The 144,179-nt window shown below is 42.2% G+C and overlaps 3 protein-coding genes, 1 long non-coding RNA gene and 1 pseudogene across 12 annotated transcripts; 3 read left to right on the forward strand and 2 right to left on the reverse strand.

The window, feature by feature from the left end:
* Nucleotides 1–6,536: 6,536 nt before the first annotated feature.
* PTDSS1 (phosphatidylserine synthase 1) lies at nt 6,537–55,562 on the reverse strand. 2 transcript variants are annotated; one of them, XM_007055989.4, is made up of 13 exons: nt 55,034–55,562; nt 49,539–49,630; nt 45,009–45,053; nt 37,550–37,674; nt 33,709–33,867; nt 29,592–29,743; nt 27,193–27,334; nt 25,030–25,142; nt 22,826–22,891; nt 9,839–9,938; nt 9,324–9,392; nt 8,691–8,760; nt 6,537–7,147 (listed from the first exon to the last, which is right to left on the reverse strand). In XM_007055989.4, exons 1-13 carry the CDS (start codon nt 55,210–55,212, stop codon nt 7,038–7,040), a joined length of 1,422 nt encoding a protein of 473 aa, XP_007056051.3. In that variant the 5' UTR covers nt 55,213–55,562; the 3' UTR covers nt 6,537–7,037. The 2 variants fall into 2 exon arrangements, with proteins under 2 accessions (XP_007056051.3, XP_037748168.1); XM_037892240.2 differs by having other exon boundaries at nt 55,129–55,417.
* Nucleotides 55,473–90,793, forward strand: MTERF3 (mitochondrial transcription termination factor 3). Of its 6 annotated transcripts, none has more exons than XM_037892241.1 (8): nt 55,473–55,607; nt 58,901–59,255; nt 62,140–62,292; nt 63,722–63,911; nt 72,993–73,140; nt 74,418–74,489; nt 82,470–82,631; nt 90,229–90,793. In XM_037892241.1, exons 2-8 carry the CDS (start codon nt 58,925–58,927, stop codon nt 90,421–90,423), a joined length of 1,251 nt encoding a protein of 416 aa, XP_037748169.1. In that variant the 5' UTR covers nt 55,473–55,607; nt 58,901–58,924; the 3' UTR covers nt 90,424–90,793. The 6 variants fall into 6 exon arrangements, with proteins under 6 accessions (XP_037748169.1, XP_037748170.1, XP_043395259.1 ...); XM_037892242.2 differs by having other exon boundaries at nt 55,513–55,607; nt 58,904–59,255; XM_043539324.1 differs by having other exon boundaries at nt 55,564–55,607; nt 58,561–59,255.
* LOC119565564 lies at nt 90,293–97,568 on the reverse strand. Its single transcript, XR_006288425.1, has 2 exons — nt 96,928–97,568; nt 90,293–91,192 (listed from the first exon to the last, which is right to left on the reverse strand). It is a non-coding gene; the product is annotated as an uncharacterized LOC119565564 (long non-coding RNA).
* Nucleotides 97,569–97,576: 8 nt separating this feature from the next.
* Nucleotides 97,577–109,949, forward strand: LOC102944499 (cytochrome b-c1 complex subunit 7). 3 transcript variants are annotated; one of them, XM_027818372.3, is made up of 5 exons: nt 97,709–97,729; nt 98,239–98,355; nt 103,876–103,947; nt 104,170–104,336; nt 109,716–109,949. In XM_027818372.3, the coding sequence occupies exons 4-5, from the start codon at nt 104,175–104,177 to the stop codon at nt 109,791–109,793; spliced, it is 240 nt and encodes a 79-aa protein (XP_027674173.1). In that variant the 5' UTR covers nt 97,709–97,729; nt 98,239–98,355; nt 103,876–103,947; nt 104,170–104,174; the 3' UTR covers nt 109,794–109,949. The 3 variants fall into 3 exon arrangements, with proteins under 3 accessions (XP_037748171.1, XP_007056049.1, XP_027674173.1); XM_037892243.2 differs by lacking the exons at nt 98,239–98,355; nt 109,716–109,949 and adding an exon at nt 104,827–105,433 and having other exon boundaries at nt 97,577–97,729; XM_007055987.4 differs by lacking the exon at nt 98,239–98,355 and having other exon boundaries at nt 97,587–97,729.
* A 138-nt stretch (nt 109,950–110,087) lies between these two features.
* LOC119565563 lies at nt 110,088–121,325 on the forward strand (annotated as a pseudogene).
* The last annotated feature ends 22,854 nt before the right edge of the window (nt 121,326–144,179 follow it).

The raw sequence follows: 144,179 nt of genomic DNA on the forward strand, positions 1-144,179 counted from the left end.
TTTTGGTTAACAAAAATATACCTTAGTTAGTTCATTCACTGTACTGTTTCTCCTCCATGCAGGAGAATCAGTGCTAAAAGTCAGGTTAAAACAAAAAAGCAACACTGTACATTACCCTCTGTGATGTAGCAATATAGAACAGAGTTAGGGACTATGAGGTTTTGCGTTTCCTTTTCTCAGAACCGTGGGCTGTTGATTCTTCAGGCAACTTATGAAGCACCTGACCATCTATCACTCAGAACTGAAATGGATTTTCTTAGCAGCAGCTAGAATCATTTAGACATTAATACGTGGACGTGCCTCAATACTAACTTCTACAAAGCGGCTGTCATTGATAATGACAACCCATGTTGAGGTCTCTATTATAAATAGCATTTTCAAAACCTTTTAACACTTCTTGGCTTTTACCAGAAAACATAAAAATTATTTAGCAGTGTGAGAAGATTTAAAATTTGCCACAATGTAGTGACTTCTCACCAACTCCAGAGCACATAATAGAGGAAGAAATAATATTTTGTATTTAGTTGTCTCAGGTTCCCCAACAAGACTAGAGATGTGAGAATAAGAGAGTGAGTTTCAAGCAAGCAAGCTTGCTGCCTCATTACCACAACCGGAGATGCTGGCTTCTGTGAAAGAGCACAAGGCATTGTGGGTCATGGTATGGCACACTACAGACAGCATGAGAGTTTTCCTCAGCAAAATTGAACAGCCTTTTCAAAGAGCAGTCATCCTCCTAGCTCCACATCCCACCCAATGAGTGTTGGTAATGGGAGGAAAGCCAGAGAGCCCTGCCCACAGATCCCCTCCCAAAGGACTGTTGGAGAGATCTGTACTCCCTTCCAACAGGAAAGCTATTTGGACAACAAACTGGTGGTTGTGGCTGTGTGCTGGAAACTCAGTAGAAATCTCTCTCCAAAGACTATTTTTAAGCTGTCAAGGTGAAAGCTACCATTTAATGTTTTAATTAAAATGCTTCCAAAACCTATTCGTGTGTGTGTGTGTTTTGCGTTGGTTATTTTTTTAGTAAGTATAACATTCTTTGATAACAGTAACAGTTTGTAGGTCTGTGTGGACAGTGTATGTAATTGAAGTCAATGGGAGCTGTAGATTCCTTTGAAACATCAGGCTGGGATGAATGAAGTTAGCCACCCAAAATTACAAAGCAACTTTTGAAAATTCAGGGCCTTATTTTGTATTTGTAAGAAGGCATCACCTAGAGGCCCCATCTAAGACTGGTTCCCGCTTGTGCCAGGCACCATACATACACACACAGAAGGGAGACCGTTCATGCCCTGATGAGACAACAATTCAAATTGATATCAAGCATTTTGGGGAAAATACACACTTGGGATATTTAGATGAAATTATGCAGATTTTATCAATGTGCATTTTCAAAGCAAGTCACCAAGCACTTAAAACTTCCCCCATCTGATGTAATATCTGTTTATCTAAAGCTCATTCTGTAAAGTCCATACAAGTACTGTGTGTTTAAAAAAACAAACAGAAAACCCACACAAAATAAGTCATCAGGACCTTTCATTTTTATCTGCAACCTTAAAAGTATGAAAAAATACTAAAATTAAATCCATATGGTACACTGCAGTATAGTCTGGGACTTGCATTATTGCTGATTATAGGAATTCAGTGTTTATAATTTGCATTCTTTCCCAGGCCTTTTTTTTTGGGGGGGAAGTGAAGAGCTGAGGTTTATGCTCTTGCCAGGTCATAAATCAGACTCTAGAACAGAGTGGGAGCTTTAAAGACCGCCCCGTTGGGTGAAGTGTCATGTTCCCAAGCTTGAGGAGACCAGGCCTGCATTTTGATAATGGAAACACTAGGATAAGATCTACAGTGGAGACACTCCGGGAGCCTATGACAAAGGGATCTTGAAACACTTTATAAGTCCATACCGCTAACTCGGAGTTCAACATGGAACCACATTGTACAATAAACCATACATTTTTTAAAGGATGAGGAAATTCAGGATTTATTACACAAATTCTACTGAGGATGAATCCCGTTGTCAGTAATGAACCAACATATGAAGAACAGTGAAAATACCAGTGCAACCATGTAAACAAAACAGAGCTGAGCTCACTACAGTTCACGGCTTTCAAGAAGGGAATGGAAGAATCATTCCTCTCCAGTTTCCAGTGAATGTGCCTGTAAAATATAGAATCAGTCTTCAGTACGAGCTGTGAAAGTGGAGAGGATAAGCCAAAACGTCCATTGTTCCAGAGATTATTCAATAAGGGCCAAATCCTCCTCCCACTGAAATCAATGGCATCCATTACCCATTTTGCTGTGAATTGCGAGGTTTTATGTTTTGAAATCTTTTGGGGGAGGTGCTCTGAGGCCTTCCTGGCCTGTGATTAACGTATCATAAAAGCATAAGAACATAAGAATGGTCCACCTAGCTCAGTATCCTGTCTTCCAATAGTCGCCTATGTCAGGTGCTTCAGAGGGAATGAACAGAACAGGTAATCATCGAGTGATCCATCCTGGCACCCATATCCAGCTTCTGGCAAACAGAGGCTAGGGACACTATCAATGCCCATCCTGGCTAACAGCCATTGATGGACCTATCCTTCGTAAATTTATCTAGTTCTTTTTGAACCCTGTTATAGTCTTGGCCTTCACAACATCCTCTGGCAAAGAGGATTATATATATATGACAATACAACTCTTTTTGCTTTTCTACTTTTCACATTTCCTTCTTTTTAGCATTGAAAACCTCTCCTGTTCCTGAGAAAAGATAGACACAGTTAAACAACAGAGCTGCACATATTGTTTGTATTCACTATCCAGACGCAGCAGTGCACATGGCTGGTTGTAAATTACAAGTCCTGTATCTCACATGTAAAACAGGCCATGGTTTGCAGACAGTGAGTATCAGCATTACGAGTACGTCTTTCAGAAAGCTTCTCATGATAGAACATAGGCCTCAATTTGTGCCTGCAGTGTCTAGACACTGTGCTGCCTGGTGCTTTTAGCATATTTCAATAGCAAATAGCTACCTTTAACACACAGTTTTTATACAGTATAAGAACAGTGCTGCTGCAGCAACTACATCAGCTGTGAAAACTAAGCCTAAGTATTCCTGTTATCCAAATGTTGCTATTGTACTTCACTGATGGAAACATGAGCAAAAGCCCACCTTCTAATAACCTGTGTCTTCCGGTTCCCCTATGAGAAACCTTTCTGTTCACCTTAGAAGGTCTGCAATCAAAGCCACTTTGTGACAACTCACTTCTTTCCATATCTTTGTGGTCTGCAATAATAAAGTAACATATCCAAAATGCAAAACGAATAGCCAGGTTTACTAGAACAGCGGTATTCTGCCTGCTAGAAACCTGAGCAGTAGCGTCAGAAACAAGAGAAAGCTCTCATATTACTGATGTATTTTAAAAGTCTGCTCTCCTCCCAAGTAGCAGATTGCAGTGAGACCTGACAGTGCTTTAGCCTCGGTTCTGTGATGGAAGTGGATGAATGTGTCAGCCTGCAACTAGACGTATAAAAAATAACAGCTTCCAACAAGTGATCACCTGCTGTGCCCTGTTGTATATAGATGACAAACACATAGTGGTGACATGAGTTGTTTTACTGAACTACTGCAAAATACGATGCTTCGCAATCAGTACAGAGCAATTCTACTGAAAACAATGTTAAATACATGGTAATTGGTATTGGCACATATTGTTTGTATTCACTATCCAGACACAGCATTTACTACATTATCACACTATCTTGTAATAATGTAGTAAATACCAAGGCTTTAATAGATGAAACAGCAAACTATTTTCTTCACAGCCGAGTAACAAAAGAACAACAGAAATCAAGCTCCTCCATGTATTTTATTAGAGACTGTGTTTGATTTACACAGCTCTCCATCCAGCTTTAATACTAGCAGCTGGTAGTGAGGTTCACTTTTGGTGGCTTCCGGTTCATTTTATACCCTCCCAGCATTCCCCATCCTGAAAACTGTCTACCGCTATTAAATCCACTCAGTGTTGTAAAGTGTTGCCACTATCCTCTGCTTAAGCCATGCTGGACTGAATTAGCCCCCCTTCAATGACTGACATTGAGTAACGTCTCTGGAGGGCAAATTCAGTCCTTTCAACGGCAGGGAATAGCTTGTTTTAAAACTGGAGGACAGAATAATAGGAGAGAGAAAAGAATAAAAGGAAGGCAAGATGAGAAAACATGGAAGGACAAAGAATGGGTAAAAAAGGGACAGTGCATTTGTAACAGTAACAATGACTATTCAAGCAGCAGAATTCTTGATACAAGGAAATTAGTTAATGTAACAGCTCAAGTTATTCATTCTCATTGGCCATTGCAGATGGACTGTATATGGAGTTCAGCGATAAGGGGGGAAATGATAATTACTTCAGATTTACAGCAGTGATCAAAAGCACCATCCTATTTGTGCCAATGCAAGGCCCATTGCCATGGAAAATGGAGTGGAAATAGCACTTGTCAGCCAGCAGATTAATTGTCAGAACACTTGTCAATCTCAGCCAGGATTGCTGGCGGAGTGCAGAAGGTGCCATTTTTCAAACTACGTAAAAGACTCTACTTAATTCCCCCCCTGCATCCCCAACTCTCCCTTTAATTTTCAAAAAAGTAAAAACAAAAAACACACTGGGGAAACGTGAAAGATGTTTTTTCTGCACATTCCTTTTCCATAGGCGTTATGAGTTGAAGGTCCTGACTTATGTTTTACTGGTCAGACCTGTGCTAGTGTAACAGAAGTCAGAACCTTCAACAGATGAACCTTCAACTTTCTTCATATTTCCTTTTTAAAATTTTTAGGGTCCAATTCACAAATGTGAGCACCAATTCTGCACTTGCAAAACATTCGCATATACTCACTGTGTGTGGGAAATGGATAACTGTACACATAAGCCCCAGTTTACACAAGCCACGGTGTGTTTTATATGTACAATGCGAGTATGCACATATTTTGCAAGTACAAAACAAGCTCTTACCTTTGAAAAACTGTGTCCTTTAAAATAAAAATTATACATCTGAAATACAAAATGTAAATATGATGTTAAACTTCAGCTTCCTGCTTTGGTACTGAATCAATAGGAAAAACAATTCACAATGCCATCCTCAGTCTTGCAGTGACTGAATTATAAACGAGTGAAATATAAAAGTAACAATTTCGAATAGCCAAAGAAACTTGCTAATACATTCAACAATAAGCAGCATGCTAAGAACAAATGGAGATGCCACAGACCACAGCTTTGGTAATATAAATGAAAAAAGAATTTTTGTAGAAAAATCCAAAGAAGTCTTCCAGGCCTTTTTTCCTATAAAATTCAACATAGTTGCAGAAAAATGACATAGCAGCCTTCAATACAATTTAGTTCTTAAGTTGTACATTTGTGTTGGACTGAAGAAAATTAAAAGGGCTTCCAATGAGTTAGGCAGCAGCATAAGTGTATTCAAAATGTTGATAATCTGTGGCACATAGGTCGTCATGGAATACACATAGGATGGTTTTCCTATTTACAGTATCATACACTTGTATGATAAAGTCTTTACAGCATTTTACTTTACTAGTACATAACGTGTGGCAAATCACAGTAACATTTCTCAGAAATTAAATCTTAGTTATTACAAGGACTAGTGACTCATGGATGTTATTTATTTGTCTTAACCTGTCTGCTTTGCTGAGCTCTCTAGGGTTATAGGCCCCACAACCCAGTTGGCACCAAAAAAAAAAAAAAAAAAAAAAAAAAAAAATCAAAAATCTGATAACTTAGTTCAGGAACTAACTGATTTCGCAGGTTTACTTAAAGAACAATCGTTATGCTAGCTGCAGTTTGAGGGCATCACCCACTTTGAGATCATAATTAGTATGGATGTTTCAAATATGTGGTTTATTTGCTGTTTGATAGCATGTTAGGAAATAGGAAAACACTGTATAAACACAAAAATATTGTGTGACCCCTTCTACTCTCAGCAACACAATGAGTCTTTACGAATGATTATAAACTTACAAAAAAGTGAGCTGCAGTACTTTGTGAAGAAGCTGCCCATCACCAGACTGGGCAGTACCAAAAGCCCTCAAGCTGCCTTTAACATGAATCTTATTTAAAACTTGAGGCAAAGCAAGGGGCAAGTATTTTACAAAGTATGACGCAACTGAAAGAGTAATGCCTACTAGTACCGTACACAACATTACGTGCAGCTAATGGCAGCAAATACATAGCGGTAAATGGGGGGGAGGTGTGTGTAAACTGAACACTACTACATCTGCCCCCGGGGTCAACAGGTACAGCCCTCACTACTGTGTAACAGGTTTCATATATGCACTGGTATTAGGCTTTAACAAACGGGATAGGGAACAGAATCAGAAACAAGGAAACATTTGAAATTAACTCTGCAATCTTTCTAAAGAAACCTGGACACATACCCCAGTTGGTAAAATCCTGCCACCGAGTGGAGATTTTTTAAATAAAAATGAGCAATTGGATAGAAATATGGAATTTTGTTTAAATACTTAAAATAAAAAGAACCATTAGTATGGAAAAGTTTAGTTGTCTGATTTTAATCAAAGATTGTGTATGTTTCAAAACAAAGGAACTAATCAAAACAAAGACACAAAAACAACCAATCAATCCCCTGGCGTTCCCCCTCCCAAACATCTGGTTATCATCCATTAGCCTTTGGGTTAACGTTCTCAACTAACAAAGATATTAAAAATGCAAATCGGGATACCTGAACATACACCTTTACATACCTGCCAAGAGCAAACTATTCTTCCTTTCAACATACTACTACTTGTTTCTGAATGCCAAGTGCTGAAGAAATTAGATTTAAGTCAGTGAATGGCACGTGGCAACAGGCAATGATCTGCAATACACTGATGGCTACATCTTAAAAGGTACTAGGACCCTTCGGTTGCTGCAAACATTTCCCCCCCATCTTGTTTTCTTATTAACCTTCTAATAGGGAATTCAGAACCAGGTCCAGTTTTCCTTCTCATGTCTAGGCACACTCTGGAACATCTTTAGAGACTGATCTTATTTCTTGCCAATTCCATTGGTTACTTTTGTTTTGGAATGACGATTCCTTCTTCTAGATGAATGGCTCTCGATGTTGCCTGAATGTTTTGGTGGACTATCTTCAGTACCTACAGAGAAATCAAAATTCATTTAAGATTTGGAGCTGACTGTTGAAAGCAATTCGTCACTGTTTTAGTTTTTAAGGTTTCCTAGATATGTAACGTTTAAACTAATTATTTCAGGCGGAAACTATTTGTTTGATACTAGCACTCCATCTAGTGGCCAAATTAAAACATTTATTCTGTCAGCATCTGCAAGGCAACTTCAAAAATTTAACAAATTAAAATGTGATGCAGAAGTGTCCCTCATTTACACTGATGTCACTCATTTTAATTTGCCATCTCCCTCATACTGTTGATAATTTTTTACATTAGAAATTAAGAACCATGAACCTGAGGTTGAAGAGAATTATGGAACGAATCCTCACATCACCAAGTTTCCTGCATGAATAATTGTTTAGTATCTCTCATTTTGGATCTTTGTCATACACATTGGGCCTGTGCAGGTGGAGAGGTCTGATGATGATTAATATACGCTGGCATTAACCTCATGCACACTTTAGCAGAAAATTTGCTATTGAGCAGATAACTCTGATGAAGTCAGGGGACACGGTCAAAGTTTTTAGACCAACAATTAGAGTTTTTTCTTTTTCTATGCTTGAAAAATCTATTTCAATGTATGTATTTTTTTAAAGAAATCAATACGCTTCTTTAAATAACAAACCAAAAAGAAATCAATACAGGCAACCTAGGAAATCTGTGTATGCAACTGAAGAAAAACACATTTAAGTGCTTCAAGTGTCAGGACTCCAGGAAGTTAAAATGAAAAGAAAATATTGTTTTAACGTTGTAAATACACCTGGAGTGTAACCTCTGAATGGTAGTTTCCAGATGCTAATTTTGTCCTTTTTCCACAGGAAGGTCCTCACTAAAGTGTAAGAAGGAGAAAACAGGCTGCCTATTTGACTTTCATTGCAATAAAAAGTGGCTGACTAACTGTCCGTGTGGACCCTGCTGAACTGCATTAAGTTCGTTAACTAACTAATATACTTTGATCTAGTTCTCTTTGAAACAAAACGCACATCAGTAGGGTCCACATAGACAGTTAGTCTGTGGCAGGCTAGTGCAGGGTAGACTGGCACCCCAACTTGCCATGAACTAAATGTTCATGTCATCAAGCCCTTAGTAAGTGTCAGTAGGAACATAAGCTCCTGGGCACATACCTGCCTGCTCACTAATAAGCAGGCATAAAAGCACATTTCACATTGTTCACTTGAAGCCATACAGGGGCTGTTCAGTGAGAAAACCTGCCCAACAAGGTTGTGAAATTCTCCAATCTCAAACATTCACTGTCAGGAAGGAATGGAACAGCAACAGGTGGAGGAGCCATTTGTTCCATTAAAAACTGAATCACATTCTAACGAAACGAAAGAAAATCAGTGGGGAAAAATAAAAGTGGCTTTTGCAGCTTATTTCTATATGCACTTGAATTGCGAGGGTCAGAAAGTAAATCAAATAACCTATACTGCAGGTTTCTCAAGCTACATTTATTAGGACTGAGCTGTATTCCCAGTGATACGACACTGAAAATGTGCATGCAAAGCAGCAGTACCTTTAGTGAATTTAGAATGAAGCCATGAGGCATCTGGGCTGTATGGACTGTCCTCGCTTTCCGACAAGGTCTGTAAAGACAAGGAGGACACACGTCATGGGGAGGCTGAGTCAATCTCTACTTCTCCTCTCCACTACATTTTCGGTTAGGACTTGTAGCATTAAAGCTGCAGCAAGAATTCTGACGAAAATGCTAATGGAATTAAAGGCCTTTCCCCATCTCGTTATCAAGCACAAATAGCTGATACAACAATGGGACCGTAAAATGGCAATAAAGCAACAGCTCCAAGGTGGTCTGTCCTTTAACAAAGCTTTTCTCAATATTTTTCATATTCTTCTGATCTTTTCACGTAGACAGTGGAGACATTAGTTATTTATTATTCCAGTCTTTGATAAAGTTCCAGCCCTATTTCATATAGCTAGGATTACAGTGCTCCTTGGAGACAACACCACACTTCGGGCTCACTCCAAAGCCAAATGACTTCAATGGAAGTGTTTCCAACTCACTTCAAAGGACTCTGGATCACACCCTTGATTCCTGTGTCAGAATTCTCTTTACAAGAACTTATAACAATATGGCTTTGCTGCAGTTTAATTTTGGCTTAAAATAAAAACTGAGTCCCCACCAAAGTACCTTTTCTCGGTGGCCATAGTACTCCGCATACCAAACCATTCCATATAAACACAGGAAAGTCGTAACAGCCTACAAGAGGGTGGAAAAAACAACATAAAAATGTTTATAGAATCATAGAATATCAGGGACCTCAGGAGGTCATCTAGTCCAACCCCCTGCTCAAAGCAGGACCAGAACTTTACAGAAGTTTGGGCCAAGATCTCTACTGGTTTAATTGCACTGAGTCAATGCAATTACTCCATTTGAGAGAGTTTGGCCCTTTGTTTCTGAGAATATTAGTAAATTCAATTTGTTTACTAAAGAAAGAGTATTTACAAATTCATAGTAGCATCAATAATTTTCAAAAGTATTAGGGCTCATATCTTCAACTCTTACTGGGTTAAGAAGTCCTTACTTACTGAATTCAGCAGGAGTTCTTGTATATGTACACACTACCCAGGTACATAAGGTTTGCAGGATCGAGGCCTCAAGGCATTGCTGGGCACAGTGTTTCATGAGCGAGAAGTCTCACTTACCACACAAAGAAGCCAAAACACAACATACAATATTTGTGTTTTGGAGAAGAGCTCTTGACCAAACTTTATGCACACAAAAGCTTCAAGGAAACCAATGACTCTGTGGGCAGAGAAAGAAAAAGGGTGAGGTTATAAACACTGATGAGGTAAAGAGTCTGGACTCTGTCCATGCTAAATAAGCAGTAGCTTTAGCCAGATTTCTGATGAGCATGCCATTCTTTTGCAGCAGCGTTAGTGTAGAGAACATGGAGAATGCTGGGCTGACAGCCCTCAGGCTGAAATTCTCTGCTTATCCATGGTATGGGCACAAATGATTCAATGACAATGAAAGCTTCCCCACACTCTCTGCTAATACGCCTCCATCTTTACCTGCAGGGATAAGATGATCATTCCATTTCTATGTCCACTCAACCCACAGGTTCTCTGTTGAGACAGTCAACTGTACTGTGGACACTTGTCTACTCCATGCTGGACTGACACTACCAACTCATTTCATGCAGGCCAAACAGCCATTAGATGGTAGATGGTAGCTACTTTACCATCCTAGAATCGTTTCAGCTGGGGAGCCAGAGGTGAAAAGCCATTCCCAATCCCCTGAGCCACCATTCACTCTGGGTGAGTCCCCAGGCTGCTGGCTCCAGTAGTTAGGTTTGATAGACATGTGAAAGTTCTCCCTCAAATTCTCCACCCAGCGGTAAGATGGGAAGAGTAGAAGGAGGGTAGCAAGAAGAAAGGGTAGACCTGCCTATTATGAGACAGCCAGTTCCCTCTCCTAGCTAATATGCATTGGGACATGAGTAGTGGCCACACAAAGCTGAGACTATGCCTTCCTGGCAGAAGGAGGGATTCCAGAATTTTGGCCGCAAGTACACACATGAAAGACATTAAAAATGAAGGTCCAGATCCTCAGTAAATCAGTGCAGTTCCACTGCCGTCAAGAGAACTGTACTCATTTACACCACATGATCTGGTCCTGTAAGTTAGAAAACACAGAGAAACAACCTTAATTTTATAAACTTGAAGAGATTAGCGCTTACATTTATGGTACAACTGACATATCTGACAACATCCCAGGAAACAAAGCTTCCACATTTGCTAAGTAGCAGGTGACACAATATCACTGACATACATGACTAATTCATGGATCAGGCCATAGGCAAGAGAAGATAGGGCAGCTCAGATAGCAGCAAGCAAAGTAAATTTGCAGACAGAAAACACAGCTTCCAAAAGGGTAGGTTTTTCTGGTTTGCTCTTTACAGGAAGATACCATGTATGTCAATATGAAAATTGTAGGACAACAATGCAACATTTAATTTTGCACCCTGGAATGCAATTATTCTTTCGATGACTCTTATAAAAATGTGCATATATAATTTGCAGCTGCTTACACATGTAGAATATTGTTTGATCCAAGTGATACTGAACATTGTACATTCATAAACACAAATCTAATTTAGGCATAGCAGTAAACCCAAATACTTTGCTATAAGACAAAGGGTCATATACTGACTGCATTAGTCATTATTAAACATCCTTTTAAAAGGCTGCAGAAAGAAGGGCTTTTTCAGATGCCATTCTTATACCAAAAAATATTCTTCACAAAGGCTGTCAATTTAAAATAGGTCACCAGTTATCAAAGACATCTATTTTAGTCAGTTTATAATTAAATCTTCAAAAGCTCATGGGAACTTGGTGAGAAACTACCATAAGGGGTATATACAATCTATAGCTCATGAGGCAGCTGGATAGGCAGTGGTACCTTAGAATTTCTTATTAACTTGTTGAAACTGAGGTTCTCTAAGAACAATAAAAATAAGTTTTCTCCTCAGAAGTGTGTCCAGAAAGAACTATGAAAAATTAAATGAGACTGATTGGCTTACAATAACAGTATGCTCACTAAGGACTGGAAAGACTACAAAGAGATGTTATCAGAATATCTGTGAGGGTGTTGGTGGGGGGTGAGGGGAGATTTTGTATGATGTCACAACAGTAAGAGTGTGTGCATGAGGGGAGGAGGGAGGGAGGACAGTTAACAGATGCCTAAGCAACTACTGGTTTACTGGTCTTCCTAAAGAAACTAACAGAGATGAGAAGGAGTCTAATGGAGTCTCAGGTTCTCATACAGTGGAGATTTCTAAAGCAGAGGATATGAAAAAAGAAGGACTTTTAGTTCTGGTCATCTACCTCAATCTCCATTTGTTGCAGCTGTTTGAGATGCTGTTTGCTCAGCAGAAAAAGCACATCTATCCCCTCCTCAAACCTCCTTGAAGAGGATATCAACCACCCTGCTTAATGCAAATCTTTCTGGAACCATGACCTTGAATCACCCTCAGTCATCTAAAACTGATGCTTTAGAAAAGAGGGTAGATGATGTTGAAAATTTCACAAGAGACTGGATGCAAGACCAGAGTGAAGTATGATGTCCATTAGTGGAGTCCTTATCAATTCATTGTTAAATAGAACTCTAAGAAGAATAATTGTGAGAACATCAGAGCTACCAGAAAAAGTTGAAGGACTTATAGATTCATAGATACTAAGGTCAGAAGGGACCATTATGATCATCTAGTCCAACCTCCTGCACAACGCAGGCCACAGAATTTCACCCACCCACTCCTGCGAAAAACCTCTCACCTATGTCTGAGCTACTGAAGTCCTCAAATCGTGGTTTAAAGACTTCAAGGAGCAGAGAATCCTCCAGCAAGTGACTCGTGCCCCATGCTACAGAGGAAGGCGAAAAACCTCCAGGGCCTCTTCCAATCTGCCCTGGAGGAAAATTCCTTCCCGACCCCAAATATGGCAATCAGCTAAACCCTGAGCATATGGGCAAGATTCACCAGCCACATACTACAGAAAATTCTTTCCTGGGTAACTCAGATCCTACCCCATCTAACATCCCATCACAGGCCATTAGGCCTATTTACCATGAATATTTAAAGATCAATTAATTACCAAAATCATGTTATCCCATCATACCATCTCCTCCATAAACTTATCGAGTTTAATCTTAAAGCCAGATAGATCTTTTGCTCCCACTGCTTCCCTTGGAAGGCTATTCTAAAACTTCACTCCTCTGATGGTTAGAAACCTTCCTCTAATTTCAAGTCTAAACTTCCTGGTGGCCAGTTTATATCCACTTGGTGCACATGCTCTTACATTCCATAGTGATAGGCATCTTCAGATACTTTTTAGCATTAGAAAGCATTGGGTCAGAAGTTTGAAATGCTATTCTGTGTTCTAAAGTTTTTCAGAATGCATTTTAAATGATGTCTGGGCCCCTCCATCTGACTCATCCCATCTTTCTAAAACCCGTATTAAGCACAAATTGGAAGGCAACAAATAAGAAAAGGAGCATGAAGGTAATCTGGAGTCATAAAGACACCTTAAAATTATGACAAAATATACAATATTTGTGATCTTGCAAAGTCTATTCAGATGCACAGAAGTAAATCTTTGACTTGTCAATCAGGATATTTTCTCTTCAGGCAGAAGGGCATAGTTCTTTTTCTTGTCAAAACTTTCTGTAGTTGATCAGGGAGAGAAACGCACATTTTTGATTTTTATGACAAACAGCCACTTTTAAGCAATTCAATTGAGAAAAATAATTTGACTGGGCTAAATAGGGTGATGAATGTGATAAAAAACTATAAAAAACAAAAACAGAACTTCTGAAGAAACCCTTTCAGATTCTGTTCTTCCTGAACTTCACTCAGGTTTTGTTTAAATATGTTATCTGCATTATCCCCCTTATTTTAGTGAAACTTCTATATTTTTTCAAATGATCATTTACATTTTTTTCCTATTTTAAGGATGATTTTTTTCTGACTGCTCAAGTTTTTTTTTTTTTTTAAATTTGTGATGAAGCTTTTTCAAGGAGAGATGAGGCTGTTAAATTCAGCTAGTGGTAAAGTTTCTGCTCCTCCTAATTCTGAATGTTCAGATTTATAAGCACAAAAGCACAAACTTAAGTCCCTTTTTGGCAATAATTTTTTTTAATGATTTGATATTATCTGACTACAGTCTAAACACTTCCATAGTAATCTATTTATTAGACAGCTCTCTTCTTACCAAGGAAACTTCTATTTAAATTTTCTTTAAAACACATTTTCTTACTGATTGTCAGTCACCCTATTATCTTTTTACAAATCAGATATCAATGACTGAGACTATTAAATCCCCTTCCATGCACAGAGCTTCTTTATACATTTTGATTTATAAAACACACCTAACCTGACGCTCCAGATGTACACACAATGCAGTCTTTAAAAACTCTATAAAAAACAAAAGTCAAGTTTAACCTAATCTGAATCTACTCATCCTTACTCAGCCCTGAAAAAAAACCTACAATAAAGAAACAGGGTTTGCAACATGCTGTGAAGGTCAAAACCTGTGTCAGACCAAAAGAGTCTGGGGAATTTCCACTGTGAACTTCATCTTCCCAGCCCCCAAAATAATTATTTCTAGAGCTTGTCATCTTGAGTGCGTCATCACAACCTCTGGGTTAAAAACTAAGAGGAGAGGATCTTTCTGAGATACACAGAATACAAACAGTAAAGAGAGTGTTATAGATCAATGCCAACACCCTGACTTGCATGAAACGGAAGCCAGTAGAGTCTCTGCAGTGCAGGTGTAATGTGCTTCCTGCGGGAAGTACTGGTAAGTAGGTGGGCAGCTGTATTCAATACCAGCTGATATTACCCAACTTGTCTTCATAATTCTGTCAAGGCAACATTACCCTCTTGTAATTTCATAATCTGCCCTAAAATGGTAACGAAAGAACTAGACTTTCCATGCTGAGCTAGATAACACAACTGTACAGAAGTATGTTAACACAGGTTTTGAGGCAATAATGAACAGTCTAGCAAACTATGAACTGTAGGGTGCGTTTTTGGATTCATGTACAAAGGTGCATGTTTCTAATCTATTATTGACATTAATGAGGGTTCCTGTGCTTAAATCTCCACAGATGGACATTAAAATACAGCCCTGACTGTGAATACGCTTGTTGAAGGACCCCAGACTGTAACAAGTTTCAGAGTAGCAGACGTGTTAGTCTGTATTCGCAAAAAGAAAAGGAGGACTTGTGGCACCTTAGAAACTAACAAATTTATTTGAGCATAAGCTTATGCTGTAGCTCACGAAAGCTTATGCTCAAATAAATTTGTTAGTCTCTAAGGTGCCACAAGTCCTCCTTTTCTTTTTGCGGACTGTAACAGACAGTGTGTCCACTCTTCTCCCAAGAAAGAGCAACGAAAGGAATCCACCAATACCACTTGTCAGTTGGTGAGAAGGGCCGCTATGGAGCATGTCTGGTTTTCTCCCTCTGACACGGGAATGTCTGCACTGATCCCATGAAGCTTCAAATCTCCAACAGTCCATGGAGATTGAGAGGTTTTACATCAACAATGTAAACAGACCTTTACTTAACTAAAACGATACAGTAAAATTACATAGAGAAAGGATAGCAAAAAGGATACTGTACTTCTTACATTTTTCATCTTTTGTCAGTAGTACATAAGAACACTAGACATTTTCCTATAAGAAGCATGCAGAAGCTGTTCTAGCAGTGGTTGAAAATAAATTTTAAAGGCAACTCCCCTTCAAAATAAATTTAAAGAAAAATCAAATGATCACAGAGAACAAAAAACAGACCCCCGTCTGCATCAGGTAAATCAATTTTGTGGACAAAAGAAACGATTAGACATTTAAGAAGGACCAGGCGTTAAATTGTGGCTCTCTTGAAGTCACTGGCAAACTCTCCTCCACTTCAGTGGGACCAGAATTTCACCCTGGTCTCTACTTAAAAGGAATTATTCAAGTCCTTACTGGTCCAAATACTTTGATTCTTTTAAAAAAATTTGCTCTAAGGGACTATATCCTGCTAAATTCTTCCACTTCTCTAAATGATATAGTGATGCCAAGCAAACTAGTGTTCACATTCAATCTCCAAGAGGCACAACATTACCAACATTACCATAACAGTAACGAGTTTCTTGGCACATTTCCCTTTGGTCTGAAATGTACAAGTATACTGATGATCCATTAGTGTGTGCACATTCATGCCACTTCTTGATCCATTCTTTAAGAAAAGAAACCTAATCCATTTTGTGAAAGATTAAACAGCTTTCTCTGCCCAGAATAAAGTCAGTCTATCTTAAAAGAATCAATGACATATAGCTAAAAGCTGCCTTTTATCTTCCTATATTGTTTGGCCACATTTGTTCACATATAGGATCCACTCAAGAAAAAAAAAAAACTGGAACTTGTACATTTAGCATCAAGAAGCTCTATCCCTCAAACCTGCAGCCAAAACCTCAGAACCTAAATTAAAGCCTGCACTACTCTTAAGCACCCTTAAGAGGATATATGAATATAATAAAAAGGTTCCTTCACTGAACACATAATAGCTCTTCAGTGAAGACTTTTGCTTAATGTTCTCACCAACTTTGTGTAGGTATTTCAGGTGCTAGAAATTCATTGCTTAAAAGCGATGTCCATTTGTTCAGATTCTTAACATTTTTATTTTACTAGTGCTTGTTATATAAAATATCCACATGCAGTTCAAAGTCTGAACCACCCCCTATGACCTTGCTATATTAGGATTTTATATAATTTACAGGATTGCCAACCACAAGCATACCAATTTTTATATATAAATGAGATTAAAAGAAACCAAACAGCTTTTAGGTTTTTTATTTACTTTCTTATGATTGAGCCTTTAGGGTTCACATTTTCCAGCTTTGTTCCACATTCGTGAGGGTTATAAACTTCCTTTTAAATGAAAACTAAGATTCTTACTTAGTCAGATGATTCTAGGAGCTGGGACTATCAGAGAAACACCAAATACCATATGACTTCTGATAAAATCACAAGAGTTGGCAGCAAAATTAAATGTATATATTGGTGGTACCTAAGCACTGTACAAAATTAAAGAACATAAAAGCCTAGAACAAAATGGTGTTTTAGTAAGCAAAAGTACCCAAGTTCAAAGGACTGACATGTGAGTGTGTGACTTATTCAGCTCTCTAGAACAATGGCTCTTGACCAGAGGTCTGGAGCCCCCCGGGGGGCCCATGAGACATTTCAGAGGGTCCACCAAAATAAACCAGAGAGGGGCCAGCATTAGACTTGCGGGGTGCCCAGGGCAGAAAGCAGAAGCCTGAGCCCCACCACCCTGGGCTGAAGCCGAAGCCTGACCAACTTAGCTTTCTGGGGCCCCGGGCAACTGCCCTAACACTGGTGGCGTTAATCTACTGGATATACAGAAAAACAGTTGTGGCACAGGTGGGCCGTGGATTTTTTATAGCATGTTAGGAAGGCCTCAGAAAGAAAAAGGTTGGGGACCTCTGCTCTAGAACATCTTAAATTGCAGTGTGAAATATGCCATATACTGTATTTTGATTTTCTTTTATCATCTCTTCCAATGTTTTGTACTGTGCTAAACAATACAGTGCTCAGTTAAATAGGAAGTTACACTCGTTTGGGGAATCTTCTGACGTTTCAGAGTTTAATTAACTGCAATTAAAAAAATTAATCACGATTAATCACACTGTTAAATAATAGAATACCAACTGAAATTTATTAAATATTTTTGGATGTTTTTCTACATTTTCAAATATATTGATTTCTATTACAACACAGAATACAAAGTGTAAAGTGCTCACTTTATATTATTATTTTTATTACAAATATTTGCACTGTAAAAATGATTAACGAAAGAAATAGTATTTTTCAATTCACCCCAAACAAGTACCATAGTGCAATCTTTTTATCATGAAAGTGTAACTTACAAATGTAGATTTTTTGATTTACATAACAGCACTCAAAAACAAAACAATGTAAAACTTTAGAGCCTACAAGTCCACTCAGTCCTACTTCTTGTTCAGCCAATTGCTAAGACAAACAAGTTTTTTTTACATTTATGGGAGATACTGCTGACTGCTTCCTATTTACATTGCCTGAAAGTGAGAACAGGCATTCGCACGGCACTTTTGTAGCCAGCATTGCAAGGTATTTATGTGCCAGATATGCTAAACATTCATATGCCCCTTCATGATTCCATCACCATTCCAGAGGACATGCTTCCATGCTGATGATGCTCATTAAAAAAATAATGCATTAATTAAATTTGTGACTGAGCTCCTTGGGGGAGAACTGTATGCCTCCTGTTCTGTTTTACCGGCATTCTGCCATATATTTCATGTTATAGCAGTCTTGGATGATGACCCAGCACAAGGTCATGTTAAGAACACTTTCACAGCAGATTTGACAAAACGCAAAGAAGGTACCAATGTGAGATTTCTAACGACATATACAGCACTCGACCTAAGGTTTAAGAATCTGAAGTGCCTTCCAAAATCTGAGAGGGACGAGGTGTGGAGAATGCTTTCAGATGTCTTAAAAGAGCAACATTCCAATGTGGAAACTACAGAACCTGAGCCACCAAAAAAGAAAATCAACCTTCTGCTGGTGGCATCTGACTCAGATGATGAAATGAACATGCGTTGGTCTGCTCTGCTTTGGATCGTTATCGAGCAGAACCTGTCATCAGCATGGACGCATGTATTCTGGAATGGTGGTTGAAGCATGAAGGGACGTATGAATCTTTAGCGCATCTGGCACGTAAATATCTTGCGATGCCGGCTACAACAGTGCCATGCGAACGCCTGTTCTCACTTTCAGGTGACATTGTAAACAAGATGTGGGCAGCATTATCTCCTGCAAATTGTAACCAAACTTGTTTGTCTGAGCGATTGGCTGAAGTAGGACTAAGTGGATTTCATGGACTTCTAGGTTCTAAAGTTTTACACTGTTTTATTTTTGAATGAATTTTTTCTTTACATAATTCTAGATTTGTAAGTTCAACTTTCATTATAAAGTACTTGTATTAGGTGAATTGAAATATACGATTTCTTTTGTTTTTTACAGTGTAAATATTTGTAATAAAAATAAATATAAGGTGAGCACTGTATTCTGTGTTGTAATTGAAATCAATATATTTAAAAATGTAGAAAACATCCAAAAATATTTAAATAAATGATATTCTATTATTGTTTAACAGTGTGATTAATCGCAATTAGTTTTTTTAATCGCTTGACAGCCCTAAAAAATATCATTAATCTTGCCAGCTCCATAAATGACTTGGCTATACAGCACATCAGTCCGTATGCCATTCCAAAAGCAGAATCTGAATGTTCACTGGTTGTTATAATAGAATCTCTTGAGATTCAGCAAATGGGCGCGAAATGGACGTCCCTTAAAACTTCTGTGCTAACTCATTCACCTAGGTTGGTTGTATTTGCCAAAAGCAAGAAGCAGGAGTAAAAGCATACCTCAGCATGGATCAGCCCTGATGGGACAATATCTACATGAGCAAGCCTTACTGACATAAACAGCACTGATGTCTGTAACTTCAAGAGGACAGAATGTTCCTTTCAAAAAAAGCACAGCTGTTTTAAGACAGATTTGTTCCCGTCACCTTTTATAATGTTTCTGTGAGAAAACAGCAAGTCCTTAAAGGCTTTCTGCAGACTGTAATCCTCTCCTAGCTTTAGAGGACAGGTTTCCATGATTTTTGCCAGCTGTGCTGCTACATTGTCAGGGGCCAGACTCCTGCAATATGGATCTTACCCAGGCAGTTACAGACATTTTGCTTTCCAGAACTGTCCATTTTAAAATGATCCTTTCCATATCTCAAAAAGAAAAAAAGAAAGGAAAGGAAAAAAAAAAGAAAGAAAAAAAAAAGCAGGATAAGACTCTAAAGAGAGATGACTTTTTAAAAATGTTTTTTCTGCTTAACGTCTTTCATTGCCATCACTTGCATTACTTTTAACATGTTAAATTTCACTATTGTAGAAAAGAACATTTGGGATAACCGCATTGTTTAAAAGAACCTTTGTATACAAGTGAGGGAACAGTAAATCAAAAAATAAGGAAATTTTAGTACTAAAAGTGTTGCCCTACACTACTCCAAGATTGATGGGAATCAAACAGTTACCTACCTGAATAGTAACTGTTGTTCTGCAAAACATGGGTGCAGACATATATTTCACTTGGTGTGCATGTGCCCACTGCACTGAAATGGAAGAATTTTGCTTTACATTGCCCGTTGGGGTGATGCTTGTGCCCTCTGGCCCCATAGCCCCTCCCATAGCTATTTAAAGGCAGTGCTGCCTCGAACCCTCTCTGTCGTACTGAATGTCAATAGTTGAGACTTCAGTGCAGAAGGGACAGAAGTTGGGTTGTGGAATACACATCTGCACCCACATCTGGAAGAACAACAACTGCAGTACAGGTAGGTGACTTTTTTTCTCTTCAACTGGTTGAAAAGGTGTATTCTACTCAGATGACTCTTAAGCAGTAAACGATGGAGGTGGGGCTCGGAATCTACTTAAATAATGACAGCAGAAATGCTCTTCCAAAGTTTGGTTCTGATCTAGATGCCCCACTTAAGACAAGAACTTAGGGTGTGGCCTCATGGACACCTTGTTTTTGAAGAACTGAGTATAGGGAGAGTCCACCATTAAGGCCTACAAGCTCACTAAATCTCACAGAAGATATGACGATAAAAAAAAAAGCTGTTTTTTGGCAAAGAAGAGACAGAGAGCAAGTGGCTAGGAGCTCAAATAGAGGACCCTAATGGCAGTGTGTTGAGATCGCACCAGGTGGACCCTCAGTGAGCTGACTGGATACAATTAACTTAGGCTTGAATAGAGACTGGGAATGGATGTGTCATCACACAAAGTAAAACTATTTCCCCATGTTTATTCCCCCCCCCCCGCCCCACTGCTCCTCTGACGTTCCTGTTAACTGCTGGAAATGGCCCACCTTGATTATCACTACAAAAGGTTTCCCCGCTCTCCTGCTGGTAATAGCTCATCTTAAGTGATCACTCTCCTTACAGTGTGTATGACAACACCCATTTTTTCATGTTGTGTGTGTATATAAATCTCCTCACTGTATTTTCCACTGAATGCATCCGATGAAGTGAGCGGCAGCTCACGAAAGCTTATGCTCAAATAAATTGGTTAGTCTCTAAGGTGCCACTAGTACTCCTTTTCTTTTTGCGAATACAGACTAACATGGCTGCTACTCTGAAACCAGTCATTGTGATTCCAGCCACAGGAAGGAGGAACAGATAGAATTTGGATGGTATAACCCAATTGCACAGTGCTTAGGACCCACTTGTCTGAGGTTATTGAATCCCAAGCCCTATGGAAGTGGGACAGCATGTCCCCAAATGGAGGGGAAATAGCCTTGACTGGTGACTAGTTTGTTGCCCTTGAAGGGAGGGTCAAATTGGCTGCTTGCCATTAGTTGATGGACTATGGGCTGGCCGACTGAAGATGGAAAAAAGAGGGCCTTCTCCTGTGCAACTTGTGTCTCCTCTTGGAGAAGTCCTGTTGTGTTGCAGAATAAGCAGTCTGCCTGAAATACTGCTGGGAGTATCATTGGAATTGTTGTTGTTGTTGCTGATCCCCATAATGATGTCTTAACTGTTGAGGTATAAACCCCAAAGGATCATAATGTGGCCCTGGAGTCCTTAAAAGAATGTAATGTCTCATCAGTCTTTTCAGAAAACAAAGACATAGCCAAGTCTGTAGCCAAGAAGCTCTCCTCATTGTTACAGTTGAAGCTATAATCCTAGATGAGGTGTCCGCCATACCGAATGCTGATTGCAGTGATGTCTTAGACACTAGTGGGCTCTCTGCCAGAAAAGCCTTAAACTCTTCCACAGCATCCTCAGGCAACTCATCTATAAATCTGGACATTCTGTCCCAATTCACAAAGTCGTATTTAGATAAAAGCACCTGCTGATTAGCAATGTGCACATGTAAGGAAGACATAGAATAAATTTCTCCCCCATTTAATCCAATCTTTTGGCCTCTTTTAGACATTCACTTACATCTGCCCTGTCACATTCTCTCATTAGTGGCAGTCACTGTAAGCGAATTAGGAAGTGGATGCAAGTAGAAACACTCAAATCCTTGCACAGGGCCTGCACTAATGTGACCCTTGGTGTTGAAAACAGGATCAGTTCTGTTCTGTTTAAGCATCTGTTGAAGCACTTTACTAGAGAGTTCCCTTGTGATCCAAAAGAAGGCTTCCTGCAGTGTCAAAGAACCTTTTTACTGGATAGTGCTATAATCTGGTGGGGGGAGCCCACTAGCTCAGATTGGAAGTTCTGGTTAGCAAAAAGGTCTGTTCCATCTCTAATTTCTATGATATGAAGAGGATTTTGTCATTTAACATTTTATTAAGCCACCGTTCCAGAAGCCAAGTAACTAATAAATGAAGACTAATACAAATTAGCTTGATTGGATTTTTATATTGATCTAAAAATAAAATCTGATAAATGCCATCTATCTGCGGACAATGGTGAAATAATTTACAAAGTGCGCTTAATAAAAATTTGTATAGTGCCCAGCACTATGAGATCCTGATCCATGACCTGGGCTCCTAGGTGCTACTACAATGAAAAGTTATTATTTATTAAGAGCCTAAAATTCAGCTCTCATAAAGCCAATAATCACTGAAAACAGAAGGAGTTGTGCCCTCATATCTGAAGGCAGAATTTAGCCCTACTTAATTATGCTTCACAATATCCCTGCTAGGCAGGCACTCTGCACAGTTAAAATGGATGCATCAGAGGTTAAGCTATTTGCTAAAGCCACCAAATGCACCACCAACTAAGTGGGGAACAGAATGCAGATGCCCTGACTAACATTTCTTTCTTTAACCAGCAGCACCTATAAACTCTCCCTTCCCTTCTCCATCCTTTCCACCCCACAAATCTAAGATATTCTTCCCCCGTAGGCTTTTTCCCAGGAACCTTTTCTGTGCCCGTCTTTTAGATTGAAAGCAATTTGGGGCAAGGACTGGCTTCACAGCATACCTGGCACCGCACTGAGCACACTGCCAACACTTAAAACAACAAGAACAGAACACAGCCTCACGTTTGTAAAATTTCCAACAGTCGAGAACACTTACCCAAACACCCAGCACTGAGTTCCTACCCTTTTGCACTGTGTGTCTGTGAGGTAGGCGTAATATTGCCTGGAAACAGAAACAACAAATGAAAATTCTTTAACAAAGCACAAAGCTTCTGAAATACATTTACACTTTTAAAAAAAATGATGAACATTAAAATTCCCTGTATCAAAAGTGGAGCACTTAGGGCTTGTATCATGCGTTACACTAAAACATGATGAAAGCCTACGGGATAGCTTCAGTTTTAGTAGGACTAATCATCAGATGGGGAAAAAACTCAGCCAGAGGCGAACAAGTCTTGGAAGAGCAAATTTGATTTAAAAAATGATCTATGCTCTAAACTTGGAAGTTATTTTTCATTTTAAGTTATTCTAGTTCCTGAGTGCGCATGTACGTCTTGGGAGGTACGGTGTGTCAGTAGAGGGTTAGTCTTGGGGAAAAACATAGTCTAAGGAAACCAAGGATCTGTTTAAAAATTAGATTCATCATTTTAAAATACGCCTCTTTCCGGTTTTGACATTATTCTGAAAGGCTCCCATTCTGACACTGCGTCTCCATGGGAATGGAACACAGTTTACAGGACTATCCTGACAGCCCTGGTGACTGTTATCCTCCATTCACAGAACACACACAGCACAGGGAGCAGCACAATGCAAGGTTTTTCATAATCTGCCAACCTGTATCAGCACTGACCTGGAGAGATCACTGCTAGGGATGAGGGATAATTCAGTTTCAAGCCAGGCAGTTCATTGTTTTTCTACAGAGACTGCCAATAAAGGATATCACTTGTGACAGTGATTGTATTTTGAGGGTAGCAGATTAACAGCTAATTAATGTGAATGGAAGGTAGAGCAATATTTGTGATATGATTATTAGGAAAAATGCCATTTGCCAGCACAGTGGGACACACGATATCAGCACTGTCTTCTTTTTATCCTTTCACAAATACAGAGGAAATTAAATTCAAAAGTCTTATGTTGTTGTAACATCAGGGTTAAGAATTTAAACAGAGGAAGTATAATGGGGAAGAATGGTCCAGTGGTTCGGGGTGTTAAGCTGCGACTCTGGAGACCTAGATTCAATTCCCTGCTTTGCCATAGACTTCCTGTGTAACTTTGGGCAAGTCACTTATAGTATGCTCCAGCCCGAGCAGGAACGTCTACACTGCTATTTTTAACCCACTAGCATGAGCCCTGCAAGACCAAGTCAGTTGACCCGGGCTCTGAGACTCGCTGCCATGGGCTTTTTTTTTTTTTTTTTTTGGGCAGTGTAGACATACCCTTTGTTTCTCTGTGCTTCTGTTCCCCATCAGTAAAAGGAGGATAATAGCACTTCCCTACTCACAAGAGTGTTATGAGGATAAATACACTAAAGACCGTTAGGCGCTCAGATACTATGGTAATGGGGTCCATATAAGTACCTAAGAAAGACAGAACACACAATATTGAAAAGTTACGGTTCCTACACAAATAATTTGCACATACATATTAAAATATATATTCACCAGAACCCCACCCAAAAACAACCTCAAATACAATATATGCTTCAATAGCTGTAATCTTCACTTTTCAATTTGGATGTAAACAGAAGCTGGTACAAGACATTTTGGTTGCTACACAAAATTACTTCATGAAATAATTTTGTAAGGTGACTATGGATTGATTAGTTCTCAAGTCCCAGTCATGGTTCATATTTTGTAGCTTCACTAATTATTCAAAACAAGGAACTACCACCTTTCCTTATAAACACATTGTGGTATATTCCATACTCAAGCACAAATAGGTAGCTAGAGACAGGGATCATGGAAAGATGCACAGGTGTAAATTCCCTAACGTGCATGCTATAATGATCATATGGCTCTTGTCAACAAAAGAACCTAATATGAAATTATGGATGGCTGCATATGGAGTTAATCCACCCAACACAGGCAACTGCTGCGCAATCAGAAGAGAGAATGATGGATTCTTATCAGATGCAGATTTTCACACAAGTCTCACCATTAGTAGCATACACCCAGACTGCTGAATTTTATCCTTAGTCTTATACCTAGTACGGCAAAAATAAGGATAATTTTGCCCTTTTTGGAGACTTAAATGCATTATTTCTTTTCACATACTGTACTTATTTATAAAGCCTGCACACCTTTTCTTGTGTTCCTAAGGGTCACAACTACTGTACAATTAGAAAAAAATAAAATAAGTTACCTTACAGTGGGTGCTGTGATAATTCCAATGAAGAGAATTCTACCCCAGCTTAAAGGGTGACTTGCTTGGAACACAAAGATATGTTTCAAAAAGAATGTGTTCAACTCAGTCAGCTGGAAATAAAAAAGTCAGTTAATAAGGTTCTGTTTTACAGGACAGACCCATGCACATGTAACCCCTTCTCAGAGACTGATACATAAAATGTTAGAATTAATACAATAATTAAAATACACAAGAGGCAATGATTTATGGTTTATTGCAGCTCAGTAACTAGCTCTGCTGGTTGGATTAAGAATTAAAAGCTCTTAAAATATCATCTTCAGAACAGGCAAAGTTGTATACCAAGTCAACAAAACAAAAAAAATAAAATTAAAAAAACCCACCACCACAAAAAAGAAAAAGCCCAGTGCTGAACTACTTCGTATACTTCAGATAACCCATCAAGGTTTCAGTTAATAGTTTATAGAGTTCCATTTTGGAATAACAGCATAATTCTTGAAGCAGGGCTAGGATGCAAATTTAGAAAGAAGAGAAAGTGTTCAAGTCTGTAAAATTCAGAGCTCACTGGACTCTTCACAAACCAAATCCAGCTTTTTTCTTTCTAAAAGAGATGCCCATTTATACCTGTTTAGTTTAAAAAGTTGTTTTTTTAAATTAAATCCCTTAAAAAGATCTAAAGTTAGTATAAATTATGGGCAGGTGGCTGAAATATGCACAAACATGTTCATAATTTAGTACCAGCATATTTATGCTCTCACCCCAACAAAACCAGAAATTATCAAACTAGTCCATCACTTTTAAAAAAAAAATAGCTAAAATGGAATATGAAAATGTGGAATTGGAGGTGGTAACTCCAAACAGCTGTAATAAACTACCTGCTCCCTTGAAACAGGTACTCCTGTTTAATTTTATTGAAGTTTTTAACCCCTTAAGAATTCTCACAGTAGAAAATGAAGTGAGGATGTGACTACTCAATATGATCATTTGTTATTTTAGATAGCGTGTCCTACACTGTATTGTACTGAAGTATTTTTGGAGTAAGAATTGTAGGAATGGCGCCCCAGTGGGCCTCATCTCAAAACAAGATACATCTCTCACAAAGGAAGTCTGTTCCAATCAGCAAAATTGTAAGTAAGTAAATTGCATGCTATCTTGGGGGGAATTTTCTAAGATGCTAGAATGATTATATTCAAACATCTCTGTGGACATTGCAGAAATTATTCTTTCCCCATTAAAATTAGGCTCTCTTCTACTCCCTCCACCCTTTACATTCAATGCATTAGTTCCTTTCTCTTTTTGCATTAAAGTAAAAGCCTTTGGTGGCAGCAATATAACTGGGGCCAGACACCAATGACTGTAAAGGGTTTGCAGTCCCTCGGTAATGCAGTGCTCTCTTGCTGTATCTCCTTCTGATCAAGAATGGTTTACATTAAACCAGTGGCTCCTCAGCTTTTAGGGCAAACGGACCAGTTTAACAGAGTTGTATGAGGTAGTGCCTGCCGACTCAGACTGCACAACTGAATGAGAGGCAGGTAGCAGTAGCCCAGAAGTGCCCAGGAAACAGGGTCACCACTAAAGGCTATGTCATTAAGGGCTATCATGGGCTTCACGTAAGCAAAACTGCCACTTGTATTAAATGTTGTCTGACTGAACACAGATTAAGGGCAATGGGATTAAAGTCCTAAAAAAGAGAGCACATCCCTGGGTACCATCACAAATGCTGTAAGGTATTTCAGCAAGTGCCTAATTTTAAGCACATGAGTAATTCCATTAAAGTCATATGCACTTAAAGTTAGGCACATGTTGAAGAACCTGGGTGCACTGGTGACTGAATTCTGAATATCATACTGGTACATGCACCATCAGCTGGGAAAAACCTACCCATCTGTTTCTTCAGTTCTCATAACTATCCATTGCATACAGTAATCCCACAGCCAGTACATCAATCTGCAGCCATTTGTTTCTTCCACAGATATTGTAATTTCACTTGTAACTGTAGTCCAGATGCGTTGGATAGTGTCCAGAATAGTTTGTGGTATCAGTTCATTTAACTGTACATTTCAATGATGGACTAAGATAAGAATATAATATCTTCTAACCAAACTCAGCCAGTAAGTAAACTGAGCTGATACGAGTTTTGATTTCACAAAAGTTATTTCTTACCTGCCAGATGATCATGAAAAGGTATATTCCAGCCACTCTTTGAAATGAAGACTTGGGGTCAAACCAGCGAACATAGGTCCAGCTAGCTGGAGTGAACTGTAATACAGCTCTTTTGATTTTCCCTGTGGTGGTATGAATGTCCCTGAAAGAAAAGAATGGCTGCAGTAAAGACAAGGAAAAGATAAGGCGGGGGGGAGAGGGAAGGAGAAGACAAGTGATACTGCATTTTAGTATTTCTATTACAAATCATGATGCAGTGCTCTTTCCCATAAATCTATACTTAAGGGCAATGTGTTGTGTGTTACAGCAAAGGTTGCACTAAGAGGCAGAATTTATTGAGTGTTTCAGTGAAGAGGAAAACAGCTATTATGAGAAATAGCCTTCTTATAGCAGAGCTATATACAGACTTCAGTCAGTAGTAAAAAAGCAAAAACTAAAAAACATTGAAGTCAAACTCCCAGTACTATCTAAAGTACAGTTATTCAGTCTGGGTTTCAAAGCATTTTTTTCTTTCCCTGAAGGAAAAAGGACCAAGAAGAATGGTGTTCTGCAAATCTGCCACAGATTCCTGAAGAGAGGTTCCCTCATTATCTCCCTATTTTACAGCTTCACTGTCCTTACCAACGAGGTGTAGATGGTGATTCCCTTCTATAGATCATCAACACCACTCTTATTCCACAGGTCTGAGTGTGTTGCTATTGCAGGATTCCCAGCCCATGCTAAGCTTGGTATTGGACCCAACTTGGGTGTCCCACATGGCCACGTACCGCACTGGATGTAAGCCATAAGCTTACCCCTGCTTCATATATTTTTTCCCCCACGTCCCATCTTGGGAGGAAGGGGAGTCTCTGTCAGATGGGCTGCATTTTGTTTTTGTTAACATCTTTGTTACTTGAATGGTTAACAAAACAAATGAAAGGAAAGCTTTTGGTGAAACCTTCCAATTCTCCTCTCCTCCAGCTGAGGGTTGGGAAAGCGACAAATTAGATTTCAGCCTGTTGCATTGTCACTATCCCACTCCCTGTGCTCCTCCAGCGGAAACAGGGAAATAGAGACTGAAATTTCCGGTATTTGTTTTTTAAAGTGTAAGTTTGGTTTGTTTGTTTCTTTCTTTTAATCTTCCAAACCCACCTTTACATAACAGAAATTTAAAATACTAGAAATTCACATGAGCCTTTTAAAAGATAGTGACAACCACCACCACACCGCCATAAAATAAAAAGCTAGTGGTGAAGACGGTTCCCTCAATGGATATACTATTTGTCTTACTCTTAATCTGCACTGCACTCTCCCACAGACGTCGGACACCAACTCTATGATGCTCCCTGTGTCTCTGCTGGACTGAGAGGCAGGAAATCCTGAATTTAGACCAAAACCCAGGACTCCCTCATCTTAGCAAACAGCATGTCCAGTTAAGGAAGGTAGTGTTGTTTAGCGTATAGGATACAAGACTGGAAGGTAGGAGATCTGGACTCTCTTCCTAGCTCTGTCCCCAGCTTGTTGTGAGTGACCTTGGACAAGTCACTTATCCTCTTTCAGTTTTGCCATCTGTAAAAGATGGATAATACTGCTTGCCATCTCAGTTAAACTTTGGATGAAACTAAATCTTTGATTTAGGCCGGATTCTGCCACTCTTATTCACACTGCCTACTATCTTATACTGCAAGTGCTTCCACTGATATTAATAAAAAGAAAAGGAGTACTTGTGGCACCTTAGAGACTAACAAATTTATTTTAATATATAAATATATAATATATATATTAATGCTCAAATAAATTTGTTAGTTTCTAAGGTGCCACAAGTACTCCTTTTCTTTTTGCAAATACAGACTAACACGGCCGCTGCTCTGAAACACTGATATTAATGGAACCACCTGTGGAGTAAGGTACTACACAACATACGTTTATCATAATGTGATCTTATGTATGTTAGGTACTGATAGTATTATTGCTGGGTCACTACACTAGAGCATAACAGCCTGATCCCAAACCTACTATTAAAAGGACGAGTCAAACAGTTCAGATGTATGTGTGTATTTGGTTCCTTTTTCTTCAAACAATGCTTTGCTGCCATGAATTAAAAGATTAAAAATGCAAATATTTCCTTCTACCATTTTGTACTCTATTTGGCCTCAACTTTCACCTTTAAGACTAAGCAAAAAATTCTTAAAAATTCAATTATAATCAGGTACACAATTCATACAAAAGGATTGACACAAGATGGTGCCCCAACATTATTAATCTCATATATAGCACTGTAAATATACACTGATCATACTCCATTTCTATAGCACATGCATTTTACATACATAAAGACATTTAACTAGGAGCTAATAATTCAAAATTTTACACTGCAATATTTTAAACATGAAGCTTATTGGCTTTTACTTTAGACCTACTTGAAACTTGCCCAGTGATAGGTCCTCATCTCCAAGAAACGACAAACTATCATGCCCAACCAGATGCCACCCCCGTTACATAGCAGGATGTCCAAAATGACTTGATCCCACCAGCATTCAGCAAAATTAGGCAGAAGATGCATGAAGAACAGCTACAGAATACAGCAAAAAAATTCTGGATGAGGAACAACATAGAATTCTTACAAAGATTTTCAACTTTTTTTTTTTAAAGCAACTGTTGAACAAACAAAAAGTGTCATATTTTATGAGCCTGCTTAAAAGTCTATTGAAGTCAATGGGCATCTTTCCACTGATTCTAGTGGACTTTGGATCAGGGTCCTACGAAGGCTTCAGAGGTTTCCCTCCTCTCACCTTTTCCCTCTGGTGCTGTACTATCTATAGGAATCAAATGCAGAGTTTTGAGCCCCACAGACATAAAATGTTATAACACAGAACCCTTGCAGAACAACTGCATTTCTTTCAGAGAAAGGAAGGTGATTTTGTGCTTGTCTAAAATCAAAAGGCTACATTTTAAAGAGAATCTTCTTTGTTATTTAGTGTTAAACTGTCTGTTCTCATGAGCATCAATACTGAAGCATGTTGGAATGCAAGATTTTTAAGACTTCTAATTGAACACATTTCAGGAACTTAAGTCTTTTTTGTTAATGACGTTTTGGGGAATTTCCTGCTTGTAAGAGGTTATAGGGCTGGCAACCCGTATGATGCAGTTTTTCTGTTCATAGATAGATACAGCATAGACAGTGGCAGTGCAAGCTTTGCCATGCTGACCTACCAAACTGTCTCATTCTTGACCTGGAGGGACCTAGGAGCGAGAGGGTATTTCACACTCTGTGTGCTTTCAATCCCTTGCATTTCTGCTAACTACTGATCAAGATAGTGCTGTGATGGGGCTATTAAAAAAGAAGACCAAGGGTTGGTCTACTCTGCCGCTTAAGTTGATGTAACTTACCTCACTCAGGGGTGTGAAAACGACAACCCCCTGAGCGATGTAAGTTACACTGACTTAAGGCACTGTCCACATCATGCTATATTGGCGGGAGAGCAGCTCCTGCTGACATTACTTCTGCCTCTCGCGGAGGTAGAGTAATTATGCCGACGGGAGAGCGCTCTCCCGTCGGCATAGCGTGTCTTCACGAGACATGCTACAGCAGCGCAGCTGCATCAGTGCAGTTGTGCTGATGTGGCGCGGTAGTGTAGACATGTCCCTGGACCAACTACTCATTTCACATAGGGCAGAACAGACAGTAATGACTTTCAGTCCTCAATAGCTAGATTCAAACTAGCAATACAGGGGTAAAAGAGCTGATACAATCTCCCAATATTTCCAGTTTCCTACAAACTTCCTTTGGAGAGTGTAACAGCATTCATTTCTAAAGGTCACCGTCTTGCTCCTGTATGACTCAGGTTCGTATCATGAGCAGCGTATGGATTCAGTCCAGCAAGAATATATACCCTCTGCCCCTCAAGAAGAAGTAACTTTATAATCTTCATTCATAGAGTGAGTGAGGCAGAATGGTGGGACTGAGACATTTTAAGTAAAACAGAAACCTGATTCATTCAGGGCTAGAAACGGATTGCTCATCTTAAGTGAAAACAAGTTTTGATCTCTATTACAGATTATCTCCCCAAACCCCAAAGGCTTGAAATTGGATAACATTTAGCAATTCATCAGAAAAGGGGATACGTGCATGTTGAACAGTCCCTGTGGTACGTTCAAGGAGGTGCCAAGCAAAACAGATATTCCTCATGGTATTCTATATTTTCTTTCATTAAACGCCAACAAAAGTGAATGGAATTGGCTTGCGTAGACTCTTGTGTGCTACCAGAATTTCACATTAAAACATCTTTTCATTGCCAGAAGCATGCAGAAAAAATGTTATGTCAGATCTGTGAGGGAGGGGCAAGGAGTGCCTCATGCACAGAGCAAGAAAGGATGCTGGTCACTGTAAAACGAGATACAGTGATCTATCCTGACAGTGATACCTTTCCTCCAGGGTAACTGCAGAAACAGAACTGTTTAAACATCTTTATTTTCCCTGCACTAAAGGTGTGGGCCAGTTTTAACATGAAAAGGAAGAACTTTAAATTATTCTCCAGAATCAAAGATGTACATGACTTATACTCTCACAGTGGTTTCAAATCAATCATCTTACTTCGTAAAGTTTTTGGATAAATCTGGTGTGAAATGGGCATTATATCCATTTCTCATATTATGTTTTAACTCTCTTACAGTATTTAATGATCATATATACTGCACTATTTTTGCCCAAAGACACTACAGATTACAGCTGAGGAGGCTGAGTGTAAACAGAGTAACGCTATTTGTATAATACCAATTTGTTGTGTGGTGGTGCTGAGCACAGAGCATCAAAGGTATGTTTGAATTCCAACTTTAAGAAGATAGTATTCAGCATGTGTGAGTGTCCAGTGTCAGCATGGGGATTTAGCCAGCTGACAGCTAGCAATGTTAACAGGAGATGCACAACAACTAAATCCCTACGCAACTCCCCTGATAACGACTGTAGGTTTCTAATGACTCTTCTGAAATAGTTAAAGGACTAAAAATCCATTTGAGTGGCAGCATCCTATGTATATGGTAAACTTTCCCCTAAACATATTGTCTATTCCAATACTCTGTCCTTCACTAGCAGGGAATACCAATCGTATGGGGTCAAGTTGTGGGTGGTGGCTTTGTGATGATCCATAGGGGATGATAAGAGTCACTTTAATTTGTGAGCTGAGTCAGGATTTCAACCTGTTCTCCAAAGGTGATGGCTAGTGCATTAGCTCACTGTGCCACCTAGGGCCTTCATGAATTGGAATTCTCTTTTAATTTTAAACAATACTGTTGTAAGGGGGCCTGGAAGAGATAGAATCCATGAATACCTAAGAATAACAGTACACATTAGTAGGAGGAGATGTTAGGGACAATATTTTCAAACTGAGTGGGACTCATATTAGGTTCCTAAATCCGTATTTAGTTTCTAAAACATAAGTCAGTTGATTTTCAGAAGGCCCACGCACCATCAAACTCCAATGAAGTCAATGAGATCTGCTGCTTTAAAAATTAGGCCTACTAAGTTGGGTGCCCTAAAAATGGATTTAAGAACTTAAATTTAGACATCAAAGTCTCAAAATTTTGTCCGAAGTCTTTTTGGCTTGTAAGAACTGGTCTGAATTGCTTAATAACTGAAAGCAAGTTTCAGAGAGTCTCTCTCATTGCCAGTTCTAGAACATCAGCTTCCCCAAAACTGGCATCCTCCATACCCTGATCATTCAGGTGTTACAAAACAGAATTCAATTTTGCAGAAATGTGGCCTCAGAAGTTTAGGGAGGTAACATTCTACTGATTAAAATTATAGGTTAGATAAGATAAAAGTTAGATAAAATTAAGTTATTTAGGATAACGAGTATTCAACCTGATTATCACAATGCATCTAACAACAATAGGCTAGCGCACAGACTGCTGTCCCTATTGGCCAATTCAACACAGATGTCAGCAATTTTCAAGCACAAAGAGGGCTTGAGAATGAGAGACAGCTGCAGAAGTGAGCTAATGTGTGCATGCGCCCACATCTAGAGAGAACAGCTTTAACGTGATAGCACCGAAATCAGTCAGTAACCCTTGAAGTTATACGACAGTGTTTTAAGATAACAGTTCAAAACACTACTACTGTAGGCTGGGGTCACGTTATGTAGGATACTGTTACATATGGGGGAAAAGCAGGGCTGAGCACTGCAGGACTAGTCTAACCAAAGGCTTTGTCTACACTGGGGAATAGCTCCCACTTGGCAACGGGTGCCCAGCAATTCATGCTGATCCCTTAGCGTGGACAGGGGCAAGCTAGGGTTTGCACTGATTGAATTTGTCATAGTTTAGTACTAACTATTCTCACTTTCTAATTTTTTTTAGTGTAACCTATTTGGTCTTAACATTTCTTCCTGAAATGATTATAGCATATGCTTTTTACAATTTACTTTGTACATATACTGGTATTTAGCTAGTGCTGAAGTAAAATTGCCAGTCCTCTTTCCTGTATGCGATGAGTAATATATAGTACCATCAGCCTGCTCATGATTTAACATGTCAACCTACCTCAGTGAGCTCCCAGGTGATGCTAATAGTCCAACATAGCCCATAGCTGCGGATCAACAAGGCCTTCATTGCCCAGCCCCAGAAATGCCCAAAAGCAAATATGTCAAAATGGCTGAGGATTCTCTCCCAGGTGATTACATGGCAGTTCACAGCATATTCCTGTTAACAAAACAACAACAGATCCTCAGCTAGGATTTACATCTGGAAGCACCAGAACAGGAGGACATTTTTAACTCAGCGTAAACTGAAAGGCTGAAACTAAAGATATTCTGGATTTTGAAATCCATGTTACTATTCCCACCAACATTAGAAATGCCCTCTTCCGCCTCCTCCTAGCCCTGGCAATTAGGTTAGAAAAAGGGTCACTGGGAAACTGAATGGTAAATATTTGAAAACGGAAAGAATTTTTCTCCTTCTGCTGTCCATCTCTATCATTTTTGACTTGTTTAAGCAGGTGCTGATTGTTATCATTGCTGGTAATTATGGGGCCAATTCTGTCCTCAGTGCATAGCCTCAAGTACGTACACTGTAGGCTGGTTTCTGTACACGGTGTGGATTGGGGGCAGAATTTCCCGCTTGGGCCTCAGAGCTATACAGAATGGATTCTCTGTACTTTCCTCCCTGCCTGGATAGAACTGCACCAATACTGCTGTGATCAGGACCTCGGATGCCTGTCTCACATGGAGACAGGACTTAACACTATGTACAAGTTTATATTTTGCCACCTTCTTTTTAAAAAAAAATTAACCAAACAGCTGGAAGCAAAAATCATGCTGCACTCTTCTATGAGCCATAAATCTGAGATGAGGTAGAACAGGGACAGATAGAAGAAATCGAAAGAAATAGCTATGTGGAATAATGTTGCTCCCCATCCCTCAGTGCTCTTCCTCAATTTTTAGCCAATAAAGCTGCAGGAAACAAGAATAGGATAAGACTGATGTCATCATGGTACAAAATGAATCTGAAAGGGGTAGAGATAGTCTTTGCAGCCTTTGGGGTGAATGCTGCACGTGTGACTGAAGGATAGAAGCAAAAGTTAGGAGATAGAAATATGGAAAATACACATATAAAACCTCAGGCAAGCAGGTCATGGGAAAAAAAAAGTTATACACAAGTGATCACGGTTCTCTTGCTTTAACGCTGTCCTTGAAGGTCTGGTTTTCAAGAAACTCAACAGTGGTACATCCTCAGTACAATGCCTGAAGCAGTTCCACAGACAAGTTGCAGATCCAACTTCCACTGACTTCAATGGAGCCAGGATTTCACCCAAGCCCTCCCAGCACAGGGATTGTAAGCGCTGCTCACTGCAAGTGACCTCACATGGGCACCGGGTATAATAGGCTAGGGGAGGCTAATCCTCTGCCAACCCCGGCTGTTGCATGACCACACTCCGCCCCAATGCCCCACACTCACTCCCCCTCCTCTCTGAAGCTGGTGGGGGTTCAGCTCCAGCCAGCGGAGGGAGGGATCAGGCTGGGGCTCAGGATAGTTCAGTGGTTTGAGTATTGGCCTGCTGAACCCAGGGTTGTGAGTTCAATTCTTGAGGGGGCCATTTAGGGATCTGGGCCAAAAATTGGGGATTAGTCCTGCTTTGAGCAGCGGGTTAGACTAGATGACCTCCTGAGGTCCCTTCTAACCCTGATATTCTATAAACATGTTTCAGACTCTTCTGGCTGCAGGGGCAGGGCGGGGCGGGGGAGGTGCTCAGGGCTCCAGCAGGTGAGGTCTTATGTGTAGGGCCATACCAAATTCACAGTCCATTCTGGTCAATTTCACAGCCAGAGGATTTAAAAATTGGTCAATTTCAGGTGTTTACATCTGAAATTTAAGGGTGTTGTAAACATAGGGGTCCTGACCCAAAATGGGATCGGGGCAGGGGAGTGGGGGTGTGTGTTGCAAAGTTGTTGTAGGGGAGTCTGCAGACTGCCACCCTCACTTCTGTGCTCCCTTCAGAGCGGGGCTCCTAGCTGCTAGTCCACGCCAGATAAAGGCAGGGGCCCCCAGCCAATTTGGGGGCCCCAGCCCCAGAAGAAGCCCCAGGGCAGAAGACCCTATCGGGTCACCCTGAGCCCCTGCAAAAGCCGCAGGGGAAGAAGCCCTGAGCCCGGGCGCCCCAAGTCCTGCCTGTAGCCATGGGGCAGAAGCCCCGAGCCCAGGCCAGAGTGGATGTGGGGTGGAATGGGGCGGAAGCCCTGAGCCACAGTGGGTGGGAGTGGGGTGCGGGAGGCGTGGAAGCAGGGGAGATCAGATTTCACAGTCGGTGACATATTTTTCACAGCTACGAAACTGGTAAGGCCCTACTTATCTTGAAGGAAGGGGGCAAGCCTCCCCAAAAGGGGAGGTTCATGCGCCAACCATGCTTATAGGTAAGTGCCACCCTAACAGGGTGGCTGAAAGGGGGGTTATTGCCCTATCTCCTCCTCCCGCAGGCTAGCGGAGTTGATTGGGCACAGAGAGAAGTGAAAGCATCATCCACTGTAAGGGTGGCAAAGCTGCAGTTGCAGTCACGGGCCCAGGGAGATCCCTCCAGAGGAGTTAGGCTTCTTTCAAAGGCTCCTATTGCAATGCAGTCCCCTCTGCACCCTATCCAGTGCAGACTACGCTTTAAAAGCCACAATCTGGCCCTACACTTTAAAAACCATTACACCACGATTAAAAAAAATTCTGTTCCTAGCAAGTCTCCTAGCTGTAAGGTTTACATTTACTACTACTGGAGAAACCAGTGTAAAATACCAAAGAGAGGATAGCATGAGAAAGCTCAGGCCAAGAGGGTGCTTTTTGTGGGGTAGGGGGCAAAATGTAAAAGTCATCTTATTGACAGGCACAGCATTTTGAGCACCAGAAGGCTCTCATTTTGCCACCAATGCGTTCTTTAATTTTTGACCACAGATGGGCATACCTCCCACAGCATGCCCTAGACTCTTCCCAGTTCTGGCCAAGAAGACCTGCGCAGTATGAACTTTATGGGTTTTGGGGAGAAGGCCAAGGAGGGAGAATACAGTTGCTTTATGCTTTGTTACTTCTTTTCCTGCATACACATATGCAGAAAACAAGGTCCAAATTCAAGCCATAAAGCTATAAAGTTAAATTAAGTTCATCTCCCAATTTGTATAATAACCCACATGCATATGCAATTTTTTAACTATGTACTCTGTTTTATTTCTTGAACAAAAACATAAAGTGTATTTTTGTCTGAAGGAGATTGTAAGTTCCTAAATAGGGCAGGGTGCTACAAGTTGTATATCGTAGACACAATGATAATACTCAAATAAAAAGCGTAAGACTTGTAGCAAGATTCCCCAGAAAGAAGTCTAATTACACCTGGCGCTGCAACTACAGCTCTGACACCCTAGCAGTGGGGTGCCACTTTCACTTTCCTTTGTGTCAAAAGGAGACAGGGCCATAACTCTGGATTTAGTTTGTCCACAGATAAGTCATCTATTATAGCTATTTGTAAGTGATATGAGAGAAATTAAGTTTGTGCAAAAGCACAAAAGGAACAAAGTTCCATTGCTTAGTACTGTCAGGAAAAACCCCATGTTCCCCATTAAATTTGGTCTGATAGCAATTGTAGACCTCCTATTCTGACTTGACTCCAAGCTGCTCAGGTATGATCCAGATACTACAATGATGGATATCTTCAGATATCTAGCATCACTTCCATGATTAATATACCCCAATACCTCAACACAAATATTTCTAATATGCCCAGTAGATCAGTTTTTACTAACTTGAATCAGAAAGAATAAAAAAGACATTTTTATTGGTTAATTGAAATGTAGAGATCTGACAGTTAATATAAAATAGCTGTAACTTGCACAAGGATGCTAAGTATACATACCATGATGTCTGCTTCCCTGGTGGCATAACGAAGATTAGGATCTAGCCAATACATCACTGCTTTGACCTGCTCCAAGTTAAGGAAGAGCACAAACACCAGAAACAGGAAATAGAGAACGCTGAGACCTGTCGGAGGTAGAATCATATTAACATGGAATGTTTACTGAGGAAATTCCATGGGCCAAATAGTCAAAAGTTGGTTCCAAAGTGGTGCCCCAAAGCCTGCTTACAGTGATTAACTGCACACAGAAATGCCAATTTGTACAAATGCAGGTTTTGTTCAGACAATAGCTGCATACAAACATTTGCAAACACACACCACGTGGCAATCTTTGAAAAAAACCCAGCCTTTAATACCATTACCTATCGCATATTCGATTACATAGTCATGACTGAGCAAACAGAACCAAAACAAGTCACATCCAAAGAGCAATTTAAACACAGAATTTAAGCAGGAGCACAGGCGAAGCTGTTAAAAAAAAGAGACATTGGGATTCAGGGACTGGGCTTTTCCTGTCCTGCTTTCATGCTCTCCTGGCCTCACTAACATAGCTATCTAAACCAATACTTACATATTAAGGGACAGACACACCTGCTTTGAGCTGCTCTGGAAATGCAAATTTAGCTGCAATTCTAGCTTTCCTGGTTAATGCACTATAGCTGCTTTGATGTGCGGAGATTGTCATTAAAAGTTTAATTCTAAAAAAAGGCAAACTACGGAAATTCAAAAACTCAAAACTACATTAAGATGGAGTTAAGACTGAGCATACATATCAGTAATTTAAGGGTGTTAGGGTTACTTCCCCACTCTGAACTTTAGGGTACAGATGTGGGGACCCGCATGAAAGACCCCCTAAGCTTATTTTTACCAGCTTAGGTTAAAAACTTTTCCAAGGTACAAACTGTGCCTTGTCCTTGAACAATATGCTGCCACCATCAAGCGTTTTAAACAAAGAACAGGGAAAGAGACCACTTGGAGACATCTTCCCCCAAAATATTCCCCCAAGCCCTACACACCCTCTTTTCTGGGGAGGCTTGAGAAGAATATCCTAACCAATTTGTTACAAAATTATTAAAGACCCAAACCCCTGGATTTTGGAACAATGGAAAAATCAGTCAGGTTTTTAAAAGAAAGATTTTATTAAAAAAAAAAAAGAAAGGTAAAAATCATCTTTGTAAAATCAGGACGGAAAATACTTTACAGGGTATTTAGATTTAAAACACAGAGGATCCCCCTCTGGGCAAAACCTTAAAGTTACAGAAAACAGGAATAAACCTCCCTCTTAACTCAGGGAAAATTCACATAAAACAAAAGATAAACTAATCCGCCTTGCCTGGCTTACCTATACTGGTTGCAATATTGGAGACTTGGATTAGGATGGGTTGGAGAAGATGGATTTCTGTCTGGCCTCTCTCAGTCCCAAGAGAAATTAACCACATAAACAAAGAGCACAAACATAACCCTTCTCCCCCTCCACCAAGATTTGAAAGTATCTTGTGTCCTTTGGGTCAGGTGCCAGCCAGGTTAGCTGAGCTTCTTAACCCTTTACAGGTAAACAGGATGTTGCCTCTGGCCAGGAGGGATTTTATAGCACTGTATACAAAAGGTGGTTACCCTTTCCTTTATATTTATGACAAAGGGTAAAAAAAACATTATAGGGATGTTTTAATGCTTGATTTTGGGCATAATTACAATTCCAGGAAATTCAATTTACCGTATATACTTGTTCATAAGCCAAATATTTTTGGTAAAAAAGTGACACATCAAAGAGCGGGGGTTGGCTTATAAATGGGTCTACACCAAAATTTGATTATTTTAAACTGTATGGAATCACTGAATTGAATATCTAATACATTGTCGTTTTGTTTACCTGGCATGGAGCCCCCTAGCTCCCAGTGGCTATGGTTTGCTGTTCCCAAACAATGGGAGCTGCGGGAAGTAGCGCCACTGAGGGGCTCCGTGCCTGTGAACGCTCCAGGTAAACAAAACATCCAGGCCCGCTAGCAGCTTTCCCTAACGGGCGAGGAGCCAAAGTTTGCCAACCCCTGAAATATAAGGTCGGCTTATGAAAGGGTCATACAATTTTTGCTACTTTTACCTAACCATCCTGGGGGTTGGCTTATAAACGAAAGGGCTAATGAACGAGTATATATGGTAAGTTACACTTAAGAGAAATCTAAACGTGTCTACGCAAGAAATGCACAGTTTAGACACTCAAACAACCTTAGTTCTGTCCTCTAGCAATACCATGAGGGGGAAAATATGGGAAAAAAAACATATTTGTCTTTAAAATCAGTTTAATTAGGACAAACACTAATGAGTCTTAATAATAATGAGGTTATTGCATGATGTCACTATATATTAAGAGCCAAATCCTGTCCAGAGGTATGCAGACAGAATATGAGGACGAGAAGACTGTGCAGAGGGCTTCCCTCCCTCAGGGGATCTGTACAACATCAAGGCAGGATGGATACCTAGCTAGCTACTAGACAAGGTGTGACCTACTGATTAGGAGTTGTGGTGAAATATATGCTTCCCAACTGTGCGAGAGACTCTATTTTGGAGTTTTAGTTAGGTGCACCCCTCAGAGCCATCCTGCTCTGCATCTACTGAATAGCTGTGGCTGACTAGTCATGCCAAAGGAAGCAGAATCACACTAGAGCAGGATTTTGCCCTAATTACGCAGGCACACTCTCTCTCCAATAGTACAACAGAAGTTCTGGGCGTGTCAACCTTGAGAGCATCCTTTTAATTTACAATTATTGTAATCCAAGACTGTACAGCAGAAGCCAGGTTATTCAAGCGTCTCAAGCTGAATTCTCAAAGTTGTTACAGCTAATCAGCAGTGACCCTTTAATGTCAACAGATGAGTCATTAGCTATTTTAAGAGGCTAGATATTTTTAGCTACATAAAAAATCCCAACAGAGGCATCTTCAATATCTTTTTGAACAGATCTATTCTTCATATCAGACTCAATTCTATAAAAATATTTTCAAAATCTGCTTTATGCTCCATGAAACTCCAAGTATTTTGAGGGGAATTTTGCATGTTTTTGCCTTGTATTTCAGATAGTTTTAAGAAATAGAATTTCACTGAGTAATTCCTGCAGTGGAGGGAATTTTTCTGCCCTGCTGTATAAGTGAACACTATGCTGAGCAATTTATGTACCCTGGTTAAAAGTTTTGCAATTAGACACCACATTTAGATACCAAACTGATGGTCAAAAATGCCTAGATAGATAAATTATGCTGGCACACGTGGTTTAATGGGACCCAAGTTGCTCCACAATAATGTAAGTGTGAAACATGAGTGACTGTAGCACGGGTTCAACTGCACTCCCAGAAATGATAAAACCCAGGGTGCAAACATAGGCAAACATACCCGTCTCCTGGTCTAGTGCACAGGGGAGGCCTGCTGGGTTTGAGAACAAGCCTGCCCTGCATCTACCTCACAGTGGCATGTCCTGTCCCATGGGTTGGGCCCGACTGCCTGCTACAGACATTGCAGCTGGTGCACAGGGTTGCAGCACCACTCACTTCTGTCCTGGCTGCAGATGCTGCAACACCCATGCACCATGTCACAAGGCCACTCGATTGAATTGGTCCAGCAGCCTCTCTGTCACGATGGAGGGGCAGCCAGGCCAACCCCAAGTGGTGCTGTGACCCCATGCACAGGCTGCAATGACTGGAACAGAGAGCGGGGCCCAGCCCCATGGGACAGGAGCCACCACTGCCGGTGAGCCCAGGGCAGGCTTGCTCTCTAGCCACTTCCCAGCACCCGCCAGGATGGGATTAGGGTTGTGGTGCCAGGGTGGTCAGTGCTCCCTTGGCAGTTCAGTATAGTGCACCCACTGAATCGGGAGGCTACCACCACCCGTGATGTGAAAACAGCAGGAAATTCGTAGCCCACCACAACGGATTGTGAACTTCACATTCTACATATATAAATGTGACATATTACTTAATTAATGGAAATCACAGTTTTAAAGATTATGATGCAGCAGCAGTTCACTTCCAACATTGTATTATCCGGTTGTGTCATTTTTGTAATCTTGTAACTAAATGGGCAACTTTCAAAATACATGTAACACTTTTGCTACATGTATTACAAAGAGGATTCCCTGTTCTGATTTTTTGTGTTTATTTCTCAGCAAATTAAGATACTTTTTAGGAGTAAAATGTTTAATAAAACCACAACATTTGAAAACTGCTTTTCTTGAAACATGAAAACATTTCTCTCTCTCTCTAAGCCCCCATGCTTCCAGAATGAAGGTGCAGTGCCTGGGAGACATCTTAAATGCATCAGCCCCATCAGCAAACGATTCACAAATCTGCAAAGATTTTAAATTTGGGGCTCCTTTCAGTGTATATTTCATAAAAACCTATTCTCAATTTTTCTGCTTCGCTGGAGTTGATCATTTTAAGCAAAACTTGAAGCTCTAATTGTAAGACATTTTGGAATACCACAGGTCATCCCTCTATCTGTAGAAGCAGAGCAGCATCCCTCCACAGACAAGTTAGAGTACAGGAGCAGTGTCTAATTAAAATACTTGTCAATAAATTAATGAAAAAAATATATACAAAACAGCTTATACCAGGAATAAAACAATTACAGAGATGGCAATTTTCTTAGGGAGGTTATTTAATAGCTTGAAAATGTAATCTAACTGGATCTCCCAGGCTCCTGGCTCCACAGCAGGGAGCACAGGAGTCCCAGAGAGCCTCCATTGGTTTCAGGCTCCCAGATCCATGACAGGGAGATCTATGAAAAGAGGCAGGGAAGTTTTGGAATGAGTTGAGAGAAGCAATGTAAAAGGCTTCTAGGTTCAGCACATGTGATATCAAGATGGCCATCAATGGAACAGTGGTGGTGACTTGCAATAGATGTACCATGTTTTCTTTCCTGCTTGAAATCCCTTCTGTCTTAAAGATTCTTGCATTGGAGAAGCAAGTAGAGACATTACTGAGAGTCAGAAAAGCTGAGGAGTTCCTAGAGAGCCAGGTTCAGGAAACACTGGTATCCCAGGTTCAAAGAAGAATGGAGCTGGCCACAAAGGAATCAGAGAGAGAGGAAGCCAGAGAGAAAGCCTGGCAATTTGTAACCACCATAGGCAAGAGGTCACAGTGGCATTCTACATGGCTGGAGACAGATGAGGATGGGCAGGCTGTGGCCACCAAAGAGAAGAGGACTGGGAAGGATTCCATACAGCTAGAAATTTCAAATCAACACCAGGTCCTAAATGTGGAAACTTTGGAAGACACCTCTCAAGATCCAGCAGGTCCAAGGGAAGGGAGACATGTAAGGGACACACATGTGGATAGCAGCTTGGCCTAACATGTAAGAAAATCAAGCTTGCCCGTGAAGAGTTCTCCAATCATCCAAGGAAGACAGACTATCCTTGTTGGAGATTTAATCCTCAGAAGAATTGAAAGAACATTCTGCAAGGGACAAGCAGACAATAGGATGGTGTGCTGCCTTTCCAGAGCCAAGACAAGAGACGTCACTAAGACTGAATAGGTTTCTGAAGTTGACAGGCAAGGAGACATTGGTGATGGTTCACATCGGCACTAATGGAACTGCATTGAAGGATATTTTGCAGATATTTGACTTCAGGGAACTCAGAAATGTGCTGAAGAAGAATGTCCAAGCAATCTTCTCTGAGATTCTTCTTGTTCCACGAGCTACATAATCCTGTGGCACTTCAATTTGAGTGATATATGTGGGAGATCTCATGCTGCCAATACTAAAACATCTTGGAATTTCTAAACATTATGGATGACAATTTTCTATAAAAAAACTGTTGCGGCCAACATGGGGGAATACTTTATTAAACCTTGTCCTAACAGATAATGGGAAACTGACTACAGAAGTAGAAATTAACAGTAGCTTAGGTACGAGTGATCATGACTCGATCACATTTATAATGTTCAAGCAGAATAAAGTCCAGACCAGTAATATTGGTGCTTTAATAGGGTCAGTTTCACAAAGCTAAAAACAATTATGAGCCAAATCAGCTGGGAGGAAGAATTTAATCAGAAAAGAGTGAATCATAATTGGGATTCATTTAAGAACACCTTACTAGATGCCCAGAAAGCTTGGTATCTTTTTTTTTTTAATGAGATTACAAGTTTGGTTGATAAAGGTAATAGTGTTGACATAATATACTTAGACTTCTCTAAGGCATTTGATTTGGTACCACGCAACATTTTGATTAAGAAACTAGAAAGATATAAAATTAACATGGCACACATTACATGGATTAAAAACCTGCTAACTGATAGATCTCAGAGCATAACTGTAAACACAGAATTCTCATTGAGCAGGTCTGTTTCCAGCATGGTGTTGCAGGGACTGGTTCTTCACCCTAAGGTATTTATCACTTTTATAAATCACCTGGAAGAAAACTTAAAATCATCACTGACAAAGGTGGCAGACGACACAAAAATAGGGGGAGTGGTAAACAATGAAGAGGACAGGTCACTGATTCAGAGTGATCTGGATTGCTTGATAAACTGGGCGCAAGCAAACAATATGCATTTTAATACAGCTAAATGTAATTGTGTAAATTTGGAACAAAGAATGTAGGCCATACTTACAGAATGGGGGACTCTATCTAGGAAAGCAGTGACTAAAAAAAAGATTTGAGGGTGAAAGTAGACAATGAACTGAACATGAGCTCCCAGTGTGATCCTGGGATGCATAAAAAGAATAACCTTGAGTCGGAGCAGAGAGGTTATTTTACCTCTGTATTTGGCATTGGTGCAACCACTGCTGGAATACTGTGTCCAGTTCTGGTGCCCATAATTCCAGAAGGATGTTGATCATTGGAGAGGATTCAGAGAAGAGCCATGAGTATTAGTAAAGAATTAGAAAACATGCCTTATAATGAGAGACTCAAGGAGCTCAATCTCTTTAGCTTATGGCTAAGGGATAACTCGATTACAGTGTGTACATACCTATGTGGGGAACAAATATTTAATAATGGGCCCTTCAGTCTAGCAAAGAAAGGCATAACATGATCCAGCATCTGGAAGCTGAAGTTAGACAAATTCAGACTGGAAACAAGGGGTAAATTTCTAACAGTGAGGGTAATTAACCATTGCAACAATTTACCCAGGGTCATGGTGGATTCGCCACCACTGACAACTTGGATATTGGATGTTTTTCTAAAAGATATGCTCTAGGAATTATCCTGGGAAAATTCTATAGCTTGTGTTATACAGGAATCTCAGACTAGATGATCACAATGGTCCCTTCAGGACTTAGAATATATGAACCCTGGCATGGCAGGGCTCTCCGGGAGCTGCGGATCTTGCAAGCATAGGGTCTACGGGCCCAAGCATGTGATTTGGTGCAAGTTAATTAAATCCAATTTGCTTTCTTGAAAAATCTCAGGTTCAACCAACCAGCATTTTCTGATGAAACTAAATAAGATAAACATAAAAATTTAAAACTTACCAAAAACCATCCGCCATATCGCTGGATGTGGGCGAGTAAAAGGCCCTGCGGAGAGAAATATTTGCTAGATGACAGTGAATTGATTACAAAGATTAAAACTACAGCATATTGTTTCTAAGACTTGGTTCAGGGGGATATCAGCAAAAGTTAACAAGCAAAGATCTGTTTTCCTTCAAGCTTTACAATATACTTGAAAGTTTGGCTTAGAGCCTTAAATAAAACAAGTTCATTAGTAATTGATTCTAGGATTTGAAGGTTTTTTGATCATTACTTGGACATGGAAGAAATATGCAATTACTTTTCATTGGCATTCTTTCCATGGTGGTAAGAAGATGGCATATATTTTGGATGTATGTGTGCTGAGGTGTCAGCTGCTGGTATTTTTAACAGGCTGATCTCTTGATCTGTTTTTTAGATTACATCTGTTTTGTGGCTTTTTACAGTTGTGGGCATGTTTCATTTTGGGAATGAAAAAGTAATCAAGTACAAGTTTCTGCAGGTTAGCAATGAAACTGCGGGCACTGACTCCCAAAAACATTACCAGGCAGGCCACCTAAAACTTCTAACAGACTTAATATCAGATATCACAAAGAATATCAGGCATCTTACACACAGAGGTTGGATGTGTGTGAAAAAACAAGCTCTTCTGGCTACAAAATTGAAATCGATACCTTTAGAGACACCATTAAGATCAAACACAAATCCTGATTAAATACCTAGCTCAAAAGGGCTTAACTTCAAGATATATCAAGATTTCTTTAAAGGTCTCAAGAGCCTGGATTCCTGAGGACGAATGTCCTCTTATTACGGCTTCTGTTTTAGATTTATTTATTTTGCCGGAGATTAGATTGACTTCCTTTATTAAATTAAAACGCCAAACTAGAGCAAAAAGAGAAGTGGAGATAAGGGCCACCTTTATCTGGTGGCGCTGAAAAGTTTCTAAATATAATCCATCCTTCTAGACTGCAGGAAGAGGCTGAAAATATAGGTCTTCAACACACATTATGATTTGATCTTTGAATCCCATCTGCAAATAGCTATCCCTATTTCACCCCACAAGGGTTTTTTCTAAACCCATAAGTGAATGACAGTCACATGCAGATCTTGTGGTTTGGGCAATTATATTATGTAACCTTCTTCGCATATCCAAATTTGTTCTTCCCCATAGGAAATCAGTTTGGTCTGCATGTGATACATAATTCATTTATGGGGGTAGGGACATGAGTGATTACCTTGATGAGATTTTATAGAATGTAGCTATGGGACAGGCACACTGGGTTAAACCCTTGCCTTATTTTGACAACAGCATGATAGTGGTTGATGTTCATTTGGAGGAAGTTATTTTGAAATTATGATTTCTCTGAGTAATCCCTGAATTTGTAAGGAGTTATTTATTTGCTCCACAAAGATTTTGGAAAAATCTATCCAAAACCAATTATGGCCCATGAATCCGAGTTTTCTAAGAGATTTAATAAAGTTAACAGTCATTTCATCTCCACCTTCCTAGCACCCTAATCTTTCCGTTATCTAAGCATATTTAAAAATACTTAGTTCCATCCATAATATTTCAATAAATACATTAAGTCTATAACTCCCATCAGGAAACTCACATCAACAACTTAAAATATATATGTGCTAGTTCAAAAGGAATTATTATGGGGAAGTTCTATGGGATGTATTATACAGGAAGTCAGACCAGATGTTCACAGTGGTCTCTTTTTGCCTTGAAATTTCTGAAACTGGATTTTGGCAGGCATTTACATCTGATGAGAGGCGGCATGATCTCTAATTTATCCCCTCTGCCCCCTCAGATACTCTCCTGTGATCCTTCAAGATCAAAGAATCATTTGCTGCTGAAGACAGAGCTGATCACCAGGAGTTTACACAAGCTCTCTTTCGTGCCAGAACAGCCTAATCTAGAATGCACTAATTCATATTGCGCCAATGTGCACTCCAAAATAAAACTTTCATGGCAATTTTGATATGGTAATATAAACAGGAATTCAGTTTCTTGCACATAAAACTCTTAATTGTCAAGTGTGTATGTCAACAGAAAAACTACATACTATGAAAAACTAAAAATTTTATCCCATGGGTGCTGGGAAGTATATGAATATAGTGTCATGCCAGAAACCGCAATGGGAGGTTTAGGAGTCTATTGAAAATATGAAAGCTAAAGGTATTGGCACAAAATTCCTGCATTTTCCTTCTCTCTATCCAATTCATCATTTTGGTGAGCATGTTATGAAAACTACTCATTAATGAAGTTCTAGGAGGAGCTAGATAGCATCGTAAGACAAAGCTCTAGAGAGTCCTTTCAAAATGTTCCCCTTTAAAGCTGCAAATCTGTCCTGATAGAAACTATTGTTCATCTACTGTTGAACAGAGGCAATATCTGAAATGGGGGGAAGCAAAACTGACCAACAAATGTATGGTCATAACCAGTCTACAGCAGGAAACAAAGATCATAATATATGTAACTCAAAACAGGATAACTCTTCTCTTGAAGAGTCTCCAATGTAACCAAAGCGTTATTCTTTTCAACTCGCATCATTAGTAGAACATGGCAATAAAAATATTTTGATTTACTTCACACCCCGCTCACAATCATTGAAAAATTCTTTCAAGTTTCATTTTCTTAGGGGGTGGAGATGAAGTACAGCAACTCTACTGTTGTACATCCATAACAATAAAGGTCAGATTTTGGTTCTAGTCCTGGCTCTGCCACTAGCCTCTTATATGACCTTCAGCAAGCCACTTCCCCTCTCGGAGCCTCAGTTTTCCCATCTATAAAGTGTGGATAATGATACTGATCTCCTGCTTTGAGATTTACTGATGTAGAGCACTGTAGAAGAACCAGATATTATTATTATTAAGAGATTTAATCCCCAAATATGCTGAAAAAGCTGACATTTCCATTTTCAAGGGACTATGCCTCTCTAGCGAGACCATGCAAAAGATAAATAGCCTGTATTTTGTTGGTATTTCAGCTCAGTGCTATTACAACTCATTTATACGGTTGCTTAATTTAATGCCATGTAAAGACAGTGAATAAAATCTATCTTAATTTAAAAAAAAAAAAGTTACTAACCTTTTGTAACTGTTGTTCTTCGAGATGTGTTGCTCATGTCCATTCCATGTTTGGTGAGTATGCTCACCACATGCATTGGTATGGGAAGTTTTTCCTCAGTGGTATCGGTAGGGGACCAAATCTGGCACCCTCTGGAGTGGCGCACATATGCGCCGGGATAAAGGGCCACCTTCCATCCTCCCTCAGTTCCTTCTTGCTGGAACTCCGACAGTGGGGAAGGAGAGTGGGTCATGGAATGGACATGAGCAACGCATCTTGAAGAACAACAGTTACGAAAGGTTAGTAACCGTTTTTTCTTCTTCAAGTGATTGCTCATGTCCACTCCATGTTAGGTGACTCCCAAGCAGTACCATCAGAAGCGGGGAAGAGTTCATGGACGTGTTGATTGCTTTACAGCTCTGCCAAATCCAGCATCATCTCTGGCTTGCTGGGTGATGGCGTAATGAGTGGTGAAAATGTGTACTGAAGACCACGTTGCAGCCCTGCAGATATCCTGGATAGGGACATGCGCCAGGAAGGCAGCCAAAGATACCTGAGCCCTAGTGGAGTAAGTCTTCACTATCGGTGGAGGCACTGCCCGCGCTAACTCGTAACAGATGTGAAAGCAGTGGTGATCCAGTTTGAAATCCTTTGAGAGGACACTGGAAGGCTCTTCCTTCTGTCAGCAGTCACAACAAAGAGTTGAGTCAATCTGCGGAAGAGATTGTTGCACTCCAAATAGAAAGCTATGGTGCACCTGACATCTAGAGTATGCAGGCATCTCTCCTCATTGTCTTGTGAAGTTTCAGATAGAACACTGGAAGGAAGATATTCTGGTTGATATGAGGAGCACGCAAAGTCTCATGTCTCTCTCCCTCTTGGTCCAGGGCTTGAATCCCTTACAAGTGCAGCACTTTTCATGGATATGGGACTCACCCAGACACTTCAAACAGCTTAGGTATGGATTGCTGATTGGCATGGGCTCCTTAAAACAATCGCAAGGCTTAAAGCCCAGGGAATGGGGCATGCCCCGTTCCTGGGCTAAGTCCCTCAGGGGACTATTCGCTAAAGTCTACTAGCTATTAAGAACTGTAAACTAATTATTAACTAACAACAATTTACATAAAAGTTCAAAGAACCACTGAATAGAAACCGCATGCTACAACAAGGGGAGCGTTCCAGCACAGACACTGGCAGTAAGAAGGAACTGAGAGTGGTGGGGGGCTTATACTAGCGCAAATAAGCGCCACTCCAGAGGGCACCAGGGTACCCCAATGGATACCACCGAGGAAAAACTTCTGGCACCGGTGCATGTGGTGGGCACACTCACCTAACATGGCATGGACATGAGTAATCACTTGAAGAAGCAAGCAAGCAATCCTTTCCGTCTCAGAAAGTAAATGGCAACAAGTGAAAAGAAATATGCATGTGAAATAAAGGTAAAGCATCAATATACTTACCATTTGGAAAAGCTAGAACACTAACGATTAGAAAGAAGAAAACCACAGAGAGGATACCCTTCCAAATATTATCTTCTGGGATAGAATCATTCCTGAAAAGACAGACATCATCAAGTTAGTAACATGACTTTTTTGAGGACAATGAGAAAAGGCACTCTAGATGCCAGGTTAATGAAATACATTTGGAAATAAGCACTGAAAATCAATGATGGTTCACAATCAATAAGAGATGCTAACTTAGTAAATGCACTGAATGGTTTCACCTGACACCCTTGCACATCCATTTATACAAGAACAAAGCTAAACATAAAATCAATATACACAGGCCAGGAGTAGAGCTTCTAGCCATTGTCAGAACTGACTGCAAAGTAAAAATAACAAGGCTTAAATTATTCCTCTTTTTTTGGAGGAAGGTTGTTGTTATATTATAGCCAAAGGATAGACCTAAGCATCGAGTGTGAATATCTTGACAAGTAATCCTGGCAAGCCTGATTTAGCTGTTTTTCCTTCTCAGATAGCTAAGAGTACCACCTAGTTTACATGGGAGATCCACCCATTTCAGAATGGATCTGGCTTTTGCAAATAAGTTCTCTCTTCTTCAGTTAGTTCTAGGAGCCTTAAATAACAAAATCAGTAAGTGTAACCATCAATTATTAATAACTCAAATACAAGCATAGTTGATATAGCACATCTTAATTATTACTATGAAGATTAAAATCTTATTGCTTATAACTAAATATTTTTATGTACTCATCATGAACGTATCTAGGTACCAATATACAATGCACAGTAATATATTCCATTATTTCTTCCTTTCCTTTTAGCGTCAAATTTTCTTTCTAGTTTTACAATGGATTAAGCTGTGCATGGTGAAATAAGGGTATCTTATTTCAGGATGGTTCAAAAATGAATCTGCAGTGGTATAATTTGCCCCACAATAATTGCCAGGATGGGATCAGTGAGGAAATGGTACTGTATTTTAGAGTTTGCAATAACATTTAGCCTCAGACGCATGATTATAAATGTGGGCAGGGCCATCCCTAGGGGGTGGGTGGGTGGGGCCTGGGGCGGAAGTGACAAATTCGTCTCTTCTGGGACTGACCGCACCAGCCAATCGTACTGGCCTGCGGGGCCCTCTAAAGAGTGGAGCCCGGAGCAGTTGCCCCGATTTGCCCTACCCAAGGGGTGGCTCTGAATGTGGGACATATAATTTTCCCCTCTTCCAAAGTGCTGCATAATCTCCTACTTAGATTGTAAGCTCTTTGGGACAGGAACAGGTTTTTTTGTTTTGTGTTTGTACAGCTCTTAGCATATTAGGGTCCTGGTCTATGACAATGGCTCCTAAGTACTATGGTAATACAAATAAAGAAGAAGAAGAATACATTACACTACAGTGGAGTGCCACAGCAGCCTTTTCTACCTGGGAAGCTTCTAAGCCCTGGCTAGGTCAAGTCTGCCATGGGAAGGCTGCTGCCATGTGAAGCCCCCAAACTGCACATGAATAGGGACCTACCAAATTAATGGCCGTGAAAAACACGTCACAGACTGTGAAATCAGATCTCCCCCATGAAATCTAGCTATTGGAGGGGCAGGGCTGGGGCGCCCCAGCTCGGGGCTCCTACTGTTCACCAGGCTCCAGCTGCTGGGGTGGGGTGGGATGGGACAGGCCTAGGGTGGGACAGAACTTCCTCTTCCCCTGAACAGCTACTCTCAGCGGGAGATCAGACCCATGTCTGGGTACCTCCCCTGGCTGCAGGAAGCTCATAGCCGTACCAGCTCTGCAGACTCCCAGCAGCCCAGGGGAGATCAGACCCACCTCGACCTCCGGGAATCTCCCCTGGCTGCAGGAAGCTCCGCAGCTGCTGCCTTCAGAGAAGGCAGCACAGAACTGAGGGTGGCAATCCCGCGACCCCCCCAACCAGCTTTGTGATCCCCCCCACCAACCCCTTTTGGCTCAGGAACCATATGGTTACAACACCCTGAAATTTCAGAAGTAAACATCTGAAAATGTGAAACTGACCAATTTTAAAACCCTCTGGCCCTGAAATTGATCAAAATGGACCATGAATTTAGCAGGGTCCTACATATGAGTAAAGCTCTCACCAACAGAAGTTGGTTCAATAAAAGACATTACCTCATTCACCTTGTCTCTCTAAAGTGCATCATGCCAGTGACCTTTCTCTAATCTTCCCCCTGTTCTATCGAGATTTACTACTGTCAGTTTCCTGGTTATAGCGCCACCCATGCATGTCTTAGAGTCATTCCATGACTAGCTAAAAAACAGGAATTCTGCCCTAGCACTGGGCTCCCTGTGCTCCTCCAGGAGTTCCGCCTTGATCGGAGCTGCTGCCCTGTCTTAGTACAGCCGACCCACAGATTCACAATGTCTCAGCATACAGAGGAGGTAGTCCTCTGCTACAAATTCACATAACAGTGTACATTCATTATTTTCACTTAGTAATGTCTGGTAGAACGTTTTCCATAAAAATGAAAGCTACTGAATGATTTAATAATCAAGTAAAATTGCTGCATAATTCAGTGCAACCTAGCCACATATATTAGAGAAGGGTTGACTAAGTCACTTAAGTTAAGCCTAACGTAGCAGCAGATACATTTGGCTTTGTACAGATCAAGATTTCTGAGCCTTATAAAGCATTTTGTTTTCTTTTTTGGTCACTACATGAACAGATCAGATTCTACCTCCCTACCCCACGTTTCTAAGATCCTGAGTATTGTGATTAATCTTTAACATCTTTCTCTCTGTACATCCTTTTTACTTACTGCCTACTAGATAGTCAAAGCCTTGATTAAGAAAGCCAGAAGTTACTGCTTTAGTTAGTTCATTTTGGGATTAATACAGTTACACTTTTAAAAAAAATGCTTATCCTGTCCCCCTGCCAGAGGCAGGAAAGAAAAAACCACAGCTTGGTTACTGCTTCTGAGCTAGAAGAGAGACCATGGTGTTTGTTCGGAAGAGGTGTTGCTGGGAATCCTGAGAGGAAGGTGCAGGCACAGGGAAACAAAATGACTGTCACAACAAACAATAATAAGAAAATGTACTCTTGAGAGAATTCTGTGCCAAAAAAATAAAAATTCTGCAAACAACATTTTAAAATTCTGCAAATTTTATTTGTTGATAAATAAATGTGGAGGCTCCAGCATGGCAGTGGGGAACACAGGCCACTGGCTGCATGGAGGTGGGAGATCACCCTAAAGCCCTGCACATCCCAGCACATGGACTCAGCGGAGAGGCTGCACTATGTCAGGGTCAGGTGCAAGGGCCGGGCCTGCCCAGAAACACCCTGTGGCCCTGCCCCTCCATACCAGGCACACCAGGTTGGGGCAAGCAGGCTCAGCCCAGCAGGATCCAAGGGTGAAGGGCCTTAGTGTGTGGGGATAGGGTTTTGTGTGGGGCAATCTGGGTGTGGGGGGGATCTGGATGAACAGGGGCTTATTGGGGGGTTATGGGTACAGGGGCAATGGGACTCTGCAGGGGGTCCAGGTGAAGGTGGTTGGGGCTCAGCAGGGGAAGGGGGGCTGGATGCAAGTGGCTTGGGCAGGGGTGTCCAGGTGCTGAGGGAGTGGGGCTTGGTCGGTGGGGGTCCAGGTGCAGCTGGCTGGAGCTCAGTGGGGTGGGGGTCTGGGTGCAGCTGTAACCCCATACAAAACCAAAAGATACGATGCCCCAGACATGTTGGTTTAATCAGCACTGTTCCGGTGTTTTGAGGGGATGGGAATGTTTTACGTGGGTGGAGGCAGTGGGAGAACACAGTCCGGCATTCTATTCTTGCTTTACTAAAACACAGCCTGTCACCTCCATTAAGTGCTGCTGTGTGTGCTTCACAAAGGAGTGCCCCCAGCAGCAATCCTTCAGTTGCCATTTGCCTCCTTGTTGGTTGCCTCTCAGTTAAATGAAAGCCATGTCCTCCTCCCCAGAGGAGGAAAGGGAAACAGTGGAGCATAGTCAATAGGAATCCCAGCTATAGCAACAGATTTGGAGGTGGGAAGCCAGAGACCAGCTTATGCAAAAGGAAAAACAAGGCAGGTGCAGCAGCGGCCCTGAATATTTAGGTGACAGATACATTAGAAAAGCCTAAAATAGGCAAATTAGGCAATTAAACACCCATTCAAATTTACTTTGTTGGCTTTCCCACATTGAAGCAACCCCTCTCTGAAGTCTAGCTCCACCCTGGTCTGCCAACTTCAGGACTGTGACCTCTGTCTCCTGAGATCCTAATGAAGAACCACTACCAGGTTCCCAAAACTAAGGATGGATCTGGCTGCTGCATCCAACAGAAGATCTTTTCCCAGGTTCATCTGAGATCTGCATAAAACAATAGCGTTCAATAAGCAAAAGATGTGATGCTACACAAGAAATGGTGTAGTCCCAGATGACTGCTTGAGAACTATGTTTGACTTCAATGAAGACTTCAACTGATGGTTTACAAAATCATGGTAGGAAACTAAACAACACTGAAAAAATCAGAGTTAGACTTTATGGTACTGAGAGCAAGCTTTTTTGTTTGTTTGCTTTTAAAAAAAGGATATGAATCATTTCTAGTACCTGATACTCTATATATTGATAGAGATATAATACTTTATAAGTCACATTGTAATTAAGCTTATTGAAAAAGGCCAAAACAAAATCTTACTTGATACTACTACTAGACCAAATTTTGAAGACACAGCTATGGTTTGATAAGATCTGTTACAGCTCACTCTCACTAATCCTGAATAAATTTACCAGTGAGTATGGTAACAAAACACGCACCACCCCCCCGGTACACTATGTTCTTCATCAAGAAATAGGAAAAAGAAACGTACAACAGACTTAATAGCACTGTCTTATGTCATGATAAAAGGGACTGGTATCACTATCACAAGAGATGCCTTGTCTTTATCTACGGTATCAGCACTTTAATTAATCTGAATTTGAGAGATTGACACAAAAAATGAAGATCTCATGTACATAACCAAACATACAGCAAACCCAAATGATTGTACTTCAGATTTACACTGTGCATAAAAAACACCAGGCAAAGTGAATGAATGCCAGTTTGAATAAAGCCCTAGTAGGATGGTCTAGGATGCATTCTCCTGCTGCAGTCAGGTGCTTTACAAAGGCAAAAAACCCCCCCCAAACCCTTCTCTTTATGGTATTTATAGACAGAAGTAATACTTGGTAGGGATGCCTTGACAGCATCCGGGGGCGGGGGGCAAACTCCAGTCCCTCTGTGGCCATGTTCAAAATAACAGCTCAATATTTTTTTAAAAAAAGAAAACCTGGTGCATGGTGGGGACCAACCCTCCCCGGTGTGGCTGTCCCCCAGCTGGGCGGCGCCTCCACAAGTCACTGAGCTACCGGCCTGTCGCCGAGCCCGGCAACCTTCACGCCTGGCTCAGTAACTTGCCCTGGCGCTCTCCAGTCCCTCCCTCTCCCCCGTTCGTCCGGGGCCTCCCCCGCCCAGCCCCCGCCTCCCCCGCGCCCCGCGCACCGGGTGAAGGCGAAGGCCATGAGGCTGAGGATGGTGAAGCTCAGCAGGGTGATGGTGTGGGGCCGGTAGAAGAACTCCAGGGTGATGTCCTCCACCTGCTGCTCGTTGATCATGCGGAAGTGCAGCCGGTAGTTCACATCGTCCTTGCTCAGGGTCCGGCTCCCCACGCAGGACGCCATCTCCCCGCGCGCCGCCGCCCGGCCCGGCCGCCTGCTCCGCTCGGCGGCTGCTGGGGAGGCCGGCTACAGGAGGGAGCAGCGCTCTCCTGGCCCGGGGGCCTGGGCGCGCGGCACCAAACGGGCGCTGGGACCAGGCCCCGGCGAGGCGGGGGGGTTGGGGCGGGGAATTACTGCACGGGGGAGGGAGCGGCCGGGCCGCGCGGGCAGAAGGAAGAGAGTATCAACCCCCCGCCGCCGGCAGATGGTCTCGGCCGGGCAGGAAGCGCCTCTGCAGTATGTGAGGGAAGGGGGCGGGCGAGGCAGGGTCGCTGCGCGCAGACCGGCCGGGAGGGGGCGGGGCGACGGGAGGAGGAGCCAGCGGCGCGGCGCGGCACAAGGCCTCGCCGGCGCCTCAGGTGAGACCCTCCCCGGCGTGGTCACCCGGCTGGGCCCCGCGGCTGGAGCTGGGCCAGGGGGCGCTGGGAACGGGGCAGGCTGCGGGCTTCAGCCCGCCCGCCCGCCGCTGAGCGGCCTAGGGCCTGTGTCTGGGGGCGAGGCTAGCCGCGCTGGAAGCCGCAGGGGCACGGACCGTGCCGGGGCTCCCACCAGCCCAGCCCCTCGGAGGGTCAGGCTCGGAGCCGGGCTCGGACACGGACGCGCCAGGGAGGGCAGAGGCAGCACCCTAGGCACGGTCTGAGCGTCCCTGCGCCCCCAGCCAGGCACCCGCCAGTCCTAGAATGTCTTGGGTTTTAATTCCTTGTCTGCGGCCTGTCGTCTCGCTTAGAAACAGTGACAATAAGTATTTGTAAGGAGCTTTATGAGCTAACGGTTGCATGTGATTCTGTAATACAAGAAATTGTGAATTGTTTGATTCCTGTGCATGACCCCTTACTTTGACTGGGGCTATGTTAGGCCCTCCTGCTTTTTTTCAGACCACTTTAAGCGCTGCCTTATCTCTAGGTCTGCTGGGTGCTCCTACTTCATGTGTCCCTGGGAGCCCTTGGCAGGGTCCTAGCTCTGGGATCTGCCTGAGAGCAGGAACACGTAGTAGTGTGCCTGCCCCGCCACTTACTTTGGTATAACTTAGGTCGCTCAGGCATGTGAATGAGCCACCCCTCTTCAGTGACATAAGTCACACTGACTTAAGCACTGGTGTGGACTGCGCTACGTTGACGGGAGAGCTTCTCCCCTTGATGTAGCTGCGTTGGGGGTGCACTGCTGTAAGCTCTCTACCGTAGCCATAGCCTAAGAGAGCAATATACTTGTTGGGCTAGGGGGAGCGGCCTTGTCTTTCAAGATACAGTATTAATTGCATGCTCATAACCAGACTAAATGTCAGGTTTCAGAGTAACAGCCGTGTTAGTCTGTATTTGCAAAAAGAAAAGGAGTACTTGTGGCACCTTGGAGACTAACCAATTTATTTGAGCATAAGCTTTCGTGAGTTACAGGTCACTTCATCGGATGCATACTGTGGAAAGTGTAAAAGATCTTTTTATATACACACAAAGCATGAAAAAATACCTCCTCCCACCCCACTCTCCTGCTGGTAATAGCTTATCTAAAGTGATCACTCTCCTTACAATGTGTATGATAATCAAGGTGGGCCATTTCCAGCACAAATCCAGGGTTTAACAAGAACGTCTGGGGGGGGGGTAAAATAGTTACGGGTAAGGACAATTGGGGACAATGTATACCTTCAGATCAGCGGCACTGCTATGGGTACCCGCATGGCCCCACAGTATGCCAACATTTTTATGGCTGACTTAGAACACCGCTTCCTCAGCTCTTGTCCCCTAATGCCCCTACTCTACTTGCGCTATATTGATGACATCATCATCATCTGGACCCATGGAAAAGAAGCCCTTGAGGAATTCCACCATGATTTCAACAATTTCCATCCCACCATCAACCTCAGCCTGGTCCAGTCCACACAAGAGATCCACTTCCTGGACGCTACAGTGCTAATAAACGATGGTCACATAAACACCACCCTATACCGGAAACCTACTGACCGCTATTCTTACCTACATGCCTCCAGCTTTCACCCTGACCACACCACACGATCCATCGTCTACAGCCAAGCTCTGCGATACAACCGCATTTGCTCCAACCCCTCAGACAAAGACAAACACCTACAAGATCTCTATCAAGCATTCTTACAACTACAGTACCCACCTGCGGAAGTGAAGAAACAGATTGATAGAGCCAGAAGAGTTCCCAGAAGGCTCCTACTACAGGACAGGCCTAACAAAGAAAATAACAGAACGCCCACTAGCCGTCACCTTCAGCCCCCAACTAAAACCCCTCCAACGCATTATTAAGGATCTACAACCTATCCTGAAGGATGACCCAACACACTCACAAATCTTGGGAGACAGGCCAGTCCTTGCCTACAGACAGCCCCCCAACCTGAAGCAAATACTCACCAGCAACCACATACCACACAACAGAACCACTAACCCAGGAACCTATCCTTGCAACATAGCCCGTTGCCAACTGTGCCCACATGTCTATTCAGGGGACACCATCACAGGGCCTAATAACATCAGCCACGCTATCAGAAGCTCGTTCACCTGCACATCCACCAATGTGATATATGCCATCATGTGCCAGCAATACCCCTCTGCCATGTACATTGGTCAAACTGGACGGTCTCCACGTAAAAGAATAAATGGACACAAATTAGATGTCAAGAATTATAACATTCATAAACCAGTCGGAGAACACTTCAATCTCTCTGGTCACGCGATTACAGACATGAAAGTTGTGATATTACAACAAAAAAACTTCAAATCCAGACTCCAGCGAGAAACTGTTGAATTGGAATTCATTTGCAAATTTGATACAATTAACTTAGGCTTGAATAGAGACTGGGAGTGGCTAAGTCATTACGCAAGGTAACCTATTTCCCCTTGTTTTTTCCTCCCCCCCCTCCTCCCCCCCAGACGTTCTTGTTAAACCCTGGATTTGTGCTGGAAATGGCCCAACTTGATTATCATACACATTGTAAGGAGAGTGATCACTTTAGATAAGCTATTACCAGCAGGAGAGTGGGGTGGGAGGAGGTATTTTTTCATGCTTTGTGTGTATATAAAAAGATCTTCTACACTTTCCACAGTATGCATCCGATGAAGTGATCTGTAGCTCACGAAAGCTTATGCTCAAATAAATTGGTTAGTCTCTAAGGTGCCACAAGTACTCCTTTTCTTTTTTCAGACTAAATGTGTTACTGTTGTAATCAATTTATGTGTATTAGTATAACACCTAGGAGCTTCAGTTGTAGACCAGGACCTCCCTGTGCTATGTGCTTATGCTCAAATAAATTTGTTAGTCTCTAACGTGCCACAAGTACTCCTTTTCTTTTTACAGAACCAAAGGACAGTCTGGCAGTGCCCCATGAAGAGATTTGACATTGTGGTGCCCTGATTCTTTTTTCATAAACAGATTATTGAGTATTAACACACTTAATGCAAACAATGTCTGTTCAAGATTTTAAAATAATTTTTATTGTTCAATTATGTATTTTCTAGGATATCACATTTGTAAATTCACAAGGCAGCTGAATGACATTAGATAGCACAGACCTACTTCTGCTTTAATTTTGACAAAGCCGCTTCCTAAACTTTGGACCTAGTTTGTGTGAACAGTGAGATGCATTACTTTATTCCTGACCATTTTCTCCCTATAATTAAGTGCTCCTTTTTCTTAGCAGGGAACCATATTTATGTAGAAGATGGCTTTTTGGGCTCGGCAGATAAGCATATGGCACTTGTCAGTGAAAACAAGTAGTGTTGCTAATTCTGTTCAGCAACTGAGAAAAACTCACAGAATGTGGATGCAGGTGCATAAGCTTTCAATTCTATCTTTCCTGTGCACTGATAATCACTTTCTTCAGCGTGGATTGAAGACCTACAGATCTGTATCTTTAGGGAACCGTTTACAGTCCACCAACTTAAGTAATGGACAGATAGTTTCTTCAGAAAGTAACTTACTTTCTCCAGTAGACCACTACCAGCAGCAAGCAGAAGTAATACCCAGCTCAGATACAAAAACATTATATGAAGGTAAGAAACTTTAAGAACTTGAATTTAACTTAAAGTCCACCGTGTCCCATCAGTTCGGTGTCGTTGGCTCTTAGTCTCCAAGCATTCTTGTCCAGTGCATCTAACAAGCGGACACCAACTTTCACGTCCTCCTTCAGCATCTCAAGCCACCTTTTTCTAGGTATTTCTCATGTCCCACAGCTACTAGTTCATATACTCTCTAGCCAGCATATCCCACGTCTTGTCTCACTTGACTCATTCATCTCAGTCGATACTTCCTCTGCTTTTCTGTGATGAGGGCTCATGCCGTTTTATTGTGTAGCCTATCTTACCAGTGTCCACCTAAGCATTCTCATTTTGGCAGCATGATGTCGGAACTTCTATTTTTCTGTACTGAAAATCCTGCTTTAAACTTGACATTTGGCTGTTAACTCATTGGACAGTCTTTACAAGTTTCACTCAGTTTGAACCTCAGTGTTAATATAGGATTTCTGTCATATAAGACAAGTATTTGATCCAAAACCATATTGATTGCTTTTAAATCTAGTCAGAAGTTTAGTCGTCTTATCAGAATATCAGACTGATGGTAAGGAGACCTGAATTCTCTTCTCCATTGTGCCACAAACTCATTGTGTGACCTTAGGCAAGCCACTGAACCACTCTGTGCGCTGACCCCTAAATAAGGATAATAAAAAACAACCGCTGAAAAGGGCTTTTAACATGTATGGAGAAAAATTGCTATGGAAGTACTAAGTGTGAGAATACTTCATTCTTCTTATAGCATTTACCTGCAACTGTGAAATAAGGTATTGGAGATTGTTTTAACCATTTTATATCACTCATAACAACGTATGTTAAACGATCAGTGTGTTAAAACAGTCGTTTAAACACACTAATCCATTTAAACTGTTTTAGATACTGCTTTACAGGCCTCTCTTCCACACAGCCGAGAGGTGGGCTATGAGCATAGTGCCAGGAAACTGAGTTTTAGTCTGGTTCTGTCAAAGACTGCTTTTGTGTCCTTTGACAAACCATTTTCTCCTTCTGCAAAAGGGGAATGCTAGAAAAAGTGACTTTCCTACACTGTGTTGACTTGTCTGGCCTACACTTGCAGTTGCATGTACAACTGAGAAGGATTGGGTCCTCTGTGACTGTAGCGCAAAGTGTGTATAAATCTGGTTTAGATGAGTCGGCTTTCATCCAGAGTGCATCAAAACAGATATTCTGCAATCAGAGGTGCAGATAGGTGGAAGTGTAGAAAGCTGTTTAGTGACCCATACAATGTGCAACTCACATATGTATTCTTGAGCAACAGGTACCTTTTCTAGCATAAACCAGGACTTTGTGTTTTGTAGACATTAATTAAAGCCCTACAACCAGTCTGTGAGGTACTCCAACTTCCGTGGAGTTTTGTCTGTTTATGCCAGGGCTGAATTGGTCCCAGAAATGCAGACCAGTATATTAGGATGAAGTGGAGAAAAAAGAAACTTTTGCTGGAAAATCATCTAAAACTCTATAACAGCGAGAGCTCTGTTTAGACTGTGGAATAGAGTTGCTAGAGGCCATATCTCAACTTTTAGAGCATTTAGAAGTAGACTCTACAAAGTATGAGAAAATATGAGGAACAATTCTGCAGTGACAGTGGCAGATGGATGATATAACTTATAACTCTACCTTTTATTCTGTCTAGCCACACTGGCTATGCATGCTAGCTGGATGTTTCTACTAAAACTATCAGTACTGAAAAATTGAAGTGTTGACATATAAAACCTTGTTAGAGGGACACCATCCATTTCACATCTACTAAATGGATGATTTTTTTTTTAAAGATACAGTTTCAGGGATTCTGCTGGTCCCGAATGTCCCTGCCAGTTTTGTAGTTTTTCAGTTTTATTTTCTTTAAAAAAAATAACAAAAAAGAAGTTTCTCCCTTCTTGCTGTGTGAAAGATCCACACAACTGGAGAAACTTTGAAACAGAGTATGTGAAATACACTGTCAAGTGTACAAAATGGAAAAAAGAGAAAAGTGTTTTTCTAACCTGTTTCAAGACAGACCTCAAATTACTGTAACGAGTAGGTTTTAAAAAATCAGCCAGAAGTGAGGAGGATTGTCTTGTGGTTAAGGCATTAGACTGGGAATCAGGATGTATAGTTTCAGTTCTGAGGTCTGCTATAGACTTTGTGTTCAGTCTTGGGTAAGTTATTATTTCTGTATCTAAATTCCTAATCTGTTAAACAGTGATAGCAGTAGTTCTCTACCTTACAGGGCTGTTGCAAAGAGATGTGCTAATATTCTCCAGGCCTTTATAAATTTAAATGTCTCAATTGATGTGGCTTTTACCGCTTCCCTTGAGTGACTACTACGTAATTCAATAGATCTCACTATTAGGAAGCTTTTTGGAGATATTGCTACAGCAGCATCAATCCAAGGACCTTAACATACATTCCAGCTATTAATTGTGCTTCACCAGCTAGGGATCTGATATTATATATATTTGATGGGGAAACTGAAGCAAAGATTGAGTGACTTGCCCAAGTTGCACTGTAAAGTCCCAGTCCTGCTAACACTTACACACATGCTTCGTTTTAAGCACATGATATTACCACTTGGATGCTTAAAGTTAAGCATTCAAAAAAGCTTTTGCAGGATTAGCAGGAAGTCCTGGCTGAGCTAGGGAAAGAAACGGTCCTTTGATTTTGTCACATTACAGCTAATTATGTTTCCTGGTAATCATAGTTGCCTCACAGAAGAAATGCCATAAACAAGTGAAAGCAACAACATAAGTAAAATCATATTCTGAAAATACTTTAATTTCTAGTTCTTGAGACAGATTGGGAAGGTACTGGAAATTCTAACAGTTTGTCAAGAAAATCTGTTAACACTTCTCTTATTAATGGCTTCTAGTTTGGGAAGATACACCACCTTCATCTGCTTTGGAGGAGATCTCTGAAGAAGAAGCTGTGCAGATTGTAGCTGAGCCACCCCTTCCCCTTGGTTCTTTCACACTTCAAGATTATGTTGATCGTTCAGAAACTCTGAGCAAATTAGTGCTTTTGGGTAAGTGTAATGATGTTTAGGCAGAATATTTGTGCTTGGTGTGTTGGGTATTCCTTAGTTTATATTTTGATCTTACTGATTTAGCAGTAAACTTGCAAATCATAATTTTATAAGTGTAGCAACGCACAATCCAAGATAGAGGGGAGAGATGCAGGACAAGTGAACACAAGTAGAGTCTGTTTATGTGGTTTACCAGCAATGTTTGTATGTTTGGGACAGACTCTGTGTTCCTCAGCTGTTGATCTAGCTAGGAGCACTGAGAGGGCATCACCTGCAGCACCTGGAGGTAAGGAACACCTTGCTGTACTCTAGCAGCCTACATCCCTCTGGGCTCACTGAAGAAATGTTAACTGGCTGTGGAGAAGCTGCAACTTTTTTCTTCTGGGTAGGAAGGAAAGTTACCATCATGCAGGGCCCTAGAAGTGAGAAAAATTAAGAGGCAGGGCGGGAGAAATGGGGAATATCCTGGCTCTCTCGAAAAATACCTTAAATTGAAAAAAAAGGATGCCTGAAGTCAAGGTGATCTTTTCCTTCCCTTTCCCTCCAACCGTCTTCAAGTGCAAGAAATGCATGGAATACAAAAATGACTTGTGGGAGGGGAGATGTCTACACTGTACCAGACAGTTGTAGATTTTAGTCCTCACTAATGTGCCATGTGCTAATGGTCTGTGTAGGCCCTGCTGCCATGAACTAAAATTTCTCTAGTGTGTATTCACGTAGTACTGTTTGAAATGGGACTACATCAGAGCATGCTAGGGAACTTTGTGTGTGGCAGCAGGGTCCATACAGGCCAGTTAGTGCATGACACAGTAGCACAGGCCAAAAGTTATACACTCTAGTGTGGAATAAAGCCCAGAGAAAAGAAGTGAATTGCTGGATTGTTGGGGCAAGTGGGTTTTGTATTAGAATTGCCTTTGGCTAACAGTCTAATAATGATTGCTATTTGTGTTGGTAACCAAAGACACTTTGCAATAAAATTTTCCCCTCATTTACTGTGCCCATATAAGAAAGAGTTGGGAGATACCCACCTCCACATACCTCTGAGCAAACAAAATGAGATCCCTGCACATTGCACAGTTCAGAATATGGTGTGAAATGCATCTTACTGTGCTTAACTTCTCTGATTGAAGAAAAAGACAGCAGGTTTCAGTATTGCAAAGAATAAACTAAACTGTCTGAATTTTGCTACTAAAATTTGGGTTAGAAAGAATTTAGAGCTTGTTTTATCTCAGTTCTCTCCTGAATATACAAGCTATTGTGACTACTATATCTTGAGTAATCAAAATATTTTGGCTATATGCACAAAAGTTGTATTCAAGACTTCATACATGCAGTGCAGCATGTACTTATGTTTCTTATGAATCTCTTCCTCATAATTCATTTAACTAAGTATTCAACTAAAGTAGTGTCTGTGATTTATTTGCTGTAGGAGTTGATTTGTCCAAAGTGGAAAAACGTCCAAATGCAGGCCAACTCCTACTGAGACTGGATTTTGAAAAAGATATAAGAAAAAGACTTTTGTTTCTTAAGGATGTGGGTGTAGAAGATAATCAGCTGGGTCCATTCCTGACCCAAAATCCATACATTCTTGCTGTAGACATGGAGGCGCTAGAGACAAGGTAGGTCTTTCATGAAACATGCCCATGACCTATTAATCCTATGCCTGCTAACTATAATCACATAAATCCAATCCCTTCTACCTCAATTTACCCATCTATAAAATAGGTAAATATTACAGTGGGATTTTGTTAGGTCTAACATGTAAATGCTTTAAAATCTCAAATGTGGGGCTGGTGCTTGGTGTGCAGGGCTCTAAGTGAAAATCCACAGAAAATGCCTCCCTCCTCATCTATAGCCATCCAATTTCTTCTCACCTGTGCTACAAACCTGTTGGTTGTCCCATGCCTTTCTGTGCCCCCACCATTCCCGTCTCAGATTTCCTTCTGCCGCCCCACCTGTTTGTGGGATTGACACCTGCTGATGTCTGCCACCTCTACATGAACCAGGAAATAAGGCAGCGAGGAAGTGCAGCTTTCTAAACAGGTTGCAGAGAGATGCAGTTATAACTGGGTTTGTGCAGCAGGCTGCTGTTGCCAGAGTCAGTCTAGACTAAGGAGGGGAATTGGGATTGTGGGGGCTAGGTGTGCAGGCCCCGGGAGTTGGAATCCTACAGTCTAAGTCTGCCACTGCTCAGAAAGGTAGAATAAAAATTCAAAAAAATTTATTAGACTGGGAACCCTACAACTGTGACATTTAGGTAGGTGGGAACATGTGCTTGAAATTACTCTGAGAATGAGAAACTGCAGTTAAGTCACAACAAAATTCTTCTACCTGGCTGTTTTGTGGGAGCGAGTCTGACTAGCAGAGGACAGAAAACAAATGAAGAAGCTGGAAAGGTTTGGGCTACTCGCATTCTTTTCCAGGAGCCTGATTTGTATGTCATGCCCACCTGCTAAGATGGCTTACTCAATTCTCTAGACTGATATAGCTAAACGTAGCAGAATTGCAATTTACGAGCTGCCTCTGGCCAGAGCTGGGTTGGGGAAAGCTGTGCTGGCAGCTCTGGGGAGCCTGGATCCCTCCACCCTCCCTGGGTGGAGGGCTCAAGCAGCACCCAGCCCGTGTCCCTGCCCCCCAGGTGCCCTGCCCAGGGCAGGTGGAGACACCCAGGCTTCCCGCAGTGCAACTCTCCCTGACCTGGCTCCGTCTGGGGTGGGGGCGGCTTGGAGCTGCAGCCTGGCCACAGTAAGAGCTGGGCTGGCTGCTGTGTGGAGCTGCGGTGGACCCTCCACCTGCCTGTAGTTGGGGGGAGGGCTTAGAGCAGCCCCTGGTTGTGTACCTGCCCGGCTGAGGGCAGGTGGAGGGTCTGTGACTCCCATATGCCTCTGTCGACTGGGCTCCAGCGTGGGGGTATCTTGGAGCCTCAGCCCAGCCATGGTAAGTAGAGCTCTGCAAATCTGCGGATGCAGATATCCATGGACAATTTTTGCAGATCGCAGATCAGATGCGGATACACATTTTTGTATCCATGCAGGGCTCTATTAATAGCCCTGCACATTTGCATGACAATGGCCCCGGTGGTAGATTTCTCAACTCCAAATTGATTACTGACTGATTAGTAGCAATCTGGTGTTGCAAGTTTCCACAGTGCGATCGCCACTCATTTCTCCACTGTCAATGCACCTCTCATTTTGGTCTCTCTGCGCTGGAAGGCTGGGGCAAGGTCTGCACACAGATCCAGGAATGAGGCCTTGTGCATTTGAAAGTTCTGCAGCCACTGCTTATTATCCCATGCCTTCATTACGACGTGATCCAACCAGACAGTGCTCGTTTCTCAGGGTATGTCTACACTATGAAATTAGGTCAAATTTATAGAAGTCGGTTTTTAGAAATCGTTTTTATATAGTCGATTGTGTGTGTCCCCACACAAAATGCTCTAATTCCATTAAGTGCATTAACTCGGCAGAGTGCTTCCACAGTACCAAGGCTAGCGTCGACTTCTGGAGCGTTGCACTGTGGGTAGCTATCCCACAGTTCCCGCAGTCTCCGTTGCCCATTGGAATTCTGGGTTGAGATCCCAATGCCTGATGGGGCAAAAAACATTGTCGCGGGTGGTTCTGGGTACATGTCGTCAGGCCCTCCCTCCCTCTGTGAAAGCAATGGCAGACAATTGTTTCGTGCCTTTTTTCCTGAGTTACCTGTGCGGATGCCATACCACGGCAAGCATGGAGCCCGCTCAGCTCACTGTCACCGTATGTCTCCTGGGTGCTGGCAGATGCGGTACTGCATTGCTACACAGCAGTAGTAACCCATTGCCTTGTGGCAGCAGACGGTGCAATAGGCCTGAAAACCATCCCCGTTGTGTCCGAGGTGCTCCTGGCTGCCTCGGTAAGGTCGGTCAGGAGCGCCTGGGCAGACATGGGCGCAGGGAATAAATTAGGAGTGACTCAACAATGTCATTCTCTTTAGTCCTGCAGGCAGTCCTATTGCACCATCTTTTGCCGGGCAGGCAGGAAATGAGGATGGCTAGCAGTCCTATTGCACCATCTTCTGCCGAGCAGCCAGGAGATGTGGATGGCTTGCAATCCTACTGCACCGTCTGCTGCCAGCCAAAGATGTAAAAGATAGATGGAGTGGATCAAAACAAGAAATAGACCAGATTTGTTTTGTATTCATTTGCTCCTCCTTCCCTCCGTGAAATCAACGGCCGACAATCGTTTTGGTGAGGTCTGTCGGGCACCTTGAAAACTATAATGGAGATTCAGTCCTGCCTGAAATACCAGAGGAAGAGATAGCTTAGTGGGTTGAGCATTGGCCTGCTAAACCCAGGGTTTTGAGTTCAATCCTTGAGGGGGCCATTCTGTGTGACAGTTGTTTTTGTTTCTCCTTGATGTAAAGCCACCCCCTTTGTTGATCAGAGGTCCCTTCTCTGGCTTGGTTGGGTTGGGAGGGTATTTCAGTCAGGGTGATAAAAAGATCCTGGCTGTCGGGAGAACGGGGTGCTGTAAGCCATGTCGTCAGTCACCCCTCACTCCGTCAGAGCAACGGCAGACAATCGTTCCACGCCTTTTTTCTGTGTAGATGCCATACCATGGCAAGCATGGAGCCCGCTCAGATCACTTTGGCAATTAGGAGCACATTTAACACCACGTGCATTAGCCAGCAGTATATGCAGCACCAGAACCTGCCAAAGCAAAACCGGGCGAGTAGGTGCAGTCAGTGCAGTGACGAGAGTGATGAGGACATGGACACAGACTTCTCTCAAAGGACGGGCCCTGGCAATGCAGGGATCATGGTGCTAATGGGGCAGGTTCATGCAGTGGAACGCCGATTCTGGGCCTGGGAAACAAGCACAGACTAGTGGGACGGCACAGTGTTGCAGGTCTGGGACGATTCTCAGTGGCTCCGAAACTTTCGCATGTGTAAGGGCACTTTCATGGAACTTTGTGACTTGCTTTCCCCTGCCCTGAAGCGCATGAATACCAAGATGAGAGCAGCCCTCACGGTTGAGAAGCGAGTGGCGATAGCCCTGTGGAAGCTTGCAACGCCAGACAGCTACCGGTCAGTTGGTAATCAATTTGGAGTGGGCAAATCTACTGTGGGGGTTGCTGTGATGCAAGTAGCCAACGCAGTCATTGAGCTGCTGCTATCAAAGCTAGTGAGTCAGGGAAATGTGCAGGTCATACTAGATGGCTTTGCTGCAATGGGATTCCCTAACTGTGGTGGGGTTACAGACGGAACCCGTATCCCTATCTTGGCCCCGGACCACCAGGGCAGCCAGTATATAAACCGCAAGGGGTACTTTTCAATGGTGCTGCAAGCACTGGTGGATCACAAAGGACGTTTCACCAACATCAACGTGGGATGGCCGGGAAAGGTTCATGACGCTCGCGTCTTCAGGAACTCTGGTCTGTTTAGATGGCTGCAGGAAGGGATTTACTTCCCAGACCAGAAAAATAACTGTTGGGGATGTTGAAATGCCTATAGTTATCCTTGGGGACCCAGCCTACCCCTTAATGCCCTGGCTCATGAAGCCGTACACAGGCACCCTGGACAGTAGTAAGGAGCTGTTCAACTATAGGCTGAGCAAGTGCAGAATGGTGGTAGAATGTGCATTTGGATGTTTAAAGGGTCGCTGGCGCAGTGTACTGACTTGCTCAGACCTCAGCGAAACCAGTATTCCCATTGTTATTGCTGCTTGCTGTGTGCTCCACAATCTCTGTGAGAGTAAGGGGGAGACATTTATGGTGGGGTGGGAGGTTGAGGCAAATCCCCTGGCCGCTGAATATGCACAGCCAGACACCAGGGCGATTAGAAGAGCACAGCAGGAAGCGCTGCACATCCGAGAAGCTTTGAAAACCAGTTTCATGACTGGCCAGGCTATGGTGTAAAAGTTGTTTTTCTCCTTGATGAAAACCCACTCCCTTGGTTGCCTCTAAATTCCCTGTAAGCCACCCGCCCTCCCCCCTTCGATCACAGCTTGCTTGCAAAGGAAATAAAATCACTATAGTTTAAAAACCATGTATTCTTTATTAATTGATTATAAAAATAGGGAGATAACTCACAAGGTAACCCGGGTGGGGTGTGGGAGGAGGGGAGAAGGCCACTTCAAAACTTTGTTGAATGACAGCCTTCTGTTGCTTGGGCTGTTTACTGGGGTGGAGTGGTTGGGAGCCCAGAGCCTCCCTCCTCCCCCCCCCAACCCCCCATGTTCTTGGGCATCTGGGTGAGGAGGCTCTGGAACCTGGGGAGGAGGGAGGATGGTTAAACGGGCTGCAGCGGCAGTCTGTGATCCTGCTGCCGTTCCTGAACCTCCACCAGACACCGGAGCATGTCTGTTTGATCCCGCAGTAGCCCCAGTGTTGCATCCTGCCTCCTCTGATCTTTCTGCCGCCACCTCTCATCTCAATCATCCCTCCTGTCCTCACGTTCATTGGCCGCTTTCCTGTATTGTGTTACTGTGTCCCTCCACACATTCTGCTGAGCTCTCAGTGCCGGACGACTGCATGAGCTCAGAGAACATTTCATCGCACGTGCGTTTTTTTTGCCGCCTTATCTGAGATAGCCTTTGGGATGGAGAAGGGAGGCTTGAAACATTTGCAGCTGTGGGAGGAAAAAAAGGGAGTGAAGTATTTAAAAAGATACATTTTACAGAACAATGGCTATACTCTTTCACAGCGAACAACACCATTCACATTACATAACACGTGTGATTTCGGTACAAGGTTGCATTTTGCATCTTATATTGAGTGCCTGCGGCTTTGGTGTTAGAGGTCACACACGCAGTACCAGGCAAGAGAATTCGGCTTGTAGGCGGCTATGGTAAGCCTTAGTCTTTCGACTTCTGCAACCTTCATAACAGCAGTGCCCCTCCTTTCCCATACCAAGCAAAGCCCATTGAATTGGCCATTTAGTGCTATAGTTTTCGTGTTAATGTGCAGCAGCAGAAACCAAACTAATCCCCCCCTGGCATCCAATTCTCTGGGATGATTGCTTTACCCCTCCCCCCCCACCGTGTGGCTGGTATCAGGAAAGATCCCTGCTAGCCAAACGCGAACAGCTCAGTGCCAGTGGCCCCTCCCCCCCCCCCTTGGCTAACTGGGGGGGATTTCTTTTCAGGCACAGGCAAACAGCCCAGTAGGAATGGGCACCTCTGAATGTCCCCTGAATTAAATTCCCCTATTTCAACCAGGTTACCATGAACGATATCACTCTCCTGAGGATAACACAGAGAGATAAAGAACGGATGTTGCTTGAATGACAGCAAACACCATACGCTGCCAGGCTTTGTCATGCAATGATACCAGATTACTTTCTACTAGCATGGCGTGGTAAAGTGTCCTACCATGGAGGACGGAATAAGGCTGCTCTCCCCAGAAATCTTCTGCAAAGGCTTTTAGAGTATCTCCAGGAGAGCTTCATGGAGATGTCCCTGGAGGACTTCCACTCCATCCCCAGACACATTCACAGACTTTTCCAGTAGCTGTACTGGCCACAAATGCATCCCAAGTCCTCAGGGCAAATTAATCATTAAAAACCATTTGCTTTTAAAACATGTATTATATTTAAAAAGGTACACTCACCAGAGGTCCCTTCTCTGGCTTGGTTGGGTTGGGAGGGTATTTCAGTTAGGGTGATAAAGAGATCCTGGCTGTCAGGGAGAACGGGGTGCTGTGTGCTCTCCTCAAGCTCGTCCTCCTCCTCCTCATCTTCCCCATCTGCAAAATCCTCAGGCATGGTGGAGAGTACCCCATCATCGGAGTCCACGGACAGGGGTGAGGTAGTAGGGGCGGCCCCCCTTAGAATTGCATGCAGCTCAGTGTAGAAGCAGTATGTCTGGGGCTCTCTCCTGGAGCATCCATTTGATTCTTTGGTTTTCTGGTATGCTTGTCTGAGCTCCTTAAGTTTCATGCGGCACTGTGTTGCGTCCCTGCTGTAGCCTCTGTCCATCGTGGCCTTGGAGATTTTTTTTAAAAATGTTTTGGCATTTCGTCTTTTGGAATGTAGTTCTGATAGCACAGATTCATCTCCCCATACAGTGATCAGATCCAGTACCTCCCGTTTGGTCCATGCTGGAGCTCTTTTTTGATTCTGGGATTGCAAGGTCACCTGTGCTGATGAGCTCGCCTGGCCAAACAGGAAATGAGATTCAAAAGTTCCCGGGGCTTTTCCTGTATACCTGGCCAGTGCATCCGAGTTCAGAGTGCTGTCCAGAGTGGTCACAATGGTACACTGTGGGATAGTTCCCGGAGGCCAATACCGTCGAATTGCGTCCACACTAACCCTAATTCGAAACGGCGATGTCGATTTCTGCGCTAATCCCTTTATGTCGACAAAAATGGCTTCGTTGTGTGGACGGGTGCAGGGTTAATTTGATTTAACGCTGCTAAATTCGACATAAACTCGCAGTGTAGACCAGGCCCTAAATACAGATGGACACAATATTGGTTACATCACTCTCTGGAATGTTTTATTGTTATGGATCCCATGTTGCCAGGAAACAAAACAAAAGTTTCAATAGATTTGGCATTTATGACTTGAGATAAACACTGTAAAAGTAAAAACATTCCATAATTCATAACAATTCTGACAGTTGCAAATCAGTGTCTGTAGTGCAGCTGCACCATATATGTTTATTTTGAAATACTGTTAATGGTGACTTGAATCTTTAACATGCTTTATACAACTGCTGATCTGACAGGGTTGCCAATTCTCACAGGATTATCGTGAGTCTTGTTCGTGTCTGCCTTAAAAGTCCCAGCTCTTAGTGTCAGGTGACCACATGAAAATGTCAGCTGTACTTTTTTAATTTTTTTTTTTTGTTTAAAGTAAGTTTCTGGCTCTCATGGTTTTGTAGAAAAGCTTGAAACCATAAAACCTAATGACTCACCAAAGAGAAAGCAAAGAAAAAGCACTCCACAATCCTTTGACTTACATTGTGAAATTTTAAAAACCATATTGTGGTTTTTTTTTAGAATGTTTGGGATTGGCAATTCTGAGTATATGATATATTTAAACGGGTCTTGAACAATCCATTCATTAGGGGTAAATAGGAGACTTCCTCTGAAAATGAACACCTCTGCCATCTGTTTCTGCAGAATTCTAGGTTTCATTGCAAGGAATAGAGTACAGTATCTAGCAAATTTGAGTGGAAGAAGTGCAGCAGAGCAAAATTGTGACAGGAAAATTGTTTCTTTTTAGAACCATACTGGAAACAAACTGACAAGAATAAGGTCAATTTCACTTTGTTACTTGGGTTGGGACCCCCAGGGTTACACCACCCTGAAATTTCAGATGTAAACATCTAAAACTGTGAAATTGACCGAAATGGACTGTGAATTTTGTAGGGCCCTACATATAGTATTTTAAATAGAACTCCATTTTCACTAATTTCAGGAGACAGAGGGGAAATAAACCTCTCTTAAACATAAAAATGTTACTCATAGACTTTAAGGTCAGAAGGGATCATCATGATGATGATCTAGTCTGACCTCCTGCACATTGCAGGCCACAGAACCTCAACTACTCACTCCTATAATAGACCCCCTAACCTCTGGCTGAGTTACTGAAGTTTTCAAATAATGATTTAAAAACTTCAAGTTACAGAGACTCCACCATTTAAACTAGTTTAAACCTGCAAGTGACCCGTGTCCCATGCTGCAGAAGAAGGTGACACCACTCAAGTCAGATTGGCAATGCTGCAGAAGAAGGTGAAAGCCCCCTCTTCCCCCCCCCCCCCCGCCCCAGGGTCTTTGCCAATCTGGTCATAGGGAAAATTCCTTCCCTACCCCAAATATGGCGATCAGTTCGATCTTTTTGAGCATGTGGGCAAGACCCCCCAGCAAGACAGCTGGCAAAGAATTATCTGTAGTAACGCAGAGCCCTCCCCATCTAGTGTCCCATCACCAGATGATGGAGATATTTGCTACTAGCAGTTGCAGGTCAGCTACATGCCATTGTAGGCAGTCTCATCATACCATCCACTCCATAAATATATCAAGCTCAGTCTTGAAGCCAGTTAGGTTTTTTGCCCCCATTGCTCCACTTTGAAGGCTGTAGATAAACTCTTTCTGTGTCCTGGCAACCAGATGTTTTATAACTAAATCTTGGGGGAAGTGACCAAAAGTAGAGATCTGTTATAACAAAAATAACTTCTATGGATCTAAAAGTGTTTAATTTACTTTTTTGTGGAAGGTTTCACCATACATGGCAACGTATGGTATTTCTACTTCTGTGATATTGGCATAATAGGACTGTGCAAGGGAGAATGGTATTGAGGTCCTTCTTAAGTTTGACCAAAGCAATGAAAATGTATTTCATTAAAATAAGCAGAAGGCAATGTATATTGTCATAGCCACGTACCCTGATGTGCATTAGTGCGTTCTTAATCGGTGAGACAGGCTGCTACTTAAGCAGATAACTATTTTAACCTGTATTTTAAGTACAGCTGGAAAGAATTAAAATCTGTCTTCAGTATTGACATTCTGCTCTCTCGTATTTTGCTTGTAGTTAATTGGAAGGGATGGTATTTTGTTTTTATAACAACTGCAGATTTTCCCCCCCTAATTATTTCTGGCAGGGTTGTATGTTAATATTAAAACATCTGTAAAGCATGTAAGATATCACTGAGGAATTTGAGCAACTAGATGAATAAATTGAGGCAATAAATGTTCATCACTGATTTCCTTGCTCTTTCCTAGAGTGGCTTACCTAAAATCAAAAAAATTTGGTAAGGAAGCAGTTGCACGGATGGTCTCGAGAGCTCCGTTTTTACTGTCTCTTTCAGTGGAAAGATTGGATAATAGATTGGGTTTCTTCCAAAAAGAACTTGGACTAAGTGTGCAAAAGGTAAATAATATACCCCTACATACTTATGTATTTTGTTAGTGAAAGTAGGCTAGACTTGAAATATAGGTGCCCACAGATAACCTCAAAATACTTATAGTGTACGTGCAAGGTTATTGATTGTCACTCTCATGCTGTTGCCGAAAGATATGACTTTAACTCCCCCAGGTAGGTAGCATGAATCTTTAACACTAAGGATCCCAGAATACTGCCTCTGAAGGCAGTACATCTGTGAACAGTGTCAAATGTGTATACAGCTTTATCATCTGATGCAGCATCTGAGGATCGATCCTACTGCTAAAATAATAAATAAAACAAGAAAGACAACTGACTTCATCATTTTCTAAACGCTGCAATATAATGAGGGCCTCAAGTACATCATATAGTATACAAATACCATACTAGCATAAACTCGTAACACTGTACTTAGCCCAGAAACCTATTGGATGTACTCTGCATGGTTGCACAGGAGATCAGATTAGATGCATGGTTCCTTGCTTTATGGTCTTTAAGGCATTAGCAGTCCATTCAGTCTTCTGAAGCGTGTAGGAGTTGAGTTAATTACTTCATTCAACAGCTACTCCTTAATTATCAGCCTCCAAAGGGTGTCCTCTGCTCTTTGGCTAGAAAGATAACTGGAATAGAGCCTTGAGAGTGGTGGGAAGGGGAAGAAAATCCAAATAGTACAAAACCATGATGATATGTGTCACACGTGTCTCTGATTGGTGGTTAAATTCTTATTTCAGTCTCATGATAATAGCATAGAAAGAGGATATGCTGCTAAAAGTCTTTAGGAGACCATGGTGGAGAAATAAAAAGTGTACCAGGAGATAAAGTCCATACAGCTACCAGAACCTTAATGTCTCAAAACTGATTGGCTATCTTAACAAAAGAACAACTCTTAAGAACTGTCAAAGGATATGGAGTTCAAAATGCCTTTGTCGGTAGGCCTGTTTTAATCCCATCTTCCTGCTGTTTTGCCATACCTTTCAATCCCATCTTTTTCCGAATGGTGAAATTTGACTCCAGCTATTTATTGGTACCTTTTCCTCGTATTTTTTCCTTTCTCTTCAGAATCTCTAATCCTGGTGCTGGAGATATCATAATGAATTTTCAAATGAAAGAATTAATTTCCTCAGACTAGAACTGAAATTCAGGAGCATGTGTGTAAAAATCCAACAAAACATTTGTGAATGTAAAATATGTATCTGATTTACATGGATGGATTTCTAACAGTTGTGGTTTCAGTAACAGTAATCTTTCCCATTTTTAAATTACAGACCCGGGATTTAGTAGTTCGTCTTCCAAGGCTACTGACTGGCAGTCTTGAGCCTATAAAAGAAAATTGGCAGGTAAGCTTAAAAACCATCTCAGAAGTCAATATACTGTATAACTATGCTAATTAAAAATACAGATTTAAAATTCCTTAGATGTAAATTCCACGCAGGAGGTAATGTATTTATATGTACATATAAAACAACTTTAAGGATCTTTCTGGTAAATCTGTTTTGGTGTTTAACATTCAGGTTTCAGAGCACACATGCTCCAGACCACTTTGTTTGTTTTTTTTTTTTTTTTAATTTTGGATTTAGAGGATTTTTTGGGCGTAATTTACTCAGTTAAAAGTCCTGTTGACATCAGCGGGTATCGTTTTCTGAGTAAACAGTGAATGATTGGGCTGCTATCTTTTCTTAACCCAAGCTGGCAAAAAATATAGTAATTATCCCTGAGGATTTAGGAGCAAGAAATATGCAGCTGATTATCTTCTCTTGGTAGGAAGCTGAGCTGCCAAAAAGTGGATTTGACACCTATTGTCTGATAGCAGATGGTCATTATTAACAATTGTTGGATAAATAACTTGCAATTCCATAAGGATTTCTTTCCCCTTTGAAAATGTAAGTTGTGTATTGCTTTAATTATTGTGCTGTCACACCAGCTAGGCCAACAGCATGATGTGCAGTAACTCAATTTGAGAAATCCTATTACCATATAATCCATAAATGAATAAAAATCTATTGTTTTCAGATGGAATAGCTGCTCTGGCAGATTTCCAGTGGTCAGGAGTGTCAGTCTGGAAGGGTGTGGTGAGGGAGGAGGTTTGGAAAGGAGCAGATTGTTTCAATTAATAGCACTTTCTTTTTAATGAATTTTGAATCCGCTATCTGTGCAAGTAAAGTGTCGCAATGAATGTTTTTGAAAAGCCCCAAGTTTGTCTGTGTGTCTGTCTAATGAAGTACATAGTGTTGCTGTCCTTACCTTTGTGGATGGGAAGAAACAGTTCTCATTAGTCACTAATTAAATCTAGTAATACTGTGGAAATAAGTCCCCTGAAGGCTAGGTAATTCAGGGACTGCAAGTGAGATAGTCTTTAATCTTGCAGACTTGATTACAGTCTATAAGTACCTATATGTGGAGCAAATATTTAATAATGGGCTCTTCAGCCTAACAGAGAGAGGTATTGTGATGGGTTGGATCACAGCCCCTGGGGGCTGCCAACTGATGTGCCAAGACTACTTCTGCCCTTGCTTTCTTGCCCTGGCAGCTTGGGACTTCAGTGCCCTGCCTGGTTTGAGCCAGACCCGCTAGCCTGCTGCAATCCCAGACCAGGTCTGAACCACGTCCCCCTAACAGCTGTAGGCTTAAACTGAAAGCAGCTTAAGAAGCGTTCCTGTCTTTAACACTCAGATGCCCAACTCCCAATGGGGTCCAAACCCCAAATAAATCCATTTTACTCTGTATAAAGCTTATACAGGGTAAACTCATAAATTGTTCGCCCTCTGTAACACTGACAGAAAGATACGCACAGCTGTTCCCCCCCCACCCCGGTATTAATGCATAATCTGGGTTAATTTGTAAGAAAAAAGTGATTTCATTAAATACAGAAAGTAGGATTTAAGTGGTTCCAAGTCATAACGGACAGAACAAAGTGAATTACCAAGCAAAATAAAACAGAACACGTAAGTCTATATCTAATACAGTAAGAAAACTGAATACAGATAAAACCTCACCCTCAGTGGAGTTCCAGTAAGCTTCCTTTTACAGACTAATCTCCTTCTACTCTGGGTCTAGCAATCACTCACACCCTCTGTAGTTACTGTCCTTTGTTCCAGTTTCTTTCAGGCATCCCTGGGGATGGAGAGGTGATCTCTTGAGCCAGCTGAAAACCAAGTGGAGGGGTCTCCCACGGGCTTAAATAGACTTTCTCTTGTGGGTGGAGACCCCTCTCTCCCCCCCCCCCGTGTAGAATTCCAGCTACAAGATGGAGTTTTGGAGTCACATGGGCAAGTCACATGTCCACGTATGACTCAGAATTTACAGATAGCAGCCATGGTTCACATGCTACCTTGAACGTCCTCATGTAGACTTCTGATGTGAATTGGAGCCTTCCAAGATCCATTGTCTGTTAAGTGCTTCTTGATTGGGCACTTAACTTGCAAATTCCTTTCTAAAGAAGCTGACCAAATGCCTTACTAAGGCTATTTAAAATCAAAAAAGTACACAGCCAATATTCATAACTTCGAATACAACAATGACACATGCATACAAATAGGATGAATATATTCAGTAGATCATATCCTTTACATACATGTTACATGGCATATGTAGCATAAAACATATTCCAGTTATGTCATATATACGTTCATAAGCATATTTCTATAAAGTCTTATGGGGTGCAACGTCACAGGTATAACACAATCCAGTGGCTGGAAGCTGAAGCTAGACAAATTCAGACTGGAAATAAGGTATACCTTTTTAATGGTGATAGTAATTAACCATTGGAACAATTTAGCAAGAGTTGTGGTGGATTTTCCATCACTGACCATTTTTAAATCAAGATGGGATGTTTTTCTAAGAGAGAGATTCTGGGAATTATTTTGGGGAAGTTCTTTGTTATACAGAAGTTCAAACTAGAGGATCACAGAGGTCCCTTCTGGCTTTAGAATCTATGAGACTTTAGATCAGTAGTTCAAATCCAGCCTAGGTTGGTAGTGGACAAGAGTTGTTACTATCAGACAGTTGTTAGATGGACTGATGGTTCTCTGGGCACCTGAGACTGAGAGTCACCCTGCCTCTGCAATGATGGTGTCTTGTCTGTGACTAGCTGGGTATCAGCTCCTTAACGCTACCAGTCTTTCAGCAACTCAGGTACTCTCCTCTGGGCTATACTAGCCTTGTCTTTGCCTTGCAGGTTTGGTGCATCTGAGTCCCACAGTCTGAAGTGTTCCCCTGTGGTATCCAGCCCATGACACTAGTTAATCACAGAAATGCCAGGTCCTCTGCCCCAAAAGAAGCAGTGTATCCCAATTTACAAGTTTTACCTTAAATCTCCACTCCCGTATAACACACAATACAAGACAAAATCATAAAAGCAACTCTTGGTCTGCGCTTAGTAGTAGTTACCTTTCCTGTTTAATAAAGTAGTTTTTCCCCCAAAAAAAGTTCTGTTGCAGAGCTGGCTGGCTTCACAGGAATGAGGCGCATCCAGTTTTTCATGACAACACCCCACTTCTTAAGATGCTTCCTCAGTAAGGGCTTGGCTACAGTGCTACAGCGGCTCAGCTGCACCGCTATAGCACTTTAGTGAAGATGCTACTGTGTTGACTGGAAAGTTTCTCCCATCGGTATAATTAATCCACGTCCCTGAGAAATAGTAGCTTCTCCCGTCGATATAGTGCTGCCCACATGGGTGGGGGTGTGGGGGGTAATCCTAGACTTTAAGGTCAGAAGGGACCATCATGATAATCTAGTCTGACCTCCTGCACGTTGCAGGCCACAGAACCTCACCCGCCCATTTCTCTAATAGACCCCTAACCTCTGGCTGAATTACTTAAGTCCTCAAATTATTATTTAAAGACTTCAAGTTACATAGAAGCCACCATTTACACTAGTTTTAAACTTGCAAGTGACCTGTGTCCCATGCTGCAGAGGAAGGTGACACCACTCCCTCCCCCTTTCCCCCCAGTCAGATTGGCAGGATATTAGGTGGGAAGGCTGTGACAGATACAGAGGCAGCAGTGGTAGTCACCGAAGCAATGGAAGAGACAATGAAGACGACTGGATGTGGAAGCTGCAGGATGAACGCGATCCTGGAGCGGATACCTGAAAAGAACTTTCTTTGTATGAAGTGCCGCCTGATAGAGCTGATGGAAGAGAAGATCTGAAGTTTGGAGATGCAGGTGGAAACTATGGTTGAGTTTTGAAGGGGATTCGAGCAGATGGAGGGAAGGCAAGAGGAGGCTGAAGGGAAATGTCAAGACTTGCAGATGCAAGCTGGACTGAAGACCTGTGAGGAGAGATTGCTGGGTGAGAAAAGTGGCCAGAGGAAGCATTGCCTACAAGAACCAGGTAAAGGAAAAGACCAGCTAATGAAGAAGAAATAGAGCTCAGAAACAGATTTGCTGAGTTGGTGAATGAAAAAGGGGCATGGCAGGCAGTAACTGAAAGTGGGAGGTCAAGGAAGAAGAGAAGAGTGGCTAGTCCTATAAGAAGAGGGGAAGAGTCAATGGAGATACCCAGAGTTCAGAGCCCCAGGAGGATACAAGATGACTTGCAGAAGATTGTAAGGGAGAATAAAAGACAAGAGGACTTGCACCAAAAAGAACAGGAGGAAGGCTGGAGAATCACTCCATCACCAGGAAAATGCAGGTCTACGTGATCGTTTTCTTAGTAGGGAGTCCCAAGACCCAGGCCTGTCACCAGAGCTGATCCAGAGAATAGAAAGGTGTGCTGTCTGCCGAGAGATAAGATATGGGATGTGGATCTAAGGCTGAAGAGGATCCTAATGGAAGCAGGAGAGGATCCACTGATTGTCCTTCATGTGGGAACAAATGATACAGCTAGATTCTTGCTGGAACATATCAAGGGAGATTATGCCAGGCTGGGGAAGATGCTTAAGAAATAGAGGCTCAGGTTATCTTCAGTGAGATTCTACTTGTCCCTAGAGGAGAATGAAGATGAGACAAAATTATAATGATCAACAGATGGCTCAGGCAGTGGTAATATAAGGAGGGCTTTGGGATGTTTGACCATTGGGAGGCATTCATGGACAGAGGACAGTTCTCATGGGGTGGACTTCACCTGAGTAGTGAGGGCAATAGACTTCTGGGATGGATGTGGCAAAACTGATTTAAAAGAGCTTTAAACTAGAAACTCAGGGGAGATGGTTGGGGTATGCTCATGTAATTTCCACAGCTGATTTTAACATTGAAAAGGAGGAAAATCAAGAAAGGATAAAACAATGGATAAAGGAACAGCAGTGGGTAGGAGAATGGACATTAAAAGGAAAAACAGTGCCAATACCAATGAAGCTACCAGTCAGGTAAGCAATACTGGCAATAGATTGAATGTACCCAATTGGATAAGGAATGTCAGTGAAGCTAAGCAGCAACAATTAAGATGTTTATACAGCAATGCCAGGAGCCTGGGTAACAAAATGGAGGAACTAGAACTATTAGAGCAGGAAGTGAAATCAGATATATAGGAATAACATAAACATGTGGAATAGTTGTCATGACTGGAGTACTGGTATTGAAGGGTATGTGCTTGTTCAGGAAAGAGAAATAAAGACAAAGATGGTGGAGTAGCATTGTATATTAATGAGATTTACTGTAAAGAAATTAGAAGTGAGGGAATGGATAAGAAAGAGGGCATGTCTACCCTTGCCATTTAAAGCGGGAAAAAGTCCCTTTTTTGCTCCCCATGGGAGCGTCGACACTTGCTAATGACTTTTTGCAGTGAAACTCCAAAGTTTCACCACAAAAAGAAAACCACCTCCACGAGAGGCGTACAGCTCTTACCAGTGATGCTTCTGCGGTGATGTGCAAGTGAAGACAAGTTCGTCCCTGGAGGAGATCTCTCAGTGCCTAGGTGACCACTCTGGCCAGCAGCTCTGCTGCTCTGATGCCAGGTAAACAGACATCCATCCCTCCCCCAGTAAAGCCCTGGGAACTTTGAAACTCCCCTTCCTGTTTTCTTGGCAAGTGCACACTTATCTGGCCAGGTGACAATGCCTGGTCCACAGAGCAAGTGATCCCCTGCTTGGAGCAATGCTGAGCTACTGGAGCTTATCAGTGTTCGGGGAGAGGAGGCTGTGCAGGGACCCAGGATGCCCCGCGATCATCCCCCCCCTTTCCAACAAGACCCATGTCAAACTGGAGAGAGCTGCACTGTGGGATAGGTGCCCTAGAGCACTGCTGTCGCTAATGTAAACACACTTTGACACCTGAAGAATTAAATGAGTACTCAAACCAGTACTTTACTTTCACTGGTTCCCTATTACCGGTGAAACTTACAGCGCAAAAACTCTGCAAGTATAGACATACCCAGAGTCTGTTAGTGCGAAAATCACTTTTGGGAAAAAAGCTACTAGAGGATCCCCCTGGGCTTGTGCTTGGGGTATGCTACTGAGCCCCAGGATCCAATTTGGATATGGTAGAGACCTCTTGAATGTTTTTAATGAAATAAATACTACTGGGAATTGTGTGATTATGGGAGACTTTAACTTTCCAAATATAGATTGGAGGACAAGTCCTACTAACAATAGTAGGATCCAGATTTTCCTGAATGTGATAGCTGACAGATTTCTTCACAAAATACTCTCTGAACCAACAAGAGGTGATGCCATTTTAGATTTGGTATTGGTGAGTAGTGAGGACCTCCTAGAAGATCTGATTGTAGGAGACAACCTTGGTTCTAGTGATCATGAGTTAATTCAGTTGAAACTAAATAGAAGGATAAACAAACATATCCTGTAACTAGGGTCCTTTATTTCAGAAGGGCTAACATTAAAAAATTAAGGGAATTAGTTCGTGAAGTGGACTGCACCAAAGGTCTCCAGGATCTGAATGTGGAGGAGGCTTGGAATTACTTTACGTCAAAGTTGCAGAAACTATGTGAAGCCTGCATCTCAAGCAAGGGGCAAATATTCATAGGGAAGGGTTGCAGGCCAACTTGCATGAGCAAGCATCTCAAACAGGTGATTAAAAGAAAGCAGAAAGCCTACAAGGAATGGAAGATGGGATGGATCAGCAAGGAAAGCTACCTCTTGGAGGCCAGAAAGTGTAGGGATAAAGTGAGAACTGCCAAAAACCAAGCAGAGTTGGACCTTCCAAAGGGAATTCTAACCAATAATAAAAGGTTTTATAGCCATATAAATAAAATTAAAAGGAAAAAAGTGGGACTGCTAAACACTGGGGTGGGGAGGGATTAAAAATAATCTAGGCATGGCCCAACACCAAATCAAATACTTTGCCTTTGTTTTTAATAAGGCTAATGAAGATCTTAGAGGCAGTGGCAGGGTGGCTAATGGAAACGAGGATATGGATGTAGAAATTACTGCATCTGAGGTGGAAGTCAAACACAAACAGTTTATTGGGACTAAATCAGGGGGCCCAGATAATCTCCATCTAAGAATATGAAAGAGAGGTTGGTATAACTACATTGCTCAGAGTGTGGATAAACAAAAAAATCCATTCATCTGAGCAATGTAGTTATACCAATATAAGTCTGTAGGGTAGACCCGGCCTTGGGAATTCTGCTTCTGGGCAAGTGGAGGTAGTTATATTGTGCAGGGATAGTATTTCTGGAGGTAAGTCTGACCATTTCCCTCTATTTTCATTCACCTCTTATCACCCAACCAATAACCTTCTCAGGCTATCAGAAGAAATATTGTTTCTTGTATTTCCTTTGGTTTGTTGTCCCTTGTGTCATCAACTACTAATCCGGATGGAAGTGGAGGCATAAAAGGATGCCTGTTAATGAAATTGTGGGTCATAGGCCTGGGATGGCAGACATAGTTAATACAATTTAAAAACCCCTGAGAATGTAAGTATGAATACAGTTAAATCACTTGGTATGTTCACTTGGCTCTACAACAGACTTATTGTGTGACCTTGGGCAAATCTTTTGATCTCTGTGCTTAGTTTCCTCATCTGTGAAATGGGGATAACTCTCCTACCTGACATGAGTTAAGATTAAACTTATTTATGTTTGTAAAGTGCTTTGAGATCCTCAGTTTGATTGTGCTGTAGTATGAAAGTGCAAAAGTTTTCTTATTCAGCAACCTACCAGATCACGTATGTTTATATCCTTGTTTGTTGAACACCATCAGTGTTCATGGTGGTCTATAACATAAAGCAACTCAGTTTTTGTCCCAAAGCAGTTTACAGTCTGAACATGGTGGAAGCTATCGTTTAGAGACCCACAGCTAGATGATCAGTGATTGGAATATCTTAGTAGTATGGATAACTTATTTTAAAAAAAATATAATCGGTTTCAGTGATGTGTTGTTAAAAATCAAATTATCGTACCTGATTTATTATTTCTTTTTTCAGGTGTGCCAGGTTGAACTTGGTTTTCGGCGTAATGAAATTCAGCATATTGTATCTAAAATCCCCAAGATTTTAACTGCAAACAAAAAGAAGCTTACAGAGACTTTTGACTACCTGCACAATGTAATGGGCATTCCCCACCACATCCTTACTAACTTCCCTCAAGTAAGAGATTTAAGAATTGTGGGTTAAAGTGTAATTGCCGTCAAAACAAGGAGTTTGATTTCCTTCACTGGGCCAGCACTGAGGGCAAAATTACACAATCGCCAAAATCCACATGGATTCTTCAAGTGATCTCTGGCAGCAAAAAGTAGTTTGGGGCTTGGCTTAAATTAGAACAATTTTTATCAGTAATTCACTCATGACTAGTTCACTGGAGCAACAGGTAGCTGTGCTAAAGATTTAAATTTGGGAGCTCATTTAGTACTTTTTTTCTTCCTTGGTCCAGTGAACATAATAATCTTGTTTTCTATGGTTATGGCAGTGGTGATCTCTACTGGCTGATTTACAATATAGATAAGTGCCTGCTACATCGAACACTGTTGTTGGAGCCTTCATCATCTGCACCTCAGATACTCACACTGATGCTCGGGAGCTGCAAGTGGTTCTTTAATGTCTCCCCTGCGGCTCTTTGCAGCACATGATACTAAAACACTGATTTAATTATTAACCAATCAGGATGCTTTTACTATATTATTAACCAATTGTAGAATACTTGGTAATTTGCTGTGAGAATAATATATACCTATAAAAATAGTAAATGAAACAATGAATTCACACTACTGTGGCTCTTTTGGGTAATGTTGATTGCTAATTTGACTCCTGAACCACTGAGGGCTGAGTACCACTGGACCTAAGGTTTTCATGTCAGTTGAGGGGGGAAATAGGAAGGACACTGGAGAAAGTTCATTCTAAATTATTGGAAAATCTAATCCAAAAAATCCAAACTTTCTTCATCAGGTATTTAACTAGTTCTAAAAATGCAGTTCTCGCAATGACTTCTTTCAGATTTACGCTGTTTCTAAGTTAAGTATTTTAGCTGGCAGAAGTTTAATATCATTAAATAGCTTGAATGTAATTTCATATATTGCCTTTAGAATATATATGGCAAGCAACAAAATGTCTTTACACATCAGTGTACTTCTTAGTACATTCACATAAAAAAGAATCTGACACTTCATAAAAGGGCAGACAAATACACAGTGACAAGTTTTTAAAGTGCTTGTACACAAATGCTAGAAGTCTAAATAATAATAAGGGTGAACTAGAGTGCCTCGTGTTAAAGGAGGATATTGATATAATAGGCATCACAAACCTGTTGGAGTGAGGACAATCAATGGGACACAATCATTCTGGGGTACAAAATATATCAGAAGGACAGAACAGGTTGTGCCGGGGGAGGCGTGGCACTATATGTGAAAGAAAATGTAGAATCCAATGAAATAAAAATCTTAAATGAATCCTCATGTTCCACAGAAACTCTGTGGATAGTAATTCCATGCTCTAATAAGAATATAAAAGTAGGGATCTATTATCGACCACCTGACCAGGACAGTGATAGTGACGATGAAATGCTAAGGGAGATTAGAGAGGCTATCAAAATAAAGAACTCAATAATAGTGGGGGATTTCAATTATCCCATATTGACTGGGTACATGTCACCTCAGGACGAAATGTAGAGACAAAATTTCTCAATACTTTAAATGACTGCTTCTTGGAGCAGCTGATACAGGAACCCACAAGGGGAGAGGCAACTCTTGATTTAGTCCTGAGTGGAGCGCAAGATCTGGTCAAAGAGGTAACTATAACAGGACCGCTTGGAAATAGTGACCCTAATATAATAACATATAACATTCCTGTGGTTGGAAGAACACCTCAACAGCCCAACACTGTGGCATTTAATTTCAGAAAGGGGAACTATGCAAAAATAAGGAGGTTAGTTAAACAGAAATTAAAAGGTACAGTGACTAGAGTGAAATCCCTGCAAGCTGCATGGACACTTTTTAGAGGCTCAACTTAAAACTCCAAATTAAAAAACACAGTAAAAGAACTAAAAAAGAGCCACCGTGGCTTAACAACCATGTAAAAGAAGCAGTGAGAGATAAAAAGGCATCTTTTAAAAAGTGGAAGTCAAACCCTAGTGAGGTAAATAGAAAGGAGCATAAACACTGCCAACTTAAGTGTAAAAATGTAATAAGAAAAGCCAAAAAGGAGTTTGAAGAACAGCTAGCCAAAAACTCAAAAGGTAATAACAAAATGTTTAAGTACATCAGAAGCAGGAAGCCTGCTAAACAACCTGTGGAGCCCCTGGACGATCAAGATACAAAAGGAGCACTTAAAGACGATAAAGTGATTGCAGAGAAACTAAATGAATTCTTTGCTTCAGTCTTCATGACTGAGGATGTTAGGGAGATTCTCAAACCTTTTGTAGGTGACAAATCTGAGGAATTGTCACAGTTTGAAGTGTCACTAGGGGAGGGTTTGGAATTAATTGAGAAACTTAACAGTAACAAGTCACTGGGACCAGATGGCATTCACCCAAGAGTTCTGAAAGAACTCAAATGTGAAATTGCGGAACTATTAAGTATGGTTTGTAACCTGTTCTTTAAATCCGTTTCTGAACCCAATGACTGGAAGATAGCTAATGTAACGCCAATATTTAAGGCTCTAGAGGTGATCCTGGCAATTACAGACCAGTAAGTCTAATGTCAGTACTGAGCAAATTAGTTGAAACAGTAGTAAAGAATAAAATTGTCAGACGCATAGAAGAACGTAAATTGTTAGGCAAAAGTCAACATGGTTTCTGTAAAGGGAAATCATGTCTTACTAATCAAGAGTTCTTTGAAGCGGTCAACAAACATGTGGACAAGGGGGATTCATACTTAGATTTCCAAAAAGCCTTTGACAAGGTCCCTCACCAAAGGCTCTTACGTAAATTAAGTTGTCATAGGATAAGAGGGAAGATCCTTTCATGGACTGAGAACTGGTTAAAAGACAGGAAACAAAGGGTAGGAATAAATGGTAAATTTTCAGAATGGAGATTCGTAACTAGTGGTGTTCCCCAACGGTCAGTCCTAGGACCAATCCTATTCAACTTATTCATAAATGATCTGGAGAAAGGAGTAAACAGTGAGTTGGCAAAGTTTGCAGATGATACAAACTGCTCAAGATAGTTAAGACCAAAGCAGACTGTGAAAAACTTCAAAAAGATCTCACAAAACTAAGTGATCGGGCAACAAAATGGCAAATGAAATTGAATGGGGATAAATGTGAAGTAATGCACATTGGAAAAAATAACCCCAATTATACATACAATAAGATGGGGGCTAATTTAGCTACAACAAATCAGGAGAAAGATCTTGGAGTCATCATGGATAGTTCTCTGAAGACGTCCACGCAGTGTGCAGCAGCAGTCAAAAAAGCAAACGGGATGTTAGGAATCATTCAAAAAGGGATAGAGAATAAGATGGAGAATATCTTATTGCCCTTATATAAATCCATGGTACGCCCACATCTTGAATACTGCATACAGATGTGGTCCCCTCATCTCAAAAAAGATATACTGGCATTAGAAAAGGTTCAGAAAAGGGCAACTAAAATGATTAGGGGTTTGGAACGGGTCCCATATGAGGACAGATTAAAGAGGCTAGGACTTTTCAGCTTGGAAAAGAGGAGACTAAGGGGTGGATATGATAGAGGTATATAAAATTATGCGTGGTGTGGACAAAGTGAATAAGGAAAAGTTATTTACTTGTTCCCATAATATACGAAGTAGGGGCCACCAAATGAAATTAATGGGCAGCAGGTTTAAAACAAATAAAAGGAAATTCTTCTTCACACAGCGCATAGTCAACCTGTGGAACTCCTTGCCTGAGGAGGTTGTGAAGGCTAGGACTATAACAGGGTTTAAAAGAGAACAGGATAAATTAATGGTGGCTAAGTCCATTAATAGCTATTAGCCAGGATGGGTAAGGAATGGTGTCCCTAACCTCTGTTTGTCAGAGGATGGAGATGGATGGCAGGAGAGAGATAACTGATCTTTACCTGTTAGGTTTGCTCCCTCTGGGGCACCTGGCATTAGCCACTGTCGGTAGACAGGATACTGGGCTGGATGGGCCTTTGATCTGACCCAGTATGGCCCTTCTTATGTTCTTAGACTTCTTAAAATCTTCACTGAGGTGTATTGCACAAATAGTTGAGTTCTGATGATTAACTTTTTTTCTACTGCCTTGTTTAAATGATTTTAGACCTTACATTTACTATCATCCTAAAAATAAACAGTATATTTTGGGTTTACTTTACCCACTGCTGAAATGAAGTCACCTCTGAGTGGAACATGGCAACTTTTTACAAGAAAACCATGTGCAATTTAAAACTGCAAGGGGCAGTTTCAGAAGGAATGAAATGATTGTAGCCATGACACTGAGTCTAACATTCTAAATCTTGAAGTTAAAAGCCATGGGATGGCTAATCTTAAGAAGTCAAGACCAAACAAAAAGGTCAGCTAACAGATTGTTGGGGAGGACTCTTCTGTCTCTCCATCCAGGATCTTGATAGTTTTTTCCCCAAGGAAAAATGAAAAAATCTCATGTGATCTCCCATCACTGCTTGTATCTCCAGCCTTCCCTGTCAGCATTCTCTAACACAGGGGTTCTCAAACTGGGGGTCGTGACCCCTCAGGGGGTCATGAGATTATTACATGGGGGTCACGAGCTGTCAGCCTCGACTCCCAAACCACGCTTCACCTCCAGCATTTATAATAGTGTTAAATGTAAAAAAGTGTTTTTAATTTATAAGGGGGGGTCACACTCAGAGGCTTGCTATGTGGAAAGGGTCACCAGTATAAAAGCTTGAGAACCACTGCTCTAACACGAAGTCCAGTGGCCTTGGTGTCTATCTCCATATTCATCTTCCTGCCTTTAGTACTATTCACGTCATCCCTTAGGTTCATGACTCCATCCCTCTTGGTTCTCCTCCTAACTACATGTTTAGCTATTCTTTCTGTATACATTTAGAAGGCTTTTTGTCTGTTGTGGGTCCCTGAAAGCTCAGTTCTTTGACCCATCAGCTTTTCTGCCTGTGCTCTATCCTTGGTGGGGCCCATGCACTCACTATTAACTATTGCCTTTATCCACATTCACAAATATAAGCTGTCTCCAGCAGCTGAGTCTAATCTTTGTCTCTCTAACATCTCATTTTAGATAATGGATCATCACCATTTCAAGCCTCATGCAAAACCGAACACACAAACTTCCTTACCAAGCCCTCTCACCTACCTCTTTTCCACAACAATTGATGCCACCATCCTCTCTGCTACTTAGGATTATAACTAAGGCTAAGTTTTTGTCACGGATATTTTTAGTAAAAGTCACGGACAATAATGAAAAATTCATGGAAGCCTGTGACCTGTCCTTGACTTTTACTAAAAATACCCATGACAAAATGGGTAACCGGGGGGTGGAGGGTCCTGGGAGCTCCAGGGTCCCCCCTGCTGCAGTTGGGAGCTGCCGGGGTCCCCCCTGCCGCCCGCAGCAGCCACGAGCTCCAGGGGTCCCTCTTGCCACCCGCAGCGGCTGAGTTCAGTGGATCCCCTCTGCCAGCAGCGGTGTATGGGCCTCTCTTTGGCAAAATGTGATTACCTGACCAAGCTACTATGCAAACAGAAGACTGATGTCCTCACTTATCCAATAATAAAAAAGCATTGCAGTGCCATATGAAAGAAGAAGATACATCTCTGACCTGGTTTCTGTGTGTCTTCTCTGCCCTCTTCACTCTGCCAATATCATCAGCTTTGATGCATCGTGTTCTCCTCTCAGACACATCATCTTTCCTTCTTTCATGCTACCCCTTAAGCTGAGAACAACCTCCCCAAATCTTTCACCAAGCCACCTCCCTTGCCTCATTCAAATTTCTCCTAAAAAATTCTGCCCTCTATTCTGCCATCTTGTTTACAAGAAGTGAGGGGAGAAAAGATGACAATTTTATTAACATAACCATTAAAATAGTCTTAATTGTCACACTCTTCCATCTTATTCCCTTATTGTCTGTTTCTGATCCTCACTTATTGCCATGTCATATTTAGATGTTAAGCTTTTTGGGGGCAGGAACATAGGCACTGCCATACCAGAACAGACTAGTGGTCCATCTAGTCCAGTATCCTGTCTCCAAGAGTGGCCAGAGTCAGAATACCATACCAATATCAGCCTCTTCAGAGGAAAGTGGAAGAAGCCCTGCAGTCAGCAGTTCTGGATAATCTGCCCCCAGGTAAAGATTCTTCTTAACTCCCCTTAAAGAAGTTGAGTGATGCTCTGAAGCATGAGAAATTATATTCCTCTCAAAACTCTTGAGTTTGTTTTAATCCATACTGCTATATCTCTGGATACCTTATCCATATAAATGCCCAATCCCTATTTGAATCCTATCGACCGCTTGGCCTCAGTGTTATTTTGTGAAAATGAGTTCCACAAGCTAATTGTGTACTGTATGATATAAACTTCCTTTTATCAGTTTCATCACATATTCTGTTGGTTCTGCATTATGAACGGTGAATATACCACCACTCTACCATTCATTATTTTGTACTGTATCATGTCCTCATCCCCTCTTATTTGTCTGTTTTCTAAAATACAGTCCTAGTCTGAATCTCTTTTCATGTGGAAGCTTCTGTTTGCCTCCAATCATTCTTGTTGCTTATCTCTGAACCCCCATTTGTGCTATATCCTTTTTTGAAATAAGGTGACTGACTAGAACTGAACACAGTATTTCAGGTTAGAGAGTACCATTGATTTATGGGTTAGCATATAAAGGGGATGCTGCTTAACAGCAAACCGATGTTAATAATTTTCGGTTAATGGGAGCTGATTCCATCCCATTACCTTTAATATTAATGGGATTTGGATATTGGTAATAGGCATGCTGCTTACTTTTTTTTATTGATTGGAGTAAGGGCCCCATCCACAGGCACGTTTGCAGTGCTGCAGCCAGGGAAGGAAATCCTAGGGCAGTGCGGTACCTCTCCCTGCACTCTCCAGGGTGCGTCCTGACCTGGCACTGGAGTCCCAGGCTTAGCACATGAGAGAGCTTTCTTCCCTGGCGGCAGCCTCACTGCCTTCATAGGAGTTAGCCGTCTGGGATGCTCGCATCCCTGCCCACTGGGGAAGCCCCTGCAGGAGTCCTGGCACTGCGGACGGGGAAGGGAGGTTGTGGGTAGGGCAGGGAAGGCTGCAGTCCAAATGCCGGGGTTTTCCATGGGGAGTGAAGGCACTGGGGGTCCATGGGGAGGCATGGTACCTCTCCAAGCGCTCTCTGGGCTGCATCCTGCATGCACCAGCTGCAGACAGGCTTGCAGTGCTGCAGGCAGGGAAGGCACGTCCCAATGCTTTCTTCCCTGGCTGCAGCTCTGCAAACTTACCTTCTGCTTATTGGCAAATTCCAGATAATGACAACTTTTTGCTGGGAACCAAGCAGTTGCTAATAAATGGAATCCACTGTGTGAAGTTACTTTCTAGAGATTTATCATCACTTATTGATTCTTTGTTTAATTCCAACAGTGTTATTTAAAAAAAAAAAAAAAAAAAAAAAGAGTGTAGTATAGGATCTGGTTCATATGCTTAATGAGGAATGGTTTAGAAAAATGGAGGGGGGAAGATGCAAAATTTTCATTTTTATTCAGAACTTTTACTTTAGTTGCCAAACTTTTAGTTTTAGATGTTCTTATAGAGCCTGAAGCTTATAAAACTCAGCCTTTTCTTTTGTTTCCTAGGTTTTCAATTCAAAGCTATTACGAGTCAAAGAAAGACATATGTTTCTTACATTTTTGGGAAGAGCACAGTATGACCCAGCACAGCCCAGCTACATCTCTCTGGACAAGCTAGTATCCATGCCCGATGAGGTGTTTTGTACAGAGGTTGCCAAGGCCTCAGTAAAGGACTTTGAAAAATTTTTAAAAACACTTTAATTAGTAACACATGTAAAAAAAGAGAGAATGTTATGAAATAAATGTATTTTACAAAAACTGCTCTCTCTTCTGTCTCTTAACTGCTTATTTACTGGTTTAAAAAGTTATTGCTTATGAAATTACTGCATTGTGTAAGGATAAAGGTATATATATTTTAAATTGATTTAAAATATGTACTTCTTAATGGAAAAGGGTTAAGCAAATGTATGTATAATTATTGACGTAACTCTTGAAATGAAATCCTAATTTTCATTCATGATTGGCAATGCAGCCAACCAGGAACATAAACTTATAAAGCATGTTAAAATTGATTTTTTTGCTACTTTTTCACCTACAATTTGTTTCAATATATTGTAAGATGAAAAACTGATCCTCTGTTTAGTTTGCTTGGATGGACACAGTTGCACTTTCTGAATGAGACAGATAATGCTGGAGCAGCAAGATTATTATTCTTTACTACTAGGGTTAGTGGTTGAATCAATTCTATTGCACCACCTATACATGCTCTGACATGGTGGCTCTCACACCAAAGGGACTTCTTAACACCTTCCAGTGAGCATACATCTTTCTTAAGGTGGACACTGAGGTTACTCTAACAGTAGCTAGATAGCTAAGCAAATCTGTTCTTTAAAGATATCAAAGTACCATAATCATTAAAGGATAGCAAGTTAAAATTTAGTCCACTTACAAAATAGATAGAAATACTGTTATACTTCACTTGTCAATCTGTGTAGTTTTACAATCCATTTTGTCTCTTCCCTTTTGCTGTCTGAAAGAGAGAAAGTGCTGTTGTGTATACAGAGTTAACTGACAAACAACTATGTTCCCCACAACTTTCAGTTATAATATAATATAATAATAGATAATATTATTGGAAATGGATAATGGAAAATATAATAATAGATAAATATATTCAGATGGAAGTGATCTAAACTGACTGCATTCATTAATACAGAATTATAAGAAACACATACCTTCATGGTCCATGCTACTTGCCAAGCTGAATAAAATGCATAAAGTAAATTAAACTAGAGTAGACACTTTCTGATTTTGTTTACAGTCAGTATGATTCTTCATGCTAGCACAGTGGTGTAGTGTTTGTCTTATAAATATTTTAAGAAGTTAAAAACTAGATATTTTAATTCAAATGTATTAAAATACAATGAAAATATTTCCACTGATATAATTTTTGTTTTTAAAAAGCTAAAATTTGGAGCCTATGTTCCCTAATAGTTGTCTCCCTTTACAGCAGTGATACTCAGACTGAGGCTCGGGAGCTGCAATTGGCTCTTTCCAGCACTATAGTATTTCTAATAATTAGATTAACCAATCCAGCAACAAAACAGCTTCTACAACACCTTACTGGTTACCCAGAAGCCAAGAACACAATTCCCTTAAAACAATCCAGCCTTGGGCTCCCACCCAGGCAGCCAAGTCAAATACGATAAGGATTACTGAAAATGTTATTCATCATATAAAAAATTCTATCAATCCCAAAGGATCGGACACATTATCCACCAGGTCAATGAATATTTCAGTTCTTACCCACATACACGCTTACAGCCAATTCTTATTAACTAAACTAAAATTTATTTAAAAAAAGGAGAGAGTGAGTATAGGTTAAAAAATCATTATACATACAGATATGAATAAAGTTCTTAGTTTAGTTTCATAGTAGAGATGGTGAGCTTTAGAGTTGCAAAAAGTTCTTTCAGAATAAATTCCACTGGACTATAACCTATGACCAATATCAGGATGACCCAGACTGTAGCTGGGGACCTCAGTCTTGTGACTCAAACTTTCCTTGATGGAGCTTAAGCAGATCTGAGATAACAGGATCAGGGCCCAAGAGTTCTCTTTATAGTTCTCTGGCAGCTTCTTGACAGCAGTTGAATAATAAGTGAAGCATTGTGGCTTTGAAGTAGGCCTATTTCCTAAGCATCACCAGTAATTAGCTGTATGGATTAGCATAAGGCAACTGCCCATCTTCCACCATTTACAGGTAAAAAGAAAAGGAGTACTTGTCGGCACCTTAGAGACTTAACAAATTTATTTGAGCATAAACTTTCATGAGCTATAGCTCACTTCATCGGATGCATTCAGTGGAATCTACTTTTTCCACTGAATGCATCCGATGAAGTGAGCTGTAGCTCACGAAAGCTTATGCTCAAATAAATTTGTTAGTCTCTAAGGTGCCACCAGTCCTCCTTTTCTTTTTGCAAATACAGACTAACATGGCTGCTACTCTGAAACCTGTCATTTACAGGTAGTTTATTACATATTTCAAAGAGAAATAGACTGATATTACCACATTCACCATTCATTTAAATGTTAATATTTCCCTTTGATCTTTGAGTCAATAGAACATAGTGACAGACTGAAACCATCTAGTGACACTTTTAATCTCTAACAAGATTCTTCTGCAGTTTCCACAGTATGCATCCGATGCAGTGAGCTGTAGCTCACGAAAGCTCATGCTCAAATAAATTGGTTAGTCTCTAAGGTGCCACAAGTACTCCTTTTCTTTTAACAAGATATAGGTAGTCATCGACTATTACAATCACTATCTTCTTCCAATTCCTTAACAATACAAGTCTACATTTCAAAGCTCCAGTCTATCTAACATGGCTTTGCTAGCTATTTATAAGGAATAGCCCTAGTTATCGTTTATTTCTTTCCTAATATGTCTTTAGAGGTAGAATTTGGGTAATTTTGCCTGCAAGTTGTTTAACCCTTTCTGGCTCAGTGTCACAGTTACAATCATGAGAGCAATTGCCATTGATTTAAAATAAAACCAACAAAATGGATTCTGGAGCACAATTCTGCAGGATGGAGTGGATTCTGCTGTGGAATTGCAGAATAGACTGATCCTGGGGTCTAGCAAGTACCTATCCTTTTAAATGGAGCATGCATAAGAGGGTGGGTTTAATAAAAGGACGGTTATAGTTACTGAGGTTGCCTTAAGTCTACTTTTCTATACCTTCCATGGATGCCAATGTGAGGAGGAAGGCCCTCAGCCCTGGAACCCTGTCTGCAGTGCCTGAGACGATGTTGGGAAAGGGAAGACCCCAATTCTGATTACTAATGGGAGATGGGGAGGGAGAATTAGGGCAGGGAGCTGAAGTCCTGAGCTGGGTGGGCCTCTTCAGGCTCTGGAAACAATGTGGTATCTGTGTCTTTGGTCAAGAGGGGAAAGAATAAATCTTTTGCTATGCTGGTAAAGCTAGTATGTATTCCCTAGGGCTTCTTGACACTTAAAATGCTACAAGGGCACAGTTGTGCCACTGCAGCTCTTCAGTGTAGACACTACATATGCCAACAGGAGGGATTCTCCTACATGTTGTAGGTAAGCCACCTCTCCAAGAGGCAGTAGCTAGGTTGACAGAATTCTTCCATTGCCCTACTGCTGTCTACTTGGGGACTTAGGCCTGGTCTACACTACCAACTTAGGTCGACATAAACCGCATTAAGTCAATCTAATAATATATGTGTCTACACTACTGGGTCCCTTCCGCTGACCTAAGTGGCCTGTAAAGTTGCCTTCTATACTTCACCTCCACGAGAGGCGTAGCGCTTGATTCGACATCCATGGGTCGACATGAGGATAGTGTAGACACTGCACTGTGTAATTCAAATGAATTGGCCTCCAGGTCTCTGCTGTGACCGCTATGAAGAGGACTTTCAACTCCACAGTATGTCAGCCAGGTACACAGGAAATAGCCGCTCCCCTGTTAAAGCCCCAGGAGCTTTTGAATTTTCATTTCCTGTTTGATCAGTGTGGAGAACTTGCCAACACAGATGATCATGGAGACTCACGGCCACAAATGCGCTCCAGCACGGAGTACAGAGGTGGTGGATCTTATTGCTGTGTGGAGAAGAGTCTGTGCTGGCAGAGCTCCGATCCAGCAGAAGAAACGCTGACATCTATGCCAAGATTGCGTGGAGGAGAAGGGCTACACCAGGGACACACAGCACTGCCCCATGAAAATAAAAGCACTTCAGCAAGCGTACCAGAAGACAAGCGAAGCAAACAGTCGTTCTGGTTCTGCCTCACAAACAAGCCGCTTTTATGAGGAGTTGCATGCGATTCTTGACAGCGACCCCACAACTACCCCACATGCTCCGTGGATACCTCCCAGAAGCCCCAGGTGACCCTGAGCAACAACAAGGAGGACACTGTTGAGAAACAGGAGGAGAATGTGAGGCAGGCAAGTGGAGGATCCATTCTCCCTGACAGCCAAAAACTGTTTTTAACCCTGACCCCACCCCTTCACAGGACCAGTTGGCAGCAGAGCATGAAGCCAGGGAAGGCCCCTCTGGTGAGTACACATTTCCAATCAAACTGTAAGGGTTACATGGTATTTTTTATGTTTAATCTGAACAAAAAAGTAGGTGTAGTGGGTATCAGTGGCTACTCCAGCTACGCAGAGGGTGCTCTCCAAAAAAAGACTGTTTATGTGCATGGGGATGGCCGGGGAATTCGCCATGGATATCTCTAGGAAGCTTTCATGGAGGTACTCTACAATCCTTTGCAGGTTTCTGGGAAGGGCTGCCTTATTTTGTTCACCACGGTAGGACGCTTTCCTACACCACTCCAGTATTAAGAACATAAGAATGGCCATACTAGGTCAGACCAAAGGTCCATCTAGCCCGGTATCCTGTCTTCCAACAGTGGCCAATGCCAGGTGCCCCAGAGGGAATGAACAGAACAGGTAATCATCAAGTGATCCATCCCCTGTCACCCATTCCCAGCTTCTGGCAAACAGAGGCTAGGGACACCATCCCTGCCCATACTGGCTAATAGTCATTGATGGACCTATCCTCCATGAATTTATCTAGTTCTTTTTTGAACCCTGTTATAGTCTTGGCCTTCACAACATCCTTTGGCAAGGAGTTCCACAGGCTGACTGTGTGTTGTGTGAAAAAATACTTCCTTTTGTTTTAAACCTGCTGCCCATTAATTTCATTTGGTGGCCCCTAGTTCTTGTGTTATGGGAAGGAGTAAATAAGACTTCCTTATTTACTTTCTCCACACCAGTCATGCTTTTATAGACCTCTATCATATCTCCTTAGTCATCTCTTTTCCAAGCTGAAAAATCCCAATATTATTAATCTCCCCTTGTACAGCAGCCGTTCAATACCCCTAATAATTTTTGTTGCCCTTTTCTGAACCTTTTCCAATTCCAATATATCTTTTTTGAGATGGGGTGACCACGTCTGCACGCAATATTCAAGATGTGGGCATACCATGAATTTATATAAAGGCAATATGATATTTTCTGTCTTATCTATTCCTTTCTTTATAATTCCCAACATTGTTTGCTTTTTTTTCTGCCACTTCACATTGAGTGGATGTTTTCAGAGAACTATCCACAATGATTCCAAGATCTCTTTCTTGAGTGGTAACAGCTAATTTACATGAAGCTGATTTAACTTTGTAGCGTAGACATGGCTTTAGTTCTGCTTAACTATGCCCCTAAGCCATGTCATTAAATTGAGCTAATTTTCTGCTATAGACCAGGCTTTAGGATCAGTACTGAAGTAGGGAGTCTCCACAGAGCTAGGAAAATGTTTGTTTTAATTTAGCGTGCTTTTCTTTTAAAAGTTGTTCCATAGTGGCTTTCTCAAGTTCTTCCTATTCCTAGACAGTGAATTAAACTGCTTAAGTAAATTGGTCAGCCATTAGTAATGCTTGTGACTTTTTCCACTTCAGAAGAAATTCTCAATAACTCTGATATGTGCAATGTTTCAAAATAAAGTTGTAATTAAAAAAAAAAAGCTAATAATTCATAGTAGTGGTATCCTAATACTTTTATGTGTCAATAGGTATCATGTTGGGGGCTGGTATAAGAAGAACCAGTGGTGGAATTATCTATACTTGGAGTAGTGTCTTGTATAATTTAGAAAGATATATTATTTTTTTCATATCTTTTTAAGGGCAGAAGAGACCATTATGATAATCTCAACAAACCGCACAACACCAGCCCTAGAATTTCACCAGTTCTTGCATAAGGGATAAATCTATCACAGGATTAAGAACCTAGAACATCTGCCACTGAATGCCAGGAGCTATACTTCTTGGGCTATCAGACTGGCTTCCTACAGTGTTTCAAAAAGAAAAGGAGTACTTGTGGCACCTTAGAGACTAACCAATTTGAGCATGAGCTTTCGTGAGCTACAGCTCACTTCATCAGTATGCATCCGATGAAGTGAGCTGTAGCTCACGAAAGGTCATGCTCAAATAAACTGGTTAGTCTCTAAGGTGCCACAAGTACTCCTTTTCTTTTTGCGAATACAGACTAACACGGCTGTTACTCTGAAACCTGTTACAGTGTTTCAGTTGTTTGAACTGTCATGTATTGCTAAGCAAGTGAAATGTTCAAACTAGTCCAAAATACAGGAGCCCTACTCTTGTGTAGCCAGCATGCTGCCATCACCTGACTCGATTAAATATTTCATCACTCTCTATTTTTGGGGAGACTTTAACCCATCAATAATACTCACAACATGGGGGAGGGGGCAGATTTTAAGCCCAGTAAGAGGTCAGCTGGTATGAGAGAGGCAGGACACAAACCTAACAAGGTTTGTCCGTACTGCGCCGTGCTTCACTCTGTGGCTTTCTGGCAGTCGATCAAATTCAGTCGGTTTGGCCTAGAGCGTCAGCTCTTTGGGGCAGGGGCCGGCTCTCGCTAGGTTGGTGTGATGCCTAGTCCTGACCGCGGCTGGTCGTCTGAGTGCTGCTGCAATATCCGGCACCCGGAGGCGAAGATGTACATTTACAGCGCCCTGCCCTGGCAAAGGACCCACCAGAGACCCCGGACGCCCGTGCTTGTAGCCTGCCCTCCTTGCGGGGGCGGGCCCAAGGAACGAGCCAAGGAAGCGGCTCCTGCGCGCGATGACCGAGGCGCCCCGGGCCGGGCCACCCTCCCCAGCGCGGCCTCCTCGAGCGCCTCTGCTTTGCCCAGGACGGAGCCTTCCAGGCAGCACGGGGCACTGCCGGGACAGCCAGCGGGACGCGCTCACGCTAGCAGCGCCGTCACGTGGGGGAGCCAGTGGAGTCGCAGTACCCTGGGGAACGCGCCCGCCCGCCCGCTCGCTCTGCGCTCTTCCACAGGACGCAGCCCCACTGCTCTGCTGACACAGGTTATGTTACGTGCCTCCCGGAGCGCATGCGCATTGCGCAAACGCAAAGAGCCCCCGCGCGGGTCACGTGAGTGCGCCCGCGCCTCACATGACGCTGGGGCTCGGTAATTTACCCAGAAGCCTGCACGCCTCTCGGAGGTCAAGATGGCGATGAGGGCACCAGGTGAGGAGTCGGTGGCGGCTGCAGCCTCTGCGAGTCCTTCCCGGCTTCTGGCCGTGGATGAGCCTGGGGATATGGCAGTGCCGGGCTCCGTGCGCGGAGCGGGTGATTTCTGCCCCCCGGCCGCTGTTGGCACGTTGTGCCCGAGGGTGGGGGGAGAGGCCCCTGACCCTTTCTCTCTGCGCCCGGCCACATCCGCAGCCCTGGGGGCAGCCCTGCCTCATTAGCCCCAGCAGACGGCTCTGTGGGGGCGGGGGGAGCCAGAAGGATGGGTTGGCTGGGGACAAGGGGTCCCACCTGGGAATTCAGTGTGCGCGGCGGGGGGGGTTAGATTGGGGAATTGGGACTCGAAGTAAATTCAGTGCTACAGTGTTCTGCTTCTTTGTGAAGTCTGGGTAGTTTGCTTTTTCAAAGGTATTTGTGAGGTGGCTTAACATTCTCACTTGTTGTCAGGGGGCTGACCTAATGTGCCTAGTTCCTCCCCTCCTCATAGAAGTTTCTGTTTCCTATAGTGTTTTCATATACAATCAGAAATTTAGGGCTGGAAGGGACCTGGAGAGCTCATCTAGTCCATCCCCTGCATTGAGGCTGGACCAAGTATACCTAGAGTCCTAAACCATCCTAGAGAGGTATTTATCAACTCTAACTTGTTCTTAAAACTTCCAGTGATAGTGGTTTCACAATTTGTTTTGGAAGTCTATTCCAGAATTTAATTATCCTTATAGTTGGAAAGATTTTCCTAATATGTAACCTAAATCTTCCTTGCTGCAGATTAAGCCCATTACTACATCTCCTACCTTCAATGGACATGAAGAACAATTGATTGCTGTCTCGTTTTAACAGCCTTTACCATATTTGAAGACTGTTATCAGGTCCCTTTATTCCCCCTCCCATTGTCTTTCTATCAAGACTAACCATGCTCAGCCATTTAAACCTTTCCTTATAGATCAAATTTTCTATATCTTTTATCATTTTAGGTGCCATCTTCTGGACTGTCTAATTTGTACACATCTACTTTGATGCATGGTGCCCATGCAGTACTCCTGCTGAGGCCTCACTAGTGTCAAGTAGATCAGGACAATTGCCTCCCTTGTCTTACATATGACACTCCTGTTAATACAGCCCAGAATGTTAACCTTTTTTGCAGGTGAATCACATTGTTGACTTGTATTCAGTTTGTGATCCATTATAATCCCTGGTCCTTTTCAGCAGTACTACTGACAAGCCAGATATTCCCCATTTTATAGTTGTGTATTTGATTCCTCTTCCCTCCCCACTGAGTGTAGAATTTTGCACTTGTTTGGAATTTCATTTGTTTGATTTCAGACCAATTCTCCTATTTGTCAAAGTCACTTTGAATTCTAATCCTGTCATCTAGAGAGCTACCAATTCCTCCGAGCTTGCTGTCATCTACATACTTTATAAGCATACTGTCCACTCTGTTATCTGAGACATTAATGAAAATGTTGAATAGTGTCAGACCCTGGAGTGACCCCTGAAAAAGACCACTAGATATGTTCTCCCAGTTTGACAATGAACCATTTTGAGTACAGTCTTTGAACCAGTTGTGCACCCATCTTATAGTAGTAGTATCAAATAACATTTCCCTAGTTTGCTTATGAAAAATCATGTGGCAATATGTCAAAAAAGCCTTACTAAAATCAACATGTATCACAACCACAGCTTCTCCCTCATCATCCAGGCCACTAATCCTATCAAAGGAGAAAATTAGTTTGGCATGATTTGATCATGACTATTACTAATAACCTTATCTTGAAGATGCTTACAAATTGATTGTTTAACTTTTCAGGCACTGTATCAAATTTAAGATGACTGGTCTATACTTCCTTGGGTCCTCTTTGTTCTCCTTTTAAAGATAGATACTGTGTTTGCCATTCTCCAGTCCTCTGGAATCTCATCTGTTCTCCAGGGTTCTTGAATCTTTGTAGATTGCTTCAGCTAGTTCCTGAAGTACTTTAGGGTGAATTTTGTCAGGTGCTGCTGACTTGACTATATCTAACTTATTTAAATATTCTTTAACCTGTTCTGTTTTTTAATCTGGTCTATGTTCCTTCCTCCTTGTCAGTACTAATTGTGTTAAGCATCTGGTCATGATTTTCTAGTGAGGATTGAAGCAAAATAGGCATTCAACACCTCAGCCTTCTGGATGTCATCTGTTATTAGCCCTCCTTCCCTGCTAAGTAGTGGACCCACTCTTTCCTGACTCTCTTGTTCTGTAAATATATTAGCAGCCGCCTCTTGTTGCCTTTTCTGTCCCTTGCTAGGTGTAACTCACTTTGTGCCTTAGCCTTTGTCACTTTGTTGTGCTATTCTTTTGTACTCATTCTTAGTAATTTGTCTGTTTCTACTTCTGGTAGGATTCATTTTTGTATCTACCTGTGGGCTTCTGTCATGGGTCCCCTTTGAACCTAGTTTAAACCCCTCCTCGTTAGGTTGGCAAGTCTGTGCACAAAAATGCCCTTCCCCTTCTTGGTTGGGTGAACCCTGTCTCTTCCTAGCAGTCCTCCTTTCCTGAACAGTATCCCATGGTTGAGGAAGCCAAAGCCCTCCTGTCAACACTACACAGCCATGTATTCATCTCCAACATACACATGTCCCTGACTGAGCCCTTTACCCTCAGCCTGCAACTCTGACTCCTTCACCTTTGCTCCCAGAGCCCAGTAGTCAGTGCTGATCTTAGTGAATGAGAAGCATGGGGTAGTGGTCAGAAGGATGGATAAACCTTGGAAAAAGAAAAGGAGTACTTGTGGCACCTTAGAGACTAACCAATTTATTGAGCATAAGCTTTCGTGAGCTACAGATCACTTCATCGGATGCATACTGTGGAAAATACAGAAGATGTTTGTTTTTATACACACAAATCATGAAAAAATGGGTGATCATCACTACAAAAGGTTTTCTCTCCCCCCACCCCACTCTCCTGCTGGTAATAGCTTATGTAAAGTGATCACTCTCCTTACAATGTGTATGATAATCAAGGTGGGCCATTTCCAGCACAAATCCAGGGTTTAACAAGAATGTCGCGGGGGGGAGTCCTCTTGTTTTCCTAACTGCCGCGCGCACCTCCCCCCCCCCCCCCCATACGTTCTTGTTAAACCCTGGATTTGTGCTGGAAATGGCCCACCTTGATTATCATATACATTGTAAGGAGAGTGATCACTTTACATAAGCTATTACCAGCAGGAGAGTGGGGTGGGGGGAGAGAAAACCTTTTGTAGTGATGATCACCCATTTTTTCATGATTTGTGTGTATAAAAACAAACATCTTCTGTATTTTCCACAGTATGCATCCGATGAAGTGATCTGTAGCTCACGAAAGCTTATGCTCAATAAATTGGTTAGTCTCTAAGGTGCCACAAGTACTCCTTTTTCTTTTTGTGAATACAAGCTAACGCGGCTGTTACTCTGAAACCGGATAAACCTTGGCAACCTTTCCATAACGTCGAAGATGTGGGCTACAGACAGGCAGTGCTCCTTGTGGGATGTTGAGTCAGGTCAGTAGATGGATGCCTTCATCCCCCTCTGAAATAAGTTACCAATCACCGCCACCTTTTGTCTCCTCCTTTTGGGTGTGGTGGCTGTGAACGTTCCAGCCTTGGGGACAGGTGGTTCCTTTCCCTCTGCCACTGGTGTCTGCTCCTCTTGTCATGTTGCCAGTACAACATACTGGTTCTTGACTTTGATGGACAGGGGACCCAAGTTGGGAGTGGAGCACTGTCTACTGCATGAGGTGGCCAGCAGCCAGTTCCCCTTCCCGCTCTGGTAGGGCTGTAATGTTCTCCAGTCAGCTAGCATCCTCCATTCTTGATGTTTTCATGAGCATCCTGTTGATGATGTCCTTGTGCTCCCAGATGCTACACAGACAAACCACCTCCTTCTGGGTGTGTCTTTCACTTTGTGTGAGTCCACCAACAGACACCTCTCGCACTGGATAGTTTCCCCTACCTGGCTTTTGTTAGCGGGGATATGCATGCTGCATTCTTAGCAAGTCAAGACCAGGACCTGGGTAGGAGCCTCCAGGGTCTGGATGCCTGTCTGGCCAGGGCTCACAGTTACAGGCAGAGAAACAGTTAGTAGTGGAGTTGGTGACACATTGGTTTTTGTTCTATCGTGGGCTCTTCCTTGTAGAGTACCTGGAAGTTAAACTAGGGAGAGTGTGCGATAGGGGGAGGGGGAGAGAATCACCTTATCGCTCTGTCTTCCTCTGCTGGGGAACTCATCTGGTTAATTGCCATAGTACACCTGCTACCTTTCTGTTCATGGGTTTCAGAGTAACAGCCGTGTTAGCCTGTATTCGCAAAAAGAAAAGGAGTACTTGTGGCACCTTAGAGACTAACCAATTTATTTGAGCATAAGCATTCGTGAGCTCATCATGAAGTGAGCTGTAGCTCACGAAAGCTTATGCTCAAATAAATTGGTTAGTCTAAGGTGCCACAAGTACTCCTTTTCTTTCTGTTGTTCATGGTTTCTTTAAAACTGTTCATTCATACTCTGCAATATGTTTCATGTATTTTTAAGGCACTCATCAGCATTCTCTCTCTCCTTCTTTGCCTATCCCACACAAACTTAGCTTCCTTGGAAGCCTCTCTATTGCCATGCACGTTATTCCTAGAAGAATCCTAAATATACCAAGTGTGATCGTAAAATCACAAAAATTTGTGGGGAGTGTCAGGGGTGATGTAGTACCTGAAACTCTTTTTAATTCCTTTTGTATAACGGACTAAATTTCAAATTGATAGTGTCCCTTTTTAAGCACTAAAATCTTTCCACTGAGCAAGACCAGAGAGATGGAGTAATGTATGAAAATGAGATACAAGTATAATATGTAAAACTATTCTATAATATCACTTATTGTGATCCATCTCAGTGTTGATTACTGGCTCAGGAACAAAAAGGAAAACAAGCATACCAAAATAAGGCTGCACCGTACACGCCTCTCGGAAGAGGATGAGAACAAACGTGACAGATGTTAGTAAATGCTTAATGCACTACTGGAAAGTGCTTCGTGATTAGAGTGGTATAAAAAGCTATAACCAATAGAACAGAAAGAGTTCTAAAAACTTGCTGTTGGATCAGTACAAGTATTTTTCCACCTGTGCCTCACTTAATCATTTTCTTCATGTATTGTGCAATGTTAACTTTGTGCAAAAATCCTCCCCTTCCCCAAACTCTGTTTAAGCAAAATTTAAGTTAATATTTACTTTCGCTGTTCTCTTTCCCAGTGAAAACTGAGGCTGTCAATTTCCATTCTGCAGTTTGATATACTTCTGGGTTCAAGGGGAGCAATGGTTGCCCAATTTTCTTAAATACTGAAAATTTCTTTTGTTCTCTACTAAACATCACTTAAACTGGTCTACGTTCTCTTTAACATAGAAATCTTAATTTGTGATCTTGGAGTGGCTTGTAAAAACTCAACTAAAATTTCTTGATAATATCAGTGCTCTAAAATGTCTAATTGTCTGTTTTCAGTTATGCTATAATGTTCACCAGCTTGTGTCTCAGTAATAGCTAGACAAATGTTGTAAGTTGTAAGCTGGTGTTTAAGTCTTTAGAGAGATTTTAACTAGTTCTGCTTGTGGAAGAAGACACTAAAATAATATTGTACTTAAGCGTGGGGAGAGGAAAAAAGATAACAACCAAAGTGGCTTGACTTCAGGGTAAAATACCTCATAGCACAAGGGCTAGGGGAAATACACAAATATAAACAAGTAATATTGGAAAACAGTGCATCTTTGCTTTTTAATGGTATAGAGTGTATTTTTATTCCTGGTGTGTTGTGAGGTGATGGACCTTAAAATTGTCATTAGTTCCTGGTATTAGTCTGAGGGTTTTTTGGTACTGGTCCAGGACTTGGACCAATATAACTTTTTCAGACCCTGTTTAATAAGGCAGATACCAAAATGAGTATTGTAGGAGTACTATAATCTTATGTGCACAGTATCATTTTAAAAACACTGAAGAGCAGATGAAAACAAAACTGGCTTTGGTGTAGCCTAGATTAAATGGCATAATTAACATATATGCATAGCAAAGTAGATATTAAAATATTTGCATGTTAATCCGCTGCTAGTTATCTACCAATGTTAAGTTTTTTGTCTGTCTTCTGAACTAACAGAGATCACTTTCAGTTTCAGCAAGTGCTCGACTGTTAGAAGGCTTTCGCAAATGGTATTACAACGCAGCTGGATTCAACCAACTTGGTAGGTGTCTTAATTTTTTTAAGAGTTGAAAACAGCAAACATTTGTGTACATCCATTGCCTGTGTAAAGAAACTTTCCAGATTTTTAAAGTTGAATACAAATACATTAGTTTTGAAATTGATACGCAAGATAGGTTTTAAATTAGTTAGCCACACCCTTATATTGCAGTTGTGAAAATGTTTGTAGTAGCTTGAAAAATATTGAAAAATGTTACTGTTACAGGATTAATGCGAGATGATACCATATATGAAGATGATGATGTAAAAGTAGCACTGAAGAGGCTTCCAGAAAATCTTTATAATGAACGACTGTTTCGCATCAAGAGAGCCCTTGATTTGAGTATGAGACAACAAATTCTTCCTGAAGAACAGTGGGTGAAATATGAAGAGGTATTTGTAAATTCACTTTTTTAATATAGGCAATTTATCTGTTTTCATCTTTAAATGTTTGTTTCTTCTATACAAGTTTGGCTATGTCCTGTTAAATGAAAACAATGAATCCTTATTGGACAGGAGACAGCCTACTAAACCTTGATCCTGAAAAGACTTCCATGTGCTTAATTTCACATGTGCACAGTCCCAGTGAAATCTATACCCAACTCACATGAGTAAAGATGAGCAAGTATAAGTGTTTTTCTGAGATACTTAGAATTTGCTCTTGTATTTTACAGGATGCATTTAATAGTATTTTACTTTGGTCCGTGTACTATTTTTGTATCTTTTATAAATGGATGCACACAATCGTTTGAGTTGCAAAGTCAAGCACTTAAAAGTTTGGAAATGTCATATTTACACTTGCTGTGCAACCTTAATTCTGCTCTCTTGTATGTGTATGCATTCTGATAGTCAGTCATTAGATCACATACTGTTTTTTCCACAGGACTCCTGCCTCATGCACTGAATGAATTTGTGTGATTGTTCTTTAATGTATATTTGGTATAATTTTTTAGCCTTTTCTAAAAGGAAAGGTTAAACCCAAATTCTGGTTACACAATGGTGATGGATGTTACAGTTTCATCGGGGTTTGAATCCTGAGCTTTCAGCACTGCTGCATGCTTGACCTATTGGACCAACTACATTAGCAGACAGCAGGAGAAGGCTGTTCTCATAGACTCTAAGGTCATAAGAGACCATCATGATGATCTAGTCCAAGGGTGGGCAAACTATGGGCCACCGGCCTTCAAGCTCCCACTGGGGAGCGGGGTCTGGGGCTTGTCCCTCTTCGGCGCTCCAGGTGGGGAGCAGGGTCAGAGGCCATTCCACGGAGTTCCTGGAAGCAGCCACATGGCCTCCCTTCAGCGCTCCAGCTGGGGAGCAGGGTTGGGGGCTGCTCCACCCGGCTCCCAGAAGCCGTGGCATAGCCCCCTCTAGCACTCCAATGGGAGCTGCAGGGGTGGTGCCTGTAGATGGGGCAGCATGCAGCAGAGCTGCCTGGCCGCGCCTCCGTGTAAGAGATGGAGAAGGGACATGCTGCTGCTTTTGGGAACAGCTTGAGGTAAGTGCCGTCTGGAGCCTGCACCCCTGAGCCTCTCCCCATGCCCCTGCCCCAGCCCTGATCCCCCTCCAAACCCCTCATCTCAGCCTGGAGCACCCTGCTGCACCCCCAAACTCTTCATCCCCAGCCCCACCCCAGAGCCCGCACCCCCAGATGGAGCCCCCACTCCCCAGCCTGGAGCCCCCTCCCACACCCTGAACTCCTCATTTCTGGCCCCACCCTGCAGCCCGCTCCCCAGCCCCAATTTTCTGAGCATTCATGGCCCGCCATACAATTTCTATTCCCAGATGTGGCCGTCGGGCCAAAAAGTTAGCCCACCCCTGATCTAGTGTGACCTCCTGCACATTTCAAGCCACAGAACCTCACCCACCTGTAATAGATTGCTCACCTCTGACAAAAAGAAAAGGAGTACCTTTGGCACCTTAGAGACTAACCAATTTATTTGAGCATAAGCTTTCGTGAGCTACAGCAGTGAGCTGTTAACACGGCTGTTACTCTGAAACCTGTCGCCTCTGACAGTTACTGTAGTCTTCAAATCCTGTTTTAAGGATGATTTATTCCAAAGGGTGGTGAGGAATGGGCTGCTGGCACCATATGGTAGATCTGGGGGAACCTGGCTGTCTCCCTCTCTTCCCCCCCAAGAGATGGGACTTCCTACGCGCGCGCGCGCACACCAATTTGGTGCCCCATGGGTGAGGGATGAGCTGCTGAGACCGTATGCTGCTTCTGGAGTTATATTGGTGGCCAGAGTGAATATGGGGTGGCTCTACTCTTTCCCCTGGTGCTACATCTGCTCTGACAGCTCTTGTATATCCACGTGGTGGTTGGCCTTCAGAATGGTCCTGTTTACTATTGGCATTCTGCCCAAATTTTCTGGGAAATGTAAATAAGTGTTAAGTTAGCTAAACTTGAATGGAATTTCATGGGAAAAGGCACTTCTCTAGATGGAGGGCTTTCTTGTTACTGAGTTTCAAAGGCCTGTTACAAACAGTGTAGATGTTATAGCTTCTCAAAGTCGCAGGAATCTTATACTGTAAAGTTGCAACCTGCTCCCCCTCCTCCCCCCAGTTTTCAGGTTTTTAAAAAAAATTGCTTTACTCACTTTTCAATGTAGTTGCTCAACCCATTTTTTAAATGCAGAATTTACCTTGCTGAAAACGCTAGCTTAGCCAGGTTTCACTGTTTCAACCTGTTTTGCACACCAGATTTTCATGCATGCCTATCCACATCAGATGGCATAGGTGAGACTAAATTTACAGTGTAGGGTCATATCCTTCTATAGCACCCCATTAGGCATGATGACTGGCCATTGAATTCAGTTGAGGTGGAACAAAATATCCCAGCTTGGCAGGGAGTTAACATTCCACCTCTGTAGGATTCTGTCAGCTGGAGCATGGAGGGAAATGCAGTTGTGGGCTTAATTTTTCAAGAGTCATAATTGCGCAATGAATTTGAAGGCAATGACAGGTATTTCAGGAAACCTGTTCTGAAAATTCTTTTCTATGTATGTACTTGGCACAACAAATATAACTGCATTTTGGAATTTTCCAAAGATCCCCAAACCCTTAACAAAAGTTAAGGAAAGCGTGCAGAGCTCTGAATTTAATATTTTGTCTTCCAACAAGGGCAAATGATTTGAAACGCAATTGTTTGCTGTAGAAGAAAAGTCCTTGCACAAAGCTGCTTGCAGTCTAAATGCGCAAACAAAATGTATACATAGGTTGAGGTTAAAATTATGCATGTGATCTTTGAACCTATAGCTTGTGCTTGGTATTGGTAATTGATTGAACGGTCACATTGCCAAGTTCTTCAATTAACAATATAGTCTATGATTATACCACTATGCCAGCTGCATTTATAGCACCTTGTGCTGTAATCCTGTTTAATTCACTTGCTAATATGGGTCAGTATTTGAATGACAGTGATTTAGTAGTGACTTGCTGCTTGCAATTGTTTAAATTTCAACTTGAGTCTGTATTCTGCCTACCAAAATTTCCCTTCCAGTTTCAACTGGATATGTATTTACTCCTGGGGGAATTCTGCGCCACTGAGCAAAGCAGAACTGTGCAGAAATTAACGTGAGCACAGAATTTCCTTTCCTGCACAGAAATGGGCTGCAGTGCTGTAGGTCACCACTAGGGGCCGCTGGACCCAGCAGAGCCTAGCTTGCACATAGAGACACTATCTGTGGGAGGTTTCAGAGTAGCAGCCGTGTTAGTCTGTATTCGCAAAAAGAAAAGGAGGACTTGTGGCACCTTAGAGACTAACGAATTTATTTGAGCATAAGCTTTCATGAGTTGCAGCCGATGAAGTGAGCTGTAGCTCACGAAAGCTTATGCTCAAATAAATTCGTTAGTCTCTAAGGTGCCACAAGTCCTCCTTTTTCTTTTTACCTGGGTGAGGGAGCTGGAGGGTTCCTGGCAGCTGCAGTTTCCAGCATGCCCTGAGGGAAGGAGACAGCAGTGCACAGGAAACTCCCATGCAAGCCTGGGACCAAGCATCAGGCTGTTTCTCCCTCTGGATCCCTGGGCTCGGGGGGAAGGGGAGTGTCTGGGCTGGGGGAGGCACCATAGCTGGGCTCTGGGGACAGAGGTTGTGCGTGGTCTGAGAGGGAAGGGGGCAGAGAAACAGGAACTGGGTTGTCATAGGGGTTTCTTTAATTCTCCTGGGGGAATTTTTGTGTGCATTTGTATTGTTAGACATATTTGCTGACATATTTTGAAACAAATTACCAAAATAATTGAAGTGGTGTGATTTATGTAGTGTTACTTTGATAAATAAAATTTGCAGAATTTTAAAATTGCACAGAATTTTTATTTTTTGGGCACAGAATGCTCCCAGGAGTAATAGTTCTGTATTATTGCTGTGTTTTAACAGAAGTCTGCACTCCTCTTTAGTGGAGAACAGTGACTTGTCTAATAATTCTTAGCACTTAAATAGCTCTGCAACTGCAAACGAAAATGTTTTATAAAACATCTTGTATGAATTTGGGTTGCAAGGTGTTATATTTTGCATGGTTATTTTATGTATAAAAGAATAACCATTTCATGAAACATGGTACCATCTCCTAAACTGTACTGGATGAGATATATGTTGGCTAAAAGAATAAAAACCTTGATTGTTGAAGCCAAATCACCTGGCATATTTGCAAAATACAAAAAGGAGTTGTTCATTGTACAACATTGTGTTGCATGGTTTAGTTAGGATAATTCATTCCAAAACAAGACGTTGGCCAGGAAGCCAGAGTTAGTTGTTATCGTAAAGCTGGTGTGACTTTAAAAGGTAAACCAAAAAAATGCTCCCCAAATGTCTGCAGCAGGATATTGATCACAACGGTCCCTTCTAGCTTTGGAATCTAACATTAAGAGTTGAAGATTCTGGATCTTATCTTAGATGGGCAGGTCTTTCATGACCTGCTTTTAAGTGTTTTTGGAAGCTTCTTTCAGGAACAAAAGGGATTCAAACTATCAGTATTGGAAAGGTGGTGTGCAAGACTTCTCCAGTCAGTTCAACTGTGGTCAGTAGCTATCCAAAGGGAAAATAACTTGGGGTATAGGAGAAAGGAAGACTAGAATTGCTTGTAGGCAAGATTAATACATTTTTAAATCCATAGGATCCTACAGATAATGGATTACTCAGGTGACTAAACATAGCTGGACAGATTCACAACAGTTGCATGTAGGTGTGAAACTATTTCTTGGACACTACTTCTGCAGCTCAAGGAGTGGATTCGAAGAAACTGAAGGGCATTAAATGCTTAAAATACAAGGAAATTTTATTCAACGGATAAAATAGCAAGAGCTTAGTTCAACCATTTTAATTGGCCTTTGAATTGTTGATCATGTGGAACTCAAGTTCCACCCAGAAAATAGCTAAAACCATGTGAATAAGAAGGTCTCTAATGTAGGATGATCAAAGCTTGGTTATTCACTAGAGCACTTTGGTATTGAACAATGAGTTGGGAAAATTCCTGTGCTTTTGCCACGGAAGACCTGCAAGAGGGCGTAACTTGGAGATGGGGTTGCACATGAAAGCATGATTTGGCCTGCTCATGGTGATGCGGCGTGAAAATCAGCTTGATTATCAGATGACAGGCTGAATTTGCAGAAATTGGAGCTAGAAAATTCATCCTTGGCCCCTTAAAGTAGGCACGGTTTGATACGAATTTGAGAAACACAGAACCCCTGTGTGCCATTTTCAGTCGCACTTCCAGAGTTAGAGCTGCACTTAGTGTGACATTTCTTGTATGTGTTTTTAAATCTGTTCTGTTTCAGGATAAAAAGTATCTCGAGCCATACCTGAAAGAGGTAATCCGTGAACGACTTGAAAGAGAAGAGTGGGACAGGAAGTAACTGCTGGGAAGATACTTCATGCAAGCTGCTGCATTTCTTTCTAACAAATATTTTAAAGTTATGGTAAAAATCTGTTGGGAGGAAAATCTGAGGCTGAAGAAACTTTGTTCACTAAATTTGTCAGTCCAACTAAAATAAACACGTCAAAGTACAAAATCTAGTTGGAGACTTTTTTTGTAAATTGTAACAAAGCAGTGTTCAGACCTTTCCTACAATCAGATACATTGCATATCCTCACATGAATGTGGTCTTCATTCCAGCCTCTTGATTCATACTCTTGTCATAGTACAGCTGCTTCCTGCAGCTGGGAGGGTAGGTAAGCAAAAGTCTTTGGGTGTTTATGCCAACTCCTCTAGTTAATTTATAAAAGGGATACTTATACATGGAGTGATAGGCTTATATCCTTCATCGCCTCTCTTCCCTGGAGACAGGAATACTATGATGCATGCTTGAGTACTTATTCAACAGCATTATGTAACTGTGTGTGTGTACCCAAGCACATGGAATACTACAGGAATGGAATTTGAGTGATTTGTTAACCACAGAATAAAGATTGCCTCAGTTTTATTAATGTCCTAGTCACTCCCTTCATATACTAAATGCTGAACACCACTTTAGAATAGCCGTCTTCTTTGGTAACAATGGGTGGTTCTAATTCTAAATTCTTGAAATTTTACAACGTTACTGGGTTATAGTGACTTACTCTGATACCCTTTCTAGAAACTAATTTAAAAAGGCATATGTCCTTCCTCCCTTTGCCCAAAGTAAGTCTTTGTGCAAGCTGCTGATCTCAAGTACAAATGTCTACATGTTTGATATATGGACAGTTTAAGCACAGAGAAAGTAACAGCTTTCTTGTGAGGCCACAGAATCTCCAAAAAGGAGATGGAGCTCAAATGTGGGTGTTTTAAAATTAAAACCTGATGGTGGACCATATGCTTTCCTGCATTTTTTTTTTTCCAAAGCCTGCCTCAAAACTCTGTGCACATGCAATCCTGTTGAAATGCACAAGTCTTGCTCGGATAGTAGCAAGATGTGCAGACTTTAAGAAATAGCACATGTTTGTGATCTGCAGAAAGATAAAAGGAGGCAGGGCAAAGCTAAGAGGATTACATATTACGCTGTAAAAACAAATTAACGATGAAAACTTGGAGCAAGCCAAGTCTTCTGGTGGTAGGATTAGTTTGGCCGACTGACTAGAGCACTGGGATGGGACATGGGAGTCTTCCTAGCTCTGCATCTGGCCTGTTGTGTGACCTCCAGCAAGTCACGTTACCTTGGTGCCTCAGTTTCCCCATCTGTAAAATGGGGATCATGCTCTTTTTGTAAAGTACTTTGAGCTCTATGGATGAAAAGCATTATGTAAGAGCTAGGTATTACACCACTATTTTTGAAATAAGTGGTCCGCACAGTTTGCAGATGGATGGTGACCATCTCAGACTAGCAGTTTGAAAAAGTTGCTTTCACAATTCCATCTGCCACAGCCCCTTACAAATTCTTTCAACAAAGGATCCAGTTATTTTCTTGCTTCCCTGAAGTCATAGTAAAATGCATTGACTAAAACATTTTTGCTGTTACAGACCTGCAAATGAAAGATGGATGTGCCTTTTTATAAACTATAAAAAGGCCTGAAAACTTATCAGACTTTTTTAAACCGTTGAAGTATCAGCAATGTGTAGTCTGCTTTTCCTGGGAGTTTCAGAAGTGGGATTGGTGCTCTGACAGTCTAATCTCATTTTTAAAAATTCTTAAGTGTTTGTAGGCAGAAGTTAAATAGGTGTCTAAACAAGTAGTCTAAATCTAAATTAAAAAAACTTTTCAACTAAATGATTAGACTTTGGTAGTGCAATATCTTAATCCTACCACTAGTTCATAAAGTATTGGAGGCTAAGGTTTTCATAAGTGACTGGTGACTGAGTGCTCAAAGTGAGATACCTTAAAGTGGCCTGACTCTTTAGAAAGAGCTGAGCCACCCATGCTCTGAAAACTGGATCCTAAAAATGGACACTTGAAATCACTGACTTTTTAAATAAATGTCTGCAGCATTCACAAAATCTACACTTGTATTGTAAAAAACTTAAGAAGCCTTTTGAACTGCCTTAAAACAATGAAGCAAAGTATAAATTCAATTTTCTTTCCCAAATAGCATTTAAAGTTCTGTGCTGGGGGAGTGGCAGGGAGGAAACCAAATTAAGCATAGGTGGTTGTACTGTTTATTGCTAAGGTTGACTTTCCATTATAAACCTGTTTTCAGTTGCTTATTACTTTGTTAAACTAATCCATTGGGCTGAAATTTTCCATGTGTATGTCTGCCTCAGCTGAAATTTTCAAATACTTCAGCCTAAAATGGTTCAGCTGTCTGTGACGTTTGAGGGAAAAAATGCATTCTGCCCATGTTTAAAATTCTTCTAGTCATTTAGTTGAGAACCTCCACTACCTTCATGTTGTGGAGGAATGATTTGAAATTTGGCAAAGGTATTGCAGTGCTATGAGGGCTGTGCCTTGTGCTGTGTCCATAAAAATTTGTGTAAATTTGGCCAAGTTATGAGCTGCTGGGAGCATGGGGGTGGAGGCAGGATACAGAACAGGTGCTGAAGGGGGGTGGGGAACTGACAGTGGGAGCCTAGAAGCAGAAGGGTCTTTAGCCATTAAAGACACTCTCTTCTCCAAAACCTGGAATTGAACCCAGAATTCTTGTCTGTTCCTCTGCAGTTAATAAATAACTGAGAAACCCAGTAGTAATCTGTTTCTTGCTGTCTAATGTGTAGTCCACACAGAGGAAAACAGCCTACTAATGCTGCTAGTTACTCTGTTAGCTCAAGTGTAGAGGTCTGTGCTGCTGATGATCCAAGATAGGGATCAATATGGCTCTACAGGAGGACATTTGGGGTTTTTCAGTTTTTGTTTTAAAATTAGGAAATTACATTTTAAAAAAAATTAAAGAATACTAAGGTTGCAAAGTCAAGCATTCAAAAGTTAGTCAGTTTTATGGTTGCCCTGAAATTTTAGTCCAGCCCCCTTGTGTGTATTACACAATCTTCAATTGCATGATCAAATACCATTTTTCCACAAGATCCTAGTGCTCAGGCTCAAGAGTTCTGGAGCTGAATCCTGGTTGTGTAATGATGAGGCTGCTGTCTGCAGGACCCTTGCCTCATTCATTGTAGAAGTTGGAAGGTGTGTCGAGAATGAGGCAGGGGATTACAGGAAGAGAGAGGCTGATCCTGAGGTTAAGGCGGTTGAATGGCCTAGCAAATTGGATTCTATCCCTACCTGTGCTACAGAGTTGCTATGAAATCCTGGGCAAGTAACTTAAAGTGTTCACAGGTGGTTGGTTTTGTTTCTCATTTTCTTGCAATTAAATTGTGTCCATTTAAGATCGTCTAAGTTAATGCTGTTCTGCAGTTTAATGGTATTTGACTTGAATTCAATTTTCACGCTCCTCTTAAGTCATCTTGCCCATCACTTGAAGTCCTCATATTAATTTCTTTAACTAAATTTTGAAACAGCAAAGCCAGAAACAATGGATTATTTTAAACTGCTCTGTAACTAGAAACAAATGTTTGTGTTAAATCCAACTTCCACCCTAATGAAAACTAAAACAGATATAAACTCCCAAGGAATTTTGATAAAATATCCATGGTTGTCCTAATGGAGCTGCTGAATGTTGGGATTCCCCTTTGAGGCCTTTTCTGTGTGGTTTATACAGAATACCTTGTCAAGTTCTGGGAAAACAGTTTGGCTAATTCTCTGGGATCCAAAAACTGAATTTGATGCACACTCATCATTCATGTTACTTTGTTATGTATGTAACAGCTCTATGCCCACAGGGCCCAGGCCCAGACATGGGGCAGTAGGTACTGGGTAATACCACCGTAATTCCACATCATGTCTCACACTACATAGTTTATATACATCTTTCCTAGCTACTAATATCTATACTTGAATATAATTGGTTTGGACATTGTATGGCTAGTGTAAGGACCAATCACTTACATCCTTACCCTATCTGTACTTCAAGCTTATCAGTTCAGGGTGTTTCTACTTTTCTCAACTAGCCCAAAAACACCATCCAGCACACAGCCTATTACACCTTGTTTACAGTTTAACCTTGTGCTCAAATCAAGCTATATGCAGGTTTACTTATGCCCAACAAGATCTAAGCCTGCACTAAATATTAATGTGATAAATATATTCCTATTTAAAGTATTTTCTCTCTAGATAGGTATTGGTTTCTGCTGTCCTACAGGTTCCATCACTCAAGCTTCAGGCACTCTAGAGAGAGATCATGGGCTGAATCCTTTGCCTTGCAAAGGTTGGTTTGTCTGTGTGCCGCACTGCCGCCATCATCATGGGCTTTGGGGACCTCGGGTCCACTGCCGGCCTCCAACTCCTCAACAACTTCCTGGCCAGCAAGAGCTACATCGAGGGATATGTGCCCTCTCAGGCTGACATTGCTGTTCTTGAAGCAGTGTCTACGCCGCCGCCTGCTGACTTGTTCCACGCTCTCCACTGGTACAACCACATGAAGTCATATGAAAAGCAAAAGGCAAGTTTGCCAGGAGTAAAGAAGGCTTTGGGGAAATATGGTCCTGCTGATGTTGAAGACTCCACAGGTGCAACCACAGATAGCAAAGATGATGATGACATGGATCTCTTTAGATCTGATGAGGAGGAAAGTGAAGAATCCAAGAGACTGAGAGAAAAGCGTCTTGCTCCATATGAATCTGAAGTCCAAAAACCCAACTCTTATTGCCAAATCATCCATCTTACTGGATGTAAAACCCTGGGATGATGAGACAGACGTGGCCAAATTGGAGGAGTCCAAAGCATTCAGGCAGATGGCTTAGTCTGGGGATCTTCCAAGCTGGTTCCAGTTGGCTATGGTATCAAGAAGCTTCAAATTCAGTATGTAGTTGAAGATGATAAAGTTGGTACAGATATGTTGGAAGAGAGAATAACAACCTTTGAAGATTATGTACAATCTTACATGTACAAAAGGATGTAGCTGCTTTCAACAAGATCTAAACCCTGCTACATCTGGACTAAAGGTACTTGAAAGCTTAAAAGCAGCCGAGGCAATCATTGAGTAATGCAAAGCTAGAGCAAACTCTGCATAGCTGAGCCTTGGGCCTAATATCATAATGGTAGACAGAAATCTTCACCTCCTTTCCTCCCCCAATCTCAAATAGCACACAGCCCTCCTAAAGCCTCTCAAATGAGGCCCTTAATTAACATTTTTTTCACTGAGAGAGTGGGCCGAGTCCTGGGAGGCAGTAAAAGCTCTCCACTCCTGTTGCAAACTAAGAGCTCGGTGCTTGCAGTCCAGAAACAAGGCAAAAGCCCTTTGCTGTTCAGCATCCCAAACTCGGCTCTCTTCAGGGCACTTTCGAGTTCTTCTGTTGGCAGAACCTCCAGTTTTGGTGGCAGCTTTCTTTAAAACAAGTTCCATAATGGAACTCAATCCTCAGACAGATGTGAAGCTTCTATGCTGAATGTGGCTGGTTTTCTTCAGTTAATGAAAAGCCTGAAGATCCTGGAAAGTTACTGAACTTGGGCTTGAGTTAGCAGCAAGCATCCCTCTTGAGAGCCAGATGTAGGGGGGAAATTCCTTGATTTCATTGGTAAAGAACCAGGCCCTAATTTTGTGACTATTACTCTGGCAAGGCCAGGTTCAGAAGCCAGACTACCTGTCTGAACAGAGAATGTGTAGTGTGCAGTGTGCTTGCCTCAAAATCTGTCACATTCATCATGGCTAGATAGTCTGATGGCTGGTGCAAAACTGGTCTGGTCCCTGAAAAGCTGAGCAGCTACTGGGGGAGAGGCAGGGAATATATTTTAAGAGATTTACTGATGCTGTCACCTCTATCCAGGGATGCTGATTTGTAACAGACACGTCAGAGCATGAGGCTGCATCCAGAACCATAGACGTTGGGAGGGTTCCCCCTCCCCACATGCATCTCACTTGCTTTTGTGATTTTAGGATAAAATAGTGTTTAATTCAGAAGACTAATGATCTTGTACAGCAGCTACTGTTCCCTTTGTTGTTGTTTGTGCCTATAATTAAGGTAAAGGTTTACACGTATTTTGGCATTTATACCCACAATGGCCCACATTCACCTCACCTAGCACACGGTGGTGTCTATTTTCCCCTATTCTTTTCTCTGCATTCTGCCCAACAGAGGTCAGGTGCTGCCATCCTTCCTCTGGATTTTTAAGAGTGGAGAGCAGTGTTGGATTAGTCAGGCCTCCCCGGAGCCCTCCTGTCAGTGATTGCACAGTCCTTGCATGGCCCCACGCTACTGCACAGCCGAATTTTGTAGTGGTTCTAGACTCCAGCGTGTTTCCTAGAAGGAGGGGAGGTTGTGGCTGTTTTCTGCCTACAGGAGCTTGGATCAGTGTGTCTTATGGGTTGTTTAATTGGCTGCTCCCCCTGCCCTGGACCTTCTGCTGCTGGACATTTCCAATAGACTCAGCAACTATGGCCTTTTTCTATTTTAAAATGTCCTGTTATGTCACAATCTCTCTCACAAGAGTTTAGTTGAAAAGGAAAAGTGTGTTACAATGTCCTCTATCCAACAGCTTAAAAGCTTGCAGGGTAGTAACAAAGCCTGTCTGAGTGCTAGCCCCTAATAAATGAAGCAGGTTCTGTGCCAGAGCAGGTGCTCCCACTTTGGCCAATTAAGAGGGTGGGGCAGCACCTGAGGGCTATAAAAGGTCAGGGAGAGACCCAGGCAGGGAGGAGTTCTGGTGAGAATTAGTCAGGAAATGTGAGGAGAACTCTGGGGAATGTGTCAGAGGACAGAAAACGCTCTGTAGCTCTCCCTGGAAAGTGAGAGATGTTATCAGGAAGCCAGCAGAGGGGCTGGTTGGCCTGCTGACCTTTCTGAGTCAAAGTGAGAGCTGGGAGGCTGCAAAGGGCTGAGAGCTAGGAAGCCAAGGGCGGGGCTAGTCTGCTGATCTTCCTGAGCTAGAGAGCCAAGACTCAAGAGGGCTGAAGGCTGAGAGCAGCAGAGGGAGATGCCTGCTGGCTCTCGCAGCTGGGAGCTAGAGAACTGTCCTTATACGAGGACAGTGCCGGGGGGCGGGGGCTCTATGTTGCATGCTCTGTTTGGACTATGCTGGTGGAATTCTGGACTGTGGCTGTGGGACTTTTGTGATGACATATGTGCACAGGACTCTTGTAATAAATGAATCCCCCAGGGCTATGATTATACTTGGGAAGATACTATGGACTATTTCTGGGGAGTCTGAAGGAAGGCAAATGAGGCAGCTGCATCTGTCGGGCAGTGGCCTGCAGCAGGAGAGTGCTCCGGGGGATGGCCCTATCACATTGCCATCAATAAGTTATCCAATGGGTTTTTGTTGAACATTACTTCTAAAGCACTACAAATGCATATAAGAAATCTGATGGATAATCCCCCAAACAGCAAAAGAAATAAAATTACACACAGGTAATTGAGATCAGAATCTGCCTTAGAATCTCCAGACCCTTAGACATGTAACAGCTGTCACTTGGTACCGCAGTGTAATGATATGCTGTTAAATGGGAGAAGGGAATCACACTTTCAGGAAATTAATGTATAAAGTCTTTGGGGAAAATCAAATAAGATTAATCGTTTTGTAGGTTTAACTGGTGAATGCCCTGGGGTATAGATCCAGTCAGTGAAGGACTAAATAGGCTATCTGGTTACCTCTCACTGGATTTACTGTAATGACTCGGCAGCAATCAACACCTCAGCACTGATTCTCTGATGGAGATTGTTCTTACCCAGTTCCCCATCCCTGAAATAGTGTCCCTGTTTCTGTTCAGTCCTGTACAACAGGTGTCTTCACTTCCCATGAATGCCCCAGAAGCTTTTCCACTCTCTGGGGTGACGACTTGTTAGAGGTTGCTGCAAAGGACTGTTATGTATATGTTGAACATGAAGACCCCTGCTGTGTATGACCGAGCACTGAAAGAGGGGCCATGCTGGAAGAAAAAATTAGATGGTTTGGATTGCTGTGTTGGATGGATTAGTAGGGGAAAGGGAGTAATCAGTCTTGCATAGGGCACCCATAAAGAAACAAACCTCAAAGAGTAAATGAAAACATTGAATGAGAAAGCAGATATGTAGTGAAACATAAATAGCGTGCTACAGCTTTAACGAGCAGACTTCAGAAAGGTGAGATCAATAAAGCATTGAAGTTCATTAGTTCCTTAATTAGACATCAAAACTTAATTCTCAGCATTTAACACTATACACATTCAAAATAATGTCCCGAGATCAACCAATTAAGTGGTAGGTGGGTAAGATGCTCATTTCACAGCAGGGGAAACTGAGACAAGAAAGATGAAGTGACTTGCTTAAGTCCAAGCAGCAAGTTAATGGCTGAACTAGGATTGGAACTCAGGACCTGCTGACGCCAGTCTGTGCTTATCATGGCATTCCAAGGTCTCTTTAAACTTCAGAAATGTATGAGCTGAACAAAAGTTCAAGCTGCAGCAGATATTTTAAAATGCAGAAATCACGAAGAATAGATTAATTATCAGGAATACACCAATTAATAATTTATAGCTCTGGATATCTGATGCTATCAGCCTACCATCATCATCTTTAATTTGTAGAACTATTTAATCCTAATATTAAACATGAACATCCAAAAAAACAAAACAAAAACCCAACTATACGAATGTGCTGTTATGCCTAACATTGCTGCGTCCTGTTACATACCAGTTCTTCACCCTGACACTAGGTGGGTCTATACCATAACCTTACAAGGCACTACTAGAAATATCCTGGCTTTGTCCTTTTTTTTATTATTATTATTTATTTCATTTTTCAGATGACAACACCTGAGAGGTTTATGACCATCAGGAGAATTTACTACTAAGTCATATACTGATGTAATGAAATCTAATATATGCTGTGTAATGAATTATGAGATGTTACTTAGTTTCAGGATTTTATTACTTCAATCAGTTATGACCATATTTCCTTTTATATAGTTGCTCACTCTTTAAACATACCAGATGACTGTATAGAGAACACCTAATAAAATCTGGAGATGTTAGAATGTAAATGTTTTAATTTTTTTGCCGTAAATTTGTTTTCATTCTAGCAATGCGAGCTGTCATATTGAAAACAGTACATACCTTGTTGGTATTTTCTCAGATCTTTGATAGAAAATAATTGGATAGCACTACTTAATTATGCCTACTGAGAAACATTATTAATTGTAGTGATGGTGCTTGGGGAAAGAAGGAAGAAGAGGAAAATAGTATTCATTTTTAATAGAAAATTGGAGAGACTATAAACATGCCATTCATGATAGAAACTATTGTCCTGATTCTCATCTCATTTATACCCAGGCACCTCCAGTGACTCACTGAACTCACTCCAGATTTATACCACTGTCAATTAAAGGAGAATCAGGCTTTATGTTCTATAAGCTACAGCAAAATCAGAGGTATGAAAACTGTCACCATAGCCTCCTGGAATTTCCTCCTAAGTTTTGCCCCAAACCAATTCTTGCATTACATTACAAGGCTATCATCATTTGACATGTAGGGCTGATGTGGTCTCACACAAATGCACTCCTTTGAAGTAAGTGGAGTTACATAGCTATAAAACAGACATAAGATCAGAACCAGTATCTGCATAACTCGATTATAAAACTGTCATTAACTGTCTTAAACTATATTATAATAAATAGTAGCTGAAATTTCCCTATTGACATTGTTAGGATGTTTATAACCAGTGTTGAATTCTCATGGAAAATATTTTAAAATTGGTTTAATGAGGGTTAGTATAATATACTCCATGGAATAAAAACATCAAAGGGTGAGACCTTTGTGCCCTTTAATATAGGTACTGCCCTGGTACGTGAGCATAGGTACCTTGTATTTTATAAGGACTGCAGCTAATGATATGGCTATACATGGCTACCGCTGTACAAAAATAGGCCCCCATTGAAATAAAAGGGGAGTTCTAGTTGTATATCAATGGAACAACAGGATGCAAAGAAGCTCTCATTAAAAGATTCTACTAATATCTACAGTACTGCCCTACATCTAAGGGTACATCTACCCAGCTGCTGGGATGGGAGATGTGATTCCCAGCTCAGGCAGAGATACGTGTGCTAACTCTGCCCAGGCTGGCGCACTAAAAATAGTAGTGTGGCCATAGCACAGGTGGCAGCTTGGGCTAGTCACCCGAGTACATACGTAGGGGGTGGGCGTCCTGCTGGAGAGCACATCAGTCAGGGCTGACCTATGAGATCATCCCTGCAGCGCCATTGTTTGACTTAGAAAAATGTCAATAGACTAATATGACAAAAAACCCTCTCACTTTGGCCCTCCAAAGACTTTGAGCTTTGCCCAGTTTCATTATCCCATGACCTGATGACCCCATTTTTCATTTTATATTTGTTTGTTATTGTTGCTGTCTATAAACAAGACCAGCTTTCCGTGTGTGGGGATTGGATTGTCTGCCTTAAAATAGTTCCAATACAAAATTATTTAATCATCTAAACAGTATTATTAAGGGGAAGTTCTACGGCTTATGGTATACAAGAGGTCATGCTAGATGATCACAGTGGTTCCCTTCTGGCTTTGGAATCTAGGAATAAAAAATTCTCTCAATAAGAGTGTATGCCAAGATGTTTCTCAAAAAGCCCATCTTGTTTCTCGCTCCCATTAACGTCTCTATCAGTAATTTTATAAAATGTTAAAGAACTTCAAAGTGGTATGGAATAAAGAGCTTTATGAAGAAAGCCCAGAGTTGGTCCCAGGATCTAATTCAGCTAGAGGGAGATGGCATTTGAAATGACTGGCCAGCATACTTGAAATATGTCTTTTGTACAGTTACAAGGCACAGTTTAACTCCATTAAAAGCATTTTGGCAGTTTATCAATATTTGGGAACAAGCCATTGGACTGGCCTGCCATAACCCTGTATGTAGGAAAAGTTGACAAAGCAGTGTAACTGAAATTGTCATCTCTTTACCCTTTAGGTCCTTAATAAATTACTAATACACTTAGTATTACATAGCTCTTAAAACTGTTTTCAGCTGTGTATTGTTAACAGATGCCATCCAAAAACATGTTTTGGCAAATATGTTGTATATTTATTTTGTGTATTTCTTTTACATCCCCCATAACGTTGTAGACTTTGAGACATCTCATAGAATAAGTCCAAGCATTACTTGTAACTTGCAAATAGCAGGAGGAAACAAACTGTGCTTTCCATAAGTTCCATAGAGGATGTAAGAATTCATATTTGCTGGGGGGTTTTTTTTTTAAACTTTGGAGTCAATGAAAGATCCTCTCTCTCCCAGGCTTTATTCTCCTCCTCAAATTACATCTGATATAAGTTTGCTTTTGTTTCTCACCTAACCTTCTCAGTAGAAGCCCAGAATAGCTTTTCCCAGGAGGGTCACTTAATAAGATATCCTAGTATGTGCTGTTGTTGTAGCTGTGTCAATTCCAGGATATTAGAGAGACAAGGTGGGTGAGGTAATATCTTTTCTGGACCAACTTCTGTTGGTGAGAGAGAGAGAAGCTTTCAAGCTGCTCAGAGCTGAAGAAGAGATCTCTGTGAGCTTGAAAGCTTGCCTCTCTCACCAACAGAAGCTGGTCCAAAAAAGATATTACCTCACCCAGCTTGTCTCACTAAGATATCCTGCTGGCACTCAGTTGCTGAAAAATTTGATTTCTCTTGCTCCATTTGCTGACTCAGAAGAAACTAGTATATACCGTAGAAACTAAATAATGTGACTGGCTGCCTGTGTCATGGCCAGCCAATAAATCAGCTGTGGTCCTAGGAACAATACTGTGTGGCATGTTTAACGTGTTAATTTTCCAAGTGAAGTAATGATTGCTTGGATATATAATTTAAGAAAATGTTTGTTGGCCCATCACATTATCGTAGATTGACTAGGAGTTGTACCCATTCTTATGTAAATGACGACTGCAATTTAAGCAGTTGCTTAAAGAATTTTGGTCCTGATTCTCATCTCACATATGCCATCTTCATTACTGCAGACTTCTGTGAAGCTGCTTCTGATTTACCCCAGAATATGCCCTTTCATTCCTTTGATTGGCAAGGTTAACAGTCAAAGGTGACCCCAGAAACTGTGAATGTGCTGCATGGAGGGTGGAGTGGAATTGTCCTGAAAATATTCAATCTTGTATTCTGGATTTGCTCCAATACCATTAGCAATATTACTTTGTTCTGCTGAGTGAACCCAATTGGAGGAATCCCATGTCTCTTTCTGTTGGCCGGACCAACCTCTCCTATTCAGCATCACAATGACCGTTCCAGTGGAAAGGTACACACATTTAGAAAAGGCTGTTTCTTGACCCCCTTGTGATCGCAAAGTGAGTCTTCTCTGCACTGTTGAAGGTTGGAATATTGGCATAAAAAACAGTATATCCCGCAGGGCTGAGATGGGTGAAAATTTGAGTCACTGAGTCAAGGAGTTGGCATAGATGTGTTCATTTGGGATGATGAGCCCATGTTCGTTGGCAGTAACTATCAAAATAGTTTACTGCCCCTATGCCCCACTTCCTGTGGGGTTCTGTCCAGGAGCAGACACTCGAGATGGTTATGGGAAATATATAGAAAAAATGGCTCCGTAGATAACTAAATGTGTATGTGATTCAAAACCATCCTTCTTATTCTTGATTCTGTCTGGACTTGCTCCTCCATATCACCCAGGCTTTCTCTCTCTCTCTTTCTCTCCTCTCTTGTAACATCAGTCAGCTCATTGTCCTGTTTCACAACTCTTGTTATGGGAGCCTTCTCTTCTGCAGCTCCTGCCATCTGCAACAGCCTGGCTGTATCCCTCTAGGCAATTTACAGCTCAAATCCCTTTCCTATCGCTCTCATTTATTGATGAATGCTGAGACTTGATTATTTAACTCTGTAAATCATTTGGGAATATGGTTTGTAGATGAGATACTGTACAAAACAAAGACCTTCCATTCTCATTGAAATCAAAAGGGAGGGATGGGTTGCCACTGTCTTTAATGTGAGTGGAAGCAGGGCCTAAAGTTGTACTGTACAACTGTATGGTGAACACACATTAAACAGTCTGAAATCAGAACCCATTTTCTAATAGTGATCTACAAAACAGTCAGTGTAGACAACCTTGCTCTGATGTTATGGGAGCAGCATGTTGACAGCAGAGGCAATATGATAAAATCACACACCACTTGCATAGGCAAGAGGGAGTAAAATGAATGTGCAAGTATATAAAACTTGTTCGAGTCAATTACATACGTTAGTAACCCCTGCAGTGTTTGAAGTTTAAATTGCTTGGAAATTATTCCAATTCTTATATCAGGGGAGAGCTCCTTCCTGGAAATAGGCTGAGCAGGCAAAGACAAGTCTCCCATACGCCGTACAAGTGACTCAAGGGAGCTGAAGAGAGAATACTGTGTAACTGCCTTGTGTTACGAAAAAATATTTAGTCCTAGATGGTGATAACAAGTGGGCTTAATAAGGAGCAATTATTTCTCACTGGGTAGACAATTTTTACAGTTTCCTTCTCTGTCTATATAATGCAATCCTATCTGCTTAAATAACCTAGGATTGTTCATAATAAATTGCCATAGAAAACTCACAGCTCAGTCCAGACTGTGTAATACTAAAGAAATGGCACTATTTGGGTATCCACATTTTTTTAACCCGTTTTTTAACCCAAAATATATCCTATAGAAAAAAGGAGGAATGAGAAAGACATTGCTTGCCAGCGTACAACTGTTTTAAATTATTATGTGGTTGGTTAGCTTTAAATTTGCCTTTTTGGTGGTTTATTTTTTAATGCTTTAATTTGGCGCTGTTCCGTGGGGATTGACTGAATTTATAACCTCAATCCCATGGTTAAATTGTTCCTATGAGAAAAGGCTCCGTGGATTGAACTTGCTTAAACTTCAGTATAGAAGGGGGGGGAGGCGGACCTCATGTCAGTGTTTAAATATCCTAGGGGATCACTCAAGGATTAATGCCGAGGTCTCCTCAGGCTCCCAGGAGCTGGCTTTACAACTAGGAGGGCACCTGAATGGAAATGGGAGGAAAGATTGGGCTACAAATCAAGACAAGCTTTTTCTTTCAGATGGTCAGTAGAATTTGGGATTAGCTACTAAAAGAAATAGTAGAAATAGGCAGGGGAAATGTGTTTATAAACAAGAGGGGTCTTTACTTAGGAGTGCTGGGTGGCTGAAGTGCAGCATGTGGCTAAATGGTGCTCTGTCTCCACTAGCGAATGGAAGCCGTGGTAACCGAGCTGTGGGATGACACCTGGGTAAGTGCCAACCATGCAGTGTGCCTTCAATTGCCATGCTGTTTTGGTTACAGTTTTGCCTTGTGAATACATTTGCCCTTTACTGCTCAGAGGCAGGTGCCCTGCCCCCGCAGAACCCACTCCACAGTTCCTGACACAGATCCGCTAAGCAGTGGCTTCTGGGAAATATTAAAAGGCCCTCTGGGAACCTCCAAGAAATGACTTCAGAAAGAGGAAAGAAACTTTTCTGTAGCTCTGTGATGAGCGCACCTTGCCAACGCAGCAGCCGACCGTGAGGATGAGAGCTCTCCTGGCTGTGACAAGAGCAGCGATCGCGCTGTGAACAATAGCTTCCTAAATAGTTAAAGGGCACAAGTCTGGGGTAGGCAGGCCATTGGTGACTGCTGCTGTGGTGAAGATTTACAGGGCAGTACACAGTGTGTTACAGGGACCTCTGATCAAGGTGACTTGTACCGAGACCGCTGAGGAATGTAAACACCTGGGATTCCCTAACTGTGCCGTGAACTTGCTCTCACCCCTGCACCACACCAGGATCTGGGCTTATCCATAGTACCAGTATAAAGCACAAACCCCAGAGTCATTCATAACCAGAGCACTCGCCCATCCATACTTTTCTCACATTTCTTGGTATTTCAAGGTAACAGTCACAGTTCAGATTCAAGGCAAAAGGCTGCTTCTTGGATCAGCGATGGTACAGACATACTAACATTCACACACAGCACTTATAAGGAGGAAGGTAGGTAGGGATGCTAGATTAATTTGACACTGTAGAGGCATGTCTTTATCACGCTAACTGGACTAACAGAGGTTGTGTAATGCAGGCAAACAGGACCTTCAAAAACATCTCTTGGTGGAAAATCCCAGGGAGAGAAAGAATTCAGAGAGCCAGGGGAAAGCAGATAACAGTACAGCCAAGTTGTTCACACAGCTGATATGAAAGGACCAGTTCTGTGAACGGTGAGGTTGTGCGAGTTTCGGTGGGGAAAGACAGAAACGTGCAGTGACCCAAAAACTGATTGCAAGCCTGGAGCACTTGCTTTAAGAGAACTTTTTTATATGACTCCTGAGCCTGGGGAAAATGAAGGGCTAACTTTAGTGTCTGCTAGATTTCTAGGAATGTGTTTGATGTCCCACAGCAGCTAGCCGACAGTGCAATTCTCCCCCTAAATCTTACAGTGCAGCCCTATTGTTATTGTCCGGGCTTGTTATATAGGACTGCCAGTTTCTCTGCCTTCTTGCAGCACTGAGTGATGTCCATCTCAGCCAGTCGCTCACAGCCATACACCAAAGTATTGCGGTAAAAGTAGTGTGCTATGGGGCACCACGGTGTGTTCGGTGTTACTTGGACAGGGAGGTGACTTTTGGCAAACTTTATCCCTGGACAGTGGTGTGCAGAAAGTAAACCAGACAGGCCACCTAGCTTGTGACTAGTGGTGAATTACAGGACAATAGAAGGAGGGCTTTTCATCATTATTATGCCAGCAGTTTGCATGCGTGCTGGCACTACACCACTGGAAGTTGGCTTGGGGAAGACCACATAGCAGTTAGCTTTGTTCCAAGCAAGTCTAATGCAAATGTTGGTTCGAACACCGATGCACTGTTGGGAACGCTTTTGTGTGTGGATATGAGGGGTGTTACAATTATCCTAGCGAGATCAAATGGTTAAACTCACAGCATACAATGCACCAGCTTGAGCTGATTAGCCGCTCAATAGAGATGGAACATTTCATGCTGGTAGTTCTGACCTACGTATGCTGCACCTTTGTATTAAATTTGATACTGTCCTTGGATTCCTGGCAAATTGCAATGTAGGTGGGGAAAGTTAATCAGCCAGATTATGGCAATTCCTGTGGAAAGCAAGTTTCACCTACTATAGAGATAGGGTGACCATACGTCCCGTTTTGGCTGGGACAGTCCCTTTTTTAAGCCCTGTCCTGACCTTTTTGACTTTTGTGGCAAAACTGGGCATTTGTCCCATTTTCTCTTGCCGACTCGATCAGTTGCAAGAGCAAATGGGACAAATGCCCACTTTTGTCAGACAAATGGGGTGCAGAGGAACGTGCAGTGGGGGTGTGTGTGAGCGGAGATGCCAGCCCCGCACGGGGGCGGGGGGGGGAGGGCAGAGGTAGGGCTGGGGGGAAGGCAGTGTTCCAGTATGCATGGGGACGGCAACAGCCTCGTGCATGGGAGCTGGCAGGGTTCCAGTTACCGAGCAACAGCCTCGCGGGGGGGCAGCTTGAGCAAGTGGTTGGGGGTGTCCCATTTTCCCTTTGGGAAATATGGTCTTCCCACACAGAGAAGGAGGATACGTGTAATGGATCTATCATTATTTTCATCCTATGGTGCCCATCTCTTTGTTTAAAATCAAAAGTGTGATAGTATTTAAAGTTTAAAAAAATTCATATTTGCAAAATACAGTATATAGAACAACGCTACTGAATATGCTCATCTGGGAAACGCTCTCTATTTATATCCGGTGTAACCCTTCTGACAGGTGGAATCGGCAGCAAAAAGGGCCAGGTTCAATATTGAGAGGTTCCTTTTAACAAGACAAAACAGAACCGGCTTGAGCCTGCACCCAGTAATCTGAGAAAACTAAGCCCTACCCCATAGCACCTCAAAGAGGCAATACTTCCCCATGCGCAAGCACTGAGTCTGCGTGTAACAAAAGACAACTTCTATTAAAATGGGACAGAGAACCTGACATTAATTTGGGAAAACACCACAATCCCCACAGTACTGGCAGGATCCTTTGCCTCAGGTTCCCACCTTGTGGTGTGAAAGTACAAAAAAATGTCCCCTTTACATGCCACTCCCCTTTCCCTCTGCTGCACCCCACTCACCGTTGGTTTTCCTTACTCAGCGAAGACCCAGAGTTCAGAGGTGCATTCACCTGGGTCCACCGGCCAGCCCTGGAAGCGGGGAGGGGGCATTGGGCAATGCCTGCACTGCTGCCCTCACCTCACAACTGGCTCACTGCTGCTGTTGCTGTTATCTCTGCTGCCATTCATCTCTGCCGCTGTTTTCACTGCTGCTTGCTGCTCTCTGCCACTTCCGCAATGCTGCATGTCTTAGCCCAGCTCTTAGTGATTTCACTGGATAGCAAGGAAGCTCTGTGCTGCTGCTTTTTTATTCTCTTGCAGTGCAATACTGTTCCCATATCAGGTCTAAAGCTTAGCCCCCAGATCTACTCATCACTGAACAGAAACAAGGACTCTGAGTTACGTCTAATCAGCTCTAGCATTAAACGTGTGGGAGAGGGGTAGCTGGTGTTGAGCAGCCAACAAATCATCAAGTAGAAACACCTGCCCCCATCTTCTTTTTATCTGTAGTGGAATTTGGCATCCCTACCCCCGGCTTAGCAGGTGAGGTTCAGTTTAGGGTGACCCCCTCAATCAGGGCAGGCTAAGTGCAGTTCTGCTGCTCTTTACTCATACGATAAGGATAACAATATTCCATTACCCCTGCATTCAACACTAGAGTGATTTGTAACCCCAAGCCAGCCCAAATGGATCATTTTGGCAAAGCAGGTCTGTCTGCTGAACACCTAAGCAGAGTAGGTATGTCTATGCAAACACAGTCTGCTTCTGAAGCCTCCCCCGACCCTCCATGCATCACTGGATGTCAGGGGAGAGCTCAGTCAGACCCTGCTTAGACCAGTATGAAATGGTGTGTTGTAAAACCACATTACAAGATTTGCAATTGTATAGGAAGGGGGTTGGGTGGAGGAGTAAATCTCTTAACTCTAGAAGTCTCAGTTGCAATCCAATCTAGATTACTAACAACAATCCATCTGATGATTTCCACGGAGTTTCCAGTGGACATTTGCCCACTTCCGAAGAATGCAGCGCAGTCTGGCCTAGCTGACAGTCTGTTCTATGGAGTGAGCCAGTACTGAAGTATCAAGGCTGATGCTGGTCAGGACCGATAGGCACTGACGGAAGGTTGTGAGGCAGTTTGCACAGCATTGCCTGCACTCCGCATGGCAGTAAGCCTGGCTTCCAGATGCAAAAAATTAGTACAAAAATCGACTGTGTCACTGAGCGCCCAACATTGTTATATTATTAAACAGCAAGAGACTTTTCAAGCACAGAGGGAAAATGTCTGCTAAGGCATAAACAATTAAAGCAAGAGACACCCTGAACTTTATCTGGTCAATATTGTAAAAGTTAAACGATGTTTTGCATTTCTAAGAACATCCCATTTCAGCATTCTGCAGCAGCAGGGTGGTCACTGGATTTTGGACTGTATCCCATCCAAGCAGAATTGAACTTTCCATCCATTTAAATCCAAGAAGAAGGGACTAATGATCTCAGGATTTTGCATTTATCCTTGGATTTGGCCTATTGGCCTGCCTAAAAAAATGCAACAATCTGAAAAAGTCTTCACAAAGCCAAGACTTACATGGCTAAAGTGAAATTCAATTTTATCTTAATGTGTTCTTCAGAATTGTCTTACCCCTTATTCCTTTACAGATCAGATAAAAGCTAAATTCTGCTCTGAGCTCCTCCAATCAGTGCAACCCTAATGAAGTTGCATCCCTTGAATGGAGAGCAGAATGTGACCCAAAGATTTCATTATCCTGGAAATGACTTGTACAGAGAATTGTGGGGGAGGTTGTATGATTCAGCAGCCACAGCAGGACCAGTGAGAGGGTTGATATTTCTGGCCGTCACAGTACTAATTGTTCTCTATATTGGTTTAAAAGAAAAAGAGCCTTCCTGAATATACCAGTTAGCATATGTAGTCACTATGGTATTTCTATAGTTCTTCTTATCTTTATTTTGTCCTGGAAGCAGGTTTTCAAATGTGCTAACCATACGAAAGAGTCCTTACCTGCCCTCTTAGAACCAGAATGTGCCAGCTGCTGAAGTAATACCTTAGGGAACCTTTCCTAAGGCATAAAGAGGAGTTAGGTGCCCACTGAAAGCCTTTATACCCTTACTCCCATTACACTGAACGGAAGTACTGGAGGAATATGGTAATTTTTAACATGAGTAAGGGTGGCACAGTCTCGGCCATAGCTTTTTAACAATGCAGTAATTCTCTTCCCCAAACAGTGCAAGAACTTTCAGGCTGGAAGAAGTCTTTTGCTTAGCGGAAGAGTTGAACTGTGGTGTTCAATCACTTGGTTTGCTGACGCATACAATCTGATTGGCACAGTGGCCAAAATGAAAGCACTTTAATGCTGAGACAGTTAATTACACTATCAGAGAACAAACACAGTCATGATGTATCTAGTCACAGCCCTCCACATTTGGATTTAGATCTGGAACCTTATCTGAGAAGGTTCAGATTTGATGTTCTTATTCTTACCCAGATGGTTCCAACCTGTGAACTTCAGATCCATGTCCAGATCCAAAATTCCCCAGAGTTCCATGGGGTTTGGATTCAGTTTCCTCATTTTGGCCTGTCTAAATGCATCTAAAGAAAACAACAATAATATACTGCACTGTCTTGTCTTTAGGCTCTCAGTGTTAACCAGTAACCAATATTGATATTTGTTCCCTCTTGTTATATGTTTCTATATTATTGATTAACCAATTGGACTACTGTCAGCCCACAGAGTTTAGAGAGAGATAGGAGAAGAAGCAATGTACTTTTCTGTCTCACGCACCTCCAGTTAAGTACTGACCTCAGAATTTATTGCTGATGATGAATAATGATATGTGAAATGAAAACAATGTGACTTGATTTTCAGATATCGGATTGAACTGACAAGGTTGGGAGGCAGAACAAACTGAGTTTTCTTTTTGCACTGAGTGCATTTGGTACAAAAGTAATTGAGAGAATAAATATGGAACCATGATCTGTTATTTGTACAGAAGCCCTCCTTTGATCATAAGCACATTTGACAATGTAGGGATGCCTGTGTGTCTATTAGTACACATATTATCACACCCACACTCTGCCTTTGGAATCGCAGTGCAGAATGCAGGGGCAGAAATTGCTGTTTAACGCCCCTATTGTGACTGACGAATATAAGGAGAAGCCACAAGAGAGAGTCAGAAGAGAACCTAGGTGGAACAGGTACAGTAAAGAGGAAATGAACTCACAATGACCATCACACCTTAGAATTCCTTTCACATCTTTAAGAAGCCCCCTCTCCCCATGTTACCACCAAATAGCCTTGGCACTTGTATGCCCTTCCTTTGTTTCAGAATTCTCACCTGGCATGTGAAAATCCTACCCCAAGGTATGAGGCCGTAGATTGTGTGGGCCTTGATGTTACAGGGACTGGAAATGGGCTATAGAGCCTTTAACTTACAGGTTGACGTTTTAAATCTAACCTAGGTCAGCCACGACAAATAGTTTTACCAGCTGATAACTCTTCTGTGGCTTATGTGAAATGAGTTTGGGGTGTGTAATGAGGTGGTGTGGCCTCCCTCTGAGCCAGAGGGGGAGGAACCACCCTCTGTGCCCAAGTGGGCAGAGCCAGGCCTGCCTCACCCCTCCCACTGGAAGCGGGTAACAGGAAGTATAAAGATCGGGGCCTCCAGCTCAGTTGGAGCTGAGACATCGAGGGAGGTAGACGGATCCTGCTTGCTCCTGGTCGCTGACTCTACTACTGAGCCCAGTGGTGCCCTGCTTGCCGGGGAACTTGCATCTGCCATGGACCTGCCAGAAGAGACAGAGGATGCCCCGCAGATCCAGGTAAACCCCGAGGGGAGGGGAGGAAGTGTCCAGGGACAATCTGGCTGTAGCTCTGCCTGAGGCACGGTTGGCATGTTGCAGCTGGAATCCCCGCTGACCCAGTGGCGAACCACTTTGCCACTGTTAGGGCCCTGGGTTGGGGTCCGGTGGAGTAGGGTGGGCCTGGGCCCCACCTGCTGCCTCACCCCTTGGGTGGCAGCATCCCCTCGCCAGTTCCAGAGGCCTGTGTTTGTCGATCCCCCGCTGGAGCTCGGACGCCCGACCCCCAGGGTTTTTGCTCTGTCCCTGCACCAAGGGCCCAGAGCTAAGTGACTATTGGGTTTGCTTTTGCCCTGCATCAAGGAACCAGAGCTAAGTGACTGTTGGGATTGCTCTGGCTCCTGCAGAAGGGACCTCAGGTCATAGCCTCTATGGTGTTTGCCCAGTCCCTGCTTAAAGAGCCCAGGGGCTATAGTAGCCTGTTGACTGTTCAGCCCCTGCCTAAGAGCCAGGGCATACGGACTCCTGGGAGAACCTGTTTCTGCCTACAGACTGGAACTAATTGCCTATCTAGGGGTTTGGCCCCATTAGGCCAGTCAGGATACTAAACCTAACTTGCAAATTCCCCTAATACTAAACAGAGATCCCGATGGTGTAGTGAGATGGTGTGGCCTCTCTCCAACCCACCACCTGACTACAGGGTTGCAATGCAGTTTCTAGTGGACAAGTATTCATAGATCAAAAAACCTCAACCCCAGTTGGCACTGATTAGCACCCATGTTGGTTGTCTCAGCAGAGAGGACAATGACTACCTAAGCACGAAGCCTGCCCTGCCCTCTAAAGGTGGTCTCTCCAGGTCAGGCCTGAGGCATATTAGTGTGGAAAACTTGCCTCTCCACTGCCAACACTGTACTTGTTTGCCAACCCTGAGCATATCTAGAGCTGAATTCACCCCTGCAAAGCTATTGGTCCTGTAAAGGAGATGGGAATTTTGAAGCAAAATTGGATGCCTGCTATGTAATCATTTGCATACCCAGTACACCCTTCCAGCTCACAGCAATTACATAGAAACAAACCACATATTCTGGGCACGCAGTGCGCTTGTGTGTGTGTGTGCCAACACATGTCCTCTGTGCTTTGAAATGCACTGAATATATTTGATTTCATGTCATGATGCATCACTATCTCCATGAAGTGAATGACCGCTAGCAATTCTCTCTATCCTGTGTGCAGCATTTTTCTGTTTACTTGTACCAATGCTGAGGTTAACGGCTGTTTTTACCCATGGAGATCAGTCCACAGAGGCACTTCAGGACATAAAGCCCATCAGTGATAAGACAACTGATAATCCCTTTGTTATGCATCTTTCCTGTAAAGGAATAGGGAGAAAGACCTGCTTTTGGATGATATGTGAACCTTTGGGCACATCTGCCATAGATTAAATGACCATATAGAGGATTTAGATCTCAAATGTATTTCTTTTCAGTTTGGAAGAAGAAGTAAAGCTGTGTATCCCTCAGGTTTCTGGTCCACCTCAATACAGTATATTTTGGGAGTCTGTGAAAATTTGGGATAGTTCTCAATGATATGCTAGTAAGATTTAATGAAGCCGAATCTCTCAGGTGATGATGCTGGAACTATTTGAAAAATGAGCCTTTCTTGTATTCCTTGATTAAGTTTTAATTCGTAATAAATCTGGAGCAGTTAAGAGAGTCCCGCTAAAAGCATGATGCAACTTCTGGACCTTTTGCAATTCCTCTGTAAAAAGGTGGTAGAAAGAAATCACACCCAGGTTTTGAAGTCTGAATAATTAGCGTTTGTCAAATATACCTTAATTTTCAAATATCGTGATTATTGCTGCTGCTGTATTATATCACAGTATAATATACATGGCTAAGGGAATTTGAAGAGCAAAGGGCAAAAGCTATCTAAACAAGCAAGAAGTTCTTTAAAACCATCAGAAGCAGGAAGCCTGCAAAAGAATCAGTGTCTGCTGGACTACCGGGAAAATGAAGGACACTGCAGGAAAGCGAAACAATTTCTTTGCATCAATCTCCACCAGAGAGGAAGTTGGAACAATGCCTAGTCCAGGTACTAAAGATGAGGAGTGTCAAAAAGGGAAGTGTCAAAAGAGCAGGTGCTGGAACTGACTGGTGAATGAAAAGTAGCAAGTAACCAGGCCCAGATGCCATACGTAAAAGTGTTCCTCAAGAGTTTAATAATAAAGTGACCAAACTGCTAACAAAAACTGGAGGGTAGCAAATGATGGTACCTATCTTTAAAAAAAGGTGTTTGGTGATCCTGGGAATAGCAGGGCAGCGAGCCTTACTTCATCACCAGGCCAGCTTGCTGAAATGATAACTGAAGATAAATTTGTTCACCTAGCTGTGCCCAATATTTAGTTTTCAATTAGTGGAAGTATAACGAGGTGCCCATACCAAGTTCAGGGCTAACATAACATTCAGTTTCATAATAAAATCTCAAATACAATGAGTTGCCCTTCATTGCCCTGCAATGTAAAATAATGCAGATGAGATAACCCACACAGCAAACACTGAAACCTCTACAACCCTTCTCAAGCATGTGGGAAACACCCTCTATTTCACCCTCAAGCATGTGGGAGAAAAGAGGATCTGTAGTCTGCTCTGGATGTTAGCAAATTTGGACTCCAGCAGATTGAGGGGACAGTGAATTTGAAAGCTCACAAAAAATGCCTTGCAGGAAGACCCTATTTATAGCAAGGACATTCCTGCACAAGCACCTTCATAGATCTCCGCTGTAGCAGCATGGCATGTGGATAGAGGTGATCTCTCAGGTTCTCAACCATTTAGCACTCTATAGGTTAAAACCAATAACTGCAATTCCATCTGCAAACTTACTGGCATCCAGTACAGATCTCAGAGCAGTGTTATAATGTGCTCCTGACATGAGACTCTGCTTAATAAGTAGGCAGCCACAATCTGCATTAGTTTCAGTTTCGGAGGGGACTCAACATGTAGCCCCATAAAAAAGCAAGCAGGTGACAACAGCTTGGCTAGCTGTGGCGAGGTCTAGCCTCAAAGAGAAAATGTTGCAAGCTTCTCACTAGGCACAGAAGGAAACAAGTGCTCTTGGCCTCTGGTGCTACCCAGGCAATTCAGGAGTCTGAGACAGATTTTGATCTGGGTTACATCAGTGTAATTTTGGAGTAACTCCACTGAAGTCACTTGACCCAATCCTTGCTCACTGAAGCCAATGGCAGCAGGATTGGGTGCAAATGAGGAAACTCTATAGAAAATCTTACCCCTCCCGCACAAACCAACCAACCAACCAAAGTAACATTTCATATGGAAAGAAGCCTTGTAGCCCATCTAGAAGCTATGGGCCAGATCCTCCACTGGTCTAAATCAGCATAGTCAATGGAGCTATGCTGATCTACACCAGCTGAGGATCTGGTCCTATAGTTTCACCTGACGCATGGAGATTTATACATACTACTGGTATGAAAAAAAATTTCTGGGTCCATAAAGTCGTGTTATTGTAAGTTATCACAGTGTTGCTGGGCTACGCTTCAGTTTGAAGACAATACATTCTGTGCCAGTCATGTACATCATTTCCTTTTGAATACTTAAGCCTAATCGATTTCAGACCTTGTTTTGGACATCCTGTATGTTTCGTCAGCCGAAGTAGTCTTTCGATGAAATTCTTGCTTCGTGGCCCCAAAATGCATCTGAATAAAATTGTCATGTCAGGAGTTCAGATAATTGGTTGGCCTTTCCTGTCAGTCATAAAACAGGGCAATCCAACTTTTTTGGACACTTCCCCACACTTTAATGTGCTTTTCAAACACATGCTGAATAGCATAACAGAATATGAACAGGGTTTTATAAATGTGTGGTACTTTATATGCTAAAGAAATCAGAGACTCTCTTTGCTGGTGCCATATGTATTACTGTGTGATAAAAATTTACCAGCATGTAGCTCTGAAATTACTATAGTTACTGCTACATTAGTCTTAAATCTTATTTATTAAGCACAATATTTCTTTCTGCAATGGAAACCCCAGGCATGTGAGTTCATGTTCTCCGTTGTTTGTGTCTTGAGACACATGGACTGGGCCAGGCATGGTTTTCAAGTCTATCCCCTCACTTTAATTTGCAACTCCAGACCCAAGCACTTCCAACAGAGGCACTTTTTCTCTTGCCAAGCAAGTGGATTGAAAAGCCATTCCTTCTAGATCAAGAGCAGCACAGCTCCTTCAGTCTAACTACCAAAGGGACTTGGGGAACGTAGACTGGGGAGTCCATCCTCCAGGGAGCAAGCAAACGTTTCACATTATATGCTGCCTGATCTGCAGCAGTGCGGAGACCGAGAGTCCTGGATGGATGGTTATAGACTAGAATAGAAAGAAGGCTGAGGCATACTTTGAGAGTGGTGGTAGCAAGCTGCTCCAATCCTGTCCTCATTGAAGTCAATGGAAAAGCTTTCATTGACTCATTGGGGCCAGGATTTCTCTGTAGTAATAACCATCTGTAGACTGATTGTGTGAGTCAGACCAGGCAGAGGCAGGACTGTCCCGTGGGTGAGAGGGAGGATTCAGAGAAAGAAACAAGGCAGGGAGATGCGCATCCTGCTAGTGGATGGAAACCTGTCCGGAGCACATAAATACAGGGATGCTGGAACAATTCGTATAGTGGGGGTGCTGAGAGCCATTGAACCAACTGTAAACCATGTATATAATGGAAACCACTTCAAGATACGGGGTGTGGCAGCACCCCCAGCACCCTTAGTTCCAGCATCTATGCATAAGTATTGTAAAGGCTTGAACGCTGAGAAGCATTACAAATATTCGAACATCACAGAGGAGGGTTTACCGGGATCAGAGGCCCAAGCTGAAAGATGTGGAATTCCTCAAGGAAAAGTTGTGGTCTGGTATAGTGCATGCGAGATGTGAGCTTTCCAAGTGTTTCTGTGGTTGTGAAAATCTGATTGGAATATTAGATTCTCCAACTAAACACTTTGTTTTGATGGAGAGAAGGTTGAAATATTTATCTAAGTTAAAAGAACAAATCTTACATGAAAGGGGGGGGGGGAAAAGTCATTGCAAAGTGAGGAAGTTCTATGTTAAAGAAAAACTCTTACAAGTGTTCGAGATTATGGAACTGCAGAATGCAGGTACCCCTAACAATCTTACCTCTGTATCTGTAGCCTCATCACACAGTGTAAGATAGATACATGGCTATGAAAATTATCACAGCTAGTTCTGATTTTAAAGCTTCTAAAACTTGGTGGTTTGCCTGCCAACCCTACCTGCTATGAACAACTTAATCCCCATATATATATTGGCAGTTTACCTACAGAATTTAAGAAGTGCACAGCTATGGATATCCTTAAGCACATCTGTCAGGGTTCCCTGCCCACTCTGAACTCTAGGGTACAGAAGTGGGGACCTGCATGAAAGACCCCCTAAGCTTATTTCTACCAGCTTAGGTTAAAAACTTCCCCAAGGCACAAATTCTTCCTTGTCCTTGGATGGTATCACTGCCACCACCAAGTGAGTTAGACAAAGATTTAGGAAAAGGACCACTTGGAGTTCCTGTTTCCCCAAAATTTCCCCTCAAGCCCCTTCACCCCCTTTCCTGGGGAGGCTTGAGAGTAAACAAGGTGAGCACAGACCAGACCCTTGGGTTTTTAGGACACTAAAAACCCCAATCAGATTATTAAAAACAACTTTATTATAAAGAAAAAAAGTAAAAGAAGCACCTCTGTAAAATCAGGATGGAAGGTAATTTTACAGGATAATAAGATTTAAAACACAGAGGATTCCCCTCTAGGCAAAGCTTTAAAGTTCCAAAAAACAGGGAAAATTCACAAGCTAAAACAAAAGACACTCTAACACATTTCCTTGCTATTACTTACTACTTCTGTAATTTTAGATGTATCATTCAGTAGGAGCTGGATCACCTGCTTGATCTCTCTCTTTGTCTTGGAGAGAACAACAAAGAGCACAAACAAAAACCTTCCTCCACCCACAAGATCTGAAAGTATCTTCTTTCCCCATGCGTCCTTCTGGTCATGTGCCAACTAGGTTAATGGAACTGATTAACCCTTCACATGTAAAGGAGGGATTTTATGCTACCCTTAGCTGTATGTTTATGACAACATTCATTGTGGTCTTTGCAGCCAAACTATGAGTGTGTCCAGGATATAAAATGTCCAATCTCCATGGTTGGTTATAATGTTGTAAAATACTGAATGCCTGGCATGAGGGAACAATAGTGAGAAGGTGGGCGGAATGCTGAATAAGTGTTTGGAAGGTGTATATGAAGTGTAAGAGGTAACATGCTGGTATCGCTGTCTTGTACATGGAACATGAATTGGAGGACAGTCTAGAACTGTGTGGGTTGTGAATCTGTAAGCGGCGGTTGGTGCATACACTAGTTTTTGAGTCCAACACAGTCTAGTGAGGGTATTTGGCTCATAGCGTCAATGGCAAAGATGTAGGGATTATTGTAACCTCTGCAAAAGCCCATATAGACTATAAACAGTGCATGAAACCTTTGGAATTTATAATCTCAGAAGGCCTTCTTGCAGGGTTTATAAATTTATAGCAGTCTATGGTGAGCTGATAAGAATAGTAGGAATCTTTGGAGAGTTTATGAACTCCACAAGAGTTCCTGAAGTATTTTGAATCTCTGTGAGAGTCCTTGTGATAGTTATCATTCCCATCAATGTAACCATAGCCACTGCAGTCAATGCATCTTGACCTAACCTATGATAAGGACATTAATCTTTGCGTTAATTTAGGTCAGGTGATGAGCCCTAGGGAAATAAAGTTTTCATTTATTGCAAGTACTCCTGTGACTGAGGCCCCATAGTACACAGTTCTCTTAGATTATGCATAGGTGCTGGAACTAAGGGTGCTGGGGGTGTTGCTGAACCCCCTGGCTTGATGTACAGGGTTTACAGTTTAGTTCAATGGCTTTCAGCACCCTTGAGACTATGGGGCAGCTTTTGGTAATGTCCGTGTTGGGCAGCTCACTGATTGCAATATTGCACCTCTTCCTTTCTGTAATCTAGGCCTCCTTGCACAAGCACCATATCTATTTTGCCACCTCAGAGTCCTGTTTTGTCTCACCATCACAGAAGTTGTGCAGCATATCTTAAAGAAATGATTATAACACTGTCCACAATCGATATTGACGAACACAGAAATATGTGCATTGCACTTCAAAGAGATTACAACCTTCTCATGAGACTTCACTGATCAAGCTGAAGACCCCTCCCCCACAAAAATGGAACAATTTACAAAATTAATTAGCCCAAACTTCCCAAATATAAATAAAGACACAAATCCTTGCTGATGGTGTCCGAATTAACCAAACTTGGCATTTCTAGGCTGAACCATTCTTGAGATACGATGTTCCAAAGAAAGAAAATAATGTATGAGCAATGTAATGCCACTGATTTTTCAAATTCAAATATATCTCATAAAAAACCTCGTGCAGTTACCCCCAAAATTCTTTCTAAAAATTCAGGAGTCCATGAGAGGCATTTCAGATGTGTTGATTCAGTGTTAGTGCATTTAGAATGTGCGTGTGTCAAAACTGGGTTTACAAAAGAAAGCCAGCCCCAACGTGACCTATGAAGTACACTTTATCAAAAGACCAGAAAAAACATTTCCCTCTCAAAAAATTCAAAGATTTGTTTTGCTAGATTCAAAATAGGCCTCTTTTTAATTTCATTCATTTTTAAATAATTTTGTGTGTCTCAAAAATGTTGAAATAATTATCAAAATGGTTATCACACTTTGTTTATCAAAAGCCCAGATTTTGTAGAGAGAGTCTATTTGAATCTGTCAGACCAATGGAGCAAATGAATTCCAGTATTGAGAGCCCTCCACTGCAACTGCCTTGTCTCCAGTCTCCAAACACTGAGATCTAGGAGTATTAGCCAGAGCATATCAGCTGCTCCCAGGTGCTGGGCAGTCACAGGAAGAGAGAGGCAGTCTCTCAGGTATCTGGGAGGCATCTCATATCAGGCATTCAAAAACACTGTACATTGTTAACAAGAAGCCAGTGTGGTCTGCAGAGCCCTTGTGTAATGGGGTCACTCTGGTCAATCCTGTTAACTGGTGGTTAATCCACACTGGTCAATCCTGCTACAGGTTACAAAAGACAAGCAGCCCCATGCAGCCCTCATTTCAGCAATGCTGTTTGGAGGTCACGAAGGCATGCGGAACATTGCTGCCATGAGACAAACAGTTGCAGTCATCATATCAGATGAAGCAAGGCACTTCCAGGCACTGCCTGGGACTCCAGGAGCAATCTAGGCTCCAGATAGTACTCTTAATCAGTGAACCTCATTGACAAAGAATGGACAGACTTTCTCAGTCACTGCGAGCACACGCTCTAGATCAGGGGTCTCACACTCCTGGCCTGCAGGCCATCTGTGGCCTGAGAACCTCCCCAATGTGGCTCGCAGGACTCCAGCAATTTTGGGGCCGGGTCTCTCCCTTGGCTCCCCCACGCCTCCCCTGGGCCATTTAAAATGGCCCAGGGTCCCACCCACCATCAGCAGCACAGCGGAGCTGAGCGGCTTCGTGTGCGCTTGCTCCACGTGGTTGCCGGCCCCGGGGCAGAGCAGGGCGGGACTGTGCCTCTGCACGCTGCCTCCACGCCGCGCGCCCCTGCGGCCAATAGGAAGCTGCAGGGGCAGTGCCTGGGGGCAGCAGCGTGCAGAGGCCCCCCTGGCCCGCCCTGCCTTGTAGCCCCAGGTAAGCGCTGCACCCCCAGACTCCCTCTCAGAGCCTGCACCCCCTCCCCACACACCCCTTCCTGCCCCCAAAATCCCTCCCAGAGCATGTACCCCTCCCCACTCCTCCCTCCCAGAGCCTGCAACCCCACCCCCTCCTCCTGCATTCCCACCTCCTGCCCCAGCCCAGAGCCTGCACCCAGCACCCAAACTCCATCCCAGGGCCTGCACCCCAGACCCTGTCCCCCACCCAAACGCCCTCCCAGAACCCAACGTCTCTCACGTCTTCTGCATCCAAACTCCCTCCCAGAGCCTGCACCCTGCACCCCAATCCCCTACCCCAGACTTCCTCCTCCACACCCAAACTCCCTCCCAGAGTAGGGTGAACAAATAGCAACTGTGAAAAAAACAGGTCGGGGGTGGGGGGTAATAGGTGCCTATATAAGAAAAAGTCCCCAAAAATGGGACTGTCCCTATAAAAATGGGACATCTGGTCACCCTATCCCAGAGCCTTAGGCAGGTGGGGGCAGAGTTTGTGGCGGAGTTTGTGGGGGCGGGTTCTGGGCAGCATGAGTGACATTATTGGCCCATTGGGAGAATTTGAGGACTGGCGCTGGCCCTAAGGTAAATTGAGTTTGAGACCCCAGTTCTAGATGCTTCTCCCAGTCAGCCTGCATCACCTCCCTCCTATTTGGCGTGACCCTTCATTAGCTCACTCTTACCAAACTCCCTACCTCAGGCAGGCCCTGAGAAAGCAAAAATACCATACGGACCAGGTCCAACAAAAGAAAGAGATTGTTCTTACTAATGGCATCACAGGTTCAAACCTCTTTGCAGTCTTCTCCAGCAGTCTTGCATACACATTAAACAGGAGGGGTTCACTACAGAGAAATCTGTAGAACCCAAGAAGACAGTGCTCTCAATTGGTATAATCACCTGACACTGTGGGATCCCTCTGAGACTTAAGAATGAAACCCTTCATTACTTGGTGACCCCCATCTACTCCTACCACAGTTCACAATCCAGTTAAACCCTGGTGATTAATAATACCAAAACTTGCTGGCAAATCTAAAAGAATCTGCATGGGCCATCACTTACAGGAGATCACTGATCAATGAAATAAGCACAATTTCCTGGTCTGCAACCTGACTGCCAGGGTCTGGAGATACCAAAGCTGTCTCATTTTCACCTTCTCAACTACTTTGCCCCGAAAGGTCAGGATCATATTAAAGATAGCCAAGACAGGGCGATAGGTAGGGATACATATGCTCAACATCAAGGGGTAGGTTCTGAGTGAGGGCCTAACAGTTGCTCATTTGTATTGTTTCTGTTTGTTACTCACGCTCTAGTCCTTCTGAAGGTTTTAATTTCCTTCTCTCCACAAGATGGCGCTGTGAGCCCACCTGCCTCAGCCTCCAGCTGTGCCAAGCAGAAATGTATCCTGACAGGTGTTACATAATAAAATAAAAAAGTAATATTATATCCAGGTGCAAAGCACTTTGCACCTTCTTTTGAACTTAGTGCACTAGTAATAAAATAAACCCGGGGTTCATTTATTTCTGCCCAGAGATCTCAAGATGAATAAATATTCTGACATCAGCCTGAGCCAGAGTTTAAAACTCTAGTAGCTCCAGGCTGTGGTGGTAAAACAAAGAACAGAAGCCCCAGTACCAATAAAGCATGAGGGCTTTAACTTTAAATGAACAGGCTGGCAGTTTTTAGCTGGACTGTAAAGACATTTACTGTCAGGCACCCCATATCCTGGCTCTAAATAGTAAAGTGCTGCACAGTGGTAAGGCACAGCTGCCAGTGGTGTTGGGCTGAGATGCCACAGTGGGACCTCGGGGACAGGTTGTGTCTCCAAGAGCTTCCCAGGTTCTAGTGGAAAGAGCCCTCTGCTCTGCGGGCTGGTTCGTGGGCGGGGGTGCGGTGAGCTCCCTTTCTGGAGGTGCACAGAGGAAGCCTGCATGCTGCAGATCCAATACAAAAAGAGAAGGCTGCTTTCACCCCTCCCCGCTTGGTCCTGGATCAAGGGGAAGGCATCATTTGGTCCTAAATAAAAACCCCATGCTCCTAGTAAGTATTGTAAGTATGTCACAAGTATTCCACACATGCCTGACTGGCGCCTACCGTGAGTAAAAAGTATAAATTGGGAGCCAGAACCTAGCTAGTGGAATTGACATAGCTCCATTGAGGGCACTGAAGCTTTGCTGATTTACACCAACTGAGGATCTGATCCCCTAGTTTTAAAGATTTTATTTCCTCAGAACGGTTCATTTACAGGCAGATGGGATTCTTCTCTCAGGTCTTGCTATTTGATTTTGCAAATGCTTTGACTGATGCTCAAAGGCTAAATGATTTGACCACTGTCTCACTGTGATTTGGTAACTAGCTTGGAATAAAAGAAAAATCCCTCCCAGTTCCTAGTCCTTTGCACTCACTTCTAGATCACACTGCCTGCATTCAGACCTCTGATTTCAGTCCCACTATTAACTGATTTTATTATGTGCATATTTCTCTTTGGTTTTCCCCTTGGATAATTTTATTTTGCGTTGGGGTTTTCTGAACGCCAACTGATGGTTCATTCCATGGCACTGTCAGCGTATTCTGGACATTGTTCAACAACAACTCACATTTCTCTTAGAAAAGGTTAAAACTGCAACAAATTTCTCAGTAAGCTCCATTCTCCTGCTTTGTAACAGACCAACCTCAAAAGGTGCAGAGCATTGGTCCAGTTCAGATAAGCTCCTGAAAGTTCAGAGGCCAAACCCTGACTCTGGTTCTCAGTAGTCTGGCCAATGCTCCACTGTCTAGCAGGGCTCAGGCCTGTATCACTATTCCAGATGATAGAAAGAGGGTCCATCTGGCCTGAAGATACTCCTCTTCCAATGCAATTGAGGTATGGAGCACAGAAGAGCTCCCTCTCATTCTCCAACCACCACCTGCTAATGTTTATGTTCGACTCTGACTGAGCCCCTCATCTCTGGGCCTCTCTAAAGTAGCCTCCAGAGCCTGGGTTTTCATGGGAGAGACAAAAAGGCCAAGATCTGTGGTAGCCTGCCCAGGGAATTAGGGGATCACATGAATTATCTTCTCCACCTGCTTCTGGGCCTCAGCAAGACACCCTCACAAAGCATCTCAGCAGCCACTGTACACACCGTACCTTGTTTGCCTGATCATCTTCAGGATGACTGGGGCACGTGCTGCATTCCCTGGGTGAAACTCAAGGGCTTCCATAACGCTCAGAACTCAGGCCTAGGGGTTTATCCAGAACCTTATCTGAACCTCTTTCTTCTGAAAATTGGCCTGGAAATCTTGTGAAGACAGGTTTCTTGTCACACTTCCTCTTTATATGTGGTCTGGAAATACAGCAAGAGTAGCCTTTCTTGACATACATCAGCAGTTTTTCTTCAGGCTTCATCTGGAATCAGTAAATGTAATAATAATCAATACAAGATTAAATGAATTTTTACAAATGTCAGAAATGTTTCTAGCTGAGTTTTGGACAAAGGCTGAAGTTGGTTCTTATTTGAACTGACCTAGGAAATATCAACAAATGGCAACAAAATGAAGAGGGAGGTTAGTTTGGAGGTCACCCAGGCAAACCTATAAAAAATCAAATCATGAGTCATATTCTGATACCTGAGTACTATGTTACTCCACAAGTCATCCCCTTGATTTCAATGGGGTTACTCAAGGAATAAGCGTCTACTAAACTGAAGTAAGAGTATTGGAAAATGGCCCTATATGCATTAATTCTTTGGAGAGATGACCATTAAACACTCGATAATGCTCTCCATTTCAACATCTGTGATTAAGCTTGCCTGTGAAATATTTGTTGAAATATTTCAGAGGGGGGATGAATTCAATGAGGAGGGAACTGAGCTAGGGCAAAATAAACATCATAAGGTGACATCCAGTTTACACTTATCTATGATGAACTAAAACATATATTACCAAACAGTAATGTTTTTTCAGTGATATGCCTTAGTAATTAATTTAAAAACACTCCACACATCATCAGTGTTGATGACATATTGTGGTGCTTTACACAGATTTAACCCCACAAAAGGTTAGACAAAATCTACCTCATTAATGAAATGGCTATAGCTAAAATTCTAATGTTTCTAGGGAAGGTCCCCAAGTAAGGTAGATTTTTCTATGTCCCATTTCCTCTAATGTTGGTGTGAAACATTTCCTACTTGTGTAGATCCCTATCCCAAGTGGTGTGTTATAAGAGGATGGACAGTTTTAAGATTGCCAGGGATCAAAAGACAACAGGCTGATATTAAGCATAAAAAGCCAAACTGGGTAAAAGAGCCGCTTGGAGTAAAATGAAGTGTATTTTCCTTTTTCTTTTTCATTTGAGGGAATCAAAGTTTAACAAAAACGAAATATGGAAAATCCCCTCTAATCGTATCCAGCTGGTACAACGATATGATGTAGAGATCTCCAGTTGTCATGACCACTTCATGTAATTTAATATGCAGTCATATTCTTTTCAGTTCCATTTTCTTTCCAAAGTTTAGTAAATAAAATACCTTGCAGACAGCTTGTTCTTAGAGAGGGACTGTTCTTCTTTTATAAAGAGACGCTTGTATAGCTTTAAGGATGAATAGTTCTACATATAGATGGGCCATTGCCTATGTGATCCATTGGCATGAAAGGAAGTTAAACCGCAACCATGATTCTCATTAATATTAGTGAGCGTTACACTTGTATATTTCCCACA

This window comes from Chelonia mydas, chromosome 2 (assembly GCF_015237465.2).
Source record: "Chelonia mydas isolate rCheMyd1 chromosome 2, rCheMyd1.pri.v2, whole genome shotgun sequence".
NCBI classification, from domain to species: Eukaryota; Metazoa; Chordata; order Testudines; family Cheloniidae; genus Chelonia; species Chelonia mydas.

Bases quoted from the DNA above. Each gene is read 5' to 3' on its own strand.
- LOC102944499 (XM_007055987.4), top strand. The intron at 103,948-104,169 runs GTAGGTGTCTTA...TTACTGTTACAG, and splicing joins AGCTGGATTCAACCAACTTG to GATTAATGCGAGATGATACC. The intron at 104,337-109,715 runs GTATTTGTAAAT...GTTCTGTTTCAG, and splicing joins AGTGGGTGAAATATGAAGAG to GATAAAAAGTATCTCGAGCC.
- MTERF3 (XM_037892241.1), top strand. From the start codon at position 58,925: ATGGCTTTTTGGGCTCGGCAGATAAGCATATGGCACTTGTCAGTGAAA. The intron at 62,293-63,721 runs GTAAGTGTAATG...TATTTGCTGTAG, and splicing joins GAGCAAATTAGTGCTTTTGG to GAGTTGATTTGTCCAAAGTG. The intron at 73,141-74,417 runs GTAAATAATATA...TTTAAATTACAG, and splicing joins TTGGACTAAGTGTGCAAAAG to ACCCGGGATTTAGTAGTTCG.
- PTDSS1 (XM_007055989.4), bottom strand. From the start codon at position 55,212: ATGGCGTCCTGCGTGGGGAGCCGGACCCTGAGCAAGGACGATGTGAAC. The intron at 49,631-55,033 runs GTGCGCGGGGCG...CTGTCTTTTCAG, and splicing joins ATGGCCTTCGCCTTCACCCG to GAATGATTCTATCCCAGAAG. The intron at 45,054-49,538 runs GTAAGTATATTG...TTCTCTCCGCAG, and splicing joins TGTTCTAGCTTTTCCAAATG to GGCCTTTTACTCGCCCACAT.